General features: G+C 38.5%; 1 protein-coding gene across 3 annotated transcripts; it reads left to right on the forward strand.

Annotated features, from left to right (window-relative positions):
* Positions 1–387: 387 nt before the first annotated feature.
* LMBRD1 (LMBR1 domain containing 1) lies at positions 388–79,962 on the forward strand. Of its 3 annotated transcripts, none has more exons than XM_036317319.1 (16): positions 388–676; positions 8,019–8,195; positions 17,785–17,845; positions 29,427–29,524; positions 32,397–32,464; positions 37,850–37,938; positions 40,565–40,638; positions 50,738–50,863; positions 51,430–51,582; positions 62,133–62,197; positions 62,547–62,649; positions 63,148–63,252; positions 65,354–65,503; positions 66,759–66,857; positions 79,179–79,270; positions 79,407–79,962. In XM_036317319.1, the coding sequence occupies exons 1-16, from the start codon at positions 602–604 to the stop codon at positions 79,414–79,416; spliced, it is 1,545 nt and encodes a 514-aa protein (XP_036173212.1). In that variant the 5' UTR covers positions 388–601; the 3' UTR covers positions 79,417–79,962. The 3 variants fall into 3 exon arrangements, with proteins under 3 accessions (XP_036173212.1, XP_036173211.1, XP_036173213.1); XM_036317318.1 differs by having other exon boundaries at positions 390–676; positions 66,759–66,837; XM_036317320.1 differs by lacking the exon at positions 388–676 and adding an exon at positions 7,256–7,273 and having other exon boundaries at positions 66,759–66,837.
* Positions 79,963–144,179: the final 64,217 nt, after the last annotated feature.

A 144,179-nucleotide genomic window follows, 5' to 3' on the forward strand; every position in this document is an offset into this window, starting at 1 on the left:
AAAATAATTTTATGGTTGGGGGTCACAACATGAGGAACTGTATTTAAAGGGCCAGAAGGTTGAGAACCACTGTAGGTAAACTTTGTGTCTTCAGAGTCGGCCTTTCCTGGACCCGGGTGAGGAGCTCTGCTCCGCACTCAGCCTTGGACGCCGGGGATAAACTTCCCGTTGAGAGGAGGTGGAAACACCTCGAGTTGGCTTGAATCTCCAGATACAGCCAGTGCAGCCCTTGCGGCGCTCCCTGGCTTTTCCAGTCCACCCGTTGGGGCCGAATCAAGTAGCATCTCAAAAGCTAGCATTGCTGCAGGACAGCCTGGCTTAGGCCGTCGCATCACCTCGGAAGCCGACAGCGCGCTGACGTAGCGGTGACGTCACGGCGTCCCGGCGCGCGCCGGCCCTGAGTGGTCCCGGCCGCTCCGCCCCCCCGCCCGACCTGTCGCCAAGGGACGCTGATGGGCTGGTCTCCTTGGCAACCACTCGCTCCACCCCCTCCGTCCCTTTAACCTTTAGGGTGCGCGGGCGCCGCGTCCCTCGCACTCCCCCCCTTTCCCTTCCCCTCTCCCCAGCACCCGGCTCTCAGCCTTCCGGGCCGGAAGCGAAGATGGCGGCGGAGACGGCGGGCGCGGCCTCGGCGGAGCTGGTGATCGGCTGGTGCATTTTCGGCCTCTTACTGCTGGTAGGGGAGGCGCTTGGAGTTTTCCCCGTGTTTACGTTTGTGGGAGAGAGGGAGGGGCCGGCCCCGCCGCTGGCCTCCCGGGGCGCGGGAGGCACTCTTCTCCCTGTCGTGCCTTTACCTGGGACTGTGGGGGTACTGGCGGGGTATGGGGGGCTCCTCGGCGCCGGGGATGGGGGCAGCGCTGGGGGCTGGGGGACGGGGCACTGGTTCTCGGCCTCTTTCGCTGTCTTTTTCCTGAAGACATCTAATATTGCAGGTTTCCTTTCCCGAAACTCTTGCCCTCACCCCTGACTTGGGCCCTGGGGCGGGTGGAGTTTGGGGCCGAATGAGACCTTCGGGTGGGGAAGGGTGGGGAGGCCTCTGGTCCCCGGTGAGGCGGGAGCACTGGGTGGTGGGGCAGCTGTGCCCGATCTTTGCAAGTTCTGTCGGCCCTGGTGTGGTGGACTCAGAGCAGGGCCTGTCTGCTGCTCTCTGCACCAGGTCCCTACCTCGGGGTCATCGAGTCTCCAACCTTCCCAGCCCATTGTGCGATTCTGCCCTGGTGACTTGAGTGTTCGTTCCTTGTGACTTCAAGGTTGCACATTCCTTTCTAGTCTGTTGGTAGGTGTAGAAGGAAACCTGTGTGGGGCAAGCTGTAACCCTCTCTACTGCCAGGATCAGGGCGTGTGTATTGCCACCCATCTGAGCTACCCTTCCCACCCTGCCCCATTCACACTCATCGTCTTCATTCAGCCCTGCTGTTGGCTTCCGTCCCCAGGTATTTTAGCCACTTTGCATTCTGAAAACAAAAACAGAAGTCAAACCAAACAATTGTTAACTCCACTTCTGGAAATCAAGACGTTTAATTGTACTTATTGGATGCCACACGGCGTCTACAGCCTATGTAATATGCCTTGCTGGTACATGTCGCAACTCTACCAGAAACCCTACCGAAAAAAAGAAAAGAAGTGAAAACTTACAAAAAGGTTTCTCTTGCAACCTTTGCTTTGGCAGGAAATAATACTGCGTTCACATGGGAACATGGTTTACCCGTCTTGGTGAAGAAAATGGAAACCCTAAAGCTTGGCTGTGGTTTCCATAGCCCTTCCAGTCCTGTACTTGGAGAGTTCACTGGCTTTTCCAGACCCTCGTATTCAGTAGGTTTAGAAGAAAAACAAACAAGTAACGAGTATCAAAGTCTAGTGGGAATATCTTGGCTGTTACCAATGAATAAACATTTCACAGATAGTAGTTTTGCTGTCAATTGTAGGAGGATGCAAACAAAAGAAATTGTGGCCTCTGAGAGAATCTGAAGATAGGTGGGAAAACAAAGATTCTTGAAACAGGTATTTTAAGTACTGAAAACCAAAGTATGATTTTATAGAATAAGACTTCAGGGATTAGAGAACAATATTGGAAGAAAGTGTAATTGAGGTAGACTTTGGATAGATGAAGATGGGAAGGAATTTAAGTTGATCTTAAAGTAGGAACAAAATAAAATGAGAAGGGAATTAGGAATTTGAAACTGGATGTTGAAGTAGAAAAAATTAGTAATAAGGGCCATTGTTTAATTTTCTGCACATCTTTAATTCCTGGCTTATTAGATTAGAAAAGACCTGGATTCTCATGTCTGCTTCTGCATTCAGCCTTTTGAGATAAGTTACTTTGGTTGAAGTATATGAAGAAAATCCAGTTTTAGTGATATGTAGTTGGAAGCAGAGGAGTATCTTTTAGGTAATTGTGGACATTGTTCTTTAATACCACACCAAAACTCAGTAGTAGAAGCTTCTTTAAGGTTAGTTGCAATAAGGAATCTGAAACTCTATCAATGAACTTTTAATTCTGTCTCATTAGCATCCATTGGGCCATGTTGTACTTTGAATGGGTCTTTTCACCATGCATGGTTTTATAATATGATGCATTTGTCATTTAGAAAACACTGGTTCACTGAGTTATACAGATCTCCCAAATGTGGATATATATTTCATTACATAATATAAAAGTGTTACATTCATTAATATCACCACTGATCTTGTTATAAGAAATCCCAGAAGTAAGTATTGTGAAACAGTCAAGCACAGTTTTGGATACTAGTTTTCCAAAATTCTAATTTTCATTTGAAAGCTTGAATTTGACCATTGGCAACAAATATGGTCAGTTGCTTTTGTTGAAGTGATAGGTCCCCTTTGTTCTTTTTGACAAAATCTGCCAAATATCCACGTCTGCACAACCATAGTCAGTCAGTTGTGCTTTCAAGTAAAAATAATGTTCCTTGTCAATTGGTTTCCAACCCCTAGGTATTCAGGTATCCACCTTTCCTGGATTCAGCCATCACACCTTGGTTGCAGTTTGGTGCCATTGTCTGGACTCATGCTTAATTTTTCAGCAGTTTTCCCCGCCATGAGTTATACACTATGAGTGTAAATATCAACATAGTGGAAAAGGCAAATGACATTTTAGTATTGTTATGAGAATAATTTTGAAATTGCAAATCCTCAGAAAGGGTTTTGGGACTACCAGGGGTCTGGGGACTTAACACACTGTTGCCAGTCATCTACTAAAGAATCAGAACACTAGGATTGATAACTTTTGTAATTGTGGGCAAGCAGAATGTTTGCCACATAAGGAATTGTTAGATCTCGTTCCTCTAAGCTGATAATTTATATCAAACCCTTCTATCTTGTCTCAACAAGAGCCTCAGTAATTTGGCTTACACCACCTTTCAAATTTCCCATTACTATATAAGACAGTCTTCGTTTCTTTAAAGCACATTCTCTCTTGTTACTCAAAAGTTAGATCAGCACCTGGGAACTTGTTAGAAATGAAAACTTAAGAATCCAGTCCCACTGAATCAGAATCTGCATTTTAACATGATCCCAGGCAGTATGTGTGCTCATTAGTTTAGCAAACATCTGTTCTCATTCCTACCTCTGCCCGTGTTTCTCAGCCATGGCTGCTCATTAAAAAAAACTTGGGAGTTTTAAAAAAAATTCTAAAGCCCAAACCAGTTAAATCAGAATCTCTTGGGAGGGGTTGGGGACTGCACCCCAACTGCAGTCCCCAACCCCTTATAATAGTTGGCAAGTTATATGTTAGTTTCTTTTATGAACTTCTCTAAGATGCTATTTTACGTGACATCTATCGTATAATCTCCTATATAATAAAAAAGAAACATGTAAATTGACCGTACCTCCACAATGCCTACCAGCCAATCAGGAGTGAGTATGCAAAGTAACCCAACAAAGATGGCAGGTTAATTTGCATACACAGGCGCTGGGTGGAGAGCAGAGCAGGAGAGCCGGCAGAGAGTGGAGCAGCTTGGGGAACTTGGATCCCCAAGCTGCCAGACGGAGAGCAGAGAGGGAGAGCTGATGACTTAGAGGACTGGGCAGAGTGGGAGGCCGTGGGACGGAGACAGAGCAGGAAGGGAAAACCAAGAGCGCAGGGAGCACCAGGAATGCTGGGAATCATAGTTCTGGTGACAGACGGATCTCTTAGACCAGTGGTCGGCAAACTGCAGCTCGGCAAACCATGGCTCGCGAGCCACTTGTGGCTCTTTGGCCCCTTCAGTGTGGCTCTTCCATAAAATACTGGCTCTTCCACAAAATAATGACTTCAGCGCATGGGCCACGAAGTTTCAATCGCACTGTACGTGTGCACCCGCACATGGTATTTTGTGGAAGAGCCACACTGAAGGGGCCAAAGAGCCGCATGTGGCTCGTGAGCCGCGGTTTGCCGACCACGGTCCTAGGCAATAGAGCAAAATGAGCCTGGAGCAAGTTACTGTTGCAGTGGGGGATGTAGGGAAAACAAAGGTGAGAGACATAAGTACAATCAGAGTATCTAGGAAAAATTAAAGGGAAGATATCCTAAAACTTCCAGGAAATCTCCACCAGTGAAGCAAAGAAAAGAAAACAGCCTCTATTATTCTGTGAGCAACAAACCAAACTGGGTTGGGGTCTCAGACAATTCACTCGTATGATTGCAAAGACAGACAGAAACTCCCGGATTGGAGAGGGCTCCCCTGATGGCTCCAAGATTGGAGAGGGGGCAAGTCAGGCTGAGGGACCCACCCCAGTGCACGAATCTTTGTGCACCAGGCCCCTAGTCCGATCTAATAAAAGAGAAACATGGTAATTGGCGTATGACCGCTACCCTTCCCATTGGCTAATCAGCGAGATATGCAAATTAACTGCCAGCCAAGATGGCAGCCGGCAGCCAGGCAGCTTGAAACTAACATGAGGCTTGCTTGCTTCAGTGACGGAGGACTCCAACGTTCCCCGCCTGCCGCTGCAGGCCTCTGAGCTGGCAGTTTGAAACATAGTTACAAAAATAGAAGCTAAACAAAACCCCAGAAACCAGCTTCAGCTAGCTGGGATCTCAGACCTGGAGTTGATACAGAGTTTTGATTGTAGAATCTAAGCAAACCAGATACTTGCTTTCAGGAGCGGAGGCCTAAGAGCTGGAGCCTCAGAGCTAACGCTGGCTCAGAATTAAAAAAAAGAAAAAGAAAAAAAGGAGCAGTTGGGAGCTTCAGTCCCAGCCTGAAAACAGCCCTCAGCCCCTCACCCAGACTGGCCAGGCACCCCAGTGGGGACCCCCACCCTGGTCCAGGACACCCTTCAGGGCAAACCAGCCAGCCCCCACCCTTGCACCAGGCCTCTATTCTATATAGTAAAAGGGTAGTATGCCTCCCAGCACCAGGATCAGCGGAGCCGTGAGGCCTCCTGGCACCGGGATCAGCGTGACAGGGGGCAGCTCCCAAACCCCCTGATCGCCCTGCGGCTCTGTATGTGACAGGAGGCGGGGGCCACAACCTTCCTATCAGCCCTGCTCTGTTCCTGACAGGGGAAGGTGCCCCAACCCCCTGATCGGCCCCGCTCTGTGCCTGATAGGGGGGAGCTCCCCAACCCCCTGATCGCCCTGCGGCTCTGTGTGTGACAGAGTGCGGCACCCCAACCCTCCCACCCCACGGGCCCTGTTCTGTGTGTGATGGGGTAGACCCATAACCTCCCCATCAGGGCGCCCTGCCCTGAGTGTGAGAGTGGCGGCGCCCCAACCCCCTGATCGGCCCTGCTCTGTGGGTGATAGAGGGCGGCGCCCCAACCCCCTGATCGGCCCTGCTCTGTGTGTGACAGGAGGCGGTGCCCCAACTCCCCTATCGGCCCTACTCTGTGAGTGACAGGGGGGAGCTCCCCAACCCCCTGATGGGCCCTGCTCTGTGTGACAGGAGGGAGCTCCCCAACCCCCTGATGGGCCCTGCTCTGTGCGTGACAGGGGGTGGCGCCGCAACCTCCCCATTGACCCTGCCTTGACTGTGATAGGGGACGGTGCCCCAGCCCCCCAATCAGCCCTATCCTGACCGTTACTGAGGGTAGCATCGCAACCTCCCAATCTGCCCTGCTCTGTGCATGACGGGGCGGCGCTCGAACTCCCCAATTGGCCCTGCTCTGAGCCCAACCAGGGGCTGCACCTAGGGATTAGGCCTGCCCTCTGCCACCCAGGAGCAGGCCTAAGCCAGCAGGTCGTTATCTCCCGAAGGGTCCCAGACTGCGAGAGGGCACAGGCCGGGCTGAGGGACCCCCCCTCCCCCCGAGTGCACAAATTTTTGTGCACCGGGCCTCTTGTATATATATAAAAAGCTAATATACTAAGTGTCCTTCCCACTGTCCGACTGGTTGCTATGATGCACACTGACCACCAGGGGGCAGATGCTCAATTCAGGAGCTTATGACGCGCACAGAGAGAAACGGCACTGTGGACCTGGCGCCGACAAAGCAACACTCAGCTTCCCCCAAGTGAGACACAGGCCCCACCACCAACCCAGAGCAACAGCCTACCAAATCGTAGCCAATGCTGCCATGGCGCAAAATGCAGCCCACAGCCCAGCCCAGTCCACAGATGGTGGCTGTGGGTGCCATGTAATGACATCATGTTTTTGTTGACATTCTGAAGCCGAAATTGTTGACAGAATATGTCTGAAGAACAGTCACCGACAAGTACTATCAATACTGGTAGGAACTGCCTTCATAGTAAAAATGAGGTAATTGAGGATGCAATTATCGAATACAGTTGTGGTGGAATGACTGTTACATGTTAATTTTGCCTATCCCTAAATTTCTCTGATGAAAAACCATCTGATGGAAAATTTACTCGATGTTGTAGCAAAGGGAAAGTTTGTCCAAATGATAATGAATATTCCAGAATACCCAGCATATTTAAAAAAATTAATGCTGAATGAAGATTCTGACAGTAAAAATTTCATGGAAAATATTCATTGTTATATCATGTTATTTTTTATTTATCAATTTATATATTCATGTACATTTTACTAATTTTCTTTCATCTCTGACACCTTTATTATAGAGAAAGGGTGAATAGCAATATTAAAATATTTCTTCTAATTAATTTTCTTCCAATGTGCAGGAATTCATGCACCAGGACACTAATCTTCTATAATTGAGTAGAGCAGAGGTTCTCGAAATGTATTCCCTGGATCAGCACAGCCTCACCTGGGAAGTTGCTACAAATGCAGATTTTCTGGCCCGGCTTCAGACCGCATGAGTCTGAAACTCTGGGAGTGGGGCCCAGCAGCCTGTGCTTTAATAAGTATTCCAGGTGATTCCGATGTTAACCTAAAGTTAGAGAATCAGGAGACTGAATTCCTCTACTCTGTTAATTAATAGAAAGACATTGCTAACTATTAAGAGTACCTGCTTGATTAGAGATGTCAGCCTCAGTACCTCTCTGAGTGTACTTTTTTTCACTGGAAAGTTCCTTGCAATGCACATGTATCCATTTTCATTGTGCACTTTTTGTGGTTTAATGCTCTTTAAAATTTGAATTATAGTATAATGTGTCAGTTGCATAGTGATTCTTGGCAGTTAGTTAGTCTTTAGCTGAATGGTACTCCTGAACTGTCACAATGGGGCAGAAGTTAATTTCAATTCAAGTTATATTCTGTGATGCTTCAGTAGGATAGAACATGTAGTTATAGCTCCTTTAGGTTGGAGAGCTCTATAGGGAAAAAGTATTCAAAGCTAGTTATAACTATGACATTGTGTGAAACCATTAATTATTGTACTGTGTTCTGTGAGGATATAGGCAAATGAGCACTGTCATCATTAACTTTTACTTTGTGTGTGTCTTTGCACCTAAGTGAGGTAGTACTGCATCCATGAAATAGGCTTTGAAAATTATCAATCTTAAGTTTTTTACACATCTAAAAGAACTTTTAATTGATATTGATATAAAGTTTCATATTATTAAAGTTTCATATAAATTGGAAACAAACACATGCTAAAATCAGTTTTGGAGAATATATAGGGCAATAACAAAACATTTTCTTTTTGTTCTATTTCAGGCTATTTTGGCATTCTGTTGGATATATGTTCGTAAATACCAAAGTCAGCGGGAAAGCGAAGTTGTCTCCACTATAACAGCAATTTTTTCTCTGGCAATTGCACTTATCACATCAGCACTTCTGCCAGTGGATATATTTTTGGTTTCCTACATGAAAAATCAAAATGGTACATTTAAGGTAATTATTATACTATATGATTTTATTTCTTTCAGATTCTTGGCAATTAAGTGTTTAAGTTTATTAGTCCAGTATATATTATTGTCTCTGGAATAAATGAGAATCGAAATGCAGCATAGGCGCTGAGAATGTGACAACTAACGTAGAAGACTAGAAATAGACTATTGAGTGACATAAGACTATTATTTTGACAATTCTCCAAATTTGAAGAATGTCTTGTTAACCTGAAAATGTATTAATTGTAGTAGGTTTTATTTTTGTGCCTCTCATAGCTTGAAGTGTATTTGACTTGATTTGCATTAATGCACTAAATAAATAATTTAGAAGGGTTTTTGTTAGTGGCAGATCAGAATCTTAATCTTTATTTATTGAGTACTTTTAGTCAGTGTGGTATAGTGAAAAGACCACTAGGCTGGGAATTATAAGACCTGAGTTCTAATCTTGGGTTCTTAACTGTCTGGCATGTATCTTTGGCCAAATCAGTTAACTTTTCAAGACTTTAATTTTCTCCTTTTTTGCAGGGGGAGGAGAAGGAGGGGTGCGGCCGGAGGTTGTTCCTATTTTTAAATGAAGGGTTTTGAAATGGAAGATTTCTGAGTTCCTTTTTTATTCAGATTAATTTCAGTTTCTTATTAGTATAAGCTTCTATAGGGCAGGAACTGGGTCTTATTTATTGTTATATGCCCAGTGTCTAACACACATGTAGGTACTTAAATATTTGAATAAAATATTATTTCAGTTATCTCAATGCATGGTTCCAAAATAAGTTCCTGAATTTGGCCAACTGGGCTTAAATAATTTGAAACTGTTTTTATGGTTAGATTTAGATTTATTTTGATTTTTGTAAAAATTACCATTACTTTCTATAGGTATTCATTTAGCAAGTATTTAATTGAGCACTTAGTATGTGCCAAATACTGTATGAACTAATATCTGTTGAATATTTACTATGTTATGTGTCTGTCCTAAATGGTTAACATATATTAACTGCCTTTAATCTCCCAAACAACTGTATGAGGTAACTAGTATTGTCCATGTTTTTATGGGCAAGAAAACGAGGATTGGAGAGGTGATGTAACCTATTTACAGCTCCTAAGTGCTGTAGCTAGGATTTGAAGCTCTGCAGACTGGCTCCAGAGCTCTTTGTTTACTAGGATCTTTAGCGGTACCTATACCTTAGTATTATCCCTGGTATAATTATTATTTGAAGAGGAGAGGAATATGTTTTCAACTTGAATTTTCAAAAAAAAAATAGCTGTAAGTATTCTATTACAGTGTCTTTTATAGTTGGCCAGTAACTTTGGATAGTATTACACAAAGTGTATTAATCAAAGAAAATAAAAAATTGATAGTAATTGAAGTATGGTAGCAATCATCTCAGGTAGAAACTGTAGTTTAACTTTAACCCTGCTGTTTGGTTTCTGTACTTATTTGTTTGCTAAAATAATAGAAAAGTTATTTTGATTTCCTGAATTATATAAATCACCCCATTCGATTGAATACCCTGTTGATTGTACTGTGAATATCCCATTGGTTGTGGTCATACTGGTCTTAGAAAGCACATTTTCCTTTACCTGGGAAGGACAGCACAGTTATTCCAAGGTCAGAGGGCTCCAGTTAAATTGTCCCTGTTGACTCAGTGTTCTGGAGACCCAAAAACTGTAATTTAGATAACATGCTTAAGTCTGACCAGGCTCCTCATTCCAGACCCCAGGGCTCTAGATAATGTGTTTCTGTCAATTCAGTGATCCGGAGACCCAAAACTATAATTTAGATAACATGCTGCTTCTGCTTCTGTAAACTGCTTTTTTTGAAAACCAGGTTCCTCATTCCAAACCTTGTGATGTAATCAATACCTTTGTGATCTTTGCCTATATAAGTATGGTTTTGCAGCCATCTTATTACTATGAGATTTGGGGAATGGCCCCTCATAGTCCTGGATTGCAATAAATGTGACTCTTTAATTCGACTTCTTGAGGCGTCCTTCTGTGATTCGCGGGGTACATTACAACATAATGTCAACAAATATTCTTTATTTTATACTATTTTATACGTTGTGTAAAATTAAAATTAGTAGTTAAGTATGGTATCAAAATATTTATTGTTTTTTTATTTTTTTAGATATGTTTTTATTGATTTTAGAGAGAGAAGAAGGGAAAGACAGAGAGAAAGAAACATCGATCGATTAGCTCCTGTACACATTCCCACCAGGGATAGAACCCACAACCCGGGCATGTGCCCTGACCTGGAATCCAAATAGCAACTTTTCTGTGCTCAACATGATGCCCAACCAACTGTGCTACACCAGCCAGGGCCATTTAATGTTTTGATAGCTAAAATATATCTTATTCCCTTCTCCCAGTGATTAATCTTGTTATGGCCTATTATTAAGTATCAGGATTGAACTCTCTCCTAGTGCCTCAGTCCTACTCTCAGATGGTGGTAGTTGTATCTTGAGAACTTTGTACTTTTCATTACATCTACATATTTTCATTCACTTAATATTTATTAAGCTTGTACTATGTACCTGATAAATGTGAGTGCTGCAGAGGCTGCTACTCTCATGGAGCTTACTTAGTGTAAAACCAGACCAACAGTAAACAGCAAAACAAGCTAACTTCATATGAGGAAATACAACAGATGGATGTGGACAATTTAGATAGGAGGATTGGAAGGCCAAATTACGTAGATAGGCCAGACTGCTGAGGTTACTTGAGACCTAAATGAGAGAAGCTAGTCAGGTAAAGGGCCAGAGGGAGTGACTTTAGGGAGAACGGATCAATAGATAAAGACGCTTTTGGTGTGGATGAGTTTGGTCTTTTGGGTGAAGTGTGGTGTTGGGGCTTGTGCTTGGTACTAGCTGAGATCAAGAGAAGGTGGGGACCAGATTACTTATCACTTTTAAGTCATGTTAATGAGTTTAGGTTTTCTTCTAACTGCAAGGTGAATTTATTGAAGATAAAAGATAAGGTGAATTGGATTTGAGTGGTGCTAGTAGAGAAAATGATTAAAATTGGTATATATTTTGGAAATAGAACTGCTTGGATTTACTAATGAATTACTTACGGAGGGTGAAGGAAAAACAAAATTGAAGCACCGATGTCTGGTTTTTGTATACCTTAAAGAAATAGGGAAGCCTGAAGGAACAAACGGCATGTGCATGCATATGGGCAGATGAATGTATAAAAAAGAGTTGTATTTAGTGTAAGTTAACTTCAAGTTCCTGATATATATACTCAAGTGGAGGTGTCAAATAGAGAGTTGATATTTCAGGGAGACTTTTGGGTTGGAGTGAAGTATTTGGAAATCATCAGCATATAGATGTTATTTAGAGCTATGGACTGACTAGTAATTGGGGAGAGTGAGTAGTCAGAGAGGGCATTGGACCATGTAGTGGTCACCAACCTTTCGGACCTCACAGACCACCAGTGGTCCATGGACAACTGGTTGGTGATTGCTGGATTAGAATGCTCATTATGTAGAAGTAGCTGAAGGGGAAAGGCTGTAACCTAAGAGTTAGGAAGAAAATCAGGAGAGGGAGTCTATGATAATCAGAAGAATGTGTTTCAGGAAGAGAGAATGATAACTTTTTCGAATGGTGAGAAGTGAAATGAGAGAGGTAGAAAAGTGACTGTTGGCTTTGGTCATTGGTAACCGAAGAGCATGAAAAGTAATTTCATTGAGGCATTAGGGTTATCATCTTGGAGTGGGCTAAATGTGGACAGGGAGGTGAGAAGGTAGCGATAGGGAATGCTGACAAATTTCTGGTGAGTTTTGTCCTTTAGGAGAGTAGAGTCAGGTCAGGGGAGGTGTTTTTATTTGTGGTGGTTGAGTATGGATTGATCTCTTTGTTGTTTAATGGAAATTAGTAGGGTTTGTGTACTTAGGTATTCAGTAGAGTTGGAGAACTTCTTGAGAGTGGAGAGGTTATTATTATAGGTGCAGTGTCCTTGAGAAGGCAAAGGAGTTTAGGCGGGGGTGTCTAACAGTGAAATATTGGCTATACATGGTATGGGCACCTAGCAGAAGGAAGAGTTAACTATTGAATATAGGTAGAATCTAGGTGTTAGATTTGGTAGTAAGTTGAGTAAGTTCTTTTGGCTTCATATTATTTTAGAGACCTCTAAGTTAGTGTTTTTCAACCACTGACATTTTGTACTGGATAATTCTTTGTTGTGTGGGACTGTCCTGTGCATTATAGATGTTTAGTAGATCCTTGCCTCTATCCCACTACATGCCAGCAGCATATTGACTTCCCCCAACCCCATGTCTGCAGACATTGCCAAATGTTCCATGGGAACAAAATCACCTCTGAGGGAGAACACTGGTCTAAGGTGAAGGGTATCAGGTAAAATTAAGGAGATTCAAATGTCATTTTGGGTTGGACTAAGTGTTTCAAAATGTCATCTGAAGAATGGGAAAGGGAATTTTATATATATGACCCATACATCTTTTTTTCGTATGATATTTATTCCCTTTTCCTTTCTTTTGAAATGTTCTTCTTTAATATTTTCTATTTAGTATTAGTTCTTGATTGTTTCACATTCCTTTGGATCTTAAATTACTCTGAAGTTCCTTTGGTCTCCACTCTGGGAGGGGGTGATTTATAAAATGTATCAAGGGCATAGTAGTTCTCAAAATGTGGAAGAAGGAAGGTTTCATAAACTAAGTTCTTTGGACAGTACATTAGATACCTTGGATGCAAGACAGTGTATAAAAGCCAAATACACTAATAGTTCTTGAGTAATTTTGTATATTTTACACATAGTTTTAGCTTTAAAATAGTAACAGTAACACTTAGTTTCTTTTTGGCACAAGATTTGGTTAAACAAAAGAGCATTGCAGAGTAAAAAATACTAAATTGCAGTGAATCTTTGGCTTTAAATTACCTTCAATCTCTCTAACACTTATTTTTTTTTTTTCCTGAAGTTGGGGTCTTACCCAATTTTAAAGTTTAGCTTTTAACAGATTCTCAGTGGGTATGTTAATACCTTATGGGAGTGTCTTGGAAATTGGTAGGGAGTTTGTGTAAGGATAGATGTAATTACCCTGTTTCAAAAGTCTTCAAGTTTCAGAAATCTTTTTAAACTTCTGTTTTGATGTATAAACAATCACTAGAGAAACACAGCTGTTAGGAGCTGAAGCTTTGTTTATGTACATATTCATTTAGATACTTGAAAAAATTTCCAATCATTGCATAGAATTCTCCCCAGTGCTTTTCCATTCCTATGTGGTGAGCACTACTTACACTTTCCATTTTCTGTATGGGTATTTCTTTCAGTACTTTTTTAGACAAAGACTGTTAAAACTGTTGGTTGCAACTTGTTCTGCTTCACCATACTCAAAATTACTTCATGGATGTCCAGCTATGCCAGTTTACTTATATTTGTTTTTAATCTCTGTATGATATTCCATGTTATGAATGTACAGTAATACATTTTACCAGGCATGTAGATTGTCTTCAGTTTAGTTGTTGTTGTTTTTAATATTTTAAACAGTGTTACTCTGAATATTGTTGGGTAAAGGTCTCATGGTGAAAAATCAATAAACATTACTTGGTGCAGGCAGGAATTTACGGGGATAATTATTAGTAAGCAAACAAGTGCTTATATACTTGACATTCTGTAAAGAGGTGAGCTTTCTCAAAGTGCATACATCTTAGCAGAGGTGCCTCTGCCTCTTCTTGTAGGGCAAGCAGAAGAGTGGCTTTCCAGGTAAATAGACAGTCTGGACTTGGGTTCCAAGAAGTGTGAGCTTAGATGCAAGTTGTTCATGGGGCACTAGGACATTCCAGTTGCTGAACCCTAGAAACTTTGGGCCCCTTTGTCCCATAATTGAAATTGGGTGCGGCTCCTCCTCCTGTGTGGGAAGGGGAGGCCCCATTTGGGCTACCTTGTTGCCAGGCAACCCAGTAAGAGATCTTCATGTCATTCATTGGATAGTACTACTCATTTAAAACATATCTATGTACTTAGAGCTGTCCTGATTTATGTGAATCTAGGTTATAGACTATCTTCCTTACTATTACTGTGTAGGAAATGGCTTTTCCTCCACATTTGCCGCTATTGGATATAATTAATGTTTTAAATTTGCCATTTGGGAAGTGAAAGGTTACTATAATAATAGATTTTTATGTTTTCTTAATAAAGTTTAGTAACTTTAAATTCTTCATTGTTGGTGTTATTCAAAAAAATTACCCATCTCTTGCTTGTGTTTTTCAGATGACTTTTAGAGTCAGCATGTCAAGCCCCCCCCCAGTAATTGGTATTTTGATTGGCAGTATATAGTTTCATGGATTAATTAGGAGGGATTTAATATTTATAATATTTTCATGTGAGAACATGTGACTTTCCATTTCTTTAGATCTTTTTAATTGTCTAATTGTTGGTTTTCATTATATAGTTAACATAAATTTTTATTTAACCTATTCTTAAGTTTTCTTTTTTTTTTTTTAAAGTGTATAATGAGTTTTGGGTTTATTAATTTTTAAATTGTTTTTTTATATATAACAAAATCTGCCACTTTCGGTAGAATACTTTTTTTTTTAAAATGTTAATTTTCATTTTTCATTTTTTTTATTAGTTAAGGTATTACAAATGTGTCCTCATCCCCCCCATTAACCCCCAACCTCCCCCCACCCCACTGCCCCGCACACTCATGATCCCATCCCCCTGTTGTCCATGTCCATTGGTTTGGCTTATATACATGTATAAAAGTTCTTCGGTTGATCTCTTCCCCTTACCCCCGCCCTCCCCTACTTTCCTTCTGGGGATTGATAGCCTGATCGCTGTTTCTCAGTCTTTGGATCTGTCCCTTTTCATCAGTCTATGTTGTTCTCTATAATCCACAAATGAGTGAGATCATGTGGTATTTATCTTTCTCTGACTGGCTTATTTCACTTAGCATAATGCTCTCCAGTTCCATCCACGCTGTTGCAAAAGGCAAGAGTTCCTTTTTTTTTTTTTTTTAACCGCAGCATAGTATTCCATTGTGTATATGTACCACAGTTTTCTAATCCACTCATCTGCTGATGGGCACTTAGGCTGTTTCCAAATCTTAGTGATGGTGAATTGTGCTGCTATGAACATAGGGGTGCATATATCCTTTCTGATTGGCGTTTCTGGTTTCTTGGGATATATTCCTAGTAGTGGGATCACTGGGTCAAATGGGAGTTCCATTTTTAGTTTTTTGAGGTAGCTCCATACTGTTCTCCACAGTGGCTGCACCAGTCTGCATTCCCACCAGCAGTGCAGAAGGGTTCCTTTTTCTCCACATCATCTCCAACACTTGTTGATTTGTTGATGATAGCCATTCTGACAGGTGTGAGATGATAACGCATTGTCCTTTTGATTTGCATCTCTGGTATAATTAGTGACTTTGAGCATGTTTTCATATGTCTTTCGGCCTTCTTAAGTTTTCTTATAGTCTTAATTGCTATTGGAAAAATATTATTTTTCATTGTGCATCATGTGTCAAGGTTTTCCATTTGTGAGGCTAAATTTGGATTTCCTACATTTTTGTTCTTTTAGGTATTTGTCTGTAAGAAATTTGTAGATGTTCATTTTTAGAGGTGTCTATAGATTAAAAAGCAAAGAAAAAGAAAAGGAAGAAACCTAAATTATTTTTGGAGAATTAAATGTGCATACCCTTCATTAAGAGTACTTATAGTGGGATATTGATAATGATTTGGCCTCTGTAAGTATATTGAAAAAAATTGACCTACATTTACTAATTTGAGCCTTGCTACTTAATAGCAATGACCAGTTGCTTAGACTCTCCAGGTTTAAGTTTTCATCTGCATAAAATTTAGGATATTCAATAAAAAGACTTGCCATCATAACTCAATTCTGATTCATTAATGTATATATATTTTTGTGTAAAAAGGTTAATTTGAATGAATTTTCTAAGTTAAATTACTAATTTACAGAAAACTTGTGTGGAATGAATTTAAAAGAGCTTAGATTGACTATTTTAAGTATTTTTGCCTTTTTATTAAATTTATTGGGGTGACATTGGTTAACAAAATTATACAGGTTTCAGGTGCACAATTCTACAACACATCAACTATACACTGTATTGTGTAGGTGATATTTTGTTCACCACCCCAAGTTAAGTCTCCATCTACCACCATTTATCTTTTAGGTATTTTTTAATTAAAAATTTATTTTAGAAAGAGAGGAAGGGGAGAAGAGAGAGAGAGAGAGGGAGAGAGAGAGAGAGAGAGAGAGAGAGAGAGAGAGAGAGAGAGAGAGAGAGAGAAACATTGATTTGTTCCACTTATTTATGCACTCATTGGTTGACTCTTGTATGTGCCCTGACTGTGTTCGTACCCCAATCTTGGTATATTGGGATGACACGTGAACCAACTCAACTCCCCGGCCAGGGCATCTTTTAGGTAATATCTATATATCTATATCTATAGATATAGATATAGATATAGATATAGATATATAGATATATATAAAAGGCTAATATGAAAAGTGTCCCCTTGGGAGTTTGACCAGGAGACCAGGAGTTCGATCGCTCACTATGACGTGCGCTGACCACCAGGGGCCAGTGCGGAACAAAGGAAGGTCCCAGCCAACAGCTGGTAGCTGGGGAAGGAAGGCCCCAGCCAGCAGCCAGAAGGAAGGCCTTGGCCGGCAGCCGGAAGGCCCTGATCTGCCCTGATCACTGGCCAGGACTAAGGACCCTACCCGTGCACAAATTTCATGCACCGGGCCTCTAGTATATAATACTTTCTCTCTCTCTCTCTCTCTCTCTCTCTCTCTCTATATATATATATATATATATGTACATATAATATAATATATATTCAAATAGCTTTCTAAAATACAAATTATATTTGTCACTCTATATAAAAATTCATCACTTTTTCCATGCCCTTAGGACAAAGTCCAAAATACTTAGCATGATCATAATTCACTAGTCCTTCAAACCTGTTCTTCTCCTTCACTCTACCTCAGTGGTTCTTAACCTTCCTAATGCCGTGACCCTTTAATACAGTTCCTCATGTTGTGGTGACCCCCAATTTCATTGTTACAAATTGAACATAATTAAAGCATGGTGATTAATCACAAAAACAATATGTAATTATATATGTGTTTTCCGATGGTCTTAGGCGACCCCTGTGAAAGGGTTATTCGACCCCCAAGGGGGTCGCGACCTATAGGTTGAGAACCGCTGCTCTACCTGCTTTCTTTTACCTTTCCAAAAAGCTCTGGTGAATCTTTGTTTAGCTTTTTGCAGTTTTTTTCAAATTCTCCATGTATGTTCCTTTCTTCCCTCTTCCCTATTGCCTCTCCCACCCCCAAGAATGACCTCTCTTCCTTTAGGTCTCAGTTTCATTATTTTGGGACACTATCCCTGAACTTCAGTCTTAGTTAGGCGCCTCCTGTTTCTATGTGTTTCCCCAGAACTATATTATCTTCCTGTCTCAGCATTTACTTGTCTGTCACTTCTTGAAGGTCCTGACCATACCTGTTTGAGTTGATACATTTGTGAGTGATATTCTGTCATGGTAAAACTTAACTATAACTGTTAAACAAATGTATGTTTCATTAATATTTCTGTTTCCTTTTTGTCCTAGGACTGGGCTAATGCTAATGTCAGCAGACAGATTGAGGACACTGTATTATATGGTTACTATAGTAAGTATCTTTCAGTTTTATTTCCTATATCTGGGCTACTAACCAAAGTATAGAATAAACCTACATATAAACTTTTATTTTGACATCACATTTGAGATTACTGTTTGACAGAAGGAATAAGTAATGTAGCATCCATTCTTATAATCCTGAACTTCTTTTACCTGCTTTGCTATCGGTTCACTTGCAGCACTTCTTCGTGGAGGTTCAGTCAAATTACTTTAAATCTCAGGTCTCTTCCTCTGTTACCACTAACAGTTTCACACTTGCATTCTTGATTAAAATGTTCTCAGTTTCCTAGCAATTTAAAAAAAAATATTGACACTAGTAGAGTGATAGTAGGGAATTTGTAGCATCAACTTTAATGAGCCAGTTTAATCCAGGGGATTATGGTTATTGGTCCTTTTCTCCCTCACTTCCTTCCTCTTCCTTCTCTAATTTTGGATTATAAAAGCTTATAATAGCCACCTAAATGTTTGCAAATTTTTTTCTTTTAATAAAAATAAGACTCAACTGGAGCTTTTATAAAAATGTATAAGTGCTGAGTTAGGAAAGGGATGCTTTTTTTTTTTTTTTTTTTTAGCACTAAATCAAGACGTTGAATAAGATTACAGTAGGACACTAAATTGGATACTGAAAAAACATCCGTAGAAGTTTCTATAAAAGATTTTATTGGATCTTAACCAGCTAACAGCCACACGTCCAAAGCAGAAACCATCCCCACATGCCACGATATTTTGAATTTAATTTAAAAAATCAATTTGCCATGAATATTATAAAAATAAATATATTACTCACAATTCGGCTGTTCTTGAATATTTTCAGTTGAAAATTCTTACGAAAAATGATTTTTTAAAGCAACTATAGGCGCTTATGGTGTACAGAGGGTTTAATTTAACTGCTTTGGCCCTAACCCTTGCCTTTTCCCTTAAAATCTATAGGTCCCATGAAATTCTATTCTTTTGGTATAGATTTTAGAAATGTTTGTATTGTATTTTAATATAGAATTTATTTTTCTGATGAATATATTAAATATATATGACAAAATTTAAATTTGACCTGTTTAAACTTGAAAAGGTGCTTTGTTAAATGAAATGTTGCCTTTTTAATACAAATTTATTGGAAGTGTTATGCCCAGATATCAAGATCCCCAAAAGCCCACCAGGGAGCCAGCCGAGTCTGATGCAAAAGCAAAGAGTCTTTATTCGAGCTAGCTCGGCTCCCCGACCACACTCACCGACGCAGCGGCAAGTGGCAGAGAGAGCTAGCCCTGTGCGAAGAGGTGTTTTATAGGGGGGTGGAGTAAGGGGAGGAGAAAGGACTGTGGGCCCTGCCAATTGGCCAGGCGCAAGTCGGTGTCTTGTTACACAGGATGTGGTCATATCTATGGCACGCACTTCCATTGATTGTCATTGGTTAGTTTAAAGAAATCCTGGGTGTGGCTAGCAGAGGCTTGGGCTTCTGGGAAGAAGCTCCTTGCCGAGCACATGGCTGCCCAAAAATGGAAGATCCTGGGTAAGATGGAGGGCGTAGCCCTTACCCTGGGGCAAGATGGAGGGTGTAGCCCTTGCCCTTTCAGAAGGACATAAATTGCATCTTCAAAAACTATTTTGGGGGAAGGGACCTGTCTCCTGTGTGACATTAAAGTGTATTTATGCTGTAGAGCGCGTGACAAAATAAATCAATTTTTATCTCAGTGCATTCAGCTTCATAAAGCATATCTTATTGAACCTAGAGGCTTAGTCAAGGTTGCAAAGACTTCTAATAAACACTTCTAAACTGGAATGTTAATTCATGCAGCCTTTTCAGTTGGTTTCATGGAGAGAATTAAGCCTATAGGAAATTATTTTAGTGAGTGTTTTTCTCAATCCTCCTAAGGATAGTGTGCCCCGAGTATCATCTTAAATGCATGGGAGCTAAGTTAATCTTTATAAACAATAGATGGGTTTGATTCTCTGTAGAACTTGGGATAATTACCTTGGGATACGATAGATGAGACACTGATCTCGGAAATAAATTTGAATAGAAGATTTCTTGAAGACCATAGAATCAAAGCAGGAAAATTTAATTCGATGATATTTCGAGATGTTAAAGTTCAACTTATCAGTGAGTGGCATAGTCCCAAGTGGATATTATTGCCTAAGCTGGAGCTGCTTGTCATTAAATGAGCTACGTTTTAATCAATAGTGCTGAGGATGTTACCTATGGGAATGCTTAGCAGCACTGAACCCCCAAGGCAATTTCAAAAATCATCTAGGGACCTTTTAAACAATACTAGTGCTAGATTACATCCATAGAGATTCTGATTTACTCTTGCATTTCATTAATATCCCCACTGTTCTTATAAAAAATGTGTATATATTGGAAAGATGTCAGGCTCCAGATGGGTGGATTCAAGTTTTCCGAAAATTCTAATTTTCTCTTGGAAATTCAGGTTTAGCATTGGCAAAAAGTACTCTCACTTATTTTCTTTGAAGTGACAGGCTCACTTTATTCATCTTTTAGAAAGTTGGCCCAATATTCAAGTCTGGATAACTGTTGCTTGTCTGTCAGTTCTTTTTTCAAGTAAAAATGGTGTTTGAAAAAAAAAATGACTAGTAATTCACAACTGAAACTGCACAAGGGCTTCTCACAAGTATGCTTTCTATGGAGTTCTCTTCACCCGTAAAGTTAAAGAATTGTGTACTCAGTGGTGGACATCTAATAGAATTATTACTGCTTCAGAGGGACTTTTCCTGAATAAAAGTGATCCTGCTGGTGAATACTTCATGGTGGAGAATATAATAGCTGCTAGTGGAAAGGCAAACATCTTACTGTTATTATGAAAATAATTTTCATGTTGTGAAACCCTGAAAGGATCTCTGCTAATCCCAAGGTCTGGAAACTACATTTTTGAGAACTTTTTTTTTCTTTTCAATATGTTTTTATTGATTTCAGAGAGAGGAGGGGAGGAGAGAGAGATAGAAACATCAATGATGAGTGAATCATCAACCAGCTGCCTCCTGCACACCCCACACTGGGAATGGATCCCACAACCCGGGTATGTGCCCTTACCTGGAATTGAACCATGACCTCCTGGTTCATGGGTCGACACTCAACCACTGAGCCAACTATGACCTGCAGGTTCATAGGTCAGCACTTAACCACTGAGCCACACGGGCCAGGCTCTGAGTTCTATTTTTGTTTCAAAATTATTCTAACCTTTAGATTCTTACCTTTTATTGTAACTTATTATATGTATTTATTTTATTCTAATGTTTTCTGTAACCTTCTTGACATTTTTAGTTTTAATTCTTTTACTGTCTTTCTTTTAATTGCTTTTAAGTGAATTTTTCTTATAACTAATGTTTTTTCCTAACTTCTTATTTTGATTTTGCTTGAATGCAGGGGTTATAGAAATGACGAGGACCCAAATCATAAGTGGGAATTATTCCAGGCTGTTGTGTTCAGTTCTTCTGTAGTTGTCCTATCACTTCCTCCTAGACACTCTTTCTCCTCTTGACACCAATTCTAGGGCTATTAATTCTTGTGTAGATAACATATAGAATCACATAGTCTGTGTTGTTTTCTGTTTGGCCTCTTTAGTGCTCAGCATTATATCTGAAATTCCTCTTGTTGGTTGCAGGTGAAAGTATTATGTTAGTTCTTATTGCTGTATAACATCTCACTGTACTAAAACATACCATGGTTTGTTTATCCATTCTAATATTGATGATCAATTGGGTTGTTCACTTTACTGCATTGTTTTCCATTGTATGAATGCTCTTATTCAAACAATCCCAGATTGTTATGTGTTTAAGTTCTTACTTTTTTCTATTAAATAATTCTTCAGTGAAAATAGGAGTGTGTGGCAAAGTGTATGCATATTTATTTCTATGCCAGGCCTTTTGAGCATCTAAGTTTCTCCTCACTCTATTGGCTGATTGCTCAAAAGTTGTACCTGAAGTCTTTACTATGTATTTTGAATTTAAGGTTTGCAACTTCCTAGTGTTTAATTTGAGAAGTTTAAAGGCATTTAACTTCTCTGTGATTTCTCCACCTGTGAAATGGCAATCACGTGTAGTACCTACTTTATTAGTGTATTGAGAATGTGACCATTTTTTGTCTCCTTATTGTCACTGAATGAACAGGCAGTACTAGTTGCCATAAATCACTAGTACAGTGATTTATGCTGATTATTAAGGCAAGTAGGGTTGCTGCTACACAGTAAAGAAAAGGTGGAGTATATCTTGAAACCAGGGGATTGATTCTTTCTCAGGATTACCATGTTTAGTGGCAAAAATTGAGATCTATTACACTCCTCACAGGCAGGACCACCAAGGGCTCAGGATAGCACAGGAGGAGTGTTTGGGTTCCCACACTTCTTGTACCAAATTCTATTTCAGGAATTATTCCTGACTGCTATTAACAAATTGGAAATACGTGGCTTAAATAGTATAGTGGTTTTTCAGTTTCACTTAAAATAAGTCTGGAGATGGGCTATCCAGGGCTGTAGGGCAGCATCATGGCATCATGAGGATCCTAAGCTCATTTCTCCTCAGCTTTCTATCCTTAGTACATGCTTTCCATCTTAAGGTCACCACAGAATCCAAAAAGGTGGCTGGAGTTGTCATATATCCATTTCAGGCAGGATGCAGGAAGAAGGGGGAAGGACCAAAAGGGGAATGCCAACTGAAAGGAAAATGGGTATTGGATATGCCCTTTAGCAATCTTGATGCCATATTTCTTCAGCTGAATAAATAGGATAATTTTAGAAGGCTTTTAGAGTTCCCAAAATATCTTTATACTTTGACCCTCTAAAAGCTTTGTAATAATTAATTATACTATCACAATAATGACTAAGTTATTCTTTGTCACTGTTTTCAGTGGTAGTTGGGAGGAATAAAGAGTGTATAAAAAGTCAAAAGCCTAATTTATCCAAGTTAATTTTCATGTGAGTTATAATTTAATGATAAACAGTTCTTAAAAAGTAGGTTGTTTGTTCTGTGTACATTTTAAAAAGTCAGAATTACCATGCATTCTTTGCCACAGTTTTTATTCATGGCCTTTGTCCATGGCTCTCGATTCACTTGTTTATACTAGTTCTTGAAAAGTTGTTTTGAAAAAGAACTTGTTTTATGAGTTTAATTTGTGGGTTTTTTTAGAGAATTTTCATAAGAGTTTATTTAAGCCAAACTGACCCCTTATGCTGGCAGCCAGAGCTCAAATGCTCCCATGAGTTTAATTTTTGTCAATGTCTAGTGGACATGAGGTTTTAAAATTTTTTCTTAATATGTTTTCTTCGATGTTAGAGGAACTATTAAACCAAATAATCTGTTTATCTTTTACTTGCTAGTAGCAATCTTTTAACAGAAACATTTATAAGTAAGCATACTTTATAAAGATTTCAGGATATGAGAGTGTCATCACTGTTGGAGTTAAGAATAATTTTCCTTTGAAAATAGCTATTAGTTTGAAGTAGAACTTGAAAAGAAGCACTTTCTATGTTTCATGATAGTGGTAGCAACACTTTTTTCATTTACAGATATAAGCCCAACTTGACATTAGAACTGATCTGAAACATGCAAAAATGTTAACTTAATACTGTCTTTACAGTATAATATTTACCAGTTAGAGGGTTAAAGACAGAAGTCTTTAAAAGGACACTGAGGAAGAATAGTCGGATAATCAGAAGATAGCTTAGAATGTGTTGTCAGAGAAACAAAGATTTAGAGCAGTTGTTCCACACCTATTTTGAGTCACAGACTGCTGAGGGGATAATACAGTCTCTTAGAATAGTGTGTGTTCCCCATGTCCTCCAGTGTCGATTTCTAGAAATCTGGGTGAGAGTGGCCAGACATGCCCTGGAGCCAACCTCCCGCAGTACCTCCCCGGCAGGGATGGTGCCACGGTTCAAAGGGTGTCTGAGGAGTGAGCAGGGTCCCTCCAGCAGGTGGGGTCCCTAGGCCTGGCCTGCAGGTATCGGGCCCAAACCAGCTCTCCGACATCCCCTGAGGGGTCCCAGATTGCGAGAGGGCAGTTCTTAGGTGATGCACCCTGGGATCGGGCTCCCTCCTCTCTGGTTCTGGGGTGCATCACCCGAGGAGCACCGCTGCCAAGTCACCGCAACTCAGCAGCTCCTGCATTGAGCATCTGCCCCCTGGTGGTCAGTGTGTGTCATACCTACCGGCTGGTCAGACGGTCAGAAGGTTGCTTAGCCTTTTATATATATAGATTCCCATGTCTCTTTACAGTCAGCAGCTATCCAACCACTTTTATGACTTCTGTCAGACAGATTAATTTCGCCAGTTTTAGAACTTTAAGTTCAGTCACAGAAATTGTACTCTGGTGTCTAGTCTTGTTTACTACTAGGGGCCCACTGCACGAATTTGTGCACCGTGAAAGGACCTGTGGGCTGTGAGGCTGCAATGGGCAAAGGGCCAGGTCTCAGCCCATCCTCCGTGCCCCCGCCCAGCCCCTTCCGCCACGGCCCCTCCCTGGTCCCCTCTCTGCCAGCAGCCCCGCTCCTGCTGCCGCTGCTCCCATGCACTGACAGCGCCGGTCCCGCTTGCACCCACTGATGGCACAGAGTGATTGGGGCCAGCGCCAGCAGTGGGTGTGAGTGGGGCCGAAGCCATCAGCAGGTGCGAGCGGTGGCTGCTACCCCGATCACCCCTCAGGAGCAGGGGGAGGTGGAGAAGCCCTGAGGGGTGATCAGGGCCGGCAGCTGCCACTCACACCCACTGATGGTGCTGAGTGATTGGGGCCGGCGTTGGGCACCAGCAGCAGGTACAAGCAGTGGCTCCAGTGCCGGCAGCAGGTGCGAGTGCTGGGCAGGATCGTGGTGTGCGGGAGCAAAGAGTTTTCAGTAACTGCCAGAGGCTCGCCCCGATGACACTGGCACCCCGCCTTGGTCTGGTGCCCCCGCTCACCTGCTCCACCATCCCGCTGTGGCCGATGCCCACCCTGTTTCACGCTTTGCCACCTGTTGCTGATGCCTGCCATGTTCCATGTGCGCCTCCTGGTGGTCAGCACACATCATAGCAACCGGTTGTTTGGTTGTTCCTCCGTTTGGTATATTTGCATATTAGAGTTTTATAAGATTCTTCCTTATTTCATGTATTTGTAACTTCTTTTTTATTGTTGCATAATAGTCTTTTGTATGAATACACACTCAGATTGATTATCTATTCTTCTGTTTGTTGGGGTTTTAGCTGGTGAGAGCACTGTGAAAGAATTCACAGCTGAGAGAAGAGGTAGATGTAGAGAAAGAGGGAGTTTATTTTACTTTCCAAGAGAGGAAAGGATTGGTGCATTACTAATCAATACAGGAGCAAGAAACAAATGGCGCTGCCCCTTTTAAAGAGTAATGGATGCTGGGTGACAAGGAAGGGAGAATTTTGGACTGAAATGTTTTTCAGGAGACAGTCAAAGCAGATGTTTTGGGGAGGTGTTTTATTAGTATTTTTTCCAAACAAAAGTACTTAAAACAAAAGTTATGAAGAGTTCAAAAGGGGTCTTTTTGAAGGAGAGGAGGGAAGAGAACTTTCTACTAACTAGAGCAGTGATGGCAAAACTATGACACCTGTGTCAGAGGTGACACGCGAACTCATTTTTTTGGTTGATTTTTCTTTGTTAAATGGCATTTAAATATATAAAATAAATATCAAAAATATAAGTCTTTGTTTTACTATGGTTGTAAAGATCAAAAAATTTCTATATGTGACACGGCACCAGAGTTAAGTTAGGGTTTTTCAAAATGCTGACATGCCAAGCTCAAAAGGTTCGCCATCACTGAACTAGAGACTCCTTGGTGGGAATTATCCCTGAGTTCTGAAAACAGCAGGGGGAGGGGTATGCAAGAATGTAACCTTGAGAGTAGCTTATCTTGTCCTGCTATTTGAATCAGAGGAGCTAACAGTCTTGGGGTTTAATTACCAGGTATTTTTCATAAGTTATAGAAGACTACAGCAAGGAAAAAGAAAAGTCAGCAGTCAAGACATCCCTCTCGCAGTCGGGGCTCTTGTAGTCCAGACTCCTAGCTCCTTACCGCCTGCCTGCAGCGGAGACAGGAAAAGCTCCCATCATCGCCTCTTCGCTCATCAGCCGTGAGCCTGGCAAGCCATGAGCCTGGCTTCTGGCTGAGCGGTGCTCCCCCTGTGGGAGCACACTTACCACCAGGGGGTAGCTTCTGCATTGAGCATCTGCCCCCTGGTCGTTCTGTCATTCAGTCAATTTGCATATTAGGATTTTATTATATAGGATAGGAATTTTGTACCTTGTTATATTTATTGAATATGATAGTAACTTATGCAGTTATAAGATCATTTATCCCACAAGTTCAGGAATACTAGGAATATTTATGAAATAGTCATTAGGCACTCTGGCTGGCTAAAGGGCAAGGCCACCAAATACTAAAGACAAGTGACATACTGACCTTGAATCCTAACCTTAATGCATCTTTTTTTATTTTATTTTTTTTTTTTTTAAAAATATATTTTATTGATTTTTTACAGAGAGGAAGGGAGAGAGATAGAGAGTCAGAAACATCGATGAGAGAGAAACATCGATCAGCTGCCTCCTGCACATCTCCTACTGGGGATATGCCTGCAACCAAGGTACATGCCCTTGACCGGAATCGAACCTGGGACCTTTCAGTCCGCAGGCCGACGCTCTATCCACTGAGCCAAACCGGTTTCGGCAATGCATCTTTTTTTAAAAAAATAAATCTTTATTGTTCAGATTATTACAGATGTTCCTCTTTTTTCCCTCCATATCTCCCCTCCACCCGGTTCCCACCCCACCCCATGCCCTTACTCCCACCACTGTCCTCATCCATAGATGTAAGATTTTTGTCCAATTTCTTCCCGCACCCCCCCACACCCTCTTCACCCCGAGAATTGTCAGTCCACTCCCTTTCTATGCCCCTGATTCTATTATATTCACCAGTTTATTCTGTTCATCATATTTTTTATTCACTTGATTTTTAGATTCACGTGTTGATAGATATGTATTTGTTGTCACTTTGTTGTTCATAATTTTTATCTTTACCTTTTTCTTCTTCTTCCTCTCCTTAAAGAATACCCTTCAGCATTTCATATAATCCTGGTTTGGTGGTGATGAACTCCTTTAGCTTTTTCTTGTCTGTGAAGCTCTTTATCTGAACTTCAATTCTAAATGATAGCTTTGCTGGATAGAGTAATCTTGGTTGTAGGTTCTTGCTATTCATCACTTTGAATATTTCTTGCCACTCCCTTCTGGTCTGCATAGTTTCTGTTGAGAAATCAGCTGACAGTCGTATGGGTACGCCCTTGTAGGTAACTAACTGTTTTTCTCTTGCTGCTTTTAAGATTCTCTCTTTGTCTTTTGCCCTGGGAATTTTAATTATGATGTGTCTTGGTGTGGTCCTCTTTGGATTTCTTTTGTTTGGGGTTCTCTGAACTTCCTGGACTTGTAAGTCTATTTCTTTCACCAGGTAGGGGAAGTTTTCTGTCATTATTTCTTCAAATAGGTTTTCAATATCTTGCTCTCTCTCTTCTTCTGGCACCCCCATAATTCGGATGTTGGTACGTTTGAAGTTGTCCCAGAGGCTCCTAACACTATCTTCATATTTTTGGATTCTTTTTTCTTTTTGCTCTTCCAGTTGGGTGTTTTTTGCTTCCTTGTATTTCAAATCTTTGATTTGATTCTTGGGATCCTCTAGTCTACTGTTGAATTTCTGTATATTATTCTTTATTTCAGATAGTGTATGCTGAATTTCTGTCTGGTCCTTTTCCATTTTTTTTTGGCATTCTCATTAAGATCCTTGAAGGTCTCACTAAGTTCCTCAGAGGTCTCACTAAGTTCCTCAGAGGTTTCTAGAAGATTCTTGAGTAACGTTGTAACTGTGGTTTTGAACTCTATATCCAGTAGTTTGCTTTCCTCCATTTCTTTCATTTGTGACATGTTTCTTTGTCTCCGCATTTTGGCTGCTTCCCCAGTCTCAATGCGCTTTCCTTCTAGTTGTAGAACTTCCACTCAGCCAGCTTTCCCGTAGTTCTGGATGATAGCCGTTTTGTCTTTTAGTTGTAGTTTTGATGTGGTTGTAAGTGACAGCAAGTTCAGGTGTTTACCTATGCTGCCATCTTGGTTCCTCCCCCTTAATGCATCTTTTTATCAAAGCTTTTGGCATGTGGCAGTCAGCTCACAAACTCTGCTAATTCAGGGTTTTTCCAATTCTATATAAATTTATTATTTTAATCACGATAGCGATTTGGTATTTAGGGTGACTTATAGTCCTGTTTCTTTTATGGTTAATTTTTTAAAGCTTTTAGAATACTTATTTTGTTTATGCTTTTGAATACATGTTTATTTCTATTGGCTCTTAGATTTATAATAGAAATGTTAATACTAACTACTCCCTGATCTGTAGTAGAAATACCAGTATTCATTGCCCTTATTAATGATTTACTGTCTTTATTGGTTTTTCGTAACATTAAAGACTGCATACATTTCACTAAATATTTGTAGTGCCAAAATTCATTATGCTGGCAGTCATTTTCTGATTGCTCAGTATAAATTAACTCTGACGTTTCTGTTGGTTATTTAGGGCACTGTTTGCTCTGAGTATTTTAACTATGTTGCATTTAGTGGGGCTGTTTCAAAAGTGGCCTCCAGATAAATGAGGTAATGCTAGCAAGTATTAAGATCATGTTTAAAAATTCTATAACTCATATTCCTTCAGAATAAGTAATTGAGATTTCTGTATATATTTCTAACAAATGCTTTCTTTTACAAAGGAATCTAATGATTATTATCCTGTATTTGCTTTATAATAATTATATTATTATTTTCCATGAATTTATGTATATGCAGATAAAATTTAAATCTATATAAGATTTGAAAAGAAAATTTCTTAGGTAGGCTTGATAAGTCTCAAAAACTTGTTTGTGTGGTTTTTATTATTAAGTATATTCTATGTTTGGCTGTTCAAATTTTAAGTTCCATATGAATTAAAATAAATAATTTGATTTCCTACCGGTTGAAAGTATTTCAAATCTAACATTACTTTAAAGCAGATAAATAGTAATATTAGCTAACTTTGAATCTAATTTTACTGTTCTGTTGTACTTATTAACTTTTCTATATCTTGATTTGTATAAGATCAGTTTTATAGCAATGCACATTTTAAATTTAGATTTGGGAAATTATTTATCAAAATGTCATATGATTATAGCTGTTTCTTTAACTTGAGTGACTGGCAACTGTAACAGTTGTGTCAACTGTACTTGATTTTAAGTTGGAAGGAATATAAAAGTTGAAGTTCATTTAAATGAGATAGATGGTTCACAAGAAGTTCTTAGCACTGTGTTGTTAAGGACTTGATAAGAGTCAGATGTTAGCTGCCACAAGTGTTGTTGGCAGAATTACTGTGATTTTATTGTTAAAAATTGCTCCATAGTTTACTTGAATTATGTTTTGTTATGTAATAGTGTTATTAATTTCTTGGGACAGGGATCAGAAAAGGCTGATTTGGATATTACATATATACATAGAGTTATGCTATATATATTAGTTTTTAAGTTCATACGTTTTAGTAGAACTCAGTTTATATTTCTTCTCACAGCCTTATATTCTGTTATATTATTCTGTGTGTTCCTCTGGATCCCTTTTGTCTACTTCTACTATGAGGAAAAGGATGATGATGATACTAGTAAATGCACAGTAAGTATCATTATTTTAGTGGTCTCATTGTAGGGGGGCTGAATGATTATTTCTTCCTTTTTCAAAAAATGACATGATTGAATTTATTCTTCAGCATTGTTGTCTAATAGAAGTATACTGTGAGCCACATGTGAAGTTTAAAATTTTCTAGTAGCTAACCATATTAAATTAAGTACAAAGGAACAGTTGAGATTATTTTAATGATACACTATATTTAATGTCATATGTTCTAAGTATTATCATTTCAGATAGAGTCAAAACATATTAATGAGATATTATATTTTTCACACTATTTTATTTTTTTCTTCAAATTTTTAATTTAATTTAATTTTTCCTGTCACCTTTTACCCCTCTATCTCCTCTCTTCCCCCTACACCCCCACACTCCCCCTTTTTTCACACTATTTTAAATATAGAGTACATTTTACACTTAGAAAAAAATTCCAGTTTGAATGAGCCATATTTCAAGTGCTTGATAGCTGCATGTGACTTGTGACTATTCTAGAGTAGAGATCAACATACTTTTCTGTAAAAGGGCAGGTAGTAAGTATTTCAGTCTTTGAGGGCCATATAGACTCTGTCTGAACTACTAAACTCTGCTGTTATAGTGTGAAAGTAGCCAGAGATGGTACTTAATGAGCATGATGTAATCTAGTAAAATAGGAGGTGGGCTACATGTGGCCCACAAGATGTAGTTTGCTTACCCCTGTTCCAGGGCACAAAGGAACACTTGCAGACTGTTCTAACTAATCCAGGATAACACTGGTAAATTTACCACATATGCATGTCCAGAACTGCAAACCAGTATCACTTAAGTATTGGTATAAACATCTTAACTAAATATTAGCAAATTGAATGCAAGCGTAACTTAAAAATACATTTATAACTGAGTTGGACTCATCTCTAGTTTGTATGGGTGATTTTAAATCACATCTATTAATATGTAGTTATTTAATAGGTCAAAGAAGAAATTGTATGTGGAAAGGTATTTGCCAAAAATGAACATTTTATTTCTGATTTAAGGGGGGAAAAGTATCATAAAAAGAATAAATGTCTTTTGTCTTTTTATTGAGTTACAGGAATTAGTTTTATACTGTGTTTATGTTTTGTATTTAAGTATACAAAAACAAATATATTATTGACTCAAAGCCAGCATTATGCTTAATCATAGTTATTAAAACCTTAAAGCATTTGCATTAAGATCAGGAAGTAAGTACATCAACAATATTTTATATGATTCCCAGAGTGGTAATCAGTGTAATTTGTTAGAAGTAAACAAGATGTTTAAATATTTAAAAAGAAAGTCAAAATTATTATTTGCAGATACTATATAACTCTTTATTTGAAAACCCAATGTATGTAAGGTAAAGTGGCTGGATACGAATTTATTGTTAAAAATTAATGAGATATAACCTTTCTCAATTCACTTTTCTAAAGTGCATCTTCTCCAGCCCTTTTCTTGATCTTAAGATCTTCCTTTATATATTTTTTCCCCTCAAGACTATCTTAACTCCTTTGAGAACAAGAATTTATCATATGAAGCATGAATTTAACTTTTAAAAGGTCATTTTTAGAGACTTCAGTAGGCTGAGAGACTAATAGTTTTTTCTCACTGATTTAACTTTTTCTTTAAGATGAACTTTTCTCCCATATTTAGAATTATTCAGCTTTGTGTTTTTCTTTATATTTGGATGATATCGTGGGCACCAAGTAAAACAGACTTTAAAGACCTGAGTTCCTGGTTTCAGGTTCTTGTTTAATCACTTACCACCTGTATGACTTACGGCAAATTAACCTTTCTGGGCCTCAGCTTCTTTATCTCTAAAGTAGGAATGAGAATATCTATCTCAGGGTCATTGTGAGAATGAAATGAGTTTAAGTGGTTAGAACAGTTCTGGTATGATATATGTTTTATGTTTATATATTTTTTTATATTTTATACTAATATTACATGCTTTATATATAATATATACATGCATGTATATATACATGCATATATGTTAAATATTTATTATAATTACTAGTACAATTCATTTTGGTGAATTGGGGTGGGGGCATTGTAGATTCTTATTGCCCCCTGTTTGGGAGAATATTTTATTAAATATTCTAATAATTTTACTAAAGATGCCCATTGGAGAATTAATTATGCTTTTCACAAGCTTTTATTTATTTATTTAATATTTTTTTACTGATTTCAGAGAGGCAGGGAAAGAGAGAGAGAGAGAGAGACATAGAAACATCAATGATGAGAGAGAATCATTGATCTGCTCCCTCCTACATGCCCCCTATTGGAGATTGGGCTTGCAACCCAGGCATGTGCCCTGACTGGAAATCAAACAGTGGCCTCCTAATTCATAGGTCAGTGCTCAACCACTGAGCCACATCAGCTCAGACATGCTTTTAAAAGATTTTAAAAGCTAATGTAGTTTGCAAAGATGCTTAAGATGTGTTATATAAATTGGTTTTCCTTAAATTTTAAGACTTTTTTTTTTTTTAAATTTACATTTATTTTATTTTTTTTAAAATATATTTTATTGATTTTTTACAGAGAGGAAGGGAGAGAGATAGAGAGTTAGAAACATCGATGAGAGAGAAACATCGATCAGCTGCCTCCTGCACATCTCCCACTGGGGATGTGCCCGCAACCCAGGTACATGCCCTTGACCGGAATCGAACCTGGGACCTTCCAGTCTGCAGGCCGACGCTCTATCCACTGAGCCAAACCGGTTATGGCATTTTTAAGACTTTTTAACAAGGAAAAGCTTACACAGTTGAATATAAATGCACATTTGATGTAAATGTTATATTATAGTAAGACTATTATATTTTAAAGACCTTACTAAATGGTATACTTTTCCTTCCTTGACATCTAGCAAATTAAAACGGCACTTAAGTATACATTGGGATTTGCTGTGATTTGTGCACTTCTTCTTTTAATTGGGTAAGTATTAATTATTTTCCCTTGAGAATGAAAATAGCATCATCCTATCTAATAAAGAGGTCATGTGCAAATTTACCATCACTCCAACACACAAGATGTGGTCAAAGATGGCCGCCCCCATGTGGACATAAGATGGCCACCACAAGATGGCCAGCAGGGAGGGCAGTTGTGGGTCACCAGGCCTGCAGGGGAGGGCAGTTGGGGGGACCAGGCCTATAGGGGAGGGCAGGTAGGGGTGACCGGGCCAGCAGGGGAGGGCAGCTAGGGGCAGCTAGGCCTGCAGGGGAGGGCAGTTGGGGGCAACCAGGACTGCAGGTGTGGGCAGTTAGGGGCAATCGGGCCTGCAGGGGAGGGCAGTTGGGGGCAACCAGGCTGGCAGGGAGGGCAGTTAGGGGCAATTGGGCCGGAAGGGGAGCAGTTAGGCATCAGTCAGGCTGGAAGGAGAGTGGTTAGGGGGTGATCGGGCTGGCAAGCAGAAGCAGTTAGGGGCAATCAGGCAGGCAGGCAAGCGAGTGGTTGGGAGGCAGTAGTCCTGAATTGTGAGAGGGGTGTTCCAGATTGGAGAGGGTGCAGGCTGGGTTGAGGGACACACCCCCCTGTGCAAGAATTTCGTGCACCGGGCCTCTAGTCCTATATAATAAAAGGCTAATATGCAAATTGACTAAACGGCAGTACAACTGGTCGCTATGACATGCACTGACTACCAGGGGGCAGAGGCTCAATGCAGGAGCTACTCACTGGTGGTCAGTAAGCTCCCACAGGGGGTGTGCTGCTCAGCCAGAAGCCAAGCTCATGGCTGGAGAGCACAGTGGTGGTGGGAGCCTCTCCTGCTTCTGTGGCAGCACTGAGGATGTCCGACTGATGGCTTAGGCCCCGGGGAGCGGGCTGAAGCCGTCAGTCGAACATCCTCTGAGGACTCCTGGACTGCGAGAGGGCGTAGGCCAGGCTGAGAGCCCCCCCACCCCCGAATGCACGAATTTTGTGTACCAGGCCTCTAGGTTTAATAATAACAAAAGAAAAAACAAAATGTAAAAATAACAAACACCTTTCATATCACCACCAAGCAGTAACCACAATTAACCTGTTTTATAATGTTGTTTTATCTAGACATTTTGTATGTGCTCAAATACATGCAGAGTGCTCCTCCCTCACATATACTCCCTCTATGTTATAATTTTACACAATTGTGTTGATATTTTATGTAATTCTTGATAATCTACTTGCTGAAATATTGTAGACACCTCTTCAGAATAATAATGTAGATCCATTAATTTTGTCCTTATTGCATTTCCTTAAAATATAATAGTTTACCTGATCTTCTAGTGGTAACTACTTGGACATTTATGATATTTGCAGGTTTCCCATTCTTCTAAACAACACTTTGATGAAAATTCTTGTCTGTGCATCTTTCTAGATATTTTTTTAAACTTCACCCAAAGAGTGAGGAGAATTTTTCCATTGATTTTAGAGAGAGTGAAAGTGAGAGGGAGGGAGAGAGAGAGAGGAGGGAGAGACAGAAACATTGGTGTGACAGACCCATCAATTGGTTGCCTCCCATAAGGCGCCCCGACCCTGGGGTGGGGATTAGACCTACACCCCAGATATGTGCCCTTGACTGGGAATCAAACCCACCACCTTCTGGTGTGCAAGCTGATACTCTAACTACTGAGAATGCTGGCCAGGATGGATTCAGCATAATCAGTCTTTAAGTTGTTGAATTAATCTTTGGCAATGACTTCTTCCTTAATTTTATATTAATATTAATAAAGTTTTACACATTTAAAATTTCCTCTTTGGAAAACATTTGTCCTTTTTAATGGAAGACATTCTTGTTAAAATAAGTCTTGGACCTTTTTTTTATGCTAGAAAATAATAGGTACTAATAATTTTTTTAAAGTTTCTATTTAAAATTTGGTCTCAGAAATTTCAATAAATGAAATTTCATGTATTAAATACAACTTGTGATGGGAATAAAACTTGTCACTAATTTTTTATAGTTCTAGGAGTTCTTAGAATTCAGATGTCCTGTAGGCATATTCCCAGTTCCCTTTGCCTGCCTTAATGTGTCTTGAAAAATAGTACTTGTTGAAAGGACATTTTTAGTGGTTTCACTGCTTATTTTAGCTATTGAGTATATTTTTAAAAGTTGGTTTTTTAAAGAAAGCTAAATCTAGTTTTGTGAATTTGCTTTGTTAATGTGGAGGTCACTTATCTGTAAACTTAAATTATCTTGAACAGATATTAGCAAACTTTTCTTAAAGGGTAGGTATTATTTTAGATTTGAAGTCCATCTGATCTCCATGGCTACTTGTTGGGGCAAGCTCCTCAGCCAGGGACTTGACCGTTCTGGGTGCAGGGAATTGGAAAAACATGCAGGTAACACCAGACAAATGGGGCATGCTTTATTACGAAGAAAGCAGCACAAAACTGGCTGGTCAGTGGCAAGCTCAAGCAAAAGAGGCTTCTTGCCAAGTAGCAATATCAATATTTGGGTTATAGAAAGGTACACCTGCGCACTGCATACAGGAAACTGCTGTGTCCTTGCTTTTGCGCATGTGTGTGGCAAATTGGCCTTGAACATTCTGGTGTACTCTGGACAGCACCCCCACACTACTCAACTACTCAACTCTCCTCTTTAAGCTTTAAAGTAGTTGTGGACAGTACATAAACATAAGGACGTGACTGAGTGCCAATAAAACTTTTTTTGCAAATAGGCAGTCAGTAGTTTGCCAACTCCTGATTTACAGCCTGACTGAGTACCATCAGTAAAACCACAAATCCTTACAGAGACCAGAATATCTGTCCAAAACAAAAGGAATTTTATTCTAAAGTTTATTCTAAAATTTACTGGTCTTTTTTGTGGAAAGTCACCTTTAGTCTTCACAGAGTTTACAGTTTTAACAATTCTAATTAATAAGTTTTAACTGATTCTCTAGATGATATTTATTTATTTAGAAGCAGTATATTAAAAGTGAAGAGATGGCTCCTTGCAAAAACACTAATAACAAGAAGTGACAGTTCCGTTCACTTGTTTTCCAAATATTTATTGTGTGCCTTTTATGTTTCAGACACTACAAGGTGTTGGGGAAACAGCAGTTAACAGAAAAGACAACTCCTCCTTCGTGGAGCATACTTTTAGGAGGGGGCAAGGGGAGGAGAGAAATAAAATAAAAAGTAGGTTGTGTTGTGTGTGTGAAATTTTAGTGAGAGTGTAGTATTTGAGAAGACATTTGAAGGAAGAGAGGGAGCCATGAATTATATGGGAGGAGGAGAGAACATTGCAGTCAGAGAGCAGAGTAAGTGACAAGCTCTCAGGCAGGAATGCGTCTACCATATTCAAAACAAAGTGAGCAAACTAGTGTGGCTGGAATGGAGTGAATGGAGGCTGGAGTAGCTGAAGATAGGGTCCGAGGTCACTACAGCTGCCAAATTTAGTTGGGCATCGTAGGCCGTTGTCAAGACTTGGGCATTTGTTCTGAGGGAGTTGGGAAACTTTTGGAGGTGTTTTTGTCATTGAGTAACATGATCTGCCATTTAAAAGGATCTCTGGTTAGTATTCTGAGATTTGACTTTATGGGGTTAAGGGTAAAAGCATGAGATCTGTTAGGAGGTTATTGCAATAATCTAGACAAGACATGATGGTAGCAGTAGTGATTTATTATTTGGGGAGAGACCCAGCAGGATTTTCTGATAGGTCTGAGAGGAAAAGGAATTGGGAATATACCTGGAGTTAGCCAAACTAAAAAGTCTGAGGGAACACATCTCTCACTCTTTATACTTAAACAACTACAATTTTGAGCGGTTCATAAAACCACCCTCAGGTTAGATAATTCTCTAGCAGGACTCATATAGCTCACTGAAGGCAATTATATTTATGGTTACTATTTATTACAGGCTTAAATCAATTAAAAGGAGAAATACATGGGACAGAGTCTGAGAGGCTTCCAAATGTGACGCTTTTGTTGTCCTCAGGACATACTACCTTTCTGGCATCGACCTGTGACAAGACAGTATTGCCAACTCGGGAAGCTCACATGAGCCTTGGTGCTCAGAATTTTTTGGGGATGCTATTATGAAAACACTAGAGGATTGGTGCATGAAATTCATGCAAGAGTAGGCCTTCCTTCCCCTGGCTGCCAGCACCAGCTTCCCTACGGCACCCAGGACCTGGGCTTCTCTCGTAGTCCCGACTTTGGACGTCCGGTCTAATTAGCATATTATGCTTTTATTATTATAGATATCTGTTTTATTTACTTTCATTATGTATATTGGTAGAATCTTGTAAGATAAAGAAAAATACTAAGAAGAAAGTAAAGATCAGCCCTGGCCTGTGTAGCTCAGTTGGTTGGAGTCTTTCTGTGCACTGTTGTTTCTCTCTCTCTCCCCCTCTCCCTTCCTCTCTCTCTAAAATCAATTAAACATATCCTCAGCTGAGGATAAAAAAAAAAAGATGCAAAATGGTTTCTACTTTGAGTATCTTCCTTTCTTAGGCCCATAAAATTCTTGACTGTTGCTTTGCAAGAAAATACAGAATTATGATCATTGTTCTAGTTAATATTTGCTTTATCATTTGCTCCTTTGTTCATTTCCCCTACACATTAACTTTCTGTTTCAATAACAAATCATACTACTATCTTAAAAGACATCATCCCTAATCCCACAAGGAGATATTTACTGTTTATCCTGGTATATTTCCTTTCTGTTGCTTTCTATGCATATAAATATATTGAAATCATCAAATACATTTATATTCTATTTTCCTGATTTAACACAGAGATTCTTAACCTTTTTTATGCTATGGACCTTTTTGAACATCTTTACTTTATGGCTCCTCCAAATATTTTTGAATGAAGAAAATAAAGTAAATAGAATTACAAAAGAAACTACCCTGAATGCAGTGATAAAACTATTAAAACAAATTTGTGATATAGTAAACACATAGGTAAGAAACTTCTCACACCCTCTGTACATGGTGCAGATTTGATTTGCTAATTCTTTTTTTGGTGAAAGTTGATCTCTGTTTTAAAAAATTACTAAAAATTTAGTTTCAGACTATTTCTTTTTATTTATTTATTTATTTATTTATTTATTTATTTATTTATTTATTTTTTAAACATATTTTATTGATTTTTCACAGAGAGGAAGGGAGAGGGATAGAGAGCTAGAAACATCGATGAGAGAGAAACATCGATCAGCTGCCTCCAGCACGCCCCCCACTGGGGATGTGCCCGCAACCCAGGTACATGCCCTTGACCGGAATCGAACCTGGGACCCTTCAGTCCGCAAGCCGACGCTCTATCCACTGAGCCAAACTGGTTTCGGCTATTTCTTTTTATTTAATCTTTTAAATTTAACACCATTAAACAACTCTTTTCTCCTTTGTAGTGCTTTTGTTCCATTGAATGTTCCCAATAACAAAAATTCTACGGAGTGGGAAAAAGTGAAGTTCTTGTTTGAAGAACTTGGAAGTAGTCGTAAGTATTCTTTTTCTTAAAAAAACACACAATCATAATATTTCATATTTCATGACTGTTGGGACTTTTTTGAAAAGCCAGTTTTTGCATTATTAAGAATTTTAAACTTGCAGTAGAGGTATGCTAGATAAATTAGGAGGTTTGTGTTGTTAAGACTTATTTTAATCACGTAACTATTATGTGTCTAGTCTCTTCATAAAATTACTTCGTTGAAGAGAAAATATGATCTTCAAAGTATTTTAGCAGTGAAGGTATTATAATTTCTATGTGAAGGTATTATAATTTCTATAAGAACCCTATGTTGCTGTTTGATCATGATTAGGTAGTCTTTTATAAATTGCAGAATATAAAGTGAAGGAATTTCCTGTGAGTAAAATAATATTACCAGTTTACCTCATCAAAATGTTTTAGAATTGTTTTTCTAGAAGCTTTCTTTAATTTAGTCAGCATGACCTAGGTTTTTAGAGGAATACAAAATAGGTTCAGGAGGTTAGGTTAAGAAAGTTGTTATTCATTGAAAAATACAGTTGGCATTAGAAACTGATCTCAAATAAGAATGTTTACTTATTACCCAGAATTTTATGTGCTTTTGCACATAGTAACTTATTTTCAAAAAAAGCTAGAAATTTATTTTGTAACATGCTGAACATTTTCATTACTATTTTATTTTCAATTTTTTTTTTTTATCCTCATGTGAGGATATGTTTATCAATTTGAGAGAGAGAGGAAGGGAGAGAACGAGAGAAACATCGATTGGTTGCCTGTCATATTCACTTTGGTCAGGGACTGAACTTTCAACCCAGGTATGTGCCCTGACTAGCAATCAAACCCGCAACCTTTTTGGTGTACAGGATGACGCTCCAACCAACTGAGCCACCCAGCCAGGGCTGCTTTTGTGTTCTTTTAATAGGTACTGTACTTCCTTTAATCAGTAGTTCTTTCTCTTTAACCAGATACGGTATTAAACAATGATTAAATTAAGTCTTGGAATCTTTGCTGTACAACTTCTTAATTTTCTTGCTTTCCACTTAAGATTTCATCTTCTAAATTGTGGTCCATTAATATCTTGCTGATACCAGTAAGAATAAGAATAGCAGGTCTAGCATCCTCTAATACTGAATTGTCAGGATTTATGCACCTGATCCTATTGCTGAGAAATAAATTGCTTCCTTTTTTGCAATTAACTCTTTCAGGCCTCTGGAATAACTACTTTTCTGCCTTCTTAAATATCTTCTTAAATAAGGAGATATTTTTATATCTTCTTATATCTACTTTTATATCTTCTTAAATAACCACTCATATGCCTTAAATATCTTTCTATAAGTTATGCTAGTTTTTGATTATAATCACTGATTATATAGGTAGCATAATGATAATTTCTGTAATCTCATTCTCTTTAGTCTTAACATTATTTTTCAAAATCTCAAATCTTAACACCATACCTAGAGTACATTTTGCTTACCACTATTAATAATATTAACTTTTTTGATTTGCTGAATATATTAGCATAATACTCCATTTTACCAATTCAAAGATGCATATTTTTTCACACTTTTATATCTTTGATTTGGGGATGTATTTGATATGATGGTATCTTAAAATTGCTATCCACCAAATGCCAGACCTTTCCTAGTTGTATGAACACCCTGTTGATACTCCTAGTAAGGTCAAGAAAACAACAGCATCAGTGTCTTTGATTTGATAAAATGGTAAAATACTTATAGTTTAAAAAATTAAGGATTAAAAATTTACCTTGCATGGTTTGTGAATTTGTTAATGTGCTCTCTTCAAGTGTTATATAAAAATTTAGATGCAGGTTTTAAGAAGATATTATTCTAATTTTATTTATGAAAAGGTTAATATTGATTCATTAAATTAATCACAATTATATTTAGTTCCACGGGCCTGCCTTTAAATTAGATCAATATTTTAAAAATTAGCATTGCTCCCATTTAAGAATATTCAAATTTGCATAGTATTTCGTTGCATAATCTGGTATATCATCACTCATTTGAGGTTTTTGTTTAAATAATTTCCAAAATCTAACTTGTTAACATAGTTTTTCTATTTTGGTATTACGTTTTTCTTTTTTCTGATTGTTTGCCTTTTTCCCCCTTTCCAGATGGGCAAGTTAGCACTTTTAAAGCTAAAAAGTGAAATAAACTCTTTAAAATTTTAGGATATATATTAAAAAATTATTGGAAGATTAAGAATAAAGTAATTAGGAATATCAAGATTGAGGGGAGAGGGATGAGTCAAGGTCAGTGGCTTTCCTGTGTAGGTCTGCTATGGAGAAAGGCCAGAAAATTTTTTGCTACCTTTTGAGTATCTAATATTTTGCAGATTTTGTGTTAGGCTCCAAAATTAGTGCTCTTCCTCTTTAATTTTAAGCAGTGAAGGAAAGGAAATCTTAGTCTGAAAGATTGTTTACAAATCAATTTGTGAAGAGATATTTAAAAACACTTTTCTGCACTTGGAGTTTAGTACTTTGAGGAAGAGGGAATACATATTATTATTTCAGAATGTGTAACAAACCCACTTTTTATATTTTTATATTGGTTTGCTGAATATAAACATTTAAATAATATATATCTACTTTTTTAACAGTGTTTTTTTCCCTTTGCAGATGGTTTAGCTGCCTTGTCATTTTCCATTAGTTCTCTGACCTTGATTGGAATGTTGGCAGCTATAACTTACACAGTAAGTATTATGGTGATAATTGAGTTAAAATCAGAGAATCACTTTATGAAGCAGTTGTTTTTACCTTAGTCATATAAAGGGTGGAACAAAAGTAGATTTACAGTTGTGAGTAAGCAAACAGAGTTTATTCTTGTATTGTTATTTATTTATCAACAAGAGGCCCGGTGCACGAAAATCGTGCACTTGGGGGAGGGGTCCCTCAGCCTGGCTTGCACCCTCACAGTTTAGGAGCCCTCGGGGAATGTCTGACTAACGCGTTAGCCTATGGACTGGACCTAAGCCATCAGTTGGACATCCTTAGCGCTGCAGCAGAGGCAGGAGAGGCTTCTGCCACTACTACTATGCTCACCAGCCATGAGCATAAGTTAAAGGGCAAACCCTGTGGGAGCGCACTGACCACCAGGGGGCAACTCCTGCATTGAGTGTCATCATAGTGACTGGTCATTCCACCGTCGGGCTGAAACTGGCTCTCTCACATCCCCCAAGGGATCCTGGACTGCAAGAGAGCGCAGGCCAGGCCGAGAGACCCCACTAGTGCACGATTGGGGCTGGGGAGGGATCGCGGGAGGACTCCAGGGCATGTCCGGCCTGTCTCACTCAGTCCTGATCAGCCGGACCCCAACAGCAAGCTAACCTACTGGTTGGAGCATCTGCCCCCTAGTGGTCAGTGCATGTCATAGCTACTGGTCAACCAGTTGACTGCCCCCTGGTAGTCATTGCACATCATAGCGAGCAGTTGAGCAGTCTTAGCATATCATTAGCATAGTATGCTTTGATTGGTTGAATGGCCGACCGGACTACTGGACACTTAGCATATTAGGCTTTTATTATATAGGATTATTATATTTTCTATATGAACGACTGTATACCTACTTTTGCCCCATCGTATATTGTGTTCAATTTCTGTTTTTTTCTTTAATATTTTAGTGCTTCTTTCTTCATTTTTCTTGAGTTTACTTAAGAGGAAGGTTAATTTTGAACTACTTAGTCACAATCATTTTATCTATGTTTGTGAAAGTTACTATTCAGAAACAAACATTGTAAGTTGTGAACCTTAAAGGTTATAGTATATACCATGCCATAATAGATTTAGTGATTTATTAGCATATTAGAATTCTGGACCATAGATCAGCAACTGTTACTGATTCAGTAGATTTATCCTACTTGGGGGTATAGGACTTTTAAAATCAGATATTTTACATAACTTGATATTTTCCTAGTATATAGAAGCTAATCTTATACTCTCAGAGACTTTGATTTTTTTCAGTCTTCCTAGAAATGGTAAGGTAAGAATTATAATAGGCCGACAAACTTGCATATAGACTGCTCTTTGAGGTTTTCTTCTTTTCTCAAATTATAAAGGAAGAGCCAATAATAAATGCTTCTTTAGCTATCTTCTGAGAGTTGTGCAGGAAGCTTTAAATATCTGGAATCTTTCCAGATGGATAGACAGATAAACATTATTTAAATAACACTACAAGATATGCTCAAAACTCAGTGGAAGAATATTTTGTTACCAAACCACAGTCTGGCCAACTTTACTATCTAGTTTCTAGTGTGTAAAGAGAGGAAGAAGGGTAGGCTAGAGGGGACTCTGTTTAAGGAGGCAGCATAGTGTACATAGCTGAGCACTAATCATGAATGTCTTTATGTAAGCAAACATTGAACCCTAGCTTTTTCATCTGTAAAAATGGGTCAATCATACACAAACTTTATTAAAAACTAGTTGAAAATCAACTATTTATAGATAAATGGTTTAATTACAGATAGGTGGTTAATAGTACTAGTTAGTAGTTGTCTCCTAACATTATATAGATGCTTGAGAAATGAGCTTTTCCTGGTGGAACATGGAAGAGGATACAAATTCATGCGAAGCAGAAAGGTTTCATTTTAATTAAGGTACCAAAAGAGGGAAGTTAATACTTAGCATACTTTAACCCTAAGTAAAAAGCATTAATTATTAAAGGTATAATCATGTCTGTTATAGAATCTGTAACTGTTAGTATTGAAATTTGAGATGTTTTTGTAATGTATATGTCAGTCAAGTGTGAATTTCTTAGATGTGCATTATTGTTTAGTTTATAAACTAGTTGATTATTTAAATTTTACCAAGATTATACCCACTGTACCATGTCTTAAGGAATAGCCAAATAATTGGCCACTCAATTTTAGAAGAACAATGTGAAGCATATTAATTAGTCTTCCTATTGTTTTCAGCTTAAAAAAGAGAGAGAGAACTCATGGGCATATGGACTTCCATGTACAACAATATGGTGATTACGGGGGGAGTGGGATGGATGGAGATGGAAAAGGTCATATAGGGAATAAATGGTGATGGAAAAAATAAAATAAAGAGAATCTTTTTTAAATAAAAAAGAAAGAAACCTCTGGGCACAGATATTTATGTATATACTTTAATTTTTGGTGCCATTAAGTGGGGAAATGTTGAATAATGATATTTTTATAAAAAATGTAATATGTGGACACTGAGTTGCCTATAAAAGCAGTGACTACTGAACTTATTATATACACTTAACAGTCAAAAACTGAACATGTGCTATTTATGAATTTTATTTGTGTTTGTATCTGTATATGTTTTCCTACATACATCCTATATAATAATAGAGGAATATGCAAATTAGCCAGAATGCCATAACATCACAACTGCTCAGCAGGAGGCATGCACAGCGGGAGCAGGTGGGCGGGGACTGCCATCACCAGTAGAGCCTCTTGCATAGCCCAGTCCGGGGCGCCCCCGGCGGAGGCAGACCCCACGCGCCCAGCCCAGAGGCCGCCTGGCCTGGGGGTGGCCCCTGGCTTTGCTATCTTGAGTTTGTGGTTTCCAAGGAAACAGCCAGAAGGGATGATAAACCCTCCCCAAACGGCTCAGCTGGCACCTAAGCGGTGGCTTCCTTTAAATTGAGCCTTTCCCGCAGTGAATGACCCCAACCCTCCTTGGATCAGGCAGGTTCCTGTGGAGTGCAATCTCCACACAATGCAACGGGGGCCCCAGTTTCGTCCCTGGCAATTTCATGCACTTTAGCTCGGGGTAGCGGGGAAGGAATGGAAAAGGCATCACGCAGGGCAGCTCTGGCAAGCAAGCAGAAGGAAACCATGTCTGGCAGACATTCCCCTGCCACCCCCTTCAACGTGTAAGAAGAATCAAATAAACCAATACAATCACTCCTCCCCTGCCCTGGGGGGATCTGGGACTAAGGGGTGTCCGCCCAGGCATTGCATACCTGTTTCCCACCCCCTTCATCCAAATTGACAGGTTAGGGGGTTAAAGGGAGGAGAAGGAGCCTCGCAGGAAGAGGATCCCTGGAACCACACCCCTGCCCTCCCTCCGGACCTGACCTCTCAGAGCGCAGGACCTGACCCCGCCCCCAGCAGATTTGCATATCCCAGACCCTCTGGTGCTTCCACGTCTTCTCTGTCTCCCAGCCGCTGATCTTCACTGTCTCCTACCCCAGAAGTACTCTGTCCTCCCAGCTTTCCATCTTTATAGCCTAAATGCATGGTGGGCATAGTTGCTTCTCCGTGGATTTTATTTGATAAGAACCCAGCGAAGTCGCTTAGCAACTGAGCTGCTCAGACTACTTGGCTTTGATAGCAAAGCAATCTTATTCTTTTATTTTTTTTAAAATAGACTTTTATTGATTTCAGAGAGTAAGGGAGAGAGAGAGAGAAACATCAATGATGAGAGAGAATCATTGATCAGCTGCCTTCTGCACACGCTCTACTGGGGATCGAGCCTGCAACCCAGGCATGTGGCCTTGACCAGAATCGAACCTGGGACCCTTCAGTCCTCAGGCTGAAGCTCTAGCCACTGAGCCAAACCAGCTAGGGCAAGCAGTCCTATTCTTAAAGACTTGATTTTTGTCATAAACAAGTGGATTTGAATAATATCAAACCAATATACATTTTTTAATGAAATGTCTCTTCATTTCTACTAATGAAATTCTACCTTAAAGCTTATGTTGTATAAACTATACTAATAAAAGGGTAATATGCTAATTAGACCAGACCTCTTCTGGACATCCATCCTGATGTCCTTCCACACAAAGCCACGGTGGTGGGGGCCGAGGAAGAGGCAGTTAGGGGCGACCAGGTTGGCAGGGGAGGGCAGTTAGGGGCGATCAGGCCAGCAGGGGAGGGCAGTTGGGGCGACCAGGCTGGCAGGGGAGCAGTTAGGGGCGATCAGGCCAGCAGGCAGAGGTGGTTAGGGGCTATCAGGCAGGCAGGCAGAGGTGGTTAGGGGTGATCAGGCAGGCAGGCAGGTGAGCAGTTAGGAGCCAGTGGTCCTAGATTGCGAGAGGGATGTCCGACTGCCGGTTTAGGCCTGATTCCTGTGGGCCTAAACATCCCCCGAGGGGTCCCGGATTGGAGAGGGTGCAGGCTGGGCTGAGGGACCCCCGTGCACGAATTTCATGCACCAGGCCTCTAGTTTTATATAAAATGTAAAGTGATAAATTGAAAATTCAAAAATAGAAATAAGTAGAGCAGTAGTTCTCAATAATCTTTGAAGACACTCCCTTTTAAAAATCAAATTTCTCAGCCTTCCAGGTGATACAGATGCTCCTGTATTTTAGGTACCACTATAAAAAAGGTCCCTGTATTACCTAAGTGGTTGAGCATCAACCTATGAATTAGGAGGTCTTGGTTCAGTTCCCAATCAGAGCACATGCCCTGGTTGATGGCTCCATCCCCAGTAGGGGGCATGCAGGAGGCAGCTGATCAATGATTCTCATCGTTTATGTTTCTCTCTCTCTCTGACATCAATAAAAATACATTTTTTAAAAAAAGTCTCTGCCCATGCTTTCATATTTAATGAGAGAAGTTTTATAGACTTTTATAAATAATTTAAAATCATCACTTTTCTGCATACAGAACAAGGAAAATATAAGCAAGTAAACTGGAAATGTATTCCTAAAACTTGACATTTGTAATATGAATCTTCTGAATCACTTTTTTGAATTGGTTATTCATGTCCATGATTTATTATACAAGATTGTCTTTTATGCTATCAAGAGAATTGATGATACAGCTTTTCTTAAGAGCTACACGCTTGTCACTGGGATTTTCTCCGAAGCTGCTAACAAAACTGTTGTATAAATTTAAGCTTTTCTTCATTGTTGTTTTGCAGTTGTTTCTTATTTTGCCATGTGAAAGGCTATCTTTTTGCATTTACCTATCTAACTAGCAAAATGGCTTATACTTTGAGTATCTTCCTTTCTTAGGCCCATAAAATTATTGACTGTTGCTTTGCAAGAAAATATAGAATTATGATCATTGTTCTAGTTAATATTTGCCTCATTATTTGCTCCTTTGTTCATTTCCCCTTACACACTAACTTTTTGTTCCAATATCAAATCATAGTACTATCTTAGAAGACATTTAAAGTGGCAATAGTTGTACCAAGAACGCAGTAACCAACGAAGTAACTATATTGTAACCAGCTATGACCATATTTGTGAATATGCTAGTATGACAACTATGTATGACTTCTGCCTAGCCAATGAATATAAGATGCATCCAAATTTCACTGATGTGAGAAAATAGAGATGTTTTAGAATTAGTGAATATTTACCAGTAGAAGGGAAATCTTATTGAGTACATGTTAAATGAATTGTTTCATTAGTCATTTTAGCAAACATGTACTTGAATAATAGTAGTTACAAGTATACGCAAGACATTTATTCAGCTTAACAGCAGTGCTTGGTGTTGATTCTTTGCAATAATCCAAAGCTCACAAGTTGGAAAACATCATCCTAGATAGAGCAGAGATATGTAGGGAAAAGTTGCTTTTCTAAACTAGACAGTGTAAGAAAGTATTATAAATATTTGTAGTTTATATGTAGTCCTTCAAAATAGTTTGTATTTTAAAATACAGATGGTTATTTATTTTTGGAAGTTGAAACAAATAAAATTGGAGGCAATTTTGGGCATTATGGATGACCTAAAAGCATTTTAAGTAATGTAATCTCTTTAGCCTTGTTGATTTCCTAGTAATTCACTAGAGGGCAGTAGTAAGCAATAAAAGTTTTGTTTCTGAACAGGAGATAGCCTTTTCATACATTCCCCCCCCCCCCCCCAAATAAGTCTGAGGTTGAATTGAAAAGATTGTGATTAAAGATCTTAAAGTTGTGTTGATGAAATGTTTTGTATAATGCGTTATGTCAAGCTTATCATAATCTAAATCTTATAGTTAAATTTCCAGGTAATTATTGAAACTTAAACATGCAATCCAAAAACAAGCTAAAAGCTAGTCAACCAAAACCATGACTATTTCTTTTACTTGCTCTCTTCAGACAATTAAAAATTCTTTAAAAAAATGCTGTATTCTGATTCTATGTTACCACAAGGTATTTTCAAGGACATATTTTTTTTTTTTCTAAAATCGATTACATTAAGCTTTTTAGAAATTCAGTTCAGCTTTCTAATAAATATATGAATTTCATGTAAGGAAACAAGTTCTTATGAATAAAGAATTCATTTAAAATGATTTTTGGTTAAATATTATCTCAAATTATTTTATCAATTTAATAAATGCTTGTTATTGGAATAAAGGTAGGGAAAAAAGAATTGAGTAGTCCTTACATCCTAAATGGGGTACTGCAGTTGTTACTAGTGTGGATGAGGAGTCTGTATTTTTCCAAGTGATTCTGATTAGCCAAGTTTGGCAGATCTAATGATAAAACAATTATACAGATTAATAATGTTGATGAACAGTGTTATATATTACTAGAGGCCCAGTGCGCGAAATCGCGTGGCCCTGCCCACCTGCGCATGCCTTGCCTTGCTTGCAGCCCCACCCATCTGCTCGTGCCCCGCCCACCCACCTGCTGCCCTGCCATGCTCATAGCCCCACCCACCTGCACGCACCTGACTGCACTCGCCTCACCGCACCCACCCGCGGGACTGAGACCTGCCGCGCCCCAGGACCCAGACCCACCACCCCCATGACCGAGACCCGCTGCACATGAGACCCATCAGTGCACCTCCTGGTGACTGGTCGTTTGGTTGTTACGGCGTCATGGCCATGGCTTTTTATAATATAGATAATTGAGTTATAAGCAAGGCACATTTACAAGTTAAGGAAGGTTTTCAGACATGGTGTAATGAAGCTGAGCCTGAAGGGCATTGAAATTTGCTAATGAAGTAAGGTGAGGAAATAGGCATTCTAAATGAGGGTACTGTATGTACTAAAGTGTGGATGCTGGATAAAGCCTGAAGTAATGTAAAATTGGAGTGTTTTAAGAACAGTGAATAATACAGAGGTGTGACATAAGGTTGGTAGGGCTTTGTATGCCAGGATTAGATAATTGGTCTATTCACAAGTCCAGTAATTCTACCTTTCATTGAAAAACAATACCAAATAACTATTCAAACAATCTTGGATGAAATTCTGACATGTAAAAATGTAGATCAACAAAGTAGATTTGCTCTAGAAAAGTAGCAGCAGGTCCCTGCATCACTCACTACCTGCCTTCCTCTCTCCTGTTGTGGCCCTAAAGACACCTACCCAGAATCCTAGGAACTACTCCCAGAGCACTTTGAAAACTACCCTTATTAGTCCTTGAGGATGTTAATTAGAGGAATGGTATAATCTGACTTGAGTGTTAGAGAAAGATCACATTGGATTATGTTACAGAAGATGAATTTGTAGAAAGTGAGACCAACAGACCAATGTACAGAATTTAGATGACCTGCATTTGACAGTGGACTCTAAATAAGGGCCACTTTGCTTCCCAGACATGGGAAACAAAAGAAAAAAATAAAGAAATGGGACTACATGAAACTAAAGAGTTTTTGCACAGTGAAGGAAACCATTAACAAAACAAAGACAACCTATTGAATGGAAGAACGTATTCGCCAATACATCTGATAAGAGGCTAATAGCCAAAATATGTAAGGAACTCATACAATTTAACACTAAAAAAACCCTAACAATCCAATTAAAAAAAATGGGCAGAGGAACTGAGTAGACATTTACCCAAAGAGGACAAACAGTTGGCCAATAGACATATAAAAAAATCATCAGGGAAGTGAAAATTAAAACTGCAATGAAATATCACCTCACAACTGTCAGAATGGCTATTATCAATAAATCAACAAACAAGTGTTGGCAAGGATGTGGAGAAAAGGGAACCCTTGTGTTCTGTTGGTAGGATTGTATATTGGGTGCAGCGTTTATGGAAAACAGAATGGAGGTTCCTCAAAAAATTAAAAATAGAACTACCATATGAGCCAGCAATCCTAATTTTTGGTATGTATCCAAAGAATTCCAAAAGTAATTTGAAAAGACATATGCACCCCTATGTTGATTGTCCCATTATTTATGATAGTGAAGATAAGGAAGCAACCTAAGTATCCATAAAGATGTGATGTGTGTGTGTGTGTGTGTGTGTGTGTGTGTGTGTATATATATATATATATATATATATATATATATATATACACACACACATACATATACATGAACAAAGTAGATTTGCTCTAGAAAAGTAGCAGCAGGTCCCTGCATCACTCACTACCTGCCTTCCTCTCTCCTGTAGTGGCCCTGAAGACACCTACCCAGAATCCTAGGAACTACTCCCAGAGCACTTTGAAAACTACCCTTATTAGTCCTTGAGGATGTTAATTAGAGGAATGGTATAATCTGACTATATATATGGAATGGAATGTTGGCCATAAAAAAGAATGCAATCTTGCCATTTAAGACAACATGGATAGACATATAGGGTATTACGTGAAGTGAAATGTTAGAGACAGATACCATATGATTTCACGTATATGTGAAATCTAGAAAACAATATAAACAAACAAAACAGAAACAAACTCATAGATACAGAGAACATTTTGATGGTTGCCAGATGGAATGGGTGATAGAGGGGAAGGGATTTAGATGTTTAAATTGCCAGTTATATAAGTAGTCTCTGGGATATAAGGTACAGCACAGGGAATATAATCAGTACTATTGTTATAACTATATATGGTGTCACAAGGGTACTAGCTATCGATGTGATCACTTTATAAGTTACATAAATGTCTAACCACTATGTTGTAAACCTGAAACTAATGTAATATTGCATGTCAACTACAATTGAAAAAATTTTTAAAATAAATATTTAAAAATACAAAAGATTAAAAAATAAGGCCCCTGTTGTGAATATTGACTAGAGCAGCATATTTCTTGGGAAATAGTATTGAGTACTCAGGTTAGTATATTTAGGGACCCAAATCCTTCCAACACAAAATAACATATAGAGGGTAAAAATAAGCCTAATTTGGAGGTGATTGGGAGGACAGGGGATTTACTTAAATTGGGTTTAATGAAATATTTTTGCCTTGGCATCTGGTTGAAAAACTAATATCGTACTGGCCTTGTGTTCAAATGATATGGAGAATTGGTAATAGTCTATAATAATAATAAAAGCATAATATGCTAACTAGACTGGACGTCCTTCTGGATCAGGGGTTCTCAACCTGTGGGTCGCGACCCCTTTGGGGGTTGAACGACCCTTTCACAGGGGTCGCCTAAGACCATCGGAAAACACATATATAATTACATATTGTTTTTGTGATTAATCACTATGCTTTAATTATATTCAATCCGTAACAATGAAATTGGGGCTCACCACAACATGAGGAACTGTATTAAAGGGTCGTGGCATCAGGAAGGTTGAGAACCACTTTTCTGGATGAAGCCGGGGCTGCGAGGCAAGCCCGGGTCCCGGGTGCCTGCTGGCGGCCTGAGGGAAGCCCGGGTGCCGGCGGCCGGGGAAGGAAGGCCTACTCTTGCACAAAATTCGGGCCTCCAGTCATTACATAATACCACATATATATCAGACTCTTACATGTTGTGTTACTTTTTTTGAAAAATGGCATTTTTACCTGAAAATTATGTCATATATAGGGTGTCCCCCCCAAAAAAATGTATACACACACTTTAAATAATTATAAAACCAGTGTTTATTAAAATGCATTTCATTTTCAAAATTGAGCTGTCAGCTGTTAAAGTGTGTATACAGTTTTGGGGGGGACATCCTGTATTTAAAATAATATTACTAAATCACATTTTAATTTTGCTTTTTAGGCCTATGGCATGTCGGCATTACCTTTAAATCTTATAAAAGGCACTAGAAGTGCTGCTTATGAACGTTTAGAAAACACTGAAGACATTGAAGAAGTGGAACAACACATTCAATCAATTAAATCAAAAGTGAGTTGGTATTTTATTATAATTGGGAAGCATCAAATTACTTTGTCTTTGAGCTGCTTTCTGATGTGACTTAGACTTTGGCAAACATTTTTGACATTGAATTGTTTTGTAACATATCCTTCAAAAACCAGGCCCATATTTATTTATTTTTACTTTATTTTTTAAAATATATTTTTATTGATTTCGGAGAGGAAGGGAGAGGGAGAGAGAGATAGAAACATCAATTATGAGAGAGAATCACTGAGTGGCTGATACCTGCAATGTCCCACACGGGATCGAGCCCGCAACCCTGACTGAGAATCGAATGGTGACCTCCTGGTTCATATGTCAACACTCAATCACTGAACCACACCACTGTGACCACACATTCACAGTTTGATGTTGACCTTGGTACATATATGTGCATTGTCACATTAAAATTGTTCGTTATTTTCTATTTGTAAATTTGCCTAAGGAGTCAAACCCAACCTAAAGAAGTTTCATTGCTTGATCTGCTAAATCTGATAGATTACTTTATTAAAACCTTAATGGTAAAAACTGTTTCATTTTTGTTCTGTTGTTTGCAGAGCAAAGATGGTCGACCTTTGCCAGCCAGGGATAAACGCACCTTAAAACAACTTGAAGAAAGGTTACGAACGCTTAGGAAAAGAGAAAGGCGCTTAGAATTCATTGAAAACAGCTGCTGGACAAAATTTTGTGGCGCTCTGCGGCCCCTGAAGGTAAATGGGTTTTTTAAAATTATGCTGTCACTCTTCTTCCAAGTTTATATTGTACCTGTCAGAGAAGTTGAGTTCTGCTTCAGAGGCAATACAGCATGGTGCTCAAGAGCATTTTGGAGTTAAAATAATCTGGTTTTAATCACAGCTCTTTCATTTGGTAGTTTGGGCAAGGTGCGTACCCTCTCTGGACTTCATCTACTCATGTGTAATGCAAATGTTATATCAACACAGTTGTTAAATTTAAGTTAAAATATAGATAAGTAATGTAAGCCTATTTTGTTAATTTGTACTTTCTATAAATAAGAAATCTGGGACTCACAATAAAATTTAGGAGCCCTAACTGAAAAGTAATAGACTTTTTTTATCGTTAGATGATACGTGGCGAAAACTATGTAAAAAGGTATTATTTGAGATGGAAAACCATTACTTTTTTTGGGTGGGGGCATTATTTGCTAGCCTTGAATTCTTGGAAGTACGGTACCTAAACATAAGTATCTAAATTGAGGCCCTGGCTGGGTAGCCCAGTTGATGAGAGCATCATCCTGATATGCCAAGGTTGGGTGTTCAATACTTTATCAGGGCACATACAAGAAACAGCCAATGAAATGCATACAAATAACTAGAGGCACAAATCAGTGTTTCTCTCTCCCTTTCTCTTTCTTTCTAAAATAAAAATAAATAAAGCTATGCTTATTTTAAATAAATAAATTGAATTAAGGTGATCATAATATGACCCTGAGTCTAAAAAGTAACTAGAACTGCTGGCCACAAATTTCTATATGTGCTCATTCTGTATTTGGCATTTCAAACACCAGGGCTTTGTATACCATAAGTGTACAATGCCAGTTGTAATTCAGAAAGTGCAGTGCATAGACTGTTTTGAGTACAGTTGGGCAAAACGAAGCTAGAAAATGGTTTTTGGCTAAATTTTTTAAAAAGATGTTTTATAGAACCCCCTCAGAGATCAGTCAGGTTGAGTTCTAATTGCTGCTTTGTCTTCCTCTTATAATTAAAAAGGAAGTGAGGAAATGCAGGGACTGCTCACCCCAAAACTCCTCTTTTAAAGAGTTTCTCAAAAATTACCCTGTTACAACATGGAGGGACCTGGAGAATATTATGCTAAGAGAAATAAGCCAGTCAGAGAAAAGACAAGTATCACAAAATCTCACTTATATGTGGACTCTAATGAACAAAATAAACTGATGCACAAAAAAGATCCAGAGACATTGAAGCATGCAACAGATTGAGGTATTTCAGAGGGAAGCGGGGAGAGAGGGGAGGAAGAGATTAACAATGAATTTATATGCATAGCAGTGGACAGACAATAGTGCTAGTGGTGGGATGGTCTGGGAAGGGGACTGGAACAGGGTGGATGGAGGGAGTCAGTGGGGGGATGGAGGAAGGAAAGGGGCATCTGTAATACTTTCAACAATAAAGATTAAAAAAACCAACATAATCAGTTCTATGTATCATGAGTTTAAACTTCTGTTAGAATACTTTGTTTTTAATTCACCCTAATCCTTTTTTCCAAAGAGATTTGTCTTATAGTAGGAAAGGTTTGATGAAGCCTTCCCCAACCTTATCTTACTTTTAAATTGTAGCTTCTTATAAATATTTATAACCAATTTGTAACATTAACTGTCTTGTTTTAAACATGCTGTATGTTCCATTTCACTGAACATATGCTTAGAGGGATTGATTTTACCAAATATAGGTTCTATATATAGAACATCTACATCACCCCAAAAAGCTACTTTGTCTCCCCCTGCTTCCTTGAGCACAGACCCCAGACAACCACTAATGCCCTTTTGTCTCTATACTTTAGTTTTATGTGTTCTATAATTTTGTATAAATGAAATAAAAATGTATAATCTTTTAACAGTTTATAGGGGAGTGTATAGTTTTTTTGTCTGGCTTCTTTGGCTCAGCATTATGTTTTTGAGATTCATCCATGTTGTTGCATTTTTTTAAAAAGTGGTTCGTTCTGTTTTATTGGTAATTAGCATTCCAGTGCATATCTATGTCGCAATTTGTTTATCCACTTATCTGTTAGTGGATTTCAGTTGTTTCCACTTTGAGACTATTATGAATAATGCTGATGTAAACATTTGTGCATAAATCTTTGTGTAGATATGTGTTTTCATTTCATTCATGTTTTTTCTTGGGTAAATACCTGAGTAGAATTGCTGGGTCTAATGTTCAACATAGGGTTAAGTTTATAAGAAACAGACAAAATATTTTCTAAAGTGGTTGTACCATTTTGCATTCCTATAGCAATATATAAGATTGCTAATTTCTTCATATTCTTGTCCACTGTTTGCAATCGTTTTCCTAATGGATATGTAATAGTAATTTGCATTTCCCTGATGACTAATGATATTGAACATCATCTTATATTCTTATTGGCTATTTACTTATATATCTTCTCTAAAATGCTTGTTTGGCCATTTTAAAAATTAGGTTTTTGTTTTATGAGTGAATTACAAAAATTCTTATGTATTCTGGATCAAGTACTTTGTCTCCTAATTTATGGCTTTTTTGTTTTGTTTTGTTTTTTTAACACTGTCATTCAAAGAAATGTTTTTAAAACCTTTATAGAAAACATTTTATCCTATATTTTCTCCTAGAAATTTTATAGCTTTAGCTCTTGTATTTAGGTTTGTGGCCCATTAAAAATTAATTTTATGGGATGGTATGACCTATGGGTCAAGGCTTATTTTATTTTCCGTATGGACATCACCATTTTTTTTTCTCAAGACTATTCTTTGCACTTTGAATTTCCTTGGCAATTTTGTCAGATCAATTGATTATATATATGTGTGTGAGGGTCTGTTTTGGACTCTGACTTTGGCTTCATTGATCTATATGTCCTTATGCTAAAACTTTATTACTGGAGCATTCAAATCAGTCACGAAATCAAGTAGTGTAAATTCATCAGTTTTGTTTTCCTTTTTCAGAATTGTTTTAGCTGTGCATAACCTTTGCATTTCCATATACATTTTAGAATCAACTCATAATTTCACAAAACACCCACAAGAATTTTTATTGGTATTACTTTGAATCTATAGGTAAACTTGGAGATCATTGATATCTTAATATTGAATCTTCCAATTCATGAACATATCTATTCATTTATTTATGTTATCTTAAATTTCTCCCAGCAGTCATTTGTAGTATTAAGTGATTAGGCCTTGCAAATATTTTGCTAAATTTATCTATAAGTATGTCTTTATTTATATTTTTACAAATGATTTTGTTTAATTTTAATTCTCAATCATTTGTTGCTATTATGTAGAGGTTTGCTTTTATACATTGTACTTGTATCATGCAACCTTGGCTTTAATATTAGTTTCTAGTAGTTTTATAGATTCCTAAGGGATTTTTAAGTACATGATCAGATAAGCTGCTAAAAGATAGTTTTACTTTGTTCTTTCAAATATAAGATTTTCAGTTGCTTTTTTTCTCTTACTGCACTGGCTGAAACCTCCAATACAGTTTATTATTTATTCATTTTGCTGTATAAGTGTGTCATTCCTGATACTGATCTAAATTCTTACCTATCTTTCCATTATCTAGTTCCAATTTAGGAATAATTAGTAATAGGGATTCCTGAAGGGAATATCTGGGGATACAAAATTACTGTTATGTATTTGAAGGGTTAACATGAATGCCAAGAGATAAATGCTGCTTTTTTTGCTCAAATGAAATATGAAAATAATTTATTATTCATTACTACTGTGTTTGTCCACAGTTGATGTAATTCAGAAATAGGAAGCCACATGCTATTAGTGCTTTTTTTTTTTTTAATAATTCTTTATTGTTGAAAGTATTACATATGTCCCCTTTCCCCTGCCCTCCATTGACCTCCTAGAGTCCTCCCCCCACCCCCAGGGCCTTCACCACCCTATTGTCTGTGTCCATGGGTTATGCATATATGCATACAAAGTCTTTGGTTGATTACCTCCCTCCCCTCCACCCTCCTCCTCCTTCCCTCCTAAATTCCGCACTCTGTTCCATGCTTTCATGTCTCTGAATCCACTCTGTTCATCAGTTTATTTTGTTACTGAGTTTCCACATACGAGTGAGATCATGTGATACTGTCTTTCTCTGACTGACTTATTTCATATTGGTACTTTTAAACATTAGCATCTAAGTAGTCCTTGTGGAAGAAGGTAGAAACAGGTCCATTCACCCCTTTTCAGTGCTCCATATATACTGAAGATGATTTAAGACTGGTGAGAGCCCTAGCCGGTTTGGCTCAGTGTATAGAGTATCCACCTGCAGACTGAGGAGTCCCAGGTTCGATTCCAGTCAAGGGCACATGCCTGGGTTGTGGGCTCAATCCCCATTTGGGGGTGTGCAGGAAGCAGTTGATCAATGATTCTCTCTCATCATTGATGTTCCTCTCTCTCTCTCTCTCTCTCTCTGTCTCTGTCTCTCTCTCTCTCTCCCACCCCATCCTCTCTGAAATCAGTAAAAATATATTAAAAAAATAAAAGACTGGTGAGAAACTCCTGATACAAAGTTTCTTTGAAGTTACCGTCTGTCTCAAAATTTTGTAGTAGTAATGCCTTTTACTCTGTGCTATAATCCATGTTTGATGTATTATAAGTTGTATTACATTTGGAAATTTGAAAATGCAAAGGTTGAGTTATATACATTATTTTTCATAAATCATCTCCATTGCCCATTGATCTTGTGATTTCACATGGCCATGTACTCCTTAGGAGGTGCACGTCTCATTTCAGAAGCACGGGAATTCAGTGCATAGACTTATATTCTTAATGGAATTATATTCTTAATTTTATTTTCATTGTAGGAATTAAGTAAAATAATGTATGCTCTTCATTGCCTTTTGATATAAACAGCTCAGAAAATTGCAGCTGCTATCGTTATAGTTCTAAAGTTAGGATTTTTCAACTTCTTAAAAATACTGTCATGTAACTCAAGGGAGAAAACTAGTTTTGTATTGAAGACGTAAAAATAGGCATCTAATTAGACTAAGTTAATGGCTCCTTAAAGCAGCATTTATATATACTACTGAATATATTTCTAAGCATAGTCTAAAATGTTCATTAAATATTTTATTAAACTTTCCTCTGACAGGAGGGCATAGTTTGAGCTTGTGCAATTAATTGGCCTTGGTAACCTATATATTCAACAGGTTTTAAATGTAATTTGAGATTTTACTATATATACACCTCTTATTTTACACACACACACACACACACACACACTCCTCTTGTATTTGCATACAAAGTTATAAATTCATATCCATAATTGTATCACATATATTTTTTTCAGATTTTTATATTGTGGTAAAATACACATAATATAAAATGTATCATTTTAGCCGAAACCGGTTTGGCTCAGTGGGTAGAGCGTCGGCTTGCGGACTGAAAGGTCCCAGGTTCGATTCCGGTCAAGGGCATGTACCTGGGTTGCGGGCACATCCCCAGTAGGAGATGTGCAGGAGGCAGCTGATAGATGTTTCTCTCTCATCGATGTTTCTAACTCTCTATCTCTTTCCCTTCCTCTCTGTAAAAAATCAATAAAATATATTTTAAAAAAAAATGTATCATTTTAACCCTTTGTAGTTTACATTCAGTGGCAGTAAGTATATTCACAATATTGTGCAATATACTTACTAAATTCATTCACTGTTCATTTCCAGAACTTTTTTGCCATCCTGAACAAAAAACACTCTACCCATTAAATAATAATAGCTTCCCATTTCTCCCCATACCCAGCCACATATCCCCTAATGACCTCTCTTCTGCTTTCTGTCTCTCTGAACTTGCCTATTCCAGGAATGTTATATAACAGATTATACTATACTTGTCCTTTTATATTTGGCTTATTTCACTTTGCATAATATCTTCAAAGTTCATCCATTGGTAGATGTATCAAAATTCTATTCCTTTTTAAGGCTGAATAATGTTCCACTGTATGTATATATCACATTTTGTTTATTCATCTATCTAATGGTAGAAATTTGGGTTGTTTTCAAGTTTTGGCTATTGTGAATAATGCCATGATCATGGTGTACAAGTGTCTGTTTGATTCCGTGCTTTCAATTCTTTTGAATATCTATCTAGAAATGAAGTTGTTGGATTATATGGCAATTCTATGTTTAACATTTTGTGGAATCTACAAACTCACAGCAGCTGCGCATTTCACATTCCTACCAGCAATGCACAAGAGTTCCCATTTCTCCATATCCTTGCCAACACTTACTTTCCATTGTTTTGGTAACAGCTAACCTATGGTTGTGAAGTGGTATGTCATGGTTTTGATTTTCACTTCCATAATGATTAGTAATGTTGAGCATGTTTTCATTTGATTTATGGTCATTTGTATAATTTCTTTGGAGAGATTTTATTCAAGTCCTTTGTCCATTTTAAAATTGTTTATGTTTTATTGTTGCTGAGTTATGAGTTCTTTTAAATATTTTGAATGTTAATCCATTATTAGACATATAGTTTGCAATATTTTTCTCCCATTCTTGAGTTGTCTTTTCATTCTGTTGATAGTGTCCTTTGATGCACAAAGGTTTTTAATTTTGATGTTCAGTTTTTTTCTTTTGTTGACTGTGCTGTTTGGTTATATCTAAAAACAATTGCCTGTTGGAACATGCAGACCCCAAGAAAAACCCTGAGACTACCTCCATAAATGGAGGGCAGGGAAAGACTGAAGAAAGAAGCTGGCCACTCCATTCCAGTAATGAATGGAGTTTATTAAGGGAAACTCACATACAAGGCCTGTCTTGGGTGGCTGCAAAATGTAATGAAACCAGGTGCCAAAGGATTGTGTAGGTTAAAAGCGGGGAATAGTCACTGGTACTAGTACATGAAAACTACCAGGTATAGGAAATTACATGCTTGACCAGGTCAGAACAACAACCTGTTTCTGGAGCCAGCACATAGCAGGAGGTAGGGAAAGGCTGCTGATGTATGTCAGAATAAACATCAGTTATAATCAGACAGTCTCTAAGAGGGGTTTATGGAAAGCAACCCCCCTTTTGGCCAAGATCCAGCTTGTAGATAGACAGCTGTCTTGTTATAGAACAGTCTCTTCTCCACATTGCCAAGTCCAACTCCATGAAGAGTTTTGTTCTAAGAGTTTAACAGGTTTAGGTCTTATGTTTAGGTCTATTTTTTACAAAATGTATGTTTTTATTTCAGAGAGGAAGGGGGAGGGAAAGAGAGAGAGAAATATCAGTGATGAGAGAGAATCATCAATTGGCTGCCTCCTGCAAGCCCCACACTGGTATCAAGCCTGAAACCTGGGCATGTGCCCTGATTGGGAATTGAAACATGACCTCTTGGTTCATAGGTCGTTGCTCAACCACAGAGCCATGCTGGCCAGGTCTTTTATTTTGAGTTAATTTTTATATATGGTAAAGGAAAAGGGACCAACTTCATTCTTTTGCATATAGATTGCCTGTTCTCAGCACCATTGGTTGAGAAGACTATCCTTTCCCCATTGACTGGGCTGGGCACTCTTGTCAAAAATCATTTTACTATAAGTATGCTGGTTTATTTCTGGGGTCTATTCCATTGGTTATAAGTACATCTGTGTGCCAGTTCCAAAACTGTTTTTATTACTATAGCTTTGTAGTAAGTTTTGAAATTCGGATGTGTGAGTCATGTAGTGATGGGTTTTTATGTTTTTGCAAAAATACACCATTGTGATCTTAATAGGGATTACATTGACTCTGTAGACCACTTTCAGTAGTATTGTCATATATATACATACACACACACACACACACACACACACACACACACACACACCCTAATATGCAAATAGATTGAACGGCAGAACAACCTAACAACCGGTCGCTATGATGTGTGCTGACCACCAGGGGGTGTACACGAAACATGGCGGGCATTGGCAGCAGGCGGCAGAGTGTGGAACATGGCGGGTGTCAGCCGCAGCGAGATGGTGGAGCAGATGAGTGGCGGGGGCGGGGGGGGGCGCGTCAGACCAAGGCAGGACACCGGTTGCTGTCATTGGGGCGAGCCTCTGGTGGTTACTGAAAATTCTTTGCTTCTGCATGCCATGGTCCTGCCTGACACTCATACCTGCTGCCGGCACCAGCCCTGCTCACACCCGCTGCCAGCACCGGCGCCGGCCCTGATTGCTTGTCACCATCAGCAGGTGCAAGTGGCAGCTGCCAACCTCAATCGCCCCTCAGGGCTTCTCCACTTCCCCCTGCTCCTGAGGGGCGATCAGGGCCAGCAGCTGCCTCTCACACCCACTGCTGGTGATGGCCCCGCTTGCACTGGCGCTGGTCCCGATTGCTCAGTGCTGTCAGCGGGTGCAAGCGGCAGCTGCTGGCCCCTGTCACCCCTGAGGGCTTCTCCACCTCCCCGTGCTCCTGAGGGGCAACCAGGGCAGCAGCTGCCACTGAACGGCACTGGCCCTGCTTGCACCCACTGCTGGCACCAGCCCCAATTGCTCTGTGCCATCAGTGGCAGTGTGAGCAGGGCAGCCAGCAGACAGGGAACCGGGGGCCTCAGCAGGAGGGGCCAGGCGGGGGCATGGAGGATGGGCCGAGACCCGCCCCTGTGCCCACCGCAGCCTCGTGGCTCACAGTTCCTTTCAAGGTGCATGAATTCATGCACTTAGCCCCTAGTTTAACAATATTAAGCCTTCTAATTCATGAACATAGGATGTTTTTCCATTTATTTGTCTTCCTTTCTTTCTGCAATATTTTGTAGTTTTAAGTATATATCACTTGCTTGCCTCCTTGTTTAAATTTATTCCTAAATATTCTTTTTGATGTTACATAAATGGAACTTTCTTAAATTCCTTTTCAGATTATTCATTGTTAGTGTACACATACTTTTAAAAACATGTTTATGTTTATTTGAAGAAGATCCAAAATAAAGAACTGGTAAAATTTGTAATTCGGGTTGCCCCACTTCTTTCCCAATCCTCCAACAATAAACAAACTTAAACATAACTAAATTTCATAAGGTAAGCAAGCAGTGAAATTTAATTTTATTACACACTGACAGTGTGTAGTTGTTTTGAAGGTCTGTGAGAATACATAAAATTTTTTTTACTTATTTCTGTTATCCTAGCATCCACTGAAATTGAATATGAATTATGTTTAAAGATGTAGCAGATATCCTTAAGATAGTAGTATTTAAAGCATGTGTGGTTTTTCTTTATTATAGGCCACACTACGTTAGAATGCCTAAAGGCAATGACTGACTCTTTCTAACTCTAAAGTAGGATTATTAAATATTTATTGGAAGGATAACTACCCATTCCAAAGTTTTACTTGATCATTTTTTTATTTGAGAGTTACATTTTGTGTTATAGTGTAGTGCTTCTTAATTTAAGCTAACTTGATGTGTTTTGGATGTTTTTTGTTGGTAGTAATTGAGTGTTAGAGTTCATGTAATCTACAAGGTCTTTTGTAGATTGTCAGGAACTTTGTAGTATGAATATTGACGTTTATGAAAGAGTAAATCTACTTGTAGGTGTCTAACCCATCTTTACATTAGTGCAGCAGTGAGGCTCTAGTCTAGTGCTTAGAAAAGCTTGGATTGGGACTCGGAAATCAACAGCTGATCAATACAACATTGAACTTATGACCAACAACAGTATAACTCATACCTGAACAAAGCTTGCCTAACACATGTATTTTTCAGTAATCATGGACTTAGCTTTGTGAATTCTTCAGCCTAGTTGTCTCTGGAACTTGAGATGTCAAGAACAAAAAGCCTAGGTTATTAGTAACATTGGTTTTACCCCTTTTTTATTCTGAAATTTTATTTCTTAGGAACCTAGTTCCAGTAATTGTTTTGCTTATTTTCTACCTTCCCTAATATAAAGTTTAGACATTAAAAGGAAATATGTCCCACCAATTACATTGCTTAACACATTTCTCCACAGAAACATGCTTTTACATGACAGTTTCTTTGGTGCTTCTAGTATTCTATTTCAGGAATATTTTCAGTTATATAGTCTTTTCTGGGCTATGATATAATTTTTTTACATATAATTGGCATATACAATATATATGTGTATATAAATGGTACATATATAGGTATGTATATGTATATTATGTATATATATGTACATCATTATTTCTATGGGAAAATGTTCCAAATTCCATATTTTAACAAGTTAAATATAACCTGATAAGTATTTTGGTTTTGGTTTTTGTGTGTGTATATTAGTCTTAGTGTAGTCCTATTAGTCTTAACTTTTCAATTAATTTTAAAGTTTATGTGTGAGTATAATGATATAAATAAACCTTTTATTTGACCTAGCAAAGAGTCTCATTTGTTTACTTACAGATGAAGACTTTCAAATGCTTTGTCTGTTTTGTGTATGTTCTCAATCTCATAATGGAAATTTAGATGACAAATGCCTAAAAATATATACTAAATTAAAATGTATCTTGGATCATTTTGGTTCGATCATGGTCATATATCAGCAACTCATATTGAACATAATGGTTTTGGCTTTTAATGTCAACTTTTAGAACTATATTTCAATGACTTTATTATTATTATTTTTGCCTTTAGATCATTTGGGGAATATTTTTCATCTTAGTTGCATTGCTGTTTGTAATTTCTCTCTTCTTGTCAAAGTAAGTACACTAGACACATTTACTAAAGTACTTATACAAATCCTATGATGTTACACATTTTCCATGCTGAATAATTCTATTACTGTAATCTGTTCATCTTCAGTAGCCATTTTACTTGAAGTGTTTTAGAGCATTGACTCAAAGAATGACTAAAATGTTTCAATAGTAGTTAGTATTTCTTTATTCTTTATTAATTGATCAATATCTGTAAGATATTTAAGTGACGTTTAATTTGTTTTTTGAGGTTTTCTTTGACTCAGTTGAATTTGCATGCTTACGTTATAAATTAACTGAAAATGTGGTCATATAATATGTAAAAATCACTATAATTTTTATTTTACTTTTTTAGTTTGGATAAAGCTCTTCATTCAGCTGGAATCAATTCTGGTTTCATAATTTTTGGAACTAATCTGAGTAATCCACTGAATATGCTTTTGCCTTTACTACAAAGAGTAAGTAAAAAGAACAATCATTTTATATTCTAGCACATATTCTTACAAACTGTCAAATTATTATGTTGAAAAACTTGTTAATACTTGGCAATATATGCTTGTGCCCTCTGCTGATTTGGCTTTTTATTTACACATGACTTTTACATTGATATGTTGCTTTAAGGATTATTATATTGATATATTGCTGAACTCTTAAGATAAGCTTTTTAAGCAATTCCTGTTTTTAATTTTTGATGAAGTTTTTTATTCATATTTAAATGTAATTTTTAGCTTAATTTCTTACAGGATTTTTCTTATGATAATGGTACTAAACAATTTGGTCATAGTTTGGTAATTGTTTGGGGGGGATTTATTTTTTATTTTTATAGTAGCCTGATTTAAATCAGGGTTGATATTTTAAATATTTGCCAAATATAAATAATGACATTTCAGTTAATTTTATATGACTTCTAAAGCCCTGTGTGTGTGTATTGAATTTAATTTTATCTTTTTTTCCAGGTTTTCCCTCTTGATTACATTCTTATAACAATTATTATTATGTACTTTATTTTTACTTCAATGGCGGGGATTAGAAATATTGGCATATGGTTCTTTTGGATTAGAGTGAGTATATATTACAGTATTATTACTTTCATTTTGCACATACTCTTTATTATTGAAAGTTATATTTATAATATAGAAGTTATAAGTACATTGATACTAAAAGTGATGGAAAATTAGCCTTTTTACTTTATACTAACATAAAGGTGCTTTTGTTGAGAGCACTGGTTATTACCTAAATAGGAGTGATTTTGCCCCCTGGATACTTTTGGCAATGTTGGATACATTTCCAGCTGCTACCACTAGGGGGCGCTATTGGCACCTAGTGGGGAGAGACCAGGGATTCTGATAAACAGCCTGTAGTGCATAGGGCAGCCTCAGACAACAAGGACTCATCCCGCCCATAACGTCACCTGCGCCGAGGATGGGAAGCTCTGGTCTAGAAGTTATATTATTTTCCTTAATGTTTGGCTTCATGGAAACACATTGAAGCACAATTGGATACACTGTAGTTCAAAAGATGGTCCTTGCTACTAGGAGTTAAAGATCATTATATGATTGGAGAAAGGGTTATTTTCTTCTTATGTTCATTTTGAGGCGAATTAAGAATTTTAAAATGAAGCTGTATCAGATAGAGACTACTTCTACCTGTGGGTACAAGAAAAACCACTTAAATAGTGGCTTGAACTAATGAGTGACTTCTTGCTGTGGAAAAGAAAATCTGGCATTGGTTGAGTAGCTCAAAAATGTCAAACCAATATCTCTGTAATCCTCTTGGCTTCTCCCTCATTATTGTAATTTGACAGCTGCAGCTCTATTTATCCTGTCCACATTACATAAGGAAAAGGTAGCTAGGAGGAAGGGGTGACACCTATAATAAAACAGAACTTTCCCAGAAATTGCCAGTAGACTTTGACTTTTCTTTGATGTTTAATATTTTATCACTGCTAGCCACTACTAGGTGCAAGGGAAGCTGGGAAAGGTAAAATTTTAGGTGATTATATCATCATCCCATCCAGAACTGGAATTCTATTACTCTATGTTATACTACAGTCCAATAATAAAACAGGTGGGTGGTACCTTATTGCTAAAATGAAAGTGTGCTCTGCTATTGAAGCAAGCTACCCAGTTCCTTGTATTTGTTAGTATATGTTTTAGTTTTGCTCTGTTATAGGTACATATGAGAATATGTAGTCATATTATCATAAACTAGATTTTATGACAGTATGAGGATGTTGAGTATTTCATAGAAATGAATATTTATAATCATGTGATATGTCTGTTCTTGTGTATTATTATATAAAACCACAAATAAATACTTATATAAACTAATTCTAATTTTTAGATAAAATTAGAGGTAGTTCACAATTCTTAGCTCTATGAACTTCTTACAGATGCTATTGTGTAATAAATTTAGAATGTTTGTCTGGAAACAGACCATGCAAATATTGATATATTCTCTGGGTCCTGAGTTTTTCATGAATAATTTAAAGGTTCCTTTGGATATAGATGCTTTGCCATGATCTATATTAATAACAGCATAATATGCTAATTAGACCGAACACCGAATGACCTTCCAGACATCCTTCCAGACGAAGCCGCCGTGGTGGGGGCTGAGGCAGAGGCAGTTAGGCGCAATCAGGCAGGCAGGCAAGAGTGGTTAGGGGTGAACAGGCAGGCAGGCAGAGTGGTTAGGGGTGATCAGGCAGGCAGGCAGAGTGGTTAGGGGTGATCAGGCAGGTAGGCAGGCGAGCGGTTAGGAGACAGTGGTCCCGGATTGCGAGAGGGATGTCCGACTGCCAGTTTAAGCCCGATCCTGCAGGATGGGGCCTAAACCGGCAGTCGGACATCAGGGGATGGTTCCCGGATTGCGAGAGGGTGCAGGCCGGGCTGAGGGACCCCCCCCCCCCCAATCGTGCACAGATTTCGTGCACCGGGCCTCTAGTTTTGAAAGAAACAAATCTAAACCTGAAATCTGTGCAGGGAGAAAATTGTTTTTACCATCCTTACAATTATTTGGAATGATTATGAATTCTTAGTATTTATTTTGAAAAAAGAAATGATTGATTAAACTGTGTTCATTGCCCCTAAAACATGAGCAGTACTTAGTGCCTTACAAATAAATATATTGCTGAAATGTTGTTACTGTCTTTTTTCTTTCCAGTTATATAAAATCAGAAGAGGCAGGACCAGGCCCCAGGCACTCTTATTTCTCTGCATGATACTTCTGCTTATTGTCCTTCACACTAGCTATATGATTTATAGTCTTGCTCCCCAGTATGTTATGTATGGAAGCCAAAATTACTTAATAGAGGTAAGTGCAAAACTTAAAAATTCATTATTTTGATATTTTAAATATACTGATATTTTAAAGCAAATTTTAATTTATGAAGGCTAACATAAGATATGAGTTCTTCAGATAAAATTTATCTTTGCTAAACCTGTTTTATCCATTTTTGAGCATATTTATATTTGTTTCTTACAGGTTCTTTTTAAAAATGACACACTATTCATTAAAATATTTTTAAATGGATCCTGTGATGCTAAGCTACTTAGCTTTACATCAGAACTTTAATAAAACCCATAACATTTCCTCTAAAATAGCATTTTAAGTAAATTTATTAATATAGTTCCCCAAAAAGTTTTGATAAGAAAAATATGTCTGCTCATCAGTACTATGAATGCCACAGAGATGCTTTATAAATATTTTATTTGTAGGTAACTGGGTGTTCTCTTACCTGTAACACTGATTTCTTGATACTGATCTTTCAAAGGCAGCCGTGGTTCCTATTTATAATTGGGCAGCTAGTTTGGGTTTTTTGACAATTTAAAATATTTTGGCCATATCTGATTCAACCTTTGTTTAGTATTTTTTCCTTTTCCTAAAATACCTTATTCTACTTTCTGTCAATTCAAATCTAATCCATGTTTCAGGGTCTCGTTCAAGCCTTGCTTTAATAGAGTCTTCATTGTTAAGATAGTCTGTTCAGATCATTCCTTTTTTTATCCTGTACTTTATCTTCCATCCTTTTTTACTTTAACATGTAGTTAGGGACAAAAGCATCTAACGAGCCCATCAAGCCCTCAATCAATACCATCTATAATATTGCTAAGGTTCATTGAACAAAGTTAAGTAATAATGTGGGAGGAGCAATCATGGTGGAGGTACAGGAATGACTTGAGTTTGGGAAACACAATACTAGAAGATCACCCGAATCATAAATCTCACTTCTCATACTTTTTTATTCTCTTCTTGCCTCATCCCCAGCACGTAGTTGACTGGGTCATGCTTTTTAAACATTTTTCTTTGAATGAATGAAGATCATGCTTTTCCATGGACCAACGATATTTTTTTCTTGCTTCACTGTGGAAAAAATAAGTGGGTTCTTTCTCTGGGAAGGAGTTCTGTTCAACACAGGACCCAAGGATTGTTGCAATAAAATCTTCATGTTAAGTTTATCTTAAAACTTACTATTTAGAGTGTTAGATGTAGTTTAATAGAAAACAGAGTATAAAGTTATTGTGATTACTTTGGAATCAAAATATGATTTTTAATTTTCATCTTTCAGAGCAATATAACTTATGATGATTATAAAGGCAACTTAACCCTTTCTGTGCCAAAGAGATGTGATGCAGATGCCCCTGAAGGTAAAGCAACTCTTACAACTGTAAGAAAAGTATTCCTTACATTTTGCTGTGTTCATTATGTGGTGCATTTGTTTTAATGTATAGTGACAAAGGAACTTTAGCAAGGAGAAATTGGTAAGTCTCTTCGGTAGAATTTCTTGATGATATAATGATTTTTTTTAAAAAATATATTTTATTGATTTTTTACAGAGAGAAAGGGAGAGGGATAGAGAGTTAGAAACATCGATGAGAGAGAAACATCGATCAGCTGCCTCCTGCACACCTCCTACTGGGGATGTGCCCACAACCAAGGTACATGCCCTTGGCCGGAATCGAACCTGGGACCTTTCACTCCTCAGGCCGATGCTCTATCCACTGAGCCAAACCGGTCAGGGCGATGATATAATGATTTTAATTAAGGAAAAAGCCATTATAAATTAGTTGCTTAGGAAGTAATAAAGGTAGGTACAATTTATCACATTTACTAATATAAGAAGCCACTCTTAAATGTTTTTTCTTTGGTGGAATTCATAATTTTTAGGACCAAGATCAAAAGTACCTGTGACCTAAAACAACTTTAAATTCGTCCAAACCTAGTCACTTCAGTTAATAATGTTAACTATAATAGCATTAACTTTTAAGAACATATAATTGCGTTCCAGGCACAATGCTAAGTATTTCATGTGTATTCTGAGAAAAACTCTGATCCTGTGCTCCTAACCTCTGTATTTTTAGAGAATTACTTCCCCCCCCCCCCACTATTTTCTATGTGCTAAGGTGATTATTTTCCCTTTGAATATTACAATATTTTGTCCTGATTAAGGATTGCAGATTTATTCCTTCAAAATTTACAGGTTTACTTTCTACTCTGCCGTCAAAATGCTTTTATTTCAGGGTAAAGTAATATGTCAAATATAGTATATTTCTTCATAAACCATTCATGGGTATCATTATGAAAAAGATGAATTCTGAGTTTTTTAGTGAGGCCAAATATAGAATGTGATGGAGTAACAGGAATAGGTAAAGAATACAGGGATAGCCCAGAGGAAGAAGTAATTTACTCTACCTGGAGGAGATCATTGTGGAATAGAAGTCAAAAAGAAACCGGAGCTTCAAGGTTAAAGATTTATCTGGTATGTGTGCACCTATAGAAGGCTTTTGTAGGCAGAGGGACAAAACACACAGATAAAATGATCTTAAACTCTGGGTATATGTTCAAGAGAATTTAAAACATTGTTTTGTTTTTTAAATTGTGCGGTTAGGGTATTGGAGAGAAGGAGGAAATGAGATTGAATAATTAGGATCAGGTCACAAAAGGTCTTGCAAAATAACTAAAGAGCCAATAGTTTTAAACAATTAAGTAGATGTTATGATCTGATTTCTTTTCAGTAACTTAATTATACCAGTTATATAGAGAACAGATTTGCGAAATTGAGACCAGAGCATAGAAGTCTTTTGTGAGGTGTTGCCTGGGAAAGCTGTTTATAATTATCCAAAAGAGATGGTGAAAGCCTGAACTATACAGTGGTCATGAGGGTATAAAATGAAGAAAGAAATTTGTGGGTTTAATTTGAAGAATTTCTTATTGCTTGGATCTAGAGCAGTGACAAGGGAAATGGAGAGTTCTAGAATGGCCCTCTTGTTACTGTGTAGTTTGGTAAATTTCAGTTTCACCAAACAGATAAAAATTCATACTAAGATTAGGGAAAAATGTAAGAAATGATTAGTTGACTTGGTATGTTTCAGGAACATTTAGGTGGAGATTTTATAGGCAATTGAATGTTTATGTAAGGAATTCTGAGAGTTGAGAATAAGAAGAGCATGAAGACTGGAACTCAGAGGAAAATCTAAGTGCAAAGGAGGTACAGAGAAAAGCTGTGCAAAAATGCTAATGATGGAGATAAAAATTAATTGTATTGAATAAAAAGGAATATAAAGCAGTGACTGAGTTTACATTAGTCTTCATAGGAATTCTTTTTTTTTTTTTTAAATATATTTTATTGATTTTTTACAGAGAGGAAGGGAGAGGGCTAGAGAGTTAGAAACATCGATGAGAGAGAAACATCGATCAGCTGCCTCCTGCACATCTCCTACTGGGGATATGCCCGAAACCCAGGTACATGCCCTTGACCGGAATCGAACCTGGGACCTTTCAGTCCGCAGGCCGACGCTCTATCCACTGAGCCAAACCGGTTTCGGCAGGAATTCTTAATAGAGATTGAGAGATATTAGATGGAAACTATAGAAGGCATCCAGAGTTGAGGACATTTTTTTTAAGATTAGGAGAGACTTAGAGATGGTGGGATAAAACTAATGGAGTGGGAGTGGTTGAAGAAAAATATCAAAGGTTGAATGGTGGACCAGTATCATTCATTTCTGGAGGAGATGATATTAAGAACACAAGACAGAATGCTTTCTATAGATTGCAAGGAAGGAAGCAATGATGGGGCTCAGTGAGCGTGGGCAGGAAGTTGGCATTTCTGGATGATTGTCTCAATTTGCTATGAAGTGTTAAGCTTAGGTCATATGCTGATAATTGAGTGGGCACAAAATTGAAAAAAAGTGTCCAAAGGTTTTTTTTTTTTTTTGATGTTTATTTGATTTATTGATTGATTGATTGATATTATTGATTTCAGAGAGGACGGGAGAGGGAGAGAGAGATAGAAACATCAATGAGGGGAGAGAATCATTGATTGGCTGCCTCCTGCATGCCCCACACTGGGGATCGAGCCAGAAACCAGGGCATGTGCCCTGACCCGGAATCGAACCATGACCTTCTGGTTCATAGGTCGACGCTCAACCACTGAGCCACACCAGCCGGGCATCAGTTGATGTTTTAAAACCACATTTCCAAACTGTGTTCCAGAGTACCCGAGGGGCTCCAGGAAAGTGGACCGTGGAGGTGCTGCCCATGGGGTTCTGAGGGGCCCCCACCTCCATGGAACTAGACTGGCTTCCGTTCTGTCTGCTCCGTTGCTGGGGTCCAGCCCCAGCGGGTCCAGGGGTCCCCAAAGGTGTGGACGGAGTCGGCGAAGAAGGAATGACACGGAGACAGCGTTCAGTTGATCAGCAGCCTTGCCAGGATCTCTAGCCACAATCTCCAGCCAAGTTCTGTGTCCATGTTCTCTTGCTAGGTTCTCCAGCCAGGTTCTCCAGGTTCTCCAGCCAGGTTCTCCAGGTTCTCCAGCCAGGTTCTGTAGCCATGTTCCCTCTCTAGGTTCTCCAGCCAGGTTCGGTCGCCATGTTCTAGTCAGGTTCTCTTGCCATGTTCTATCCAGGTTCTTCAGCCAGGTTCTCTCGCTAGGTTCTGTCTCTAGGTTCTGTCTCCAGTTTCTGTCCAGGATCTTTTGCCATGTTCTCTCCAGCGAAGTTCTTCTGTCTCTAGGTTCTATGTAGGTTCTGTGTCTAGGTTCTATGTAGGTTCTGTGTCTAGGTTCTGTCCCAAAGGTTTTGATAGACCATGAAAGTGAATAGAAGAGGGATCTGATTGAAGATATATGTCAAGGGATAGAGATGAAATGATCAATTTGTATTTTTGTTGTACAGATTGGTACAACTGGTATGATTATTGTCCATCAATGCTTACGTTGTCTGGGGAAGGTGGTTGAAGAGTGAAGTGGGATGGAAAACAAAGGACAAGCTGAGAGGTAGAGAATAAAGTGACCGACCTCAGAGTCCAGAATGCATAGGGAATAAAGAAGAGGCTAAAACTGGGAGAAAAGAACAAGAGAAGGGAACACAGATATGGTAGGGATACCTCTTTTTGGCCTGCAGAAATAACAGTAAGATATTTCTAGGATAAATAATATACTTGATTTTCCAGTTCTACTTTTTAATGACTTTAGGTCTAGAGTTTTTACTTTAAAATGTGCATACACATAACATAAATATGGTTGGTAATGAAATGCTTTGGGTTGTCACTTTTAGCTAAATGCAAATAGAATGAAAAATTAAATGTTGAGTTGATTTGTAATATTTTGAAATAAGAAGGCAGTGATCCTGAAGATCTAAAATTTTTAAGATTCTGTTTCTTAAATTACTGTACTACTATTGAAACTTTAAGCAAAAATACAAAACAAAACAAATAAAAACAAATCGAGATTTCGGAATTACCTCACACTTATGTGAGGCTTTAAGAATTCCTTTATATTGCTGAACTGAGTGAATTTGTGTAGCATAGATCAGTAAGTGTTAGTCAAGTGATATACTTGACCATGACATTTTTATGAATCACATTTAGTATTTTTCTTTTTCAGTCTAATCTAATTTATAGTGCTTAAAATGACTCCTTTTGAACTATTTAATATTTTTCTTAAACATTGTAGTTGACTTGTCCTTTGAAATGTTACTTTGCAGTACAAAACATAACCTTTAGTTTTGCGGATTTGATTTATACTTTCAACCTTTTTCTGTTCTCAATCTAATCTCCAAATTTAATTTTACCTGTGCATATTTGGAAGAGAATGATAGAAATATGATCATTGAATTTGGAATGTCAGGGTACATTTTTTAAAAAGAGAATACTTTAAATAAAAATGATGGAGAAAAATGAAAAAGCAAATTAAGGCATGGGACTTAACACATGGGGTGGAGATGGGGTGGAATGTGTGGTGATGGACTGGTGTGGCAATATTTATTTAAAGGCAAACTAGTGACATTGTGACATTTTGGTAGGAACATTTGATTAAAGTAGATGATGCTATAATATAAGTTCCTCAGGCATTCGATGACATCTTTGTTATGTGTTTATGGCAAATAACAGCATTTTGGAGAATAATTTTAAATTTAGAAACAAAAATTATAATTTACAGTGTTATACATAAAATTATTTCTAAAGCAGTGATTTCTGAAACTACATATATTGATCTGTCAATTTTAAGTACATTTTAGAGACTTAAAAAGTAATATTGTGTTCATATTTGGGGTGGTCTGGCATTTATTAAACATAAAAATATTACTGAAACCCTAGTTTTAGGTATTTATAATATGTATCATTCAAAAGAGAGTTATTCATATAAAAATAGTTTAGGTTCTTTGTGTTTAAAATAATATCTTAAAGAATAGAACAATTTAGCAAATTTATAAAGAATGCCTATTATACTATATTTGCAAAGTTCTCTTAAAATGACAATATTACTTAATTTATTTTGACAGGTAATGCATAATTTATATATTAAAACAATCAACTGAGCAAATTAGAAATTATTTTAAATTTTATGTCATTACAGCAAAAGGACCTTTATATTCATAGTTTTATGTTTTAATTGCTACTTAATCTAATTTGCATTAATACACAATTTATGTGTTAATGTGAATAAAATGGTTTTAAAACTAGTGTTATTAAAAGTAGCATAGACATAATTGAGTCAGAATAGGAAGATGGAAGATCACTGTTCTTAATGGACAAACACAATAGCCATTGTGAGTACTGGGATGGATTTTTGGAAAGAGAGAGTATGTCATAGGAAACACATATACAGTCCCTACCTTCTGAAAGCATACCGTCTAATGCAGCGGTTCTCAACCTGTGGGTCGTGACCCCTTTGGGGGTTGAGCGACCCTTTCACAGGGGTCACCTAAGACCATCGGAAAACACATATTACATATTGTTTTTGTGATTAATCACTATGCTTTAATTATGTTCAATTTGTAACAATGAAAATACATCCTGCATATCAGATATTTACATTACGATTCATAACAGTAGCAAAATTACAGTTATCAAGTAGCAACAAAAATAATTTTATGGTTGGGGGTCACCACAACATGAGGAACTGTATTAAAGGGTCGCAGCATTAGGAAGGTTGAGAACCACTGGTCTAAGGGATTTGGATATGAAAATAAATAATCGTAATAGAAGGAAAAGTAAATAGCAAGTATGTTGAAATTATAAACAAAGTACTGTAGGAAATAAAAAGGGAATAATGATTTATTCTGCCCAGAACATTATAGCTGAGCCCAAAAGCATAAGTTAAATCTAATTAAGTAAGCTGAAACAACTGGAGGATATTCCAAGCAGAAAAGGAACCTGCATTAACAAGGCATAAAGACATATATACTTGCCAAGTTACTATAATAAATGTGGTGGAAGCTTTGAATATTTGGGGAATACAGTGAAGGACAAAGCAAGATAATATGTTTCTGAATGATCACTTCAAAAAACTCATGAACCCGGTCTTCTGTTATCTTAAGTTGCTTACCTTTTCTTGAAGTAAACTTGTATTGTCTTTTTTAATTTTTAAAATTTTTCAATTATAGTTGACATGTAATTTATGTTAGTTTCAGGTCTACAACATAGTGAATAGACATTCATTCATATAACTTACGGAGTTATCACCCAATAAGAAACTTGTGTTGTCTTATTTGAATATTAAAGAAACTGGAAATGAAATGGTCTGTATACATCAAAGTTAATTTTGGCAGATTATTCTGATCAAGTGTATTTGTTAACATAATATGTATATATAGCCTTAAAAATAATCAAATGATCTACAGCTTCAATTTTAGCTTTAGGTCATAATATTACAAGGACAAATGATTAAGATGACTCAAGTTAGCAGATAATGCTTAAATAAAAACTGATGGTGTGTTAAAGTGCATGAATTACAAAAAAACCAAGCAGACTGAAAATTAAAAATCTAAGGTAGGGTTATAATCAGATATAAGAAGTACAAAGGGGGAAAGTAAGAATTATTTTAAGTAACTAAATACAATATTAGGGAAAAATTAAAGTAAAATGGGCATCAGTACCTTAGTTGAACACTAAGTTCTGCACAAACAAGTCTATGAATGATTCAGAATACAGTCTTTATAAATAAAACATGTTTGCCAGGCTGTTTTACTTTTGCCAACAAATAAACAGGTTGACCTGTTTTCACAGAACCTGTAGAACTTATCATTCTGAAAACATTTATCTAAGACAGAATGTCAGTTAGAGATAGAGAATCTTTTCCCCTCTCAGTTTCTGTATAAAAATGGAAATAAAGGTCATAAAGAGATACATAATTTGTGAACAGTTTTAAAAATATAAACTAGAATCTATAATAATCTATAAAAATAAAAGCATAATATGCTAATTAGACCAGACATCCTTCTGGATGGACGACCTTCCAAATGAATCTGGGGCTGTGAGGAAAGCCTGGGTCTCAGGTGCCTGCCAGTGGCTGGAGGGGAGCCCGGGTCCCGGGTGCCGGAGGGAAGCCAGTGATGGTAGCCAAGGGAAGGAAGGACTACTCTTGCACGAATTTCATGCATCAGGCCTCTAGTGGGAAAATAAGAAAACAAAACTAGAGAGGCCATCTAAGTAGCTCACCCCCCTCCCCCCGCCCCTCTTTTCAGATGCAGAAACTAAGGTCCCAATAGATGAGTTGCACAGATAGTATGAGACTTAGAATTTTAATGAAAGTGTCTGGATTTCAGTGTCTATTTACTATACTTAACATTTTCATGTTCTGTGTTTTGTTTGATCATCTATCCTTTAAATTTTAAGGTCATGATGGGGCTGGGTGGATGGGAGGGGGAATTACTTTTTTTTGCATGGCCACTTGTCATTAGGTTTTTCTCTGAGCCCCTATTTTTAGTTTTTCATTATTAACAGGCCCTCTTTAGTTTAATTGGCACTTTTGCGTATTCTTTTGTGGAACAACAGTCACAAGTCTGCTGAACACTTCTGATTTTAGAACACAATCTCTAAATGAAACATTCAGCAACTTAAATTTACTTTGAAGATCAAAGTTCAAAATACTCATAATTTTTTTTAGATAGCTGTAGAAAGACATCTATAGAACTAGATATGTATCATTTAGGTGAGCAGCTGGAAGATGGATGATGGAAAGAAGGGGAACCCCCCCCCCCCATTTATTTAGTGTGGAATCATCACTGGAATATAAAATATGTGTATAGGACTTATTAACCAAATTCTTCTATGGATATATGCCACTAAATATAAATACAAATTTTATATATATGTATATATATATGCCTAAGCAACCATCCGACCGTTCGACTGGCAGCTATGATGCACACTGACCACCAAGGGGCAGATGCTCAACGCACAGGCATGGAAACATGGAATAGACTGATGAATCTCAGAGGGAAGGGGGTGAGGGAGGGCGGGAAGAGATTAACCAAAGATATTATATGCATACTAGAGGCCCCAGTGCCCGTGCACCGGTGGGGTCCCTTGGCCTGGCCTGCGGGGATCGGGCAGAAACCGGCAGTCCGACATCCCCTGAGGGGTCCCGGATTGCAAGAGGGCGCAGGGCCTCTAGTATGTACATATAAAGATAACTATGAAGAGCTGTTAGGTACACATTGTGTGTATAGATTTGTGGTCTAGGGTCATCTTTTTCAACAACAAAGCAGAATGCTAACAATGATTTCACCTTTTAATCTTATTTTAGAAGGAGTATATCAAATCTCCAACCTTTAAAAATGGTAAATAAGTAACAGAAAAACGATGTGATAGAAAAAATGTTTAAGATTTGTTTTTGTGGTGGGCAAAATAATTGGTGGATATAACCCAATTTAAAATGTCACTGAGTGGTTTATTAGACCTCTGGAAAAGTGATTTGATTTTACTTGCTTCTGCCGGCTCAGTCACTGTCTTGTAATCCCTGTTCTAGCCCTGAATTTCTAATTCAGTTAAGTTCTGACTCCAAAAATATCTTTAAGTATGGAAATCAGTCATAAAACTTTCGTTTTTAAAGTTTAGAGTATGTTGAGAAAGCTGAAGGACATTTTTCAAACAAGTTTATACTCGTACTAGAGGCCCAGTGCATGGATTCATGCACCGGTGGGATCCCTCGGCCTGGCCTGTGCCCTTTCAAAATCCGGGACCCCTCAGGGGATGTCAAACTGCCAGTTTGGGCCCAACCCCATAGGCCAGAATCTGTGCACCAGGCCTCTAGTATGCATATAAGATCTTTGGTTAATCTCTTCCTTCCCTCTCCCACCCCCTTCCCTCTGAAATTCATCAGTCTGTCCCATATTTGCCTGTGCATTCAATGTCTGCCCCCTGGTGGTCAGTGTGCATCATAGCTACTGGTCAAACAGTCACTTAGGCTTTTAGATAGATAGATAGATAGATAGATAGATAGATAGATAGATAGATAGATAGATAGATAGCAGAACTTATGTAACACTTAAACAATGGAAAATACTGATCTTGATTTTAAAATAATTGTGAACAGGCATTTTTGGATAAGCCCAGCCTGTCTTCATTTTTGAAACATTCACAATGGTTATTTTTATTTAAAAGCATATAACTATTTAGCAGTTAGTCTGTTACTAAATTATATACATTTGAATTTCACCAAATCCTTTTGTATCTGTTTTGACTATAAAGAAAGAAAGATAATGAACATGTACAGAATAGTTATGATACTGGTATCTAAGCAATTTTTTTTATACTTCTGTTGGACATATACTTGTAAAATCTTAAGATTAGTTGTTTTTCTTGGTACCATTTGAGCAGCTCTTGAGAACTGTGTTTTTTTTATCATGTGTTCAGTTATACCTTGAAAGGAAAAAAGAAAATATTAACTGTCACTTTGCATGGGGATTTTGATATATAGTCAGCCTTCCTTATTTGTGGTTTCATATCCATGGATTCAACCATCTGCAGATCAAAAATAACTGAAAAAAATTCCCAGATAGTTCTGAAAATCAAAACTTGAATTTGTCACACACTGAGCACTCTGCTGAATCCATGTGAATGGCATGATGTGTAGATACTCTGCTGTAGCCTGTGTGCAAATCTAGGCTACATGCAGATACTATGCCATCCTATATACTAAAAGGCTAATACGCAAATCAACCGAACGGCAGAACAACTGGCACTGACCACCAGGGAGCAGACGCTCAATGTAGGAGCTGCCCCCTGGTGGTCAGTGTGCTCCCACAGGGGGAGCACTGCTCAGCCAGAAGCCAGGCTCATGGCTGGCAAGCACAGGAGTGGTGGTAGGAGCCTCTCCCACCTCCGTGGCAGTTGGACATCCCCCTAGGGCTCCTGGAATGCAAGAGGGCACAGGCCGGGCTGAGGGCCGCCCTACCCCCACACACACACCGAGTGCATGAATTCTGTGCACTGGGCCTCTAGTTTTATATAAGTGGCTTAAGCATCCCAGATTTGGGTATCCATGGGGATTCTGGAACCAATCCTCTGTGTTTACCAAAGGACAAGTGTACCTCATTTGGTCTTTAGAATGACTGCAAGGAAATATGGCCATACCCCATTTAACAAGCACAGCATCAGCAGTTTAGATTTGCCCATTCATGGCAGAGAAGTGGCCAAATGATGTTTGACACCAAGTGTGTCAGAGACCAGTCTGGGCTTTTCCGTCACCATGCTGGACATTTTATACTTCCATTTTCAGAACATATTCAAGTATCTTGTTTTGATACCCTCGGAATCTTGTTAGATTTTAGACAAAAGAATTAAAAAATGTATTATTTAGTAATATGCTTTTAAAATAAAATAACCTTTTTTAAAAATTTGGATTACTTCAGTAATCATTATATATGAATGCTAGGTATTCTGACAGGTTCTTTTGAATACTTAAGCTTATTTAATTGAAAAAGTGGTAAGTTGAAGTGACATGTTACTGTGAAAAGAGTTCTGTACTAGAGGTGAGAATAGAATGTTACGGTAGCAGGTAAGTGACTCCTGAATGTCCAGCTAGGAATCTCCTCTGCTGGACTGAACTCCAGTATAAAGCTATATCTTGGATGTAAAGCTATATCTCGGGTGTAAAGCTATAATCTCGGGTGCTAGTAACTATGGGAGAAAAAGGAAACTGGCCAGCCACTGCTGCATGAAGTCTTTCTGGTTTTCCTTAGGAGGCTTTGAATATTGAGAAAGGCTTTTCTGTTGAGAAAGAGCAAAGAATATGAAGGAGGCTCTTGGGGGATCAGTAGATCTGCATTCGATCTGTGGTCCTTGCTTATGAAAGGAAGAGGTTGCTTCTCTATTAACTGCATGTTTTCCTGCCAGAAAAAGAGACTGCTCTGTACAGTTTGGTACTGAGTAATAGAAGTAAATGTTGAAGCACAGTGGAAGGAGTTAGAATAGATATGAGTTAGATTATCTAAATATTTACTTAACATCTAAAGCTTTACATAACGGGCCCTATGTTTTGATGAAATACAACCTAAATGCTACGTTTCAGAAAACCAAATGAAAGCCAAAAAATAAAAGTGTATTAGATCCTTTGTGTAATAAACTGGACTACAAAATTCCCAGTACAGTTTTAAGAAAAAAACAGCACTTATTTATTGAAGCTAAGAAGAGAGTTCATAAAATTAAAAATCAACAGTGCATTTTCTTAATCAGCAATAGGATGTGATATTGGTCTCTTAATTGCATGTAGAATTTTTTGCCACTGTCCATTTTGAATAAAAATATGTGGAAATCATAACTGTTTGTGTAAAAAGAACTTGCCTTGTAAGTTAGGATTTTCTGCTGTAATGAATAAAGGCCTTCTGAAATTTGTGAGGTTGGTATTCTATATTAACTGCAGCATATATAATTTTCAATCAGTTACATTATATTGTGTCACCCAGACCTTTCTGAATGGTTTTAATAAGTATTTTCTTAGACATCATTTACTAGGTATATGTCAAGATATATAGAGGACTTGTTAACCTAGTAGAAATAATGTATTTGGGTAAAACCACTATGGCATCTGACACAAACAGCAAATAACCAGTCTGCCACTTTTCCCTTAAGAGTTATATTTTTTTGGAAAGAGAAAAGTATATGATTTATTTTTAATTCAAGCTATAATGGTATCTAAAGTTCAAATAGTAAGCATATCAGTATAAAATGATTTTTTGTATTTTTTAGAAGCAGCAGCCATCTTTTCAATAGCATTCTTAGAAAAAAAAAAAAAAAAAAAAACAGCTCAAAGAACCTCTCAAGTTTGGGCTCTCCTGATAATTGGATTCTTAGAAAAGTGTAGCATAATACTAATCACATCTGATTACATTGTTCATTTTTTAAATGTTCATCAGGAAAACTTTATCTGTCTTGTTTTAGAACGTGTCTAACACGCCTGGTTAAAATCCTTTTTATATTTCAAATAAATTGAACTAGCCAATATAATGTTTTTAATACTTAATAGCCAGGATTAAATTGGTGGCATTCATTTTTAAAAATACATCATATTAGTTGGTAATTTAAGTTATAGTAGGGAATTGAAACTGAATTTTAGAGACAGATGTAGATTTCAGTCCTGTCCCTAAATATTTATTGACTTTCTGACTTTGGTCATTAGTTTTGTTTAATAACTTTTAAAATATAGTATTAATAGTCCACATCAAGAGAGAAATTATCTCACAGTAGTTTTTATTTGCTCTTATAGATCAGTGCACTGTCACCCGGACATATCTGTTCCTTCACAAGTTCTGGTTCTTCAGTGCTGTGTACTATTTCGGTAACTGGGTCTTCCTTGGGGTAAGTATGGGGATCCCAGGGATGTTTTGACCCTTAATGGTCCGTTTGTATCACAGTAGTGCCATTGGATTTTAAATTTATTATTTTCTGAATGACTTTGGATTTGAGAAATAACATAGTTCATTGAAATTTACAGGTATTCTTAATTGGATTAATTGTATCCTGTTGTAAAGGGAAGAAATCAGTGATTGAAGGAGTTGATGAAGATGATTCAGACATAAGTGATGATGAGCCCTCTGCCTATTCCATCTGACAGCCTTCTGTCTTAAAGATTTTATAAAGCTGACTGCAATATCTCATGCATTTTTGAAGTGTTAGGATAAACTGAATATCTTTCATAAAAAAAATGGGAGCATGGCTATTTAAAAAACTATATTTTTTATGTTTTCTGAAGTAACATTGTATCATAGATTAACATTTAAAATTGCTATAATAACACTATGTAAATATAAAACTACCGGCTTTGTGAGGGTATGTTTGTGGAATTTTTTTCTCTAGTGTATAATAGTGTTAAATTGATTAAAAATCATCCAGAATTAATATCCTCTTTTGTCACTTTTTAAAAACATGATAAATCACTGTGTCTGTGCCTTTGGATCTCTAAAGCAATGTGAAATTTTAAAGTGTCCATATCTGATTGTCTGAAAATAGTATTCATAATATAGCCAATAAATAAATGTTATTCCCCTATGCATCTTGTTTCCTGTTTTCCACATTAAATCACCAGTGCCATTCAGATAGATTTTATGTACAGATTTCAAGCTACTTGATGCTCTAAGACCATGGCATTCCAAAGTGTGTTATATTGTTATTGTTCAGATATTCATTATATATCTTATTATCACATTTACAGTATTTAAGGCCTATACATTGTTGTAGGTAGCTACCCTCAAAATTTGTATCTCAACATAAACAGGAGTATTGGCAAGAATAATTAATCCTGAAAATAATCCACCTACTGATTAGTTTAAGATATGGCATCATAATTTGGCTTTTTTTATCCTAAAGATTTAGAATTTGCAAAAGACATAAGGAAAGCTATATAATATCAATAAAGTATTTTGAATACATTCTAGATAGTGAGAAATCATAAATGAAAGCTAAGTTTACTAACTTCAGCAAATTAGGATTCATGAAAAGCACATATGATGCTTGAAATAAAATACCATTGCATTTCTGAAAAAATAACTAGGAATTAACAACCATCTCCCACTTAATTCTTCTCTCCCTTAATTTTTGTGGCACATTGCTCTGTTCCGATTCTTTTTTTATTTTAAATCTTTATTGTTGAAAGTGCTATATATGTCTCCTTTTCTTTCTCCATGGACCCTTTATAACCTGCTCACACAGCCTACACCCTCCCCGCTCTGCCCCAGGCCTTCACCACCCTATTGTCTGTATCCTTGGGTTATGCCTATAGCATACAAGTTCTTTGATGGCTCTTTTCCCATCCACTCACCCTCTGCCTTCCCTCTAAGATTTTACAGTCTGTTCCATGCTTCTGTGTCTCTGGATCTGTTTTGTCCATCAGTTTCTTTTGCTCATTAGATTCCATATTTAAGTGAGATCATGGGATACTTGTCTTTCTCTGACTGGCTTATTTTGCTTGGCATAATACTCTCCAGGTTCCTCTTTGTCTCTCTAGAATAGATACACCTTCACAGCCTTCAGGTCTGGCTTCTTTATGTACCCTTTAATGTTATTCAAGATTACATTCCCTGCTGCTCTTATTTTACATTTTCTTTCTGGACAATCACATATACCCTTGGTTTCCATCTATATTATTCTTTATAAGCTCCAAACTTATTTCCCCTATTAACTAGAAATTGCTATTTCAATTGTAACATGTTGAAAGTTGAATGTTTCACTTTTCTGAGCATACCAAGCCGCCTTCTATAGTCTTTTTTTTTTTTTTGACACATGGTATCAGCACATACCTGCTTACCTAAACCAAAAATCAAGGAGACCTTCTTATGTGCTGTGCATGCTTGACTCACCAATCAACCAAGTCATATTGATTTCTACTTCTTAACCGTCCTTCCATTTGTCCCCTCTTCTCCATTTTTACTGCCACTCATTGTGTTATAAACTGAATTGCGTCCCCCCAGAATTCTTATGTTGAAGCCATAACCCCCAGCACCTGAGACTATGACTACACTTGGAAATAGGGCTTTTAAAAAGGTAATTAAGGTAAAATAAGGCCATTCGACAGGGTCCTAATCCAATATGCCTGATACCTTTATATGAAGAGGAAGATACATCAGTGATGTGTGTACATGGAGAAAAGACCATGTTGAGGACACAGTGAGAAGATGGCCCTCAACAAGTGAAGGAGAAAGCCCTCTGGAAAAATCCGACCCTGCCGGCAAATGGATCATGGACTTCTGGCCTCCAGAGCTGTGAGAAAATAAATGTCTGTTGTTTAAGCCATCAGTCTGTGGTATTTTGTTATGGCAGCTCAAGCAGACTAATACACACTAGTTCTTAAACTTCCTCACTGGACCTTCTGTCAAGTCCCAAGTCCTTTCACTCTTTTCCTCAGTGATGAAAATCCAAATAGAGTATTTCATTCCTTTGCTGTGACAAGCTTTCAGTTATTTCAGAATGAGATCTGTAAGCTATCACATCATGTATAAGGTCTTTTTGGTGTTTTTCTTACCTGACTATCCAGCCTTCTCTGCCACCTTCACAATCCTTATATATGAGCCAAACTAACAAATGTCTCATCATTATCCAAATGGCTCTGATTTCTCACAGCCCCACCCTGTTGGACTGTTCCTTCTGCCTGTGATACTCTGCCTTTCCTTTTGTCTCCTAAGAAAACCTTTTTTCTTCAGATCACAACCTTAACATTAACTCCTCAGATCCTGTGCCTCTAAGTCTCCCAGGCAAAGTTAGGTGCTCTCTCCTACTCGTTGGGCACCTGTACAGTGTTGTGATTTATGGTTTCTTTCCTGCCTCCTCTCATGCCTGCAAGTCCTTGAACACATCTGTTTCTTCACCCTCATCCCTGGTGCCTAGTATATCTCCTTGTACATGGAAGGCCCTCAATGGAGAGGGGAAGTTGTTAGTTAGATGCTTTAAGTCTGGTTACATGGTCTAAGCCTATATAAACTGCATTTAGATGAAAGGGAATGTGTACTTAGCCTGTTTCAAGATTTATTTTGCTACCCAGAAGTGTAGAAGTATTACCATATTTATCTTGAACACTACATGTACGTTTCATTACTTCTAGGAATGATTGTTTTTGTCAGACCAACCTCTTAGGCTTTCATTTTGCCTCTTGTATTTATAAAATATATCTTTTCTACTTAGATTTAAACATTTGTTTTCTGCCTATCAAGAAGTTTGCTTTTATTCTAACCAAGTTTTGTTTGTTTTTTCCTTCATGGTCATAATGAATGGCTTTAACTTTTTATTTTCATGAAGCTGATTTAAGTGTTATGACTTCCACTAATGAAGAACATATTTCCTTTGAAGTCCTCTAAAATGTCTAATTTAGAGATTGTTCATAGTGATGGCTTTTCAAAAGGTCAAGACCCTCATGTTCTATGCAAACTTCAAACAGTGATTAATTTCTTCAGCTATGCAACAAGCTACTGGCAAAATGAGATCCTAGAACTGGCACTATTCTGTCATAGTGCCACTATTCCAAAGACAATGCAGATGCATATTGCACTGGGAAAAAAAAAAAGAAGAAGAAAGGATAAGCAAAGCAGGAGCTCCAGGAAAACAAGCTGCAAGAAAAGAATGTCTTCTGGGTGTACTGCTGAGTTCTTCAGTTAATGGTACATTCACAGTTACAGTAAATACACTATCTTAGAATTAATCCATAGGACACAGTACACATTGATTATAGCACTGAATGCAAGTATCAGCCTTGACAATGTAATGACAGTTGATACAAATTGGATGGTTGGAGTGGGTGGAAGACGGGAAAAGGGTATTAATAGCCTCCCTTAATGTGGGATAGGTGAGGGGAGTCGTGAAGAGAGAAATCAAGAGATACTGTCTCTGGTAGAGGAAGCAAAGTAAAAGGTATGAGCATATTAAAGTTATGAAGTAAAAGTAATGCTGTATCAAAAATAGTAATAGAACCGTGTTGGGAGATGGGGTAAGGGGGGAACCACTGGGAATCTGTCAAGCAAACAAAATTACAAGAAATCAGTAGATATTTAAAATGGATACACTTAGAAATAGCAATATATTAGAATGTAACAGGTATTAAAGATGCAAAGATCAGGGTATCATTTAAAGGGGAAATTTTATCAGAAGATGAAATAATCGCAATTATATGTAAATATGTCTGAATTTCCTGGTAGCCGAGACAAAAAGGAGACTGAGGGATCATGAAGTTTTTACATTTGATAAAAGGAAACACTCAAGTGTTTTTTCTGGCATTAAAATTTAGAAGGAAGTTACACTGTGAATTCTTATGAAAAGAATGTTAACAATGAACAAATGTCTTTGCTAAAATTTAATAGGAAGTTATATGCAAGGAGACAGAATCTGAGGTCTCCAGGGGAAGTCAGGTTGGCTTCGGAGAAGTCTCAAAGTGAATTAGCTTTGTGTGTACATCGTTTATTCATTCCACTCGGCAAACATTGGAGCTCCTACATATTCCAGGCAGTAGATCACAGATACTGATCTCCTAGGTTTGAAGAAGGCAGTCCCTGTCCTTTCAGAACTTGGTCTAGGAATTTGTAGCTGAGTGGCCCTTGGCAGTAATTGAACCTTATTGATATCTACTAAGATTATATGTGTCTGATATCATGAATACATAAAAAATCACTTTATCGTGTTGGAGTTACCATAGAAAATATTCCAGTAACTAGAATGCTTACATCCAAACAACAACACATCCTCTCTTGGTAGATGAGCATGGAATTGATGTGAGATGAGTAATTGGGAGAAACATTTTAGTCATTTGCTGATGCTTGATTAAGTATCCACTTTTCTTTAGCATAGACCACTCCCAATTGGCCAGAGTGAGTAGTATTTCCTAGATACACATTGTATTTAACTGAATCCTAACTGACACATTATTTTACTCAATTTATACATATATATTACATTCTGGTTCTTAGCACACCCCCTCTATCTACCTACCTACCTACCTAACTATCAATCATCTGTCTCTCCTCCCTCCCTTTCTTCTCCACAAACACGTTTTGACATAGTAAGTTTTATTTGAGAAGTACCTTATTTCCCTTATCAGCAAGTTCTCAGGAGGCACTTCTAGAACTACTCATAATCTTCAACTGACTTCACAGGGAATGTGAAAACTTCCTTTTCAGAGCAAAGCCAATAAATATTAAGTCATAACTTAGGGATAACATTCTGGGGAGAACTAAGCTAGTACGGTCAGGTATATGCCTTTCTGCATGGTTTTCCCATAGTCTTATACCTGCTTCAGCTCTGCATTGAAGCTGGTGGATGGTACCAAGTCTAGATTGAGCTCTAGCAAATATGTGTGTAAAGCAATGTCTTCTGTTGTCTGTAGAAAAAGTATATTTTTAAAACCTTTTATTTATTTACTCAAGGCCCTGTGCATGGATTCATGCACTGGTGGAGTCCCTTGGCCTGGTCTGCAGGGATCAGGCCAAAACCGGATTTGTTGAGGGCATGTTCTCACCCAGTCCCGATTAGAGCTATCTTGCACAGTCTCGAGCTGGCCGGGGAGGGACCGCAGGAGGTTGGCCGGCCAGGGATGGACCGCGGGAGGACTCCAGGTCATGTCCGGCTCATCTCGCCCAGTCTCAATCGGCTGGACCCCAGCAGCAAGCTAACCTACCGGTCAAAGCATCTGCCCCCTGGTGGTCAGTGTGTGTTATAGAGACTGGTCAAATGGTCAAACAAACAGTCAGACACTTAGCATATTAAGGCTTTTATTATATAGGATTTGAGAGAGAGGGACAGAGAAACATTGACCTGCTCTACCACCCATTTATGTACTCATTGATTGACTCCCTAACCAGGGATCAAACCCATAACCTTGGCATGTCGAGACCATGCTCTAATCAACTGAGCTACCCAGCCAGGGCAGAAGAAGTACATTTTTGATAGATGAGCAGATAACAAAGTTAAAACTTGGAGAGATTAGGGGGCACTTGGAGCTGCCTCATTTCCCCATCAAGAGCTGGGGTATTTCTATTTAGATAGAAAGTATACCTAAAATAAATGATTGCTTTACTTGTACCAAGTTCATTCAATGACTATCCAACTAGTGGTTATCATGTGCCAGAAACTGTTTTGGACCTTAATTTAATACTTAGTGAAAAGTTCTATCAAGTCTGATAATATCTGATGTCCTTATCAGTTCCAGTTCCACTTCCTGCTGTATTTACCTGAAGCTTCTTAAAGAACATGGGCTTGTTTGTGTAAATATTTACACACACACACACACACACACACACACACACACACACACACACAAACTCTTAATATGAGAAGACAAGTCTGCCCAGTAAAAGAGTAATTTAAGGATATTTCAGTTTATTCCCAATGTATACAATAACTCAAATGCTGACAGAACTATAAGTCTGAAAAGCCTTCTCCAAGGGGGGGATTTAGTGATGCATTACCTTGAACCAATATTTGAGCACCTTGTATGAACCAGAAATTGCTATGAACTGGAGACACATAAATGAAAAAAACAAAAGGTGCCTACTCTCAAGTTTAGAAACCATGGGGCAAATAAATTAAAAATAATAAATTGTAGCCCTAGCTGGTTTGGCTCAGTGGATAGAGTGTTGGCCTGTGGACTAAAGGGTCCCAGATTCGATTCCTGGTTAAGGACACATGCCCAGGTTGCAGGCTCTGTCCCCACTGGGGGCATGCAGGAGGTAGCCAATCAATGATTCTCTCTCATCTTTGATGTTTCTATCTCTCTCTCCCTCTCCCTTCCTTTCTGAAATCAATAAAAATACATATTTAAAATAATAATAATAAATTATAATGTAACAAATTCTATAAAGAAGTATTACAGAATGCACTGAAGCTAATAGTGATATGTTCTTAAGCTTAGGTAGGGAAGGATTAAGACAAGATAAGCAAATGTTAACCCAATTACAGGCAATAAATTGTCTAAGCAAGAAACAGGTTTCTGTTTAGTGAGTCTACAATGGTCTTACAGTAGCAAGGAGGTAATGGTGGGGAGAGTCCTGAAGAGGCTGTGTGGATGGGAAGTAGGGCTGCATCAGAGGAGAGACAGACCAGCAACCCAGCAGCTGAAAGGGTAGGGCTCGCCTCAGCAGTACCAACATGGTACTCAGTATCCAAATTTCCCCCTCAAAATTAGACTCAACACTGGAAAAAAGAAGGGAACCCCAAGTGAACTAACTTCCAGTTCCCAAGTAGCATGAGAAATATAAATTAAATTGTTTTAGAAATAAGTTTATTTCTATAACAATTTATGAAAATGTTATATTCTTGTATGCCCGAGTTTACACAATGATATTTTCACCTGCCAAAGCTAAGTACAGGTAGTTACACCAGCAAACATTTTTATTCTGCTGCCACTTAATTGTCCATTGTTCTGTAAGTTAGTTCCTTCACTAGTGGAATGGAGAAAACAATCTATTTACATTACATAAGCAAAAGCTTAAATAGTAACTTCCATTTCAGTGTTTGGTTAATTCGGAGGCTGACGAACTTTTCTTACAAAGGGCCAGATGGTAACTACTTTGGGCTTGAGGGCCACATAAAGGATTCTGTCTTACTTTCTTTTTAGATTTCCTTTTACAACCGTTAAAAAACTAAAAGACATTCTTTGTCTGGATTTGACCTGTAGTTTGCCAAACCCTGAATTACACAATTAATCATTTTTTTTTAAGGTAGTTTTGCCCAAGAAAGCTTGGCTAATGACTTAAAAAATATGAAATTACAGAAGGGAGACTTTTAACCTATCTGAAAAAAGAAAGTTTTCAAATGTTTTTTAGCATGCTGTTTCATGGTTTTATAATGATTAAACTTAACTTTTATTTTGAGTTAAAGGTGATATGAATTCACACATTTCAGAAGTTGTGACTGACCAAGGGAGATAATGAGCAGAATATGCGGTGATCTCCAAATTTATGTGGCCAGGGATTTGTTGTCCCTTATCTTCTCATATGGAGCACAGCTGGAGCAATGATGGACACAATTATCTCAAAGGTAACTTCCACTAATAACATGTTTCTCTTCTGTTTCTTTCTTTTGGTCAAAGAGAATTATAAATGTGATTCCAGGCTTAAAAATTGTGAGCACTAGTGATTTTTCTGTGTCACACTTTCCTCCTTTGTAAAGTTGTGATAATAATACCATCCCCTTCATGGGATTATTAGAGGCATTAAGTTAGTATAAAGTGCTTCGTGTAGTGCTTCTTAGGTGGTAAACTCTAAATATTTTTTAGTCATTATTGTTATTTCTAAGACGCTTTTCCTTATTTCATGGTGCTCTGTAATCACCAGGGCTCCAAACACTTTATATTTAAGAAATATTCCTGTACTTCAATGTCTAGGTTAAGTACCTAATAGCTTCAAAACAAGCATTTAATTGCATTATAAGAGCTGAGAGTGTAAGAAACCCTGGAGAGTAAATATTTTTGAGACATAAAAAAACTTTTGTAATGTAAATCATCACTATTAATGTCTCCATTTTTTTCTGTTTAGATATCTTATTTTCTTCACATTGTATTTCAAAACTCCAAATAATGAAATGCAAGAATAAAATCCCAATTATTTCAAGCATAGAAGCAGTGAGTTGTAGTTAGAACACTAGTTACGAAGCACAGGCATTGTATTCCCCCTTCTTCACATTGCTCTCTTGCTGGGTCGCTTTGAAAAGACTGCGGTATAATCTTTTCCTCTTAGGTTTTTGTTTTTCTGTTTATTTAAATGTACTTAGTGAAGAATTTCTCTTCAGTTCCTCATGGGAACATTGTGAATTCGAAAACTAACATTTATAAAACTTTTTTTTTTTAGGAGTGAATAAGAAAAGGTGTACACATACCATCATTTTAGAGTATAGAAACAAAGTAAAATTAAATGAAACATTTGCTCTACTTTAGAGGCTGGAATTTGCAATTCATTACATAAGCTTCTGTTTCCTCACACACTCACACTTCCAACAAGCTTGCTTCTGTCAACAGTGTGGTAAAAGTAGAAAGAGAGGGCAGACTTGGGTCAAAATCCAATGTGAGTTGCTTAATAGCTGTGTGAACTTGGGCAAGTCATTTTACCTTTATAAGCCTATTACTTCATCTGTAACTTGGGTGCACAGTACCTACTGTGTTGAGTTACCTAAAGGACTTACAACAGCCAGAAGAGAGTAGGCACTTGGCCAGTACCACCAAGGACCACTGCACATACCTACACCTTAGGAAGGCACAGGATCTTAAACCTGAAATGAATGCTTTTGGAGGGGCATATATTCTCCATTTGGTCCAACAGCACAACATTTGCTCCAAGCGGCTTTGGCTTTTGAGTTTGGTCCTGGGCTCTGGGTTCTATCTCCAGATTTCAAATGAATAAACTTCCTGAAGGAGTAAACCAAAAACACAGATTTCTTTCCCTGTTCACTTAGTAACATTTCTTGTGGGGTGACTAGATAGAAGCAGAGAGCTAGCTACAAAGATGTATGAAGCATAGCCACTGTCCGTAGAGCTTTTCCATTCAATGATATTTCCCCCCCCTGAAAACTGGAATTAAAGTTACATAGTATATTATGACCAGGGCAAATAGGTATGGCAAAATTTAAAGGCATGTAAATACCAAACTGTAATGAATTAATTTTCTGTGTTACCTTTAACTCTTTCAATCTTTGTTTTTTATTTTTATTTTTTATTGTCTAAAGTTTTACATATGTCTCCTTTTACCCCAATTGATGCCCTTCCCCGCAGCCATTCCCACCCCGGGCAAGCCCCCACCGCCCCAGTGTCTGTGTCCATTGGTTATGCTAATATGCATGCATACAAGTCCTTGGGTTGCTCTCTAACCCCCCTCCCCCCTTCCTACCATTTGTCTCTGGATCTATTCTTGTTCATCAAATTATGTTGATCATTATATCCCACATATGAGTGAGATCATGTGATATTTATCTTTCTCCGACTGGCTTATTTCGCTTAGCATGATGCTTTCCAATTCCATCCATGCTGTTGCAAATGGTAAAAGTTCCTTCTTTTTTATAGTGGCATAGTATTCCATTGTGTAGATGTACCACCGTTTTTTAATGCACTCATCTGCTGATGGGCACCTAGGCTGTTTCCAAATCTTAGCTGTTGTAAATTGTGCTGCTATGAACATAGGGGTGCTTATATCCTTTCTGATTGGTGTTTCTGGTTCCTTGGGATATAGTCCTAGAAGTCGTATCACTGGTTCAAATGGGAGTTCCATTTTTAACTTTTTGATGAAACTCCATACTGTCTTCCACAGTGGCTGCACTGGTCTGCATTCTCACCAGCAGTGCAGGAGGGTTCCTTTTTCTCCACATCCTCTCCAGCACTTGTTGTTTGTTGATGATAGCCATTCTGACAGGTGTGAGATGGTATCTCATTGTCATTTTGATTTGCATCTCTCAGATGATTAGTGACTTTGAGCATGTTTTCATATGTCCCTTGGCTTTCTGTATGTCCTCTTTTGAAAAGTGTCTATTTAGATCCTTTGCCCATTTTTTGATTGAATCATTTATCTCCCTTTTGTTAAGTTGTATGAGTTCTCTGTAAATTTTGGAGATTAAGGCCTTATCTGAAATATCATTGGCAAATATGTTTTCCCACGCAGTGGGCTTTCTTGTTGTTTTGTTGATGGTTTCTTTTGCTGTGCAGAAGCTTTTTATTTTGATGTAGTCCCATTTGTTTATTTTCTCTTTAGTTTCCATTGCCCTAGGAGCTGTGCTGTAAAGATATTGCTATGACATATGTCTGCTATATTGCTGCCTATGGAGTCTTGTAGGATTTTTATGGTTTCCTGTCTTACATTTAAGTCCTTTAACCATTTTGAGTTTATTTTTGTGTATGGTGTAAGTTGGTGATCTAGTTTCATTTTCTTTTGTTTTTTTGCATGTATCTGACCAAATTTCCCAGAACCATTTATTGAAGAGACTGTCTTGACTCCATTGTATGCTTTTGCCTCCTTTGTCAAATATTAATTGAGCATAATGGCTTGGGTCGATTAACTCTTTCAGTCTTAATCCTTTCCTTTTTCTCCTAAAGCTTTCAAAACAGAACCTCTACTTCTTGATCTTTGCTACCTCAGGTGTCAATTTTCAGTGTAAAAAATACAGTTACACACTATCAAAGATTAACCACCCTGGGAGCCGATCTCAACCTGGTCGCCGTCTGTTATCTCAGCTTCTCCCTATCTAGTGGTTGAAGTAATTTCCTCATAGGATTTTGTGCTTCTCCCTTTCAAAACTATTTTCCTCTTTCCTTTTATTTGACAGAAAAAGAAGAAATTTCAACTATTTGGGCTCCACATTTCCCAGCATGACTACGTTTCTACTCAGTGAAAGTGATTTCTCACCAATCTACTCTATCTCCGGAATTTCTTTATACCAATTGCAAATTTTTGCCTTGATACAGGTTTGTTCATATGTAAAAGGGCCATAGTTTCCCTAATATAGAGTAAAACAATATTGAAAAATGCATCTAAACAGCTCAATATATTTTATTTTATTCTTGAAAATATATTTTTATTGATTTCAGAGAGGGAGGGAGAGAAAGATAGAAACATCAATGATGAGAGAGAATCATTGATTGGCTGCCTCCTGCATGCCCCACACTTGGGATCAAGCCTGCAGCCCGGGCATGTACCCTGACTGGGAATTGAACCATGACATCCTGGTTCATACGTCAACTCTCAACTATGGAGCCACACCAGTCGGGCAGGTCAATACATTTTAAGCCTAGATATGAATTTGTCCTCCTACCATAAATTTTTAAATGAAGTAATCTAAAACCAAACAAAAAATGGGGTTTGCTCTCACTATAAAAAGTCAGTGACTTCAAAGTTATACTGTCCATTTTGACTGTCCTTTTGAAATAGAGGTTTAAATATAAAAGATTAAGCACTTTTATAATTATTTAAGAAAAGATAAACAATTGAACCTAGAGAAATTTCCAGGAGACCCCATAGAAGAGAGGGAAATGCTCTGGAAATAGCCTCAGGAGCCCCACTAGAGGACTTTCTAGTTCTGCCAGAGCCATTGACACCCCCATCCCAGGAACATAACTGATCTACCCTATATAATAAAGAGGTAATATGCAAATTGACTGTCACACCCTCGCAGAAGATGTCCACCCCCATGTGGTCACAAGATGGCCGGCAGGGGAGGGCAGTTGTGAGTGACCAGGCCAGCAGGGGAGGGCAGTTAGGGGCAATTGGGCTGGCAGGGGAGCAGTTCAGCATCAATCAGGCTGGCAGGGGAGTGATTAGGGGCTGATCAAGCTGGCAGGCAGAAGCGGTTAGGGGCAATCAGTCAGGCAGGCAAATGAGTTGTTGGGAGCCAGCAGTCCCGGATTATGAGAGGGATGTCTGACAGCTGGCAGTTGGACATCCCCCGAGGGGTCCCAGATTGGAGAGGGTGCATGCTGGGCTGAGGGACACCCCTCTCCCCCCCCAGTGCACAAATTTCATGCACTGGGCCTCTAGTATATATATATATATATATATATATATATATATATATATATATATATATATATATATATATAAAAGCCTAAGTGACTGAACGATTGAACGGCTGGTTGACCAGTCACTATGATGCACACTGACCACCAGGGGACAGACGCTCAATGCAGGAGCTGCCCTCTGGTGGTCAGTGTGCTCCCACAGGCAATCACTGCAGCACCCCCCTCCCCCCGCCCCCCCCCCCCCCACCAGCAGTCTGGCCCCAATCAGCTCCGGGCCCGGATCAGGTTGGGAGACAGCCCTGATCGGCCCCAGGCCGAGGGACCCACCCATGCACGAGTTCGTGCACCGGGCCTCTAGTTTTTAATAAGGAGAAGAGTAACTATACCTTCTCCTCAGACCTGGTTTTTGCTTAGTTCTCTTATCTCAGTCTCCATCTTTCTTATTTCCCACCCTCGCTCAGCATTTTATTCCCACCGCTTGTTTGCTGCTGCTCAGCACGCTTGCTTGACCCCCTCTGCACCTAGGCTTTACTGGAACAGCCCCAGAGAAGTGTGCCAACCTGCAAGGCACGGATTCACAAGGCTGGCAGACCCTGGGCTTGTACTCTGCTCAGTTGTTTATTAACTCTGTGAACCGGCGGCTTGCTGTGAGAATTAGCAAGAGTATAAGTGAAGTGCCTAGTGTGACACCTGGCTTTTAGTAGGCATTCAATAAAAAGTAGTTGCTATTATCTTACACACCGGTGCTTCTGAAAACAACTAAATCCACCCAACCACCTCTCTGCCTTGGTAATTGGAATAATGGCTTGCTAATTGATTTCATCCAACCACATTCCCTCACCCCCCCTGGATAAAATTCATGACTGTGGGGTATGTTTCGGCATTTAGGCACAGCAGATGTTTTCTGTGAAAAGAAACTTTTGCAATTGTTTCAAGAGTTATATAATTTTTAAGAGTGTAGGGACCTTACTTAGGCAGTTTCTTTTTGAACATTCAATTAGCAGATACTGAGGAGGTAATCGATCTGTGGCTATGTTAACATTGCGCATAAATCTTTCTTTACATTTACAGCAGTGTTCCTATGATATTTTTTTTTTTTTTTTTTTTTTTTTGCCTGAGAGCAGCAATTATTGCAAGGACTCATGGTGACTAACCAAAGCTCTTGCAATCAGAAGCATGTTGTGAACTCTTATTGTGTGCCAGACTCCAGGCAACGCTGAGATTACAAAGACAAATACTACCCGCAAGACAGAATCCTTTCACACCTTCGAGGAAGTCACATTTCATAACTGGGCTGACTCATGAGCTCTCTGAAAAGCACAGATAGTCTGCCTCAAGATGACAAGAGTGTGTCAGGCCAATAATATCAACAGCCCCTGTGGCCAAGGCTCCTGTCCACCTTTGGGTGGTGGTGTTAGACATGGTTTCCAAAATCTTTCTGCATCTCCGTAAGTAATTTATGACCTATGCTCCAAAAAATATTTTTATCTGATTATGAGCCACTTGATCTGTAACAGTGTTTCTAACTATTAATGGGCTTCTGGAACCTACTTTGTGAAGCATGTGTACATGCTTCTGTTTACACTCTTAACTGTACCCAACAAGCTAGTGATTGGTATTTCTTTCTATCTATCTATCTATCTATCTATCTATCTATCTATCTATCTATCTATTTATATGCCAGAATAACAACTGTGGTTGTTTATTCCACATCACTGGTAATCAAGCATGAAAGAATTAGGGATTTAAAAACAAGTTTTGTTTTGTTTTGTTTTGTTTTGTTTTGTTAATCTTCACCTGAGTATACTTTTCCATCGATTTTTAGAGAGTGGAAGGGAGGGGAATAGACAGAGATAGAAACATCGATGTGAAAGAGACACATGGTTTGGTTGCCTCCCACATGGTTGAGCCTGCAACCCAGGTACATGCCCTTGACCAGAATCAAACTGGGGACCTTTCAGTCCATGGGCCAATGCTCTATCCACTGAGCCAAACTAGCTAGGGTAGGGATTTTTACAAATAAATTAAACTGGAGGATCCCTTTAAAGACAAAAAGCTTTAGGTAAACAACCTGTCAAAAGTAAAGGATTAGGAAAAATGAATGCTTGGCTTTGATTTATGATGTTAGCATTTCAAAAATAATATTTACAAAGGATAAATAGGTTCTTTCATACCAGAGAAGCATGCTGCTCAGTTTATTTCCCTGCACAAATTAGAACAGTGCTGTGACCTTGATGTCCCCCTCTCATGTTTCTCAAGTCCTAAGGCCTTGTGATCTTGTGATCAGTGTAGCTTGCGCTTTATTATAAACAATACTAAAATATTAATCAAATCTACTTTTCAAAAACATGCTTTTTACCTAAGTGTTCCATCTTGCACTTCCACTTTTATTAAGACTCAGAATCAACATTTTGAAAAGGAAAGCATTTTCAGTTAAAGGTGAAAAAAGGGTCAATGGGGAAAATATACTTTAGTTCTCAGAAATTCATTGTGGACACAACTTTTTTGAAGTTTATTTTAAGCTGTTCAGGGAGATACATCTGGTCTACATATATGAATCAGGTTTATGCTTTTGACTTAAAAAAAGTAATAAAATCTTGCCTGGCTGGCGTGACTCAGTGGTTGAATGTGAACCTATGAACCAGGAAGTCACAGTTATATTCCCAGGCAGGACACAGTCCTGGTTGCGGGCTTGATTTCTCAGTGGGGCATGCAGGAGGCAGCCAATCAATGATTCTCATCATTGATGTTTCTATTTCTCTCTCCCTCTCCCTTCTTCTCTGAAATCAATATATATATATATATATATATATAGTCTTAAAATCTTGCCAACTTGGATAATAGTTTTTCAAGGCCAATTTTTTGTGTCCTTACTTTTGAAAAAACGTAAAGTTTGGTTGATATGGTGAAATTTATTTTTATTTGAGATTAATTTCTATGATTTTTCTCACTTTATCTTTAAATTTTTACTTTTTATGTATGGACTTTGTGAAGTTTTTATTATTAACAACTAAGTTACATTTACAAGGCAGCAGAGGCAGCCCTTTTGGTACTCGTTTGGTTCTCTAGCTTAGTGTTTCTCAAATTTTGATTTCCAGACCAGAAGAAGCCTCAACATCATAAGGAAAACACTGAGAGAAGGAAACTCTAAAGGAGACAATTTATCCGATAAGACCCCCATACTTCTTAGGTTTCTAGAATAGCCTTTCCCTTGTTGCTTCTATCCCCTCCAGCTCTCTGTTTTTGCTCTGTGTTTTGGGCTATTTATTTATTTTTCAGACTGGTAAACCTGTTCTTAGCTGTGACTATTTTTTATTTTTAGTTTGTCTATTGAAATGTTAGACTATTTTATTACCCATGTGTTATACAATAATTATATATTTGAGTTAAATTATTATATATTAAAGTTGAAGTGATGATACGGTAAATATATTAAAATAACTTAAAAAGGTGGTCACTTTGGCCACACATGTGTTATCAATTTAATTAAATTATATATACATAGTTTTTCCAGAAATCTACCTTTGTGGATTATCTATTTAAGATTTATTTTCAATTCTTTTGTCTTTTCTTCTTCCTCAAAGGGAATGCTTTGTTCTTTTTTTTTAAATATATTTTATTGATTTTTCACAGAGAGGAAGAGAGAGAGATAGAGAGTTAGAAACATCGATGAGAGAGAAAGATCAACCAGCTGCCTCTTGCACATCTCCCACTGGGGATGTGCCTGCAACCAAGGTACATGCCCTTGACCGGAATCGAACCCGGGACCTTTCAGTCCGCAGGCCGACGCTCTATCCACTGAGCCAAACCGGTTTCGGCTGCTTTGTTCTTTATAATGAGTTTGGCCTTTCTTTTTTGGGGGGGTGGGGGGTGGGGAGGGGGGTATTATATAATCCCCTTAAAAATATTCTGATTTTGCTTTGCTTCCTCGCTCATGTTATATTCCTTCAATATTCAGGTTGTTCTGGACTCTCCATCACTGTCAGCAGTGAATGTCTGTTCTTGTGGACCAGTGGTGAAGGAACTGACTAATTATTGCCAGATCTGGGAGAGAGGGATTCTCTGACAACAGGGACAGGGAAAGAAGCAGTTAAGGCCACCATGCAGTTTCTGCTCTCAGTTCCCCTCAACAAAGGCTGTTAAGATGTGCCAAGCCCTCATAGTATCAAAGACAGCAAGCAAGCAAATGCAGCCCACACTGCATCCTGTGACCCTCCAAGAACCACAGAAACAGTGGCATGCCCCAGTCCTGGAGGAAAGATAATGCCTCTGAGCCACCTCTGGTACATCAGCTGCCTTAGGCATCAAGGATAATAATTCGTGTGCCTGCCTTTTCTACTGGGGATCATGCCCCCCAGATGTACTTGCAAACTCCTACCAGTTTGACTGCCCTGCTGGTTTGAGCCCGCCAGATAAGAAATGGAAGGAAGACATGGTCAAGTCACTAGAAGGGCCCTATAAGGTAATTTTATTAATTGTAACATCTTTTTTAGCAGATTACTTTCTATTTCTTACTATGCAAACATATAATCTATCTGTAGCAATATTTTTGCTCCTTTTTATGAACAAGGTCTAAGCCATTTATTTCTTTTCCAAAACAACTCTGGATATTAGTCCTATGTAATTTAACTTGAATCCAAGCTTTGGGTCCAACTTAACCAGGTCATTACTTATGAAGAAAGTGGAGTCCAACTGTGCAGAAGCAGGCAGGCTGTCAGTCTCCCGACCAAAACCCCTGGAGGAAGCAGGCTTTCTGGTCTCTTGTGTTCTTTCAGGCTGCAGGCCACAGAGCACCCAGGCCTCCATTTCAGCTCCTCCTTGGTCTCCTCAGCACTGGAGGTGGTCTCCACATGCTCACTCAGTGTTGCTGTTGACCTTCCACCTGGGCTCCAGAACAACCTAAGGCTTTCTGGTGCCAATCCAGCCCCAGGGTGAACCTCACGCCATTTGTTTCCACATAAGCAACACCTTAATCCAGTCTTTTTGGCTGTTTAAAAGCTAGTTCTTCAGGTATAGTCCTCTATTCTGACCTTGATTGATCCAGAGGAGAAAAATGTCTCTCTGAATTTTCATTTTCTATCCAATATAACACTCTTTTCAAATTGTATGTTTGCAAAATTATTTTTACTTGTAGCCAATTATTTTTTAAAACCTGAAGCATAATGATGACTTTTTCTAAGCTTAATGACTATTTCACTTATGTTTGCAATTTTTCTTAATTTACATTTTATTAGTGATGCCGACATCCATGCATCCTGTGTTCTTTGGGAAACGCTAGCATTTGTAGGTTTAGATTTATATGCTCTAATCTCTCTGATTGTCATCTTTTTTTTGTAAATTTTTAATATTTATATTTGTTTCTCAGTGACCAGGATGTAGTTGTGGCTTTCATTTTCTATCTTGCTGATTTACATTTTGTCATGAAGCCTGCTTTTTTAGTGGTTTTAGGTGAAAAGTTTGAAGTGCCTACTATGTGCTAGGAATAGGTACAATGACATATTATTTTTCACAGCAGAACTTTAGCATATTGTGTTATACAATTCCAGGGCACATTTATTTTATATTCCCCAAGGTTGTACAATAGGATGTGTCTGACTAACCCGAACACACAATGGTAAGTGTTTTTAATGGTAAATCCAAAAATTTATCTTCATATCTAGTATTCTTTATTTTACATATGAAGAACCTTACACACAGAGAGGTTGAGTGGTTTTATTTTTAATTTTTAAAAAAATTTATATTGATTTTTTTACAGAGAGGAAGGGAGAGGGATAGAGAGTTAGAAACATCGATGAGAGAGAAATATCCATCAGCTGCCTCCTGCACACCCCCTATTGGGGATGTGCCCGCAACCAAGGTACATGCCTTGACTGAAATCAAACCTGGGACCCTTTAGTCTGCAGGCTGACACTCTATCCACTGAGCCAAACCAGTTAGGGCTTGAGTGATTTTCTTATGGTCACAAAGTAAGTAAATAACCAGTTTTTATCCCAGATCTTCTGACTCCAACTTTTATACCCTTTCCACTCTATCATACAACAGCTTTATTTTTCTTCTTTTTTCTTGTTTTCTTCTTTTTTGTTAATCCTTACCAGAGGATTTTTTTCCATTGATTTTTTTAGAGATAATCGAAGGGAGGGGGAGAGAGAGATAGAGAGAAACGTCAATGTGAGAGAGACACATCTGACTGGCTGCCTCCCACATGCACCCTGACCAGGGTCCAGGATCAAGACTGCAACCAAGGTACCTGCACCTGAACCTGACGCCCTCCAGTCAGCAGGAAGATGCTCTAACCACTGAGCCAAATGGCTAGGACATACAACAGCTTTCTATAGTAATCAGCTCTTGGCTGCTTCCAACAGTGATTTTATTGTCTATTGCAGATTTCAGTTTTTTTATTTTTTTTTATTTTATCTTGGACTCTTATGGTTTGCTCTGTTCCTTTTTATCTCTTTGAGAATAGATTTTATCCCTTTTCTAAAAGCTTCTTGCAGCAAATTTATTTGGGGGTTATGTTTACCTCTGAGCTCCCACCGTTTTATTCTACTTTGGTGTTCAAAAGACTTTCAGCAATCCAGATTACTTTTTCTGTTTAATCACACTATCTGGAGTTCTTGAATTACACTTGGAGCTTTGTGTTTCTGCTGAAAATGATGTTTGTGTGGGATTTTATAGTTACATATACGGAATTGAGATGTAGCTATCTATAGTTTTTGCTTGTTTGCCTACTTACTAACTTTTGAGAAGTCCACACCATAACATGAAAAATCCACTAGCTTATATTAATATTTCATTTTTTAAAAAAGTATTAATTGCCCCTCAAAGAAACAGTATTGTGGTTTTTTTGTTGTTGTCTATCCCTTAAATTGCCCAACTCCATATAGAGTCACTTTCTCACATTGTCATTAACATCCTGTGATTCCTAACAAGTTTTCTTCTTATTATTATTATTACTATTTTTTAAATTTATATTTATTATTGAAAGTATTATAGATGTCCCCCTTATTTTCCCCATTGACCCCCTCTACCCCCTCTACCTTACTCTCACCCCACCCCCAGGCCTTCACCACACTATTGTATGTGTCCATGGGTTATGCATATCTATATATATCTATATATATAACAGCCTAAGGCCTAAGTGACTGGCTAACCAGCCAGTAGCTATGATGCACACTGACCACCAGGGGTCAGATGCTCAGTGCAGGAGCAGAAACCACAGGCATGGAACAGACTGATGAATCTCAGAGGAAAGGGGGGAGGGGGAGGGCAGGAAAAGATTAACCAGAAATCTTATATGCATACCAGAGGCCCAGTGCACAGATAGTGCACTGGTGGGGTTCCTCGGCCTGGCCTGTGGGGATCGGGCCAAAACCAGCTCTCAGACATTCCCCAAAGAGTCTCCGATTGCAAGAGGGAGCAGGCCAGGCCAAGGAACTCCACTTGTGCATGAATCCATGCACCAGGCCTCTACTATAAATATAAATACATTGTTTAATTTCTCCCCACCCACCCCCCCTTCCCTCTGAGATTCATCACTCTGTTCCATGCTATTATTACTATTTTTAAAAAATATATTCTTATTGATTTCAGGGAGGAAGGGAAAGGGAGAGAGAGATAGAAACATCCATGATGAAAGAGAATCATCACTTGGCTGTCTCCTACATGCCCTGCACCAGGGATCAAGTCTGAAACCCAGGCATGTGCCCTGCCTGGGAATTGAACTGTGACCTCCTGGTTCATAGGTTGATGCTTAACCACTGAGTAACACCAGCTGGGTGCTACTATTACTATTTTAATTCTACATTCTAAAACTCCTCTTCACATAACAGGGGTTAACTTGTTTTGCAAACGAGATTTATTCTCGGTAGACGTTCTCAAGTTATCATGAATAAAAAACTACTCAGTACCTGCAAAATATCCACTTACCTGACATCTCTTAAAAAAGAATATGGTTTATTTTATTAAATTTTCTGCTTATATGATAATACATGAGGAATATTTCACTTGTTCATTTAAACTACTTTGTTTTGAAGTGTTCAGCTTGGAGCAAAAAAGAAACTAAATTAATCAGAGTTGCATGTTCCTGTCCAGTGACTTAGTAAAATGAAATTGATGGCCTGGTCTTACATTATACAGATGGTTCGTGCTATGGAAATAAACTTCATATGTAAAAAGTCACTACAGAAATATATAAGGAAAGGAAAACACTTATCTGTTGTTCCCAAACATAGTTGGTTTGTAAGGTTGGTTGGCCCAAACTTCAGCTGTCAAACTGTTCTAAAAATAATTTAGAATAGTTCAAAATCATATCTTTGCTCTTCACATTTATAATCTGTTAGATTTACTTCATTGATGAGTAAAGGATTAAATCTTAGGGGTAATTTTCAAACAAGTAATTCAAAGGTTACCAAGCTCTTCCTAATTATGTTTGTACTTCCAAAATATTCCAATAATTCATTTAAATAAGTTTTAAAATGAGATCCAAATTTTGGTATTTAAATTCCTCTCTCCTTCCTTCTAGAGACAGATAAGCAGTGAAATGCAGGCTCTACAAATCTACTAAGCTGCATTATCTGCTAAATCCATGAGGCCGATCGCCCAGAAATGTCAACTAGCTGGGCAGGCAGGACAGGGATCTTAAGTAGATCTGTTAAAAGTTTTGATGAGAAAAAGAGGTGGGAAAAATAGTAAAAAAGTTGTGAAGAACTGAGTTGCATTATATACAAGCAAATAGGTCCCACAGAACTGGAAGTTTGCACTATGAAAGGCATCAAATATCAGGGGGAGAGGGACTGGAGCAGGCTGGAAAAGCTTAGTGGGGATAAAAGGAGGACCTATGTAATACTTTAAACCAGTGGTTCTCAACCTTCTAGCCCTTTAAATACAGTTCCTCATGTTGTGACCCAACTATAAAATTATTTTCGTTGATACTTCATAACTGTAATGTTGCTACTGTTATGAATCATAATGTAAATATCTGATATGCAGGATGGTCTTAGGCGACCCCTGTGAAAGGGTTGTTCGACTGCCAAAGGGGTCGTGACCCACAGGTTGAGAACCGCTGCTTTAAACAATAATGATTAAAAAGAGTATCAATAAGTTATTCAAAAACCTCTGGTATATTGATGAGGGCAGATTATAGGAGATGAGAAGACTATACAAAATTGAGGAATTCTTAAACATGGAATTAATGAGGAAGAATGTCTGTTATAGGAAATTTATCTTTATAATTTATTAGGGGCCCGGTGCATGAAGATTTGTGCACTGGGGGCAGGGGTGGGTGGAGACGGGCGTCCCTCAGTCCAACCTGCACCCTTTCCAATCTGGGAGCCCTCAGGGGAGCCCTCTCCAATCCGGGAGTTTCTGTCCGTCTTTGCAATCATACAAGTGAATTGTCTGAGACCCTCAACCCAGTTTGGTTTGTTGCTCACAGAATAATAGAGGCATTTTTTTTCTTTGCTCCATTGGTGGAGATTTCCTGGAAGTTTTAGGATAGCTTCCCTTTAATTTTTCCTAGACACTCTGATTTTAGTTATGTCTCTCACCTTTGCTTTCCCTCCATCCCCAACCGCAATAGTAACTTGCTCCAGGCTCACTTTTACTCTAGTGTCTAGGACAGGGGTGGGCAAACTTTTTGACTCGAGGGCCACAATGGGTTCTTAAACTGGACCGGAGGGCTGGAACAAAAGCATGGATGGAGTGTTTGTGTGAACTAATATAAATTCAAAGTAAACATCATTACATAAAAGGGTACGGTCTTTTTTTTTTTTAGTTTTATTCATTTCAAACGGGCCGGATCCGGCCCGTGGGCCATAGTTTGCCCACGGCTGGTCTAGGAGATCCGTCTGCCATCAGAACTACGATTCCCAGCATTCCTGGTGCTCCCCGCACTCTGGGCTTATGCTTCCAGTCCTGGGGCTGCCACCAAAACTACTATTCCCAGAATTCCTGGTGCTCCCCACACTCTGGGTTTTCCCTGACTGAGGGAGCCATGTCCCCCCAAGCTTCTGGCTCTCCTGCTCTGCTCTCTGTCCCGTGACCTAGGGAGCCACATCACCCCAAGGGAGCAACCAAGGGAGTGACCGAGGGAGCCATGTCCCCCCAACCTGCTGGCTCTCCCACTCTGCTCTGTGTATGCAAATTACCCGCCATCTTTGTTGGGTTAATTTGCATACTCACTCCTCATTGGCTGGTGGGTGTGGCTTGAGTGTAGCAGAGGGATGGTTAATTTACATGTTTCTCTTTTATTATATAGGATAAGGAGGTAAATCACCTTCCCCACGGCAGCGACTTTCCATGTATAAAATTCCAGTGTGTGCAGCTTCACTAAATTATGCCCTTTCCTTAACAGTATTGGCCATTGTTTATCACTCTTCAGGGATAAATTGAAAAAGAGAAATGAAAATTTGTGAATAGACAATGGAAGCAAAGCAAATGGCAGAGAGGAGAAAATATTCCTCTAACAAAGTCTTGACAAGATGAACGAAACTGAAGGTCCTAGAAATGAGTTGAGATTTAGCAACACTGCTAGGACATTATCATGGAGACAAGCTACACTACACATCTACGTGGTTTGGAGAAGACCCTTGAGAAAGAACTCTTAAATATCCCAAATATCTAAAAAGTAACCCCAATCATTCACAATATGTCCATTGCTCAGAGGTACTGAGTATTGGACCATTGGGACAAGCCCTCTCCGCCTCTGAAGATGTTGGTAAACAAATAAAAATCAGTGCAGGCAGCAGAATTTCCACAAGCCCTTTTTAGCCTTTAACCACTTTTCTTTCGCTTTTAAATAGCCTTTTCTAGTTTCTGAGTTCATTGGGATCTGTTAAACTATTTTCAGGCTTGGCAACATCCTTATTCCTTTAGACCAGAGTTTTAGCCTGAAACCCTTTCTCTTTCTGGTCACTGTGCAAGTCATTCTGCATGTTGGCATCTTGGGTGATAATGTTGGGGCACAAGAGAAGCGATTTCACAACTGAGGCATCTTATCGAAAAGAAATTGCAAACTGGGATGTAGGACCAGAAAAAATATCTTAGAATGCATTTGATCTTAAATTTGAATTTCCACCTATCTTAGATCCAAAATGAAAAAGAAAAAAGGTGGAAAATATAAGCCATAGGATGTTTTTGGTCACTCAGATGCCCACAGCTGTATATTAACTCTCAATACCATTCAATAGTACTCTTGGGGGAAACCATTGCTCTTGCCTCCAAATCCCCATCATCAATTCTGGTCTACAACAAGCTAGAAACAAGGTATTTGCTGCCTTTGAGAAAAGTGTTGATTCTTTCTGCCTGCAGTCCTCGACTTTCCCTTGGGTCACTCCCCTTAGCTGTGTTCTTGCCAGGGGGGTTTCTTCCACACACCCCTTGTCTAAAACTGATGGCAGGGATCTCAAATTTGGCTTAGAGCCAGAGACTTAATAGTTACTATACAATTAGAGGCCCTCGGAGGTTTTGCTCCTCCCGCCGTCAGTCACCTTATTCCTTACCATGCTACGGCCACGTGTGCTTCTTTCCTTTTCTTGAAAATGTTATCCTCTCGCAGGCTGTGTACTTGCTCTCCCTTTTGCCCAGAATGCTCTCTGTCTCCAGTTCTTCACTCACTTAGGTCCTTTGCATCATGTTGTATTTAAAGGACCTTCCCTGGCCACCCCATAGGAAGTAGCACCCCCTCAACCAGCAGTTTTATATATCACTATAATAATTTATTTTCTTTAAGCAGTTATCAAACTTACTAGAGGTTTACTTGATTTTTTTTTTTTTTGTCTCTGTCCACTAAATTGTGAACTTCATGAGAACTGGGCCTTAATCTATCCTGTTTATGCCTGGCATTTAATTAGAAACCTCTGAGAAGTTTCTTCTTGATTTCAATGTCTTGATATGGTATAGTCTCTCAGCTTTCAGCACTAGCATAAAATTATATAAAATATTGTTTGGCTGGGTCAGTGGCTACCGTTACAGAACCTTAAACTGAACATGTCCTTGATTTTGGGTCCTGCTTTGAGGTTTCCTCTTTCTTATCAGTGCTCTCCTGTGAAACTATGGACCCAGGAATGCCTTTAATTATCTATAGTTGATAGATTGGGCTTTGTCTTTTCAGAGTTGAAGCTCATGTCTTGTTGTAACTTTCCAATGCTCTGTAAATCTTTGCTTCAGGCCTAACAGAATGGACATTTGTCACGGGATGAATTTGAGGAAATCCAGTGCTTTGAGGAGAGGATTTTCAGGCTCTTCCAAGGTTCTGATGAGGATGATGATGTTGTCTAAACTAAATAGCACTCCTAGAAAACTCCGCCATGGTCTTTTTTCCCCCATCAACAGCTGGAAGGAGCAGGGTCTTTTAAGATCCTTTGGAGCATTTTTTTCATATCCTCCATAGGGAGATGTATTTTCTTTGCCTCCTCTACTTCAGGTATTTGCCAATGCCCACTCATCAAGTCTAACACTAAATACATTAACTTTCTAGCAGTCAAGGGGACACTGTAGAATGTTGCTGCAGAGATCAATAATGCATATATACCTGAGTTTTATCCCATTTATCTCAATTATAAAATAAAAGCCCCATGTGCATACCAATTTAAAAACTCCCAACAGATTCTGATATGTGTGGGTTTGTGTGTACGTCTACACTATAGTAGCTGCCAAAAGTAACATTTTAATTAGCATCTTATTAAAAGAATAGAAGATTAAGATCCATTCCTGGCCTGGAAACCTAGTTGGTTAGAGCGTCATCCTGATATGCCAAGGTTGTGGGTTTGATCTTTGATCAGGGCATATACAAAAATTGCCCAATGATTCCATAAATAAGTGGAACAATAAACTGATGTCCCCCCCCCTTTCATCTCTCAAATTAATAAATTAAACAAAATTTAAAAAGACCAATATTAGGTGGTAAATTGAATATCAGTTGTACAGAACTGTTGTTAATTTGTGTAAAGACTTTCTTTTAGCTTTTTAGTTGATATAAATACATATGAATAGGACTTTCTTGAGTTCACTTCCAGCATTAGTCTTCTGAACTCCAATACCTTAAGCTTCTCTGTCTCTAAGTCACGTGTTTTCAGGAGTCTATTCGGGGACCAAGACTACCATAGTTTTGCTGGATAAACACAATAAACCACCCTGCATAAATCAATGGCTATTGATAAAATGGCCAATTAGGGTAATAACAAGAGGCTGATAATCATGTATGCTCATCAAGATGTGGGGCCACATGCCATAAGAGTGGAAGATGGAGTAGAGGAGAGAGAATTAAACAAGTCTTAAAGTCAGAGAATAAAAAGGAAAACCAAGACAATTAATGACCTACAAATGGAATTGTCAATATTTAAAACCCCTTGAATTCCAAAAAAATAGAATCAAATGTTGATTTAGTCAAGGTATCAAGCATAATCTAAAGTGAATAGATTGGGAAATTTTAGGAAACCAAGAAATGTGAAATATAAATGAAGCTTTGGTATAAATCTACTCAGTATTTATTATATAGAGAGAACTGACAATGGTACTTTTTTTAACAACCCACAAATACATATCCTGATCCAAATACAAAAGATCATAGCTCAGTAAATGCAAAAATACCTGTTATTCAACCTGCAATTTGTATATAATACGTTTTTTTAAAATGCCAGCCTACTATTTGACTCCATCTTTTTCTAAAATTCACAATTATGCAAACAATAAGTACATTTAATTCTATATAATTACAGTGCAAATATACTTCCAGAAAAATATAAAATTCATTTTTACTATACAGGACACATTTATTCCTTTGTATTTAAAATATAAGACCACAATTCCTTAATAAAAATATCAGGTTCCAATTTTAAAAACTATTCTATTATCTAAAAGTAAAAGTTCCCCATTTAATGAGCTGTTTGACACCCAAGTTTTAATACTTTTATTAAAGCTTCAAGAAGCTACTCTTCCATAATATAAAACGAAGTATTATTTTTATATATTCTGAACAAAAAGGAAGATAGAGATCAGAAGCTGAATATCACAATACTTTTTCTATTCCCAGGTTTTACCATTTGCCAAGCATCTGCTCTCTGATTTCGACAATTTTGAGCAAAGATTTTTCCTTATATCTCTTTTCATCATAAGGGTCTGATATGCTTTTCTGAGTTGTTAGCATTTTCTTTTTTGATCAGGGGCTTATTTCCTATTGTGTAATTAGCACATGCACGCACGCACACACACACATACACACCCTTTCCTCTGCAATAATTACAGAGTCATTTGCTAGCTAATAGCTTCAACTGGGCTTTGGAAGTATGACACAGGACACATTTTATTGTTATCTAATTACTCAGCTGCAAATTAAAGTGTGGATTTAGATAGTATGCTTCAACTTTCTACACTTTGGCTATAAAGAAAAAATTTATTCATTTTCTTCTTTGAACATAGGGTCTCCTCATTTTTCAGGGACAATTCTTTTTATGTGTGCAGATTGCTAGAAAGATGTAAATGTGGGCCCATTTGCTGTATCTTTTATTGTAACTGCTAGACTGGGGTGCATCCAAAATGGTGAGTCTACAAAATTAGTCAGAAATAGTCTAAACCTAAAATGTGTTACTAGAGAAAGGGAAATTCAAGTTGACATTTATATCACCTTTTAAAAATTTAGAGGTTTGAGTTGTTAGTGCCTTCCTGTATTATGACCTGCCTAATGCTGGCCTTCCACCCACCCCACCCCCATATACACACACACACACAATTAACACTGCCTCCTATTTGAGTGGGGGCAGTAGTAGTAGAATTGATTGACTTTGGGAGTAGAATCTGTCCACTGTGGGAAGCATTTTCCAAAGTATCTTTGACTATTGAGTTAACTGATGTTCAGAGGCAAAAATAATTTCAGATCAATTTAATGACCTTAAGGCCTAGCCAATTTGCTGGACTTCTCTAAGCCTCAATGTCCTCTCTATGAAACTGAGATAATCCTGTCACCATGGCGTTGGATTGTTTTTGAGGATCAAATACGATCTTTTAAGGGGTTTAGTATGGGCCTCACACAATGTAAACTTGATAAGTGGTAGGATTTTCAGGACCTTTTGTTTTTCAATGTGCACTGTGAACTTTAATGGAATGACATATAACTTTCAATATTCTTGACTGCCTTTGGCAACAGCATCTCTTATTTTTTCATTGGGCATCTGAGGGATTATCATGTTATGAAAACATCTTTAGAAGACAGTTATTAGGGACAGTGTTTCATATACAACATTATAAATATGTGTTATAAGAAAAAGTAATTTCACATAAATAAAATTTAACAAAATTAATTAAAAACAAATAAAATAATAAAACTATAATAATGTCAACTTTCTTAAGCCAATTCCAAATTGTTTTAAATACTTAAAATATAACCACTTAAATATATTAATATTGCTTTTTCAAGTCATTAGACAACATCAGTTATTGTTTTGATTCCTTCTTGCTTCGCATAGCCCCAATCTCTATCACAGACGGGCTTTCATTCTTGGCCACTTGTAGAATTGACTAAGGGCTCCTTCTTCCACCACAAATTTAGACTTTTTGACATTATCTCCAAGGTCATACAAATAGTCATTGTGATTTTATATATTTTATTAAAAACATTAATTAGCCATATGTAAAACTTTTGTATATAGTCTATTTTGGTATTTTCCATTTTTTAATATAATAGAAGATGGGAAGAGAGAATGGAAATGGGAAGAGAGAATGTAGCTCTAAGTGGCTCCGCCCTTGCCTCTTATTGATGGTGTTTATACCTCAAGTGTGTTGCATCCTGACCTGACCTCATCATGTTCCCTTCTAAACATAACCCTCTTCTATAGGGCTTATCATCCTTTTCAGCACAGGGGGATCAAATAATGGCTCTATTCCCCCATTTCTTATTCACCTTTGTCCTTGGGACTTAATTAGTTGTCAAATGTTGTAGAGTCAGTTCTGTTATTTGCTAACCCATCCCTATTGCTATAGCCATCAGGCGAATTTAAGAGGGGCGAGGGTGGGAGGAGCAGAGGAGTCCTAATATATGGTGCGAGGAGAAGATTTGACTTTGGGTGGTGAGCACACGGTGCAATATTCTATCTTTCTTATAACATAAAAACCCACACCTGAAACCTATATGTTCATGTTGACCAATGTCACCCCAATAAATGTAATTTTAAAAAGATCCCTTTTCCCCCTCATCCAGAAATATCTTTTCTACCCACTTTCCTTGTCTCTAATCTTTTCCTATTCTTTCCCTCTACAGTGCTGCCAGATTAAGATCTGAAAACATAGCTCTGACCTTGTCACTTACCCTGCTTAAAAACCATCTGTAGCTCCTTCCTCACTATAAAATAAAATCTTTTTAAGTCAACATAAGTTCTTCATCACAAATATTGTTTCTCCTTTGTCCCCATAGATTGAGTTCAACCCTCAGTATCTCACTAAAAGCCATTTCTTCCATGAAAACTACTCTGATTCTCTTCTCTCCTTATGTACCAAGCTAGAAAGAATTCTTTCTTTTTTTGATTTATTTGTTATTGAATTTATTGGGGTGACATTGGTTAATAACATCGCATAGGTTTCAGGTATGCAATTCTACAGTATATCATTTGTATACTGTATTGTGTGTTTACCACTCCAAGTCAAGTCTCCTTCCATTATCACATCCCCGCTTTACCCGCTTCTACAACACTCACCCAAAAGAATACTTTTCTTCTGCCATAAGCATCTTACCTTTACCTGGAGATAATATAAATATATTACCTGATAATATATTTGCCAAATGAAAAATATAGTTATATATATAAATGAATAATATATTTATCAACCATAAGCATCTTAAAGGAGAGCCTTTGTCTAAATCATTCTTGGTCTCCTCCACAGTGCATAATAGATAATTGGTCATAATAACTACTTATATAAGGAAGGAAAGAAGAATGGACAATAAGGGAGGAAGCAAAGTGCTACATGACTTAATGTATGTAACATATTAACATTACATTGATATAAAAGTATTTAACATCGCCTTTCCAATACCATCAATTTAGACAATCAGTGCAGAGAAAATGCATGTTTTGTGTCTTCTGTTACCTGGTTTTTCATAAATTTTTATTTAATGACTTATTTTCTAGAGACCCCCATATTTGGTTGTGGGTATTTGAGAAAGTACATGAAATGTTTCATATGTTAATGCCTCAAACAATATTTGTTTCAGTCAAAGATTTTGAAGGTCCACATTGGGTTGAGTTACTGGAGGAAACTTTAAACCTAGCAAACCTCCTCATGTAACAGATAAGGAATTGAGGCCCAGAGAGCTAACTAATCCAGGGCCACCCAGCTATTTAATTATCGTTAGATTTAGCACTAGTATCTGGGGCTAATGATGGGTGAAGATGTCAGAAGCCATTTCCTTTGCTTTTGCCTAGGCCTGACTCTGCAATCCTAATTCTAATACTAGTGCATCTGCTGTGGCATATAGACTATGGACTGGGATGTTGTGCTCTTGCAATAAAAGTAGGTTTCCTCTGCCTCTTGACTGGGCAAAGTTGAATTCCTTCTTTTTCTTTTAGATTGAAATTGGTTTATATCCCAAGGGGTTGAAGCCAGGTTAAGAAAACACACAAAACTATGAGGCAGAAGAACAGAGGAAATAATAATAGGTTCCAGTCAAAGCACCAAAGAAAAATTAGAGAAACTAGACCAAAAGGATTTTATTTTAGCTACATGAAGAAAGGGAGATTATTCAGTCTACACGGTAACTAGTCAGACCTGCTTTAATTATGAATTTTGAACCCACTGCTATCACAGTCCAACCTCTGATTTATGAACTAAATAGTACTAAAATAAATTTTCCCATATCAAACTTGGCTTAATGAGATTTCTTTATATAAAACGATATTATTGGCGTCATTCTTCCAAGAGTTTGAAAACTATCTTGGAGCAATATGAGCAGTTGCCATCTTCTCTTTTTTGTTTGTTACGAAATTGCCCTGCTTTCTTCCTGATATTCCTTTATTTATAATTTATCAAGCACCTATTATGTATCAACTACTCTCTAAAAAAGCACACATCACCTCTTTACTCAAAAGTGTTGCTGAAAATACTACATTACCTGACATTTGTCATCTATGAACAAACAACTAAAAACAGTCATGCCATTTCAGTGCTGGTTTCTCTTCCTTGTGTCTCCATAGGTGGCATAAGTAAGCCTACATCTTTCTCCTTTTTTCATCCTAACTTCTTTCCATGGTCCACTGTGTTTTCTCTGTATCCCTTGCTTCTTTTTGTTCCAGACCCTTATTTCTTAAGATAAAGTTCCTGAATCACTCCTATCAGCAGGGAGTCAGGCTGCCTGCAGAATAGTCAGAGGCAGACCATTGAAAATTCATAGAGTTTTAATTTAAAAGTTGACTAGGTTACCCTGTAGCAGACAGGTATGTTTTTTGTTTGTTTGTTTTGTGTTTTTCTTTTCACAGAAAAGAGGTGGTCAAGGTGGTTTCTGAAAAGAAAAGGACAAGAAAATTGCAGCAATCATAAGCCCTGGGCACAGATGATAACAAAACCTTGCCTTAGGAAGAAGACCTGACCTGAGCCACAGGAGTTAGCTTTTTCCTTAACTTGGATGACTTGGGAAGTCTCTTCCTACAGTGCGTGGACTGCAGCCACAAATGTCTGCAGATTGGCCTCCAGCCCTCAGTGAATATATGGGAACCCAGGTCACCCCCTTTCCATTTCTGCTCTACTTTCTGAGGGCTCTGGATAGGTGTAAATTCTCCCTCATTAAGGACCCAGTCGGTCTAATTGCCTCATTTGCAGTGTTGAAAGCGGAGAGCTCTCTGTAGGAGCTGAAGGGGCATTGCCCTGTAGTCTGCCCTAGCCCAGGAGCTGGAGACCGTGTTGTGAAATGTGTGTGAGAAGAAGGAAAAGAAGAAGAAAAGTGAAAACCATGAACAGAGTGGTTAAATCGGTGGGGTTTGGGGCTTTGGGAAGCAGGTCAAACCTACTGCATTAATTAACATAGTGCTAGCTGTTCTGACAAATAAACCACACATTTCAGTTGCTTAATCCAAGAGAAATTTATTTCTTGCTCACAGAAGTCCAAAACAAGTGTTTCTGATTGGCAAGCAGCTGTTTCCTAAGCTAGGACCCAGTTTCCTTTCATTTTGTGGCTCTACCATCTTTTTGTTGTTGTTAATCCTCACCCAAGGATATTTTTTCCATTGATGTTTAGAGAGAATGGAAGGGAGGGGAGAGACACATGGATTGGTTGCCTCCCACAGGTGCCAAGAACAGGGCTGGGGATCAAGTCTGCAACCAAGGTACATTCCCTTGACCGGAATCAAACCCGGGACCCTGTAGTTCACAGGCTAACACTCTATCCACTGATAGTAGGCTAGGGCAGCTCTGTTATCTTTAATGTGTGGCTGCTAAGCTCATATACATCAAACCAGAAGAGAAGACAAGAACCTGGATGATCAAGTAAAAAGGCTTTTATGGTCCAGGCCTAAAAATGTCACACATCTCTCTTTCACATTCCATTGGCTAGAACTCAGTCATGTGACATACCTAAGATTATGGGAGTTTGGGAAATGTTGTCTATCTTAGTACGCAGGGAGAAAAAAATGAGCTGGGTGAATAATCGCCCAATTAACATCACCCATTTAATTTTTCACAAGAGAAACCCTGTCTATAACCCAAAAGCATAGGTATGTAGGTTGGAGTTGTAATAGTTCTGCAATTAGAGGACTTCTTAAAGGTTGAATAAAATCTGGAGAACACTTAGATTGTATATGTTGTCATTTCTCTCTTTTGATCATCTTAGCTTAATGGCTTATACCCAAGTTATTTTGGCTCTAACTTTTGGTCATTAAAATGTTGCAGAATCAAGGGCATGAACCTGTAATATACACTGAAACTTGACTGTGTTCTTTGCTAATAGAGCCAAGCATGCTATTTAATATTGAGCAATAATACTTCTTAAATATAACACATTTTTATATTTAAAATATCTGTACAAGATTTTCAACCTGTACCATCTCACTCTACCACCAGCCAGGCATGCATATGTTACCAATATATTAATAAATCCACAGATCTTATTAAAATGATTTTATTTTATTTATTTTTTTATTGCTTAAAGTATTACAAAGAGTATTACATATGTCTCCTTTTTTTTCTGCCCTTAACAATCCCCTTAAAATGATTTTAAAGATAAAATGATAAAAGGTTTTTGATGGCCTAGGAGAGCTAATTTGGCATCAGATTTAAATATATGCCCTATTATGTGTCAGGAACTGTGTTAACAGAAATATTTATCTCTTTATTCAGTAAGTTTGTTTAGGTGAGGGTAGAACTTATGAGTCTACTTCTAACTGGTTTTCACAGGGTATAGAAATCTGGGTTAAAACTTCTTTTCTTTTAGAACTTAAAAAGTACTGTGTTAATTCCTTCTAGTTCTCATGGTATCTGATGAGAAATCTTCTGTTATTAATTTGAATGTTTCTCCCCACCTATATGTAAGGTGTCATTTCTCTGCTTTCAAGATTTTTTCTGTCTTTAGTTTCAAAGTTTAATTTTGGTGTTGATATCTTTAGAGTATCCTATTTAGGGTTTTCTCAGTTTCTTAGATGTTTAGGTTTATGTCCTTTGCCAGTTTTAAAAGGTTTTCAGCTATTATCTCTTCAAATACTCTTTCAGCCCCATCCTTTTTCTCTGCTCCTTCTAAGACTCCAATGACAAGAACGTTAGATATTTTCATTATAATCTCACAGCTCCCTGAGGGTCCCCTCCCTGGAGTCTGTCTTCTCTCTTGTGTTCTGGGTAAATTGTATTGCTCTATGTTCCAATTCATTAATTCTTTCCTCTGTCTCTTCCTTTCTATTGTTGAATTCATGCTCTGACATTTTAATTTTGATTATTTTTCAGCTCTAAAATATTTTAATTTGTTTTTTCTTTATGTCTTTTTTTCTAAGACTTTCTATTTTTTATTTGTTTCAAGTGTGTTCATAATTGCTTGCTCAAGTGTTTTTATCATAGCTGTTTACATTTTTTTCAGATACTTCTAATATGTCTGTCATCTAGACATTGGCATCTAATGTCTTTTTTTCATTGAGTTTGAGATCTTCCTGGTTGTTATAAATGACTTTTTAATTAAGACCTGGATATGTTCATTTTAAGTTATAAATCACTCTTGTTTTAGCTGACTTTTTTTTCTGAAACTAGTCGGTCAGGGAAACAGGGTGTGGGGTTGTCACCAAATGGAATTACACATTAAGGTATCCCACCCAGCCTCTGCTGACACTTAGTGAAAGCTCCTTATTACTGTTGGGCAAAGGTGAGAGTTCCAGCTTCCCATGAGGCTCCCGATGGCATCATGTTGAGGTTGACTGCACTATATTGGGCGACATGGAAAGTCCTGACTCTCCACTAGGACTGCTCTGATAGCACTACAGCACGGAGGGAGGGGACACCACACTTCTGTGGGTGGGAGTGAAGTCCAAGCTGCTACGGGATGGCCACTGACACCGTAAGGGGTGGGGTGTTGCCAGATGGTGGGCATCAGAATCCTGGCTTTCTATTTGGCCTTCACTGACAACACCCCAGTAGGAGTGCTGAGATGCCTTGTGACAGCCTTGCAAGAGTAGAAGGCTAGGCTCTCACTTAGTTCTTGCTGGATAGATGGAGGTAGGACCACAATTTTTTCTCTGTGGTTTGTTTGGAATAAAGCAGTTATTTTCTAAAAGTATTCTGCCTTCCTAGACTGCACCGTTCGACTAGAGAGAGCAGCCTCTTGTTGGAGCTTTTTTTGTTTGTTTGTACCTATTGGCATTTCTGGATTACTAGCTTCAGCATCAAATCTGAAACATACATGGTAAAAGAAATTCCGGGAACTCACTACCAAGTCATTTCTCAAGTCAAGGTTCCTAACCAGTTGCCTTCTTCTCTCTACCTTTCTAGTCTTCTTGTGTTTGTGTTATACATAATATACATGGATTTTAGATATACTTAGAGGCAGAATAGGGAAAAGTTTGTTTACTCCATCTTCCCAGAAGTAGAAGTCCAATCTTCATGCAATTTTTAAATGATCAAATTTGTATTATGAAGGACCGTGAAGAATTGATGGTTTCTCTTAGGAAGAATTGATCACGGGGTGAGGGTGGCTAGAGCAATGAAAGCAGGGACGCTAAGAAAAGGCTATCGGGGTAGGGGAGGCCAGAGGAATGTCAAGGTGGGGGGGAAAGGAGACATATGTAATACTCTTTGTAATACTTTAAGCAATAAAACAAAATTTAAAAAAGAAAAGAAAAGAAAAGGCTATCACAGGCTTTTGGTCTGGAGGTGATAAGTGGCTCAGATTAGGGTGATTGTGGAGAAGATGGCAAGAAGTAGTCAGAATGCCCTGACTGGTTTGGCTCAGTGGGTAGAGCGTTGGCCTGTGGACTTAAGGGTCCCAGGTTCGATTCTGGTCAAGGGCACATCCCCAGTGGGGAGTGTGCAGGAGGCAGCTGATTGATGTTTCTCTCTCATCGGTGTTTCTAACTCTCTATCCCTCTCCCTTCCTCTGTAAAAAATCAATAAAATATATTAAAGAAAAGAAATAGATTAAGGTTACATTTTAAATCATCTTAAATATAGAGCCAACATGTGTGCGCGCACACACACACAAACACTTTATGCCAAAATTCCCATATTTCCAAGGGCCAGATTGTTTGTTTTTTTAGATTACATGGAATACTTCAGGATATATCTAGTACATTCCCTTTTTGATATGTGTGGCAAAATGGGGTTTACTTTCCTTCCTTATTTTTATCCCATTTCTAGAGGAGCCTTTGTATGATGGAAATTGAGATGAAAACATTGTTTATAAAGTAACCCAACAATTATGCATCGAGAAGAATGTCAGTGTTAGCAAGAAAAAAGTTGGCTTGTCTTACAGATTCTCGTCTCCCCAACTTGAAGACTCTGGCTTCCTCTGTAATTGACAGGGTGACTAGGATCAAGGTTCTATCAATGGCTTTTTTGGTCTGGGTCTTGAACCAGTGAAGTCCTGGTAGATATCTATCAAGACTCAGGGATAGGTTGTGAGAATGGGGAAGAGAACAGAGGGACAGAAAAGATAGGAGTGAGAGAAAAATTGAGAAAAAGGCCCTGTGATACACACCCATTTGAGGCATACCAATGCACTGGATAAGTGCCCGGGACTTGAGTGTCCCCTCTCTTTGACCTTCAAACCCTCCACAACAGTAGAGTGCCCCCTCAAAATACATACACATTTTAACAACTGATAACTCGATTTTGAAAATGAAATGTATTTTAATAAACACTGCCTTTATAATTATTCAAGTGTGTGTATACATTTTTAGGGGCTACCCTATATGTTAGAGAAAAACATGGTGAAGGAGTTGATATTCACCTGGGGCACACCAGGATCGCCTACTGGCTGGCAACTTGGTGAACTGGTCACGCATATATTCCTATTGGATGGTGCCTGAGCCATACTGGTTGTTAAATGTTTTGTCAGTCCTGCATTATTATCACCCAATTTTGTGTAAAATGTCAGGAGGTTCCTGATCTTCCTTCAAATCGATTCTTGGACCACGTAGATACTATGGACCTCAAGTGAAGAGCCCCTGATCCAGATATTTCTAAACATTTCTAAGCTTATCTTTCAAAGCATGTGCCATAAATATCAGTAGTCTGACCCAGGTTGCTATTACTTATCTCAGGGAAGGGTTATATACAATTAGAGATGGCTTCAGTGCATTCTCAATCACTACTTAATCAAATGTTGGCAATATTCCCAGCTTTAAGCATAATTCGCTTACCCTGATTATCAAGGTCCTTCTGAGACTTGAGTCCTTGACATTCATCAGCTTCTCTTGGTATCAGACCTTGCACAGCATCTCTTATGTAGATTCTCTAGTCCCTTTGCCTCTCAAACAATGGTGTCTGGTTTGGCGACACTAAAATCACTTGGGGTTTTGTTAGAAAAGTAGAGTTTATCCCTATTGAACCAGAATCTGCATTTAACAAGATTCCCCATGTGATTTGCATACTCTCCGCGTTCAAGAAGCAATTCTCTAGTAAAGATTGATTTCTTCGGGCAAGACTGTGGTTGTCCTAGGTTACAGAGGAAAGTTAGTTATGCCTTATATAGGATGCCAAGTTTCCAAATAACAAATTGAACTCTTTTTCCAAATAAATAAGTTGCTCTGTCTGATGGTTTCACTTCTCAGGTGAAAAATTTGTTCTTGAGATTGATTTTGGAAGAATGTTTGTAGTTGGCTATCTCTTAGTAATGATCCCCTTGAGATATTGCACCAGAATATCACAGTTTTCCATTCAAAGGAATAGAATGAACTGAAATGATGTTAAAAAACCCAACTCCTTTGTAAGTTTCAGAAACTTTATGACTAATGCTGGTGATGGGGAGGGCTAAGGTTGCCAGATAAAATACAGAATATACGCCGAAACCGGTTTGGCTCAGTGGATAGAGCGTCGGCCTGCGGACTGAAGGGTCCCGGGTTCGATTCCGGTCAAGGGCATGTACCTGGGTTGCGGGCACATCCCCAGTAGGAGATGTGCAGAAGGCAGCTGTTCGATGTTTCTCTCTCATCGATATTTCTAACTCTCTATCTCTCTCCCTTCCTCTCTGTAAAAAATCAATAAAATATATTTAAAAATAAATAAATAAATAAAATAAAATACAGAATATATAATTGTATCCCAAATATTTCATGAAACATACTTAAATATTCATGGGACATGCTTACACTCAAAAATTACTCATTGCTTATCAAAGTTCAAATTTAACTGGTGTCATATATTTTTATTTGCTAAGCCTGGGAACCATAGATAGGGAGGGCAAAATGTAAAAGGAGCAAATGAATGGGAAATCAGAAAATAGTAGTTGAAGACCAATGTTTATATTTTCACATAAAATATAAAGGCACCCTTTGAACCTCCTGAAATCACTTCCCTGGTGTCAGAACAGCCACATTTATTCCTAGAAAATTGGTGAAGATAGCAAATGGAAGAGACTGATTTTGCGTTAATATGGGTCTTGCTTTTAGAATGTGCATACCCTTGATGTAACACATCAAGCACCAGTCCAAATCTCAAACCAATCGCTGCAATGTGAGAAAACTAGGTAAGCTACAGGGCAATTAGCTGTTGACAGATGCTAAAATCAGTAGAGAGTTCTGCAGCTATGTCCTTTGAGAAGTTAAATTCGGTAGCCTTGACTGCACAGCTGTGGTGAATAGGATTACTCCAACATATTACAATCCACTGTCCTGTGGCTCTTTAGGCACAAGAAACAGGGAAATGCTTGTTAATTCTGCCTTACAACCCAACCTAAATTAAATTTGACAAGTATTCCAAAAATACATAATTTTCCAGGTAACCAGTTTCTTCAGCAGCTTAGATGATAGGAAGCAGTAATAAATTGGATAGTAATTAATTCCTGGGGTAACGTATTCCTATGAAGTCAGACTTGCTTGGGCTATGAAGTGCTCCTGGGTAATTATAAAATGAAAGTCAGAGCAGTGTTTTGCATCAGCAGCTTTTTTTAAAAAATAAAATTAAATGCTGCAAGCAAGCTGTTAAAGAGACTAATTCATTTGAATGGATCATATTTTGTATCATCTAAAGATAGGGAAGTTTTATCTGTGTAGATGGCAGAATGGCAGTCAATTGAGAAATCCATATTTCAGTATTCTTAAGAAATCTTTTTTTTAAAAGCTCATTTTTATTTTTATTTTTTCAATTATAGTTGACATGCAGGTAGGAGTAGAACATAGTAATTAGACATTTATATAACTTATGAAGAGATCACTCCAATAGGTCAAATACCCATTCTTTTCTGTTGGTTATTTTGCCATCATTATTTTCATTGAAAATATTTACTCCTGTTTTTAAAAACTCTTTAGCATGAAAAATATCAATCACATATGTAGAGAATATTATAATAAACTCCCAGGTAACTGTAGCCCATTATCACAATGTTTGCTCTCTTCATTTCCTCTCTGCAGGTGGGATTACTTTGAGGTAAATCTCAGACATCATCTTTTACCTGTATGTATTTCAGAATGTATCTGAAAGGCAAGGACTTCCCGTTGAAAATATAGTCATCATATTATTATCACACTCTTCCCCAGATAAACAATAATTATTTAATATCAATTATCGAGTGGTCATTTTCCCCTATCATCCTATATAATAAAAGGCTAATATGCAAATAGACCAAATGGTGGAATGACCAAACAACCAGTCACTATGATATGCACTGACCACTAGACAGTGTGTGCGGAACATGGTGGGCATCAGCTGCAGTGGGATGGTGGAGTAGATGATTAGGGGCGCCAGACCAACGTGGGGCGTTGGTCACTGTGATCAAGGATAGCCTCTGGTGGTTATTGAAAGTTCTTTGCTCCCATGTACTGTTGTCCCACCCAGCACGTGCACCTACTGCCGGCACCCAGCACCAGCCCTGATTGGTAGGCGCTGCCAGCAGGTACGAGTGGCAGCTGCTGACCCCGATCGCCCCTCAGGGCTTCTTCACCTCCTCTGCTCCTGAGGGGTGATCAGGGCAGCAGCCACTACTCACACCCATTGACAGCGCCGGCCCCACTCACACCCGCTGCTGGCACCAGCCCCAATTGCTCTGTGCCATCAGTGGGTGCTAGCAGGGGCTGGTGCAGTCAGTGCGTGGGAGCTGCAGCAGCGGGAGTGGGGCTGCTGGCAGACAGAGGACCGGGGCCATGGAGGGAGGGGCCGGGTTGGGGCACAGAGGATGGGCCGAGACCTACTCCTGTGGCCACCACAGCCTCACGGCCAACAGTTCCTTTCAAGGTGCATAAATTTCTGCACTGGGCCCCTAGTTCTATAAATATTAATTTTATTTTTATAGTTTGTTTGAATTGATATAAAAACAAGGTCTCATTTCACCCATAGGTGTCCCAGCCCTTTTCTTTTTTCTTGCTTATTTTTTGTTGTTAATAAATTGGGTATTTGCCCTATAAAATTGCTGATTATATTCCTGTTATCATTTTCCATGTTCTTCTGTTATTTATTTTCTATAAATTAGTTAGATCTAGATGCTTTGTCAGAGTTAGGTTTATTTATTTTGGCAAAGTTAATTCATAGGTGGTGGTGTGTACTTCTACCAGGAGAAACATAAAACCTGATTGTTTATGTTTGTGTCATGATTGCTGTAAAATAGTGACATGAACATTCACCTAATAGCTGGAATAGTTATATAAAAAGAAACTTTCCTTCACTATTTGCTGAGGTATAACACATTCAAAGAAAGCAGAAAAATGCTAGGTTCTTTCTCTTTAACAGTTTTCAAAATTATGTTTGGCTTCTTAAGTATACTCCCAAGATGATCTATGTGATTTAAAAAATAATTATCATTATGTACTTACAGACTTAAACATATTTTATGCATTTTAATTTATTTCAGAGTTAGTATTCTTTTGATGTTCAGATTTTTCCAGTGGGAGCCTGTTCACGTTGAGTCCTGAAATCTTTTGAGATGATTCTAGTGGTCTTTGATAACTCGGTTTTGTTTTACTTTGTTTTGTTTTCTGGGATCAAGATGCTCCAGGTATCATTCCAATACATTTCCTGCCCCAGACCTGGAAAAGCCAAGGAGGCCTGTCTCCTTTAGTGGGAAATGGCATTGAAGAGAACAATCTGAGGGCTCAAAATCAGAATCAAGTGAGTTATTAATCATAATTTATGAAGTCTTCACATTTTTCACTTCTGTAAATATTTTTTCACATTATAGTAATTTTTATGACACAATTTTAATGGTTACCTAGTTTTCTAGTGTGTGAACAAAATTTATGGTTCCATTTAATAAATAAGTTTTATTGTTGGATATGTAAGTTGTGTCTAATTTTTACTACCACTATACACGAGTGTAGATATAACCATACAAACTTATCTGTAATTTATTTTATGAGAATGATGTATATATCACCAAATTATACTTCAGATTTTTTTAAAAAATAAATTTAAAAATCAAAAGCAATTTTGAAGACAGAAATAGATTCCCTTTCTTGGCCAATGTAATACGCTTTTATGTTCTCACCTGGGACTATATCTACTGGGTATAATATTGCTTCCAAGGGAAAATGTGTTTAAGTATTATCCAATTTAAGTAATAAATGCTGGAAGCTCTTTAAGGTATGTTTTGATAATAACATCAACTCTGTGGTCAAGATGCCTACATTCTCTTAGACACGCTATTGTAGATATTTAACTCTATCACATGGTAGAGCACTATAAATATTTAATGGAAGTATGGGGCTTACATATTAGGTGTTCAAATAATCTGTTGAAATAAATTATCTTAGGTATAGTTTCATGATATCCCAGAGGCGTGAGTGAGTAATTTTGCCCGGGAGAAGCCTGGAGAAGGCTCATGCAGGAGCTTGGCCTTGAAGCTCTCTGTTATAGGAGGCCGCGCTGGGCCTCAGTGTGACCAGAGGCTCAGGTGTGGAGGATCTTGAGGACAAGGACTTGCTGTGGCTGTAGATTGTGCTGTCACGTGATCCCTGCAACACACTGTGAGCCCATGAAGGATTCTGTTCAGGTAGGCAAACTCTTTCTAAAAATCTATGTATGCATGGTCCTAATTTAGTTAGTAGATGCACTCCTGAATAAATCATGGGGAATCTATTTTTGTGCATGTGTGAATTAATGGTTATTATAGACAGAACAAGCATGGTAATTCCTTGTGTTAAAAGGAACAACTGGTTTTCTAAAATGTTTGTTTCAAAAATCTAGATGTTTACTTAATGGTTTAACCTAAAGGTGAGTTATATTGTGCTCTTCAATGAATTTAACAAAGTTTATTTTTTCCTCTCTTTCTAACTCAGCCAATATACACCCATTTATATTTGTAGATTTGGGACATATAATTCATATAAAAACAAATTGATAGATGAGAAAGAACTTGAGCTGTTTTCTGGAATTTACAAAAATGACCACTTAGCCGTAGGAATATGGTGTCATCTACAGCAACAAAGAAAAAAGAGAAACAAAAAAGAAAGTCTGCTTTCCACTATGTTTGTTTCATCAGCTCAGCTGCTCTGTGTTGACTGACAGGCTATCTCATTCGGAACCTGCTGGCTTCTTTCTTCCCTGTGTTCTTGGAAGCATCTGACTTCACCCCTTTGTGGAAAGTCTCCCCATTGTTATCCCAGGGAGAACGGACTCATTACCCTATTACCTGATAAAGCAAGGCCAAGGCCACTGAAGGGTTAACTAGAGATGATTTATAAAGCACTTCAGAAATGGAAAATGTTCTACAAATACCAAGGTTACTAAGCCACTTGGCAGCATGTATCTGTCTGTGAAAATTTTTATGTTGATTTAAATTTTGCTTAATTTTTATAAATGAAAATGTCAAACACTCAAATGTTTTTAATCCTCACCCAAGGATATGTCTATTGACTCTAGAGAGAGAGGAAGGGGGGGAGGAGATAGGAGAGAGAAGAGAGAGAGAGAGAGAGAGAGAGAGAGAGAGAGAGAGAGAGAGAGAGAGAGATCAACATGAAAGAGAAGCATCAATCACTTGCCTCCCGTATGCACCCTGACCGGGAATTGAACCCATAACCTCGGTATATGCCCGGACCAGGAATCGAACCTGCAACCTTTCTGTGTGCAGGATGACACTCCAACCAACTGAACTACCCAGCCAGAGATCAAACACTGAAATTTCATTTAACTCAGCAAATATTTATTAAGCACAGGTTTGTAGACAAAGATGAATACAACTTGTTCCCCTTAAGGAGCTTCACTGTTTAGCAGCTGGATAGAGAGATACACCTCTCATTATAAGAGGAACTCCAAAATTCCTCAAAGAGGTACAAACTGGGGACTGTAGATGTCAGGGTGAGAGGGTACTTCCAATGGGAATTGGAGACTGAGTCACGGAGGAGGGGACATTTAACTTAGGCCTTGAATGATGGTAAAATCTTAATAGAGGGGATATTGGAAAGGGGGTGTTTTAAGCAGAGGAAACTGTAAATTTGGAGGTGAAAAAGGAATTTTAGGGAAAATGGAAGTAGCTCAATTTTGTCCATCTTGAGCAAAGATTGGGCTGAGAAGGTAGGATGGAGTCAGATTATAGAAGACTTTTATTACCAGGCTAAAAAAGGAGTAAAGAGCTTTTGAAGACTTTGAGAAGGGAGGTGAGGAGGGTGATACACAGGGCATGGTTAGACAGAAAATTGTTCAGCAATTTTTCAGGGAGTCAACAATTGTTCAGGGAGTCATCCAGTGGATTACATTTTCTTAGATGCATTCTAATGCTGACAACGGTTTCCTTAGATAAGTTCCTATTTCCATTCAAGACCTTATGTTAAGTTTCTACTAAAATCCAAGTTGTGTTTTAAATATACATACAGTTCGACCTTAAATCCATCATAAGTTGAAAATTTGGTAAGTCGAAATGCACTTAACCTATCAGACACCATTACTTAGCCTAAGCTACCTTAAACATGCTCAGAGCCCTTACATTAGCCTATAGTTGGGCAATTATCTTGAGTTTAATCTCAAGAGTAACTGCCTTTCTCTTCTCACTAGAAGCAGGAGACACAGATGTGTGTTTTGTAGCCATAATGGGAATGTAAAAACACAAAACACAATATCCAAAAACTGCTGGCAACATAGCACACTGTAGAGTATTGTTTGCTTACTCTGGATATTGTGTTGCTGGGTACAGTTGTACCTCCCATGGAGAGAGAAGGAGAGAGGGGCAGAGAGAGGGAGGCAGAGTGAGGGAAGAAGAGAGGAAGGGAAGGGGAGAGAGAGAGAATGAAAGAGAATCATATGGATATTGCTAGCCTGGAAAAAGATCAAAAATGCAAATTTGAAGTATGGCTTCTACTGAATATGTATGGGTTTTAAACCATCATCAAATTGAAAAATCATTGTCTAACCACCCTAAGTCAGGCACCATCTGTGTAACTGTCCTCTTTCTTGCAGAAATACTTCTTACCCCATCTCCCCTACAGCACCCTCCAATCTTGATCTCATGCCAGCTTTCCTCAGCCCCAGTCCCTCCCAACCCCCTTGAAAATAAGGCCTCTTTCCTTTTCACAACTTTTATTTTCTTACTGATTCTAGGTTCCATTGTTTCTCTCCAGATAATGAAGAGCTAGGTGTATCTGAACTTTCATGATTTTTTTAAAGGTTTTTAATGCTTAGTGTGAATCAGTGTAGAGAACAAAAACAAAGCCTTAAGGGAATGTGGAGTAGGAGAGAAATCTTTGAAAGCATTTAAAAAAAACAAACATCCCAGCCTATCTGGCTCAGTTGTTGAGCGTCAACCTATGAACCAGGAGATCATGGTTTAATTCCTGGTCAGGGCACATGCCCCCTGCAGGAGGCAGGCAATCAATTCCCCCTCATCATTGATGTTTCTATCTCTCTGTCCCTCTCCCTTCCTCTCTGAAATCAATGAAAATAAATTTAAAAAACAATAACAACAAAATAAACAAACAGCCCTGATTGAGTGGTTTAGTTGGTGGGAGTGTTGTATACCAAAGGATTGTGGGTTCAATTTCCAGTAGCGACACATATGAGAGGCATCCAGTCAATGTTTCTCTCTCTCTCTCTCTCTCTCTCTCTCTCTCTCTCTCTCTCTCTCTCTCTCTCTTCCTTCTTCTCTCTCTAAAATTCAATAAAAAACATCTCATTGGGCGAGGCTTAAACATTAAAAAAAATAATAAAACAAACAAAAACTAGTATTAAGGAAGATAATATATCTCTAACTCAACTTGCTCATGTGTCAAAAGGAAGATAATAGCTTCTACTGCATGAGGTTGTTAAAAAAAATTAGGTGAGTTAATTTTGAGCAAAATGTTTAACAAAGTGACTTATATATGCTTACCATTCAGTAAAGTTTTTCTTAAAAAATAGACTAACATCTAATAGATATCCTAAAATAATTTTAACATGGAGAGCAGAAGCTTTGCTTTTTCTACTGTTCTTACTTTTATTCTACTTCCACTCATTTTCTTTCCCCTCCATCTTGTCCCAGATTTCTTAGGTACTTACAACTTTGAGAAAACACACCTTAGCCTCCTCTCTCCCAGCAATCAGCTGGTAGAAGTGGCAGCTCTGAAGAGACAACCACCTCCATTAGATAATTGAGTTGTATTGAACTACTTCTTATTTAACTCCTAAAACCACTGATAACTTCTTGTAGATGAAGCAATGGGAGATCACTGCATATGTTTTATTTGAAAAGGCTCACATATTTTCCTCAGCCAATTTTAGCTAGAATCAGTTGTTCTCAATCAAGGGCAATTTTGCTTCCCAGGGAATGTTTGGCAATGTCCAGAGACAGTTTTGTTTATCACGTGGGGAGTGCTACTGGCATCTCATGGGTAGAGGCCAGGGTCTGCTGAACATCCTACAGTGCATGCGATGGCTTCACGACAAAGAATTACCCAGTACCAAATAGTAACAGTGCCAAGACTGAGAAACTTTAGCTCATACCGAGGACCTCACTCTCAGCTGTCACTAATGGTAACTGATTGGACATAAGCCAGTGTTTATATTGAGCTCTGAGGAGATGGCTCGGAGGACGAAAAGCTGGAAAGGTAAGCTGACCACCAGGCATAACTGAGTGGGGGACTCTGGGCAGAGCAGGTAGAAGGAGGATCCCCTGATCCAGGGAGAACTGTTGGCAGAGTAAGAAACAAATTCGCTAATTTGTCAATTTGGTTGCAGTATACAAACAGGATATCCAGGGGATCACATGTCTGCAGGGCAGGGCTTAGGTAAATTACTAATTTTGTTTGTTTTGTTTTGTTCTGTTATGGAAGCCCTCCCAATAGGTATGAATGATGACTTGGGACAGGTTGAGAGAGTGTCCAGCCCTGATTGGCTCAGCATTTATAGGCACATTGCCATGAAGTCAAGGTAGTAGGAAGAAAATATGACACAGAGCCAAAATTATTTAAAATACTTACAATGAGATAGATGCAAACTCTTTGACATTCCCTTTGAAGGGTGGAGTCTAATTCTTTTCCTTTTGAGTTTGAGTTGGATTTAGTGACTCACTTCTACACATGGGCAGAAATAATGGTGTGTGACCTCTAATTTGAGGTTCTATAAAACACATGGTTTTTGCCTTCCACTCTCATTTGGATTTTGTACTTGCTCTAGGCCAGTGGTTCTCAACCTTGGCTGCACATTAGAATCACCTGGGAATCTTTTTAAAATCCTGATTTCTGGGCCTCATCCTCCAGAAATTCTGTTTCTTTGTTACTAATGTTGTGGTCCCACCCCATGACAAAGAAACAGAATTTCCGGAGGATGAGGCCCAGAAATCAGGATTTTAAAAAGATTCCCAGATGATTCTAATGTGCAGCCAAGGTTGAGAACCACTGGCCTAGGGGGAAGCCAACCATCTCTCAAGTAGTCTCAGGAAGAGCAAAATGTGGCAAGAAATTCAAGTCAATAGCCATGTGAGTGCACCATCTTGGAGCAGATCCTTGTACCCAAACATTCAGAAGATGCTTGAGAGTGACCATGAGCCACACCCCCAGCTTAGCTGCTCTCAATTCCTCATCCTCAGAAACTGTGATAATACATTATTGCTGTTTTAAGCTGGCAAATTTTGAGATAATTCATTAAGCAACAATATATAACTAACGTACAAATCTTCAGTAGTGAGTGGTTGATTAAGGACTGTTATAGATGGTATGCATGAAATCTGAGTGTGAGATAGGCTTGTGAGAATGTGTGGTTAAGAATATGGGCTGCTGACTCTCACTACATTTGTGACCCTGCCATTTACTCAACCTCTTGACTTCAGTTTCCTAATTTTAAAAACAAAGATAATAATTATTGTTAAGTTTTTATTAGAATGTTTGGAACATAGTAAACATGAAATAAACGTTAGTTGTTAATATTATTTCTGTAGTTATAATACCTTATATTCAGATGTTGATTTAAATTTACAAAACACTCTGCATATATTATCAGACAGCACAGAGCCTGGGTTAGAATGTGGTCATGAATGAATTCTTAAAACAGGTAATAAGGGCGCTTGTGGCTCAGCTGCTGGTGGCTCAGGGGCTGGTCTTGGGGCCAGCATTTCAGGCCGATTGTTTTAGGGCCCTGGTGGTGGTTGCCTTAAATACTTTCCTAAGAACAGCTCACATACATCTGTGTGAGAGGCATATTTATAAAATGTTCATAGTTTTTGACAGCTTAGCTCTTAGTGAATGTTCTTTCCCCTAAACACTTAAAGAATACTTACCTAATTTTAGTACTAGGTAAATGAACTCCTCAAAGAAAGAAATTTGATCTCAAATATCATATGCCCTTGCCTACAATAAACTTTTACTTAATGTTGGTGATGATTTTATATGAATTTCAAGCCTCTGCTACCAATCTGGAACCTGAAATATAAAAATGCAAAATAAAATTTACAGAAACTAGTTTTTAAAATATTTTTATTGATTTTAGAGAGGAAGGGAGAGGGAGAGAGAGAGATAGAAACATCAATGATGGAAGAGAATTATTGATCAGCTGTCTACTGCGCCCCCAATGCTGATTGAGCCCGAAACCCGGGCACGTGTCCTGACCGGTAATTGAACTGTGACCTCCTGGTTCATAGGTCGATGCTCAACCACCAAGCCACACAAACTGGGCCAGAAACTATTTTTAAAACTCCCTTTCTCTTTAAATGAAAAATGTCAGTCCTTATGCTGGTCATTGGTTGTCCCTATTTCTTGCATCCATGAGCTCTTAGAATAAACCCAGGGGTGTGCACTGAAATTTTGTGTTCCTCTGCAAAATTCATATGTTGAAAACCTACCTCCCTCCCTGAAAGGTGGGGCCTTTGGGAGGTAATTAGTATTAGATAAGGTCATAAGTGTGGAGCCCTCATGAATGGGATTAGAGTCACAATAGAGAGTTTACATCCTTGGCTCTGCTCTCTGCAATGTGAGGCTAAATGATAAGTCATTATCTACAACCTGGATGAGGGTCCTCACCAGGACCAGCCTGTGCTGACACCCTGATCTCAGATTTCCAGCCTCCAGGAGGTGAACTACTTTTCTGTTGCTGATAAGCCACTCTGTTTATGATATTTTCTTATAAAGTCTGAGTTGACTGAGACACACAGGCATAGCTTCCTAGACAGTGCCACTTTTGGGTGACTTATGTGCCTGACAAGGTGAGAGTAAGGCAGAGCAATTTACCACTTGGTAATATTATTTTTTCTGATTTTTTTCAGCCTAATCTTGAAATAGCACAATAAATGGGAAAAAGTTTTTAGAAAATTTTGCTGGAGAAATAAAATGTAAGTAAATATACCAAGAGCAAGTCTTTCCTGCTTAGAATAGGAAATGGCAGATTTTTAGCATATGTATTAGAAGGTAGAAAGAATACATTCAAAATATTTTGAACGATAGGTACTTTTAAAATCTAGAAAAGAGCTGCACTGCTCAAGAAACGTAGTGAACCAAAAGAAAGACAAATTAGTGCCTTCTGCTGTGTGGGAAGGAAACTGTTCCTTCATTAAAATGGACATTATTTAGAAAATCACAATGCCACCTTTAATCTTGATGCATTTGTAAGGCTAACTCGGTCACTTCAAAGATTTCACCAAAATCAGTCTGTTTTGTCATTTTTAGTAAGATAACGCCTTTAGCACCAATTACATTTCAAATCATATTTTGATGTATTGTAGAAGTGATGGAAGGAAGAAAGGAAGCTGTTTAGAAAACAAAATTGCCCTTTTTGTAAGAAGAAAAATATTTTGAAACAATTTACTGTATTTTTTCTGTAAATAGAGAATAATAGCTTTAGCTTTATAGGGTTGATATCAAGGTGAGTTAGCATGATGAGTTAATATTAAGAAGGTGTTTAGAACAGTGCCTTGCACATAATGCATGTTATATAAGAGCTAAGTAAGTGTGTAAATAAAAGAATTCTTAGGAGGAAGTCATTTAGGGTAGAAATAAAAGTTGACAATAATGTGCCACACGATAGGTAACCAGAGGTGTAATAGGAAAGTGGCAAGCACCTAAACACATATTTGTGTGATGACTTAGGCTGGTTTCTTAAGCAAGGAAGCTGACCCAAAGCATCCCGACAGGTGAGCAAAGGTGTCTGGACGGAACATGACATCAGGTCGTTTTCTTCAATGTTGAAAACGCTTTGCTCTTCTTTCCTCTGTTAGTAAGTCTCCATCTCTAGTTGTTTGGTTTTAGAGATGTCTTTTAGATTTTTCTTTAAGGTCTTGTTGTTAAATTTCTTTCATCAGAATGTTCCCTTGCCCTATTATGTTGCCTACTGAGTTATACAGTACAATTTGAAAACACACACACACACACACGTACATCACAAGAATGTCCCCTACTGTGCATGCTAGGCAAGTTTCTACTAAAGTTTGGATTTCTAGGTTGTCATATTTCATTTATCCTTCAGGGTGATTATTCAATTAAGGGAAGGAATGGTTGAACACCTTCGTTCTTTCTGAAATACGCTTAAACTTACTTTGATAATCTTAAATCATAATTTGCTTTAAGCATTACAATTTAAAAAGAACTTTCTAGAAATTACCTCACTTGATTCTCATAACAATACTATAATGCTTAATATTATTCACTTTTTATTTGAGTCTGAACGATGAAATTATACCAAATCACCATTACATGTAGAGTAAAAGGTTCCAGACCTGTTTTTTCTCCCAACTTACTGGTACCTTTAGTTTACTACTGAAGGTTTTTGTTTTGTTTTTAAAGTAGGATCAAGGCAAAAAATTCAAGATGGTGAGCAGTTTTCTTATTATTTTATTTTATTTTATTTTTGTTTGATAAATATATTTCACCCTCTCTCATAATTGCTTAAAACAAGTTTGAATATTACTTAGCTACATGTTAATATTTTTAAGCCTGCATTTTTATATCTTGTGGGTAGGGATAAAGAATTCTACAGATGTCATTATGATTCCCATTCCTTAGGAATTCAAACACTAATATAGGTACTGCTGTGAAGGGACTTTACAGTTGTAATTAAGGTTAGTAATCAGTTTACTTCATTATTTTTTAAAATCATTTTTTTATTTTTCAATTATAGCTGACATACAATATTATATTAGTTTCAGGTATACACCCAGTGATTACTAAGTGATCATCCTGGATAAATCTCATAACCATATACAGTTATTAGAATATTATTGACTATATTTCCTATTGTGTACTTTACATCCCCATGACTCTTCTATTACTACCAATTTGACTTCTTAATCCCTGAGTTATCCCCTTGAGTATGTCACTTGTGGAGGTGGTTAGGTGGTACTTTGATGTGGTCTGAAGCTTTTCATTGCATGCACTGTCTCTGGGGCCTCTTAGAAGGTACAGGCCAATGGCAGTCATCACCTGTGTTTTGTATGGGGCCACCTGGCATAAAAGATAATCTGCAGATGGATGCTGTTTTTTCTGGATTTTGAGGTGCTCAGGAGAGGCCAAACTGTGAATCAAGTCTGGCTGCCACTGTTGCCAGGCCTGGAGCCACTTAATGAGAGGTATGGGGCACGCTGAGGGCAGATGTTACTTGTTTGTGAGATTTTAGAAAAGTCTGAAGCATGATCCAAGATGGGCCATTCATATGGAAAAGCCACTGAAAACAGTGTGGCTGGGCCTGCAAATTGGCATGGCGAGGTCTCAGGGAATCATCAGGACAGAGCGATCAGTGTGTGTCAAGTTGATGAGACTGAAATATGGTGCCCACCTGCCTGCTCTGTAGAGAGAGGGCTTAAAAAACAAATCAATGGTCTCTGCCAGCCCTTTTGTCTGGCAAAATGCTGCCCTTCAAATTCTCTTGACCTGATGCCAGACACTTCAGTTTCTCCCCACATGTCTTTGGTGCCTTTTGAGCTTCTGCCCAGAGCTGGAGCTCAGTTGAGTGAGTCTATGTGGGGACCCTTTAAGAGAAAATGCCTAGGACTCCAGCAGCTCCATCTCCCATCTCCCTAGGCCTCACTTTCCCCTGTTTTTTTTTTTTCTTTTTAATATATTTTATTGATTTTTTTACAGAGAGGAAGGGAGAGGGATAGAGAGTTAGAAACATCAATGAGAGAGAAACATCGATCAGCTGCCTCCTGCACACACCCTACTGAGGATATGCCCGCAACCAAGGTACATGCCCTTGACTGGAATCAAACCTGGGACCCTTCAGTCTATAAGCCGACACTCTATCCATGAGCCAAACCGGTTAGGGCTCCCTGGTTTTTATTGTCAGAAGTTATGAGGACTTCTCTTTCCAGCACTGGAAATCTGTATGGGGGCGGGCCTGGTGTGGGGTTGGGACTCCTCACTCCTCAGGGAGGACCTCCTGCAGCCAAGATATCCCTCTTGATTTTTACCTGCTACATGTGGGTGTGGGACCATCTCAGTCTGCACCTCTGTTCCTCCTGCCAGTCTCCATGTGGATTCTTCTTTATATCCTCAGTTGTAGGACTTCCACTCAGCTAGATTTCAGGTGGTTCTGAATGATGGTTTTCTGTAGTTTAGTTGTATTTTTGATGTGGTTGTAGGAGGATGTGAGTACCACACTTACCTACATGCCAGCTTGACTGGAAGCCCTAATCAATTGACTTTAAAGTAGGGAGATTATCTTGGTGTTTTTGAGTGGGCCCAATGTAATTATATGAGTCCTTTAAAAGCCAAAAAGAAGAGAAGCCAGAGGAAATCAAAGCAGTGACAACTCAATATAGTGTTGCTGGCTTAAAGTGGAGGAGGCCATGCAGGAAGCCTGAGAGGAATTCTTTTCAACAACCGTGAGATTGGAATAGGACCCTGAGCCCAAGATGAGAACTGCAGTCCTTACTGATACCCTGGGCAGAGAATCCAGCCACACTGTGATAAACTGTTGGCTAACAGAACTGTGAGATAATAAATAAGTATTGTTTTAAACAGCTAAATATGCAATAATTTGTTATACAGCAGTAGGAACTAATACAAATTTGTACATTTAAAGTTTATAAAATCCAAAGAATAATAAATGATATTTTTATTTAGCACATTTTTGGACCCACTTATGTGAACCTTTGCCTAAACACTGAGATGAGAGTGTGGCAACAACCTCCATTTGTCATTGTCAAAAAGCACATGAAAATGAGAAATTCTAAATAGCTTGGTCACATCTTCTTAAGAAACTTTTACTATTCCTCAAGGAACAATAACATTGCTCTATGTTATAAATAAAGGAGTCTAAGGAGTCTGAACTTCAAGTGATACATTTGAATAATTCCAATAGTGATGATGTTTTCTGCCAAACTGACTACATGCTATTTCATCTACCCACACATTTCTCACCATAGGGTCTCAAAACAATGTTTATCTGTTTGTTTGTCTTCATTTTGTGTGATTTCAATTGACCACCTGGCACTGGACCAAATATTCCCACTTCCTTTGTAGGAAAAAATACAACCGGCATGTAATTCCCATTTATTGGGCATTTTGTTTGGACCATGAGTTCTATTCCTAGTATTATAGGCTGAATGGTGTCCTTCAAAATTTTATGTTAAAGCTGTAACCTCCATTACTTCAGAATGTGACCCTATTTATATTAGGGTGATTGGTGATGTAATTAATGAAAATGAGATAATATTAGAATAGGGTGGACCCTCCTAGTCCAACTTCACTGATATTCTTATAAAAAGGGGAAATTTAGACACAGAAAGCCATGTGGAAATGAAGGCAGAGATTGGGCTGATGCAGTAAAAGCCAAGGGATGCCAAGTATTGTAAGAAAACCACCCAAACCTAGGAGAAAGGCCTAGAACAGATCCTGTCCTTAGAAGCAATCAACCCTGCCAATACCTTGATCTTGGATGTCTAACCTCCAGAACTATGAGACTACATTTCTGTTGTGTTAGCCATCTGGTTTTTTAGGACTTTGTTATGGCAGCTGTAACAAGCTAATATACCAGGTGGTATAGGAACCATTCCCAGTGAACTCCTTCTGGCTAGAGTGGCAGGGGTGACCACAATATGCTTGTGTCCATATTGTAATTTTGATCATGGTTGCAAAATTTTTTCGATACAATCAGGGTGTTTAATATTCTGGTGTAATCTTTGCACCTTTTTAAGACTAAGTCTGCCTATACAATCATACATTCATCAAATACCCTGAGGTTCCACATGAAGGAACATCAGGTGACAGAACCTAGGATAGCATATGACTCATTGATGTGAGATGGGCCCACTATCTGAGAAACATTTTATTGCTTGCCATAAAAAATGTTAAGTAAGACCACAAAAATATTTTCAAAGAATTACAGTCTCATGAATAAGCAAGGGAATAGACTTTCTGAAGTTAACAAGATCAACTCACTGGTCCTTCACATCATTATAAAAGTTTAGAACAACAAAAATTTCGTGACTACACTTTTCCTAATTCTAATAGCTTCTTGTATCAAAAGCCCAAAATTGCCAAATTTACTTAATAACACTTGTCTGTCAAATAGAGAATGAATTTAGCAATAAAATGTTGTTTTCCTTGTATATGTATTTTGCATCCTTAAGAGTTAATCCTATATAATAAAAGGCTAATATGCAAATAGACTGAACAGCTGAACAACCTGTCACTATGACATGCACTGACCACCAGGGGCAGTGCTCAACGCAGGAGCTTCCCCCTGGTGGTCAGTGCACTCCCACAGGGGGAGTGCCACTCAGCCAGAAGCTGGGCTCATGGCTGGCAAGGGCAGTGGCGGTGGCAGGAGCCTCTCCCACCTCCAGGGCAGCGCTAAGGAGCAGCAAGCTGAGCGGTAAGGAGCAAGCAGGCGGGCGGTAAGGAGTGAGGGATCCTGGATTGTGAGGGTGATGTCTGACTGCCGGCTTAGGCCCGCTCCCCAGGGACCCCTCGAGGGGTCCCGGACTGCGAGAGGGCGCAGGCCAGGCTGAGGGACTCCCCCCTCCAGTGCACAAATTTTGTGCACTGGGCCTCTCGTGTTTAATAAGAGAGAGAAAAGGAACAATTTAAGATTTGGGAAACAGGGGTTCCATACCTAGTTTCTGGACATTATGCATGATTTTGAGTCACTGTGGGAACCTTCCTTTGCCTGGCCTTTCATTTGTAAAGTGGGAGTGGATGAGCTGCCATTATACTATTCTTCCCTGGGATATTAAGATATAATAGATGTGGAAGCTCTTTAAGTTCTTTGAAAAATATCTTCAATATATATTTTCCCAAGGAAATATGAAAACTATTTCTGTATATATGGTGTATGTGAAAACTCATCTGTCACTGTGGTTTCCAAGTCACCAGATTATTGGAATCATTTTCTATCACGAAAGGAAAGTGAGCAGGGCATGGAGGCTGGAGACAATGGAAATAGCAATGGGCCAGGCCATCATCAGGCACCAAGATTGGAAGAAAAGTGTGGAGGAGAGTGCAATTTGGCTATTATGAGATTCTATATTTAGTACTAATTTTGATACTATCAATGCCAGATGACATTTTGCAATAATACTGATGTTGGGGTGACTTTATGTATGTATGTTCATAAATATGCATGTATGTATGTATGTATATACATATACACATATATATGTACTAGTATACACACAAATATGTATTATATGTGTATATATATATGCACAAATACTTTGAAGCTTTATAGAATGAGGCCATATATAAAAAATACTTTATATAAAGACTGAAACAATATGGAAAAGACATACATAAGAATATCCAGTTTTGAAAGATTTATCTGGCAATATTTACCCTTACATTGATTACTTTGTATTCATAGATTCAGAGTCTTAAGAATCCCCTACAATACAGGGTCGTGATGAGAAAGTCAAGTGGGATAACTGGGGCAGATTAATCTAAAAAAAACTTATTATAAAATCTTACTCATTCTTTAGGGCCTAGTTATTTTTTCTTTACAGTGTTTCAGACCACCCACCTCCTACTTCCCTTTTCTGATGCTCCCTGCACAGAATTTATTCATTCCACTACAATCAACTTATCACATGGCATTATCTCAGAAATTGCTTTTTCCCTTCCTCACACAAATAATTTTGGTGCTGAGGCCAAAGCAGTGAGTGAGACACTGGCAGGGACTGGATCTTCATCTCTCCTTCATTCCAAGCAGAATGTCTGGAGCTTAGAGGTGGTTGATAAACATATTTTATTCCACTGAATCCATTGTGTGGACATCGACTTGTATGTGTCTTTAGATCAAGTTCCTCCTTCTGCTTCTAATCACTTGAGCCTTTGTTATTCTAACTGCCTATTTTTAGGAGTTAAACTATTACCAAATCCCTAGAACAAGCCCTGGCAGAGTCAGTGTTAATCAGTGAATGAACTTCTACACAAAATGCTGTTGTGTAGTGTCTAGGAGCTCAGGCTCTGCACTCAGATTTGTATTTAAATTCTGTCTTGGCCACTTATTAGCTTCCTGACTCAAGGCAAGTGCCTCAATCTCAGTAAGCCTTCTCTGTAATGTGGAGGCAACACTACTCACCTTATAGGGTTAGTTGAAGACAAAAATGAGATAATTCATTTGATGTATAATTATCCTAGTGGTTTTTGTATTGTCTTTCTGTGTTTATAATTACAGCAATCATCTTTATTCATGTTTACATCTTCAGAATCTAGACCAATGCACCTTGATTTGGCCGTGGGTAACTCAGTGTTGGATCAATGGCAGGATCAATGGCAGGTCACTGTAATTTTTTAAAGCACTTTTGTAAGAGCAGTTTTTAAGAGCAATTTTAAGTTCACAGCAAATTATTTTAAAGAGCAGTTTTAGGTTCAGCAGATTGAGTAGAAGGCACAGACATTTCCTGTATGTCCTCATCCCCCAAAATTCGTGGCCTCCCCATTATCAACATCCTCCACTCAAGTAGTATATTGTTAGAATTGATGACCCTACATGACCCATCATATAATGATGTGTCATGTAGGGTCATCAATTCTAACAATATACTACTTGAGTGGAGGATGTTGATAGAATTGATGACCCTACATGACACATCATTATATGATGGGTCACTGTAATTTTCTGATGGCCTTTTCTGCTGTACCTGTCTTAGCCTTGAAAACTTATCAGTATTTCCCCAAATCTCTTTTGAATAATATCTAAGAAATGCAAACAAAATCTTGTAACAAGAATCATAGAATCATTGTTGCAAATCATATAACGTGCACCCAAGTTGTTGTAAAGTAGGAAGGCTTAGGTGGGCTTGAAAAATCAATCACTGGAAAGGCTGATTAAACAGGTTGTAGGCTGAAGTTTTTGGAAACACCTTCAGAAGCATACTACAGAACTGGCCTGGGAAGGGAGCTGCTGCAGCAGCTCTGTCAAGATGCCACCATTGCTACTGGCCAAAGAACCATAGAACAATTGCTGTGACTGCCCCAAACCAGGCTGCTTCTCTCTCCACTACTCCAGCGAAATAGAGGCCCTGTCCACTTCTATCACCTCCTTTAACTACTTTCTGAAACCAAGCCTCATGCAGGTGTGTTGATGGCAGAATCTGTCGCATGCTGGTGGTGTTGCCATAAATTTAGATTTTTGTATTCCATGTTGGGAAGAAATGATTAGAAGGAAACTTGCAGTGTTTATAGAGCAAAAAGAAAGCCAGTGTGCTGGAGTAGCAGGAATAAGGGAGTGAGGCAGCCATGATATGCAGAAGTATTGGTGTACATAGCAGGAATTTTGTTGATCTACATGAAACATATTACGACAGACATTCTTCCAAAGAATAGTTCTAGAAGAATGGAAGGAAGGAAGGAAGGAAGGAAGGAAGGAAGGAAGGAAGGAAGGAGGGAGGAGGGAGGGAGGGAGGGAGGGAGGAAAGAAGGAAGGAAGGAAGGAAGGAAGGAAGGAAGGAAGGAGGAGGAAGGGAGGAAGGGAGAGAGGAAGGAGGAAGGGAGAGAGGAAGGAAGGGAGGGAGGAAGGGAGGAAGGGAGAGAGGAAGGAAGGGAGGGAGGAAGGGAGAGAGGAAGGGAGAGAGAGAGAGAGGAGAGAAGGGGAGGAGGGAAAGAGAGAGGGATGGATGCTCTGCTGTGAAAGGGATTTGAAAACTACTTACTTACTGGAACTTCAGGTAGCTCCCTTGATTTTGACTTGAATTTCAATTGCTTATTCCTCAGACATCCCATGAAGACAGAGGTCAAGGTAGTAAAGAGTGAGTGCAGGAAAGGGGTTAATATGATCATGGAATCTAAGCTAGATAAGTAGGGCAGGTGAGTGGGGAGATGGAAGTGAAAAGAGTTAGGGTGAAATGGATTGGTTGGTGCAAGAAGATAAAAAAGAAGCTGGCTGAAAAGATTAATGTGGTGATCAGAGATGTAGATCCATGAGACGGACAGTTAGGAGCTACTGCTGATGTTGGCAGTGTTAAAGTTTGACCATGGAAGTACATGGTTGAGTGGGCAGTGTGCAGGAGAAAAGGTAGAGATATTGAGAGGCCAGGGTATAGAATGGACTAATCGCGTGGATATTGACATAATAAAGAATCATGACCGGAGAAGTGAAGAGGAAAGTCACAAACAAGGTGCTAACAACTGGAGGAGGCTTGACTAGCTCAGGAGACAACATGAACAGGTGACATGTGCTTCAAAGAAGCTGAGGTTAATGAGAAAAGAGGCAGGACATTTGTCTGAAGGTGTCAACTAGGAGTAAGGACACCTACCCTACTTCTAGATCCTGAAGTATGTGCAGCATTGAAGAAAGAAGGTTACAGGTAAAGTTTTCAGAGTAGTGCCAGACTTCAACAAAAAGTGAAGCAAATGCTCAGTTATGAGTGGGGATGATAACTAGTTATGAGGTTTCAGTAGTTTGCTGATAATAAGCTACAAGTTGCAGAAGTCCCAGTGGCAGAGTTTAGAAGATCTGGGAAGTATAGGATGAGATTGGAGGGTCTACAGAGCTGTGCATGATGATTACAGGTGATGAAAGAAAACCTGGGAGGCTTGGACTGAGGTAAACAAGGATGTAAAGCATAGGATTAGTTCCGATGTTCTTTTTTGGGGTGTAGGGGGTGGGACTAAACAGTTTACCTTTGTATCCAAATTCTTTTTTTTTTTTAATATATTTTATTGATTTTTTACAGAGAGGAAGGGAGAGAGATAGAGAGTTAGAAACATCAATGAGAGAGAAACATCGATCAGCTGCCTCCTGCACATCTCCCACTGGGGATATGCCCGCAACCCAGGTACATGCCCTTGACCGGAATCGAACCTGGGACTCTTCAGTCCTCAGGCCGACACTCTATCCACTGAGCCAAACCGGTTTCGGCTCAAATTCTTTAAGCTTATAAAATTATGTATTTAACTTGCTGGGCATAAAGTGAGATAGTGATAAATACAGGTGAGAAATTAAAAATGAACCTGAATTTTGATTATATGGGACAAATGTTGACATTATATGCTTATGGACAAAAGTCATATAAAAGTATATAAATATCTCATAAACTCTTGAACATTGAGCATTAAGCCAGTACAATCAAAGTAACTTGAAATCATTTTTACAAAATAAATATTCTCTAACATAAAACAGAAACCTTTATTATGATCTATTAATTATTCTTTTAAAATGCTGCCTACTGAATGATTTTATTCAAAGTAATTTGCTAAAGTAAAATGGGAGAACTGATATTTAGTGAAATCAGATAATGCTGACAAAACGAAAGAGTAATAGAGAAAAACCATCAAATCAGGGAACAACAGGCTTAACATTTTATTTATGGATTTAAAGAAGAATCAGAAGTAACATTTAGAAATAATTTACATTTACTTTTTTTTTTTAGGAAAACACCTTTTCTATGTCATGTATTTTCTTTGTGATCCCAAAGTCTAATGTATCTTGCATTTTGTAACATACTGTCTATCAGCCTTCCCTGTGGGGTTGAGATTTATGGAGTTGGGGCTGAGGTGAAGTGAGAGGAAACGCTAATGGTGATGACACAGCCTCAGCGCCATTCCATTTAGGAATCCAGACCTTTGCTGATCATCCTTTATGGTATAATTAGACTTACAAGGATCTGATTGTCACCCGTGAATGCCAAATAAGCTTCCACACTGAGTTTCACATTTTCTCTGCAGAGACGGAGCACCCAGGAAACAGCCAACTTAAAGAATGTGCAAATTCACACCCCTGAACTGCTGAGAAATGCTTTAGCTCTAACTTAGTAACTGTCAGAGCAAGCTATATTTGCTCTCCCTGACTGACATGTAAGAGGAGTTCAAGAAGTCACTTATTTTCCATTCCATTATTACAAATGTGACTAAGAATAGTAGAACGCAGGGGTTTTGCTCTCAAGCTGAAAAACTAGTGAGCAACATCTGCTACGCGGAGCATGGTGATTAGCTTGGAGATTCCAGCTGGCCTGTCCTAGACTGTTGAGGGCACCCAGACCCAGACAGCCAGGGCGGTTAGATTATCCTCTGAGCAAGACAGCTAATAAGGAAATGCTACCTTTTAGCTGAGAGGACCCACCAGCCAACATGGGTGTCCTGGATAGTTTCACTGAAGCCAGGCCACTCTTCTGCACAATTTTAATTCACTCACAGTCTCCAAGAAATTTCTTCTGGCATTGACATTTCCTGGGAGTAATTTGAGAGTGGAGGCATAATCAAGGAGATGAAATATTTCTATTTTCTCTACTAACTTTAGAACTGTAGAGGGGAGAAATGCCAAGGCTGGAACCCTGCAGGAAGGCTGAAGGCCCCAGAAGAGAGGCAGTTGGCACTTGATGAGAACAAGAGGGAGAGCCTGAGGAAAATGTCTTTTAGCCACAGACACCATGAAACTGATGGCAAGGTTAGGTGCGGCATGCGCCTTGGCATATAACTTCAACATTAAGTTTAGACTTATTTCTTGTAATGCAATGTGGTCAGAATTTAGTCCAAGATCCAGCTGAAGGTGGATACAAGCAGCCAGATACTCCAAGATTACTCTTTTTTATTTTATAACTCAGTGTGTTGACAGGCCATGTCAGACAACCAGACTCCAGCATAAGTAATGGTGGGGGATAAGAGTTCGTGAAGCAAAGCTAAAAAGGGCAGAAGGAACGTGAATGTTGTCTCTGAAATAAATGAGGATTTTTCACAGCAGTTCTATTGAATTTGAGCTGCTGGATTACAAGTAAAAACACCACTTAAAACATTGCCCTTATTATCCTCCCTCTATTCCTTACTTTCTGCCTCCCTCTCTCCTTCCCTCCCTCCTAGAAGAGAGGCAGTTGGCAGAAAAGTCATGACTTGTACTGTTGCAGTGGTAAGTGATTATGTGTGTGGGTTGATCTTTGGTATAGTATTAAATTAGGGTTATGCTGGTTTCATTTGCTGATAAAGGATGTGTGTAAAGGCTTCACTTTACAATCTTTCTACCTGGTCTCCTTCCAAATGCAGAATGGTCCTCTATTTTCTTTACATTTCACCTCCTCTGCAAGCTTGTTCACTTCACTTATCAACAGCTACACTGTTGTCTAAATCAATCTCTCTAGAGCAGTGTTTTTGAAACTGCAGGTCCTGACCTATCACTGGGTCTTGAAATCAATTTAGTGGGTTGCAACTAGCATTTAAAAAATGAAGTAGAAGAGAATATATTACATTAGAATGCATTGCACATTAGAAGAGTCTTGTTTTGATGAAATTCATTTAATTGTATGTGTATGGTGTATGGGTGTATTAGCATACTATATGAAATATGTTCCTTAATATGGGGCATAGATAAGGAAGGTTGGACAACACTGCCAAGGGAGGGCATGAATTCATTGGTGGCTTCTGTGGTGATCCTCAGGGGGCAGGGGTCATAGTGTCCTGCAAACACGCTGTCTGGATTACCCGAGGAGGCATCCTTTTCAGATGTTCTTCTGCTTCCTGGACCTCTTGGAGTTGCATTACTTTCTGTCTTCCAAGCCTTGTCTTTTAGACAGTTTATAAACTCCCAATATCCTTCAGTAAATTATTTGGCTGCCTAAGTGAACCATGGTTGAGCCACTGTAACTTGCAAAGGTCTCTGAATTATGCTGTAATATAGAAGAGTTAAATGTTAATCCACCTGATACTGACGCTACAAGAATTCTGAAATGGGGAAGATCTGCTGTAACTGGTGTCATAAATGTGGTTGACTCCCTTTTTACCCCCCTCAGGAAGTACAAAGAAAGCCAAGTTGAGTTCACTAATTAGGGTCAAACAGAACCTCCAATGAAGCAATAATCAAATGACTGTTAACGTCATTTAGAAGTTTAATGAAATGTAATATGTTACATCACTCTTAATTAATGTTCACAGAGAGCCTACTGTTATACTTAGCAGTTAGAGTTGAAAAAGATTTAAAGGGTAAAATTACCAGATTGAATGGTTCCAAGAAAGACAATGTTTCTCTGTGCTAATATTTCAACCAATATATTAATACTTTTGGGGTTTAATATCTAGCAGAATCCTAGGCTAGAAGTATTTTGTATACATAGCTTTATCTGTTTATAATGATACAATTGGGATGCAATCTAAATATTCATTAACAGGGAATTTTAGCAATCTATTGGAGATATATATATATATATATATATATATATATATATATATAAAATTAAAATTATGCAATGAAAAAAATTTCCTTATGTTCTGAAATAAAACAATCTCTAAAAAAATTACGTGAAAAAAGCAAGGTACAGAATGATGCATATAGTAAGCCCCATTTGATTAAAAAAAAGAGAAATTACATATTTATTTGCTTAGGCATAGAAATGTTTATGGCAAGAGTCACACAAAGCTTGTGTCTTTGGCAAAGGGACAGGGAAGGATATTTTTTCTATAACCTTTTGGACATTTTGAATTTTGCATGTAAAAACATACAGTTAATTTAAAATGAAAAATATCTTTTTATATGCTGATCTTTAACTGTGGCTATCTGGATTTTTGTCTCCTTCAATTGGTTTACCCAATGATGAAAATTATGGATTGCTGCAGCTCCCCATTGGAGATAATGTGGAATTGAGGTGAGTAATTAGCCTTGATGAACCCTGAAATACTCTGGGCCCTGCAGATTGTGACTTTCCAGGGTGAAATTTGCTCTTGTTACTTGGAAAAAATGTGTTTTGGCATATTGTGAGCAAGCAACAAGATCTGTTTTATTATTTTATATTAGAGGCCTGATGCACAAAAATTTGTGCACTTGGGAGGGTCCCTCAGCCCGGCCTGTGCCCTCTCACAGTATGGGACCCCTCCGGGAATGGCCACTTGCTGGCTTAGGCCCGCTTCCCGGGGGATTGGGCCTAAACTGGCAATCAGCCATCCATCTGGCAGCCCGGGAGCCTCAGGGGATGTCCACTTGCCAGCGGGGAGCAAGCCTAGCTGCAGTCGAATATCCTTAGCGCTACTGAGGAGGCGGAAGAGGCTCCCACCACCATCGCTGTACTGACAGCCATCAGCCTGGCTTGTGGCTGAGCAGAGCTCCTCCCAGTGAGAGCACACTGACCACCAGGGGGCAGCTCCTGCATTGAGCGTCTGCGCCCTGGTGGTCAGTGTGTGTCCTAGTGACCAGTGATTCCCAGTTGCTCTACTATTAGGGTCAATTTGCATATTACCCTTTTATTATATAGGATAGAGGCCTGGTGCATGGGTGGGGGCCGGCTGGTTTGCTCTGAAGGGTGTCCCGGATCAGTGTGGGGGTCCTGCTGGGGTGCCTGGCCAGCCTGGATGAGGGGCTGAGGGCCGTTTTCAGGCTGGCCACACCTCCTTCAGGGAGGGGTGTCCTGCTGGGGTGCCTGTCCGCCTGGGTGAGTGGCTGATGGCTGTTTGCAGGCTGGCCACAGCCCCTTCAGGGTGGGAGTCACCGTTGGGGTGCCTGGCCATCCTGGGTGAGGGGCCGATGGCTGTTTGCAGGCTGGCCACAGCCCCTTCAGGGTGGAGGTCCCCACTGGGGTGCCTGGCCAACCTTGGTGAGGGGCTGAGGGCTGTTTTCAGGCTGGCCACACCTTCTTCAGGGAGGAGGGTCCTGCTGGGGTGCCTGCCCACCTGGGTGAGTGGCTGATGGCTGTTTGCAGGCTGGCCACAGCCCCTTCAGGGTGGGGGTGCCAGTCTGGATGAGGGGCTGACGGCTGTTTTCAGGCTGGCCAAGTCCCCCAGTGAGGACCCTCACCCCATGAGGGTGTGGCCATCCTAAGTGAGGGACTGATGGCTGTTTGCAGGCTGGTCACAGCCCCTTCAGGGTGGGGGTCCCCGCTTTGGTGCCTGGCCAGCCCGGGTGATGGGCTGATGGCTGTTTTCAGGCTGGCCACAGCCACTTCAGGGTATGGATTCCTGCTGGGGTGCCTGGCCAGCCCTGGTGAGGGGCTGAGGGCTTGTTTTCAGACTGGCCACAGCCCCTTCAGTGAGTGGATCCCCAGTGGGGTGCCTGGCCAGCCTGGGTGATGGGCTGATGGCTGTTTGCAGGCTGGCCAAGCCCCACAGCAGGGACCCTCACCCCATGAGGGTTTGGCCATGCTGGGTGAGGGGCTGATGGCTGTTTGCAGGCTGGCCACAGCCCCCAGCCACCCAAGCTCCCAGTGGAGGCTGGCTGGAAGCAGGTATCTGGGATTTATTTAGCTTCTATAATTGAAACTTTGTTGCCTTTTACATAGGCCACAGCCGGCCAGAGCAGGCAGGAAGCTTGGCTTCATCCATCGCCGGGGCAACCAAGCCTCCTGCTTGCTCCAGCTCTGTGGCTGCCGGACGCCATCTTGGTTGGGTTAATTTGCATATAGTCACTCTGATTGGCTGGTGGGCGTGGCTTGGGTGTAGCAAAGTTACAGTCAATTAGCATCTTTGTCTTTTATTAGTGTAGATAGAATATGATCGCTTGTAAGCATTTCTACAAATGGCAGGTATTTCAAACATAACACCAATTGTACACGAATAAGAAATTCTCAGTGATGAGCAGTCAGTTGCTGTCATAACTTATTGGTACTTCTGAAATTGACTGTTTTGTAACACCCAGGATATTATTTGCTAAAATTAAGCCCTTGGTAGTGTCTACTTCTTACCAAGACATTACTATGAACATATATAATGAAAAAAAGTTGTATTTTATATTTAGGAAACAGATGAAAAGGTCTGGTGCAATGTAATAATTTGTTAAAGGCACTGTAACCTCTAGGCAACAAGAACACACTTGGACCATAATCTTAAAGAAACCAAGAGAAAATAAAATAAATAGATATATTTAATAGGATGTATATCTGTTCATGAGCTTAATAACTAAAACACCATGCTTCCCATGATTTCTACTTCCCTATTTTCTTTGAATTTTTTAAGTACCCAGAATAAGATAAATCCAACATAGCTAGTTCTCTCTGAGGTCTTATTTAGATGATTTTAGCATACTTAATCTATACAAACTAGAGGACCAGTGCATGACATTCGTGCACTGGGTCTGGGGGTCCCTCAGCTGGCCTGCACCCTCTCCCAGTCCAGGACCCCTTGGGGGATGTCTGACTGTGGCTTAAGTCTGCTCCCCCTTAGTGCTAGGGGAGGGGTCTTTAGCGCTGCTGCGGAGGTGGGAGAGGCTCCCACCATGGCCACTGCACTCACCAACCATGAGCCCAGCTTCTGGCTGAGTGGTGCTCCCCTGTAGGAGTGCACTGACCACCAGGGGGCAGCTCCTGTGTTAAGTGTCTGCCCCTGGTGGTCAGTGTGCATCATAGCAACTGGTCGTTCCCCCGTTCGATTTGCATATTAGCCTTTTATTATATAGGATATGTACTTATATTAAATGATATTATCATATGTAATCTATAAAATTATATATTGTCATATTTATAGAATATTTCAAGAACTTGAGCTAAAGTTCTTAAAATGTATTAGCTAAGTGCCTGTGTTAACAATATCCAATATTCTGCACAGTTTTCTTAGTAGAGATATATTTGTAAGCTAAAATTAATTTAAACTTTACGATTAAACTCTATAATATTTAATTCATTTATGCATTTTATAAGGTGTCATATTTTCCACTGATACAACTTGTATGTCATCTGTTTGGTGAGGGGATAGTGGAAGTCATGCCAGTTGGCAGCAATGGTTATTGTTGAAGCTGAAATTTGGCACTTAATGCCCTCCTTTTCTCTACCCCTGCCACATATACATTCATCCACCAGTAAATGGACCTGAGCTCTAGTGGACTGGGCTAAATACTTCAACCACCCATAGAGTCTCTCTCTCTCTCTCTCTCTTTCTCTTTCTCTCATAGATCATGGTAGGTGTTGGAGTAATGATTACCCCTCCCGTTGCTGCCTGTGAATTTCAGAGAAGAAAATGATGTCTCCTTATC

This window comes from Myotis myotis, unplaced genomic scaffold (assembly GCF_014108235.1).
Source record: "Myotis myotis isolate mMyoMyo1 unplaced genomic scaffold, mMyoMyo1.p scaffold_m19_p_7, whole genome shotgun sequence".
NCBI classification, from domain to species: Eukaryota; Metazoa; Chordata; class Mammalia; order Chiroptera; family Vespertilionidae; genus Myotis; species Myotis myotis.

Bases quoted from the DNA above. Each gene is read 5' to 3' on its own strand.
- LMBRD1 (XM_036317318.1), top strand. From the start codon at position 602: ATGGCGGCGGAGACGGCGGGCGCGGCCTCGGCGGAGCTGGTGATCGGC. The intron at 32,465-37,849 runs GTAAGTATTAAT...TCTCCTTTGTAG, and splicing joins GCACTTCTTCTTTTAATTGG to TGCTTTTGTTCCATTGAATG. The intron at 50,864-51,429 runs GTGAGTTGGTAT...TGTTGTTTGCAG, and splicing joins TTCAATCAATTAAATCAAAA to AGCAAAGATGGTCGACCTTT.